The sequence below is a fragment of the Diabrotica virgifera genome, chromosome 6 (assembly GCF_917563875.1).
Source record: "Diabrotica virgifera virgifera chromosome 6, PGI_DIABVI_V3a".
Lineage (NCBI taxonomy): Eukaryota > Metazoa > Arthropoda > Insecta > Coleoptera > Chrysomelidae > Diabrotica > Diabrotica virgifera.
The window spans coordinates 202722920-202844815 of NC_065448.1; the positions used below are offsets into that span (position 1 = coordinate 202722920).

Genomic DNA, 121896 nt, shown 5'->3' on the forward strand with positions numbered 1-121896 from the left:
ACCATCAAAAAAATTTCAGTAGTATTTTTAATATGTTTGTATAATGCCTTTTAATTCCTAAGAATTAAAAATTACAAATGGAGATTCCTAATCGTGTTTCGGTATTCACAATCATAAAACGTCCACTATACTGCTCGCGAAGTCGATCAGCGAGTAAGAGAATGTAGACAGGCACCTCATGCTGTGCTTCGCTGTGCCTCGGCCTACCTCCATTCGGTGGCGGTTTTTGCGACCAAGTCAAAGAAACCGAAGTCCTTATCGCCCGGCGAGAATGTGTTCCTCGCGAAATAGAACGGGTGTGTAGTGACGGGTACTTCGGACTTCGCTTAACTTTCCCGAAGTAACTTCGTGAGAGTGTGGTGCTCGCTTATACAAGAGTCTCAAGTACTCAAGTATAAACAATTATTATAGATCATGGTTGAAATATCGATTTTAGCAGATCACTTACAGTTTTATGTAAATATTATCATCTAAGCACGCACCACACTCTCGCGAAGTTACTTGGGGAAAGTTCACCGAGGTCCAAAGTACCATCACTACACACTCGTTCAACTTCGTGAGAAACACATTCACGCGGGGCGATATCGACTTCGGTTCCTTTGACTTGATCGCAATACCGCCACCGAATGTAAGTAGACCGAGGTGCAGCGAAGTCGCATGAGGTGCCTGTCTACACTCTCGTACTCGCTGAACTTCGATCGACTTCGCGAGTAGTATAGTGAGCGTTTAACTATTTCCAAACTATAATAAAACTTGTTTCATAAAAGATGATGTGGCACTTTCGTCCAGTTCTTTATTAGTAAATAAAATTTGAATTATGGTTGCTTAGGTTAATTACTTCGCATATTATTTATAATATGTATGTACATATGGTTGGGATCGAAAATACATAGAAATCTTCTCATTTTTTCTCTGAATTAATTATTTTTTCCAGAGGTAACTTATTCGGTTTTTTACCGGTTATTACTTTAAAAAGAAAAAACCGGTTATAACCGGGACACAAAAACAACCGGTAAAACCGGTTGTTGCGAATTAAAAAAACCGGTTTTAGGTTATAACCGATAGGTTTTTCCCATCCCTTCGATATGCAGTGAGTATACGCTGTAGAGGGCTTCTTAAAATTTGTAATTCTTGCCAACGGCGTCGAGTTGATATTTCTGAATTTTCACCAACACTCTCACGCACAGCTTCGTTATTGTCATTTGAGCGGCTTGTTTATGGACGACCAATGTGTTTAACGTCGCCAATTGATCCAAACTCCCTGAATTTTTGAATGACTCTTTTCACATTTGCCGAAGTTAAATCAATGTTCCGACCATATTTTGTACGAAATTACTTTTAAAATATTGTTCAACAATGGAAACCCGTTTTTCTCTCGTGTGCAGGGGCGTAACAGAGGTCCCCGCAGCATGAAGCTTGCGGGGAGCCCCAATCGTTTAGGGGACCCATCTTGTCATCTGATATTATGTAAAAATCTGTTGTTGTTATATTATTTTACGTTGTGTGTTTAAATTTGAAAACGTATATTTCTAAATAGACGTATTCGCCAAGTGAATCATCTCATAATATCTAGAAACTTAATCCCTTCCGGCCTACCGAAATTTTATGGTAACGACAATAAACTATAATGTTTTGTGCGTGACTATTGAAAGATTTGATAATTGCAATTTGCCGAATTTAAGAACACTCTTTTTTAATCTAGAAATGGCTTATTTCTTTATTCTTTACCTACGTTTAGTATTTCGATACAATATTATCGCCAGTAGTTTCATATTGGTTGTTTGCATTGAATAATATTTATGTTTGTGTTGTTTTACGGTTATAGTTGCATCAGTTTGGTACGCATTTATTTATCAATTATTGACGACTTTTCTTGTGTTATCATTGGACAATCTCTCAACAGATAAACGGTAAGATAAGGAAATTACACTTACGCTTTAGGGGAGTCAATGTAGGAAACTTGCATTGTTTCGGAAAAAATCAAACAAGCTTATATTTTTCTAAAACATTTTTTGATAGTTTATATATTTTATCTTGAAGTAAAAAGTTCTACTCACAGATTTAGCCTCTAACGGCCGGTTTCACAAAGTAAAGTTAACTTGTGGTTAAGAGATAACAACCAGAAGTTACGTCAAAATATGCGTTTTAGTTTCAGGTCAACAGAATTTTTAACCAGAGGTTGGAGTGGGTTACCCTTATGGGAATACCCAGAAGGGTAACAATTATGAAACTGAAACGCATATTTTGGGGTAATTTTGAGGTTATCTCTTAACCACAAGTTAACTTTACTTTGTGAAACCGGCCGTAATTGTTTATTAATTGTTTAAACAATAAAACTGTTTTGTATACTTAAATAATTTTAAAAAATATCGGTGAATCTTTGTTCAAAAATGTTTCTATTTGCTTTTTGATTATGCTGAATTCGAGTATGACAGTACAATTTAAAAATTCAAAATAAATTTTTTTGAGCACTTACACAGTATGTCTGCGTGGCTTCGAACCATATGGGAAACATTTTTATTATCAATTTTACGAAAAAAGTTATTCTTCATGAAATGCTCTGAATGGTCTTAAATCTGAGATACAAGATACAACCATCAGATATCAAGGCTTACCAATTTTATACGAGGTAAGTCAAAAAACAGGAATTTAACTCAAGAATAAAGTACCTTAATATTTCACAATATACGATTCCAATTTTAATATGCAATTACATCCTTGTAAATAAAAAATTAATTTTTGTAAATTTTTCTCAACTTACCAATAAGCAACATCATTGTATTACAATTATGATAACTATTTTATTATTAATTTTTTAATTTTACGAAAAAATTCTTTATAAAATTCTTATAAGATTATTTCTTTCTTCTCTATAATAAGCTCTGCATTGTCTCAAAACGAAAATTCAATCGTAATCACATTTTACCAACTTTATACGAGGTATGTCGAAAAATATGAATTTCGCTCAAGAGTTAAGTACCTCTATAGTTCACAATATTTCAACTGGAATGACATAATTGCATATTTAAACACAGTTTTTAATTGCGAACAACTTTTTTTAATAAAATTTTTCAATATTGTAAAATATAAAGGTAGTATTGAGCGAAATTAATATTTTTTGACATACCTCGTATAAAATCGATAAAATTTAATATCTGATTATTGCAATTTAGGTTTTATACCATGTATAGCATTTTATGAAGAATAACTTTTTTTCGTAATATACAGCGTGTCTACTTAAGTTGGAAACATATGGGAAACTTTTTTATTATTAATTTTACGAAAAAAAGTTATTCTTTATAAAAAGTTCTGCATGCCTCAAAACCTAAGATTCAATTATCAGATATAAAATTTTCTCAATATTATACGAGGTATGTCAAAAAATATGAATTTCGGTCAAGGGTAAAGTACCTTTATTTCTCTCAATATCGAAAATTCTTATGATAAAAAGTTGTGTGGAATTAAAAACTAAGATCAAATATGCAATTACATGCTTCTAATTGAAAACAAAAATTTTCTCAAATTTATGGATACCCAACATCGTTTATAATTATTACAAATATATGATAACTCGTTTATTATTCATTTTACGAAAAAAAGTTATTCTTCATAAAAAGCTTCGCATGGTCTAAAACCTAAGACACAACCATGATATATCAACTTTTATTAATTTTATACGAGGTGTGTCAAAAAATATGAAATTCGCTCAAGATTATAGTACCTTTATATTTCACAATATTTCAATTAGAAGGATGTAATTGCATATTGAAACATAGTTTTTAATTCTAAACAACTTTTTTAATAACCGTTTTCAATATTGTGAAAAATAAAGGTACAGTAGAACCCCGATTATCCGTCAGGGCACCGGGCCAAGGGTATGACGGATAATCGAAAAGACGGTTAACAGAACATTAAAAAAAAGTTAAAAATTCAAACTCTCAAATTTCTATAGTTTCTTTGACAATATAAGAGGGATTTGTGTTCGTACAATCGAATCAATTTAAAATATTCTAAAATCTTTGCTTGTTTTACTGTTGCTTCACATTTTGTGATGGCTGAATTTCTTAGTCGACGTAAGATCATGTAATCTACTTTATTGGCTTCTTGTTGAGAATACCACTCGATGAATTATTGCATATGCTTCTCTAGATTATTTTGCAAATCTTTGTCAGTTACAATAGGTTCATCAACATAGCTACAGTCAAATTCCAAGTCTGTGTCAGCTTCTGAATCTGTTTGGTCCGCCTTTGTTGCCATTTCAACGATTTCTTTATCTGTCGGCAATGGATAGCCGTTTGTGTCCTCATCACAAATCAAATTACCTTTTTTTTATTTTTTTACATTAAAATTTTTGCTTATGTAGTCAATACAACTTCTGTATGTACCCTGACGGTTAACAGAGGTGACGGTTAATGGAGAGACGGATAATCGAGGTTCCACTGTACTTTACTCTTGGGTGAAATTCATATTTTTTGATATACCTCGTATAAAATTAATAAAATGTGATATCTGATGGTTGCATCTTCGGTCTTAGGACATACAGAGCTTTTTATAAGGAATACCTTTTTTTCGTAAAAGTAATAATAAAAGAGTTATCGTATGTGTAATAATTAAAAACGAAGTTAGTATCAATAAATTTGAGAAAAATTTGGAAAATATTTTTTTCCAATTCGAAGCATGTAATTGCATATTTGATCTTAGTTTTTATTTCCAAACAACTTTTCATAATAAGAATTTTCGATATTGAGAGAAATAAAGGTACTTTACTCTTGAACGACGTTCATATTTTTTGACATACCTCGTATAATATTGACAAAATTTAATATCTGATGATTGAATCTTAGGTTTTAGAGCATGCAGAACTTTTTATAAAGAATAACTTTTTTTCGTAAAATGAATAACAAAAAAGTTTCCCATATGTTTCCAACTTAAGTAGACACGCTGTAGATAATAAAAAGTTTCCCATAGGTTCCAAGTTACGCAAACACACTGTATAAGAGTTCAAGAAAAAATTTTTTCAACATTTACTATTTTTAAAGCTGGTTATTAAATGTATTGTAGGTAAGTTGTACCGAAAACAACAAAAGAAGTTGTTTTTCAAAGTAAAATAATTACCTTTTAAATATTACACCTTATTTAAAAAAAAAACACCAATACAATTGTAATATAGGCCTTTACATTTAAGTAATATCCATTTAAAAGTGGTAGTTATTCTGTAAAACTACGAAGTTTTCAAAAATTACATTTTTTGAGACGTTGTATTATTTGAATAAAAGTTTTGATATTTTTTTAATAAAACATGGTTTAGTACGATGCTTAAAAAATAATTTGTGTAAGTTTCAGATTTATATGGGTAAAATTGTATAAGTACCACATTTTTAAATATTTTTTGAACAAAATTCATGTAAGTCCCAATTTCCACCCACACTGTACTTATGCACATATTTTTTTTTCTTTGTGATATAACTATAAGATATCTTTAACGTTCTTCTTTCATTGCCAATTTGTAAAATTTAATTTAATTAATTAGTTAAAAAGCAATGTTAAATTAACTCAACTGCTCGCTACGACGAACGCTGCCATACAGTGCGCCACTGACAATGTTTGTGGAAAGGGTACTCGAGCGTTATAAATTAAAAAATATAGAAGCCGTAGATGTAATTTTAGAAAAACCTTTAATTTTTTGTTATGTAATATTATCTGAATTTTCAATGGTCGAGTCATTTTTTTTAATTTATATTTTCTTGTATATTTAAAAAAAACTAATTTAAGCAGATCATTTGTTTAATAAAAAATTAAGCATCCACTTTTGGAGTAAAATCCACTATAAAATTTTTGTTTTTTCCTATTTTTAGGGCGGCTCGCGCTGCCCCCTTGCTCCCCGGGTCGGAACGGGTCGGTATACCAATAAAGATGAGAAATATAAGTTGTTATAAACAGTGAATGATTACGCTAACACAAAAAAAGTTTTTGTTAAACAAGTCGTATTTAGTAATTGTTTAACGCGGGAGCAGTCGCGCTCACTTCTGTCACGTAAGCAGTCGCGCGTAGAGGAAAATCTAACAATACGAACAAATTTCTATTTTATAATATTTTTGTTTGCTTGTTATGTTAAAAATATCTATTTCTAACAATTTTAAAGCTAATTGGTTCTCACCAAAGCCATAAATTTCACAAAAAAAAATACAAAAGAAATAAAAAAAAAATAAAAAAAAATCCCACGCATTACTACAATCTTCTTCGAGGTACTTACGAGTGGAAAGTTATGTTGCAAAATTTTTCATCAAGTTATCACGGAAAAGGATAAAAAGTTGGATTTTTTCTAACGGCATGACTGCTCCCGGGTTAAAAGGGGCCCCATTTCAAATCCTGCGGGGGGCCCCGACGGAGTTTGTTACGCCACTGCTCGTGTGACACTCCATTTTTACTAACCTTAAACTTTCAGCTGTCAGACTGTTTTTGTTTTGTTGTTGACACTTTACACATTTTGCACAAATTCAAATCTGTACAAATTTTCAAAAATCGTTTTTTTTTATTATAGTGCCATCTATCAATAATTCGAAAAAAGGTCTCCAACAAAAGTTACTTATTTTTTTACGTAAAGGAATTCAAATCTACAATAAAAATAATGGAGGTTTCTATTTAGGATTTAAAAGTAACCACTCTACCTTCGTGGGGGGTCGTGTTTGATGTTTTTCGATAGTTTCTTGAAAAATATTGAACACATATTTTTCAGTTTTTCGATCTGATGTTCATTTCGCGCAATATTCGCTTTTTTGTGAAACTTTGTGACTCACCCATTTCCTTACACTTCGCTCAAATCGTCAGATTTTTGAAATATACACTGTTCTTCATGTACTTAACTTACCTTGTCTTAATCTGACGCGCTCGAGTTTTTTAAGGATAGATTGGTTTTTACGGACTGCCCCCAACGCACGCCCCTGTAGTAAGAGTCCATATGGTAGGGGTACATTTACAAGGTACAAGGTTTCTCCCCATGTGATTTCCTGACGCTCTCGATTAAAGCGCAAAATCCCCGCTTGGGTCCCCCAACCATAAATGGCTAGAAACAATCTATTGCCTTAGCCTATCTATTGCCTGAGCTTTATACAAATTTATAAAGACACAGGCCGATAAATAGCGGACAATGGGAGAATCTACAATGTACATTCATCATCTGCCCACTTATCTAGATAAAATTCCAACAGAATCTGCACCACCACCATAGGCGACTATGAATACACTGAAAAGTGGAAACCTAGGTCAGCCGATGGTGATGGCCCCCGAATCGAATTAAAACTAAAGCTGTCTTTCATTGTTTTATTTTACTCATATTTGAGTACCGAGATGAAAATAATAAAATACTAGTTCACGAAAAGGATGTCAAAAAGAGATGGAGAAAGTACTTTGACAGCTAATTAAATGAATAATTTGACAGACAGCCTGTAGAGTCAACGGAGACAGTAACAGCAATGGTCACCAAAATAACAAAAGAGGAAGTGGCTCAAGTGCTTCAAAAAATAAAGAAAGGAAAAGCAGTAGGACCAGATGATATTCCTGGGGAAGTATGGAGAGCATTGGGAGAGACAGGAACAAGGCGGCTAGCAGGTTTATTTAATAGAATTATGGAAGTTGGACAAATGCCACACGAACGGAGAAGCAGTGTACTAGTACCTGCCTACAAAAACAAGGGAGATATATAACAATGTACAAACTACAGGGCTATAAAACTGCTTAGCCATACCATGAAAATATGGGAAAGAGTAATTGATAGACGGATACGTGAAGAGACCGAAATATCCGAGAATCAATTTGGCTTTATGCAGGGCAGATCAACAACAGATGCAATTTTCGTTATAAGGCAACTGATGGAAAATACAGTAATAAAGAGACCAACGCTCAAATGGTATTCATTGATCTTGAGAAAGCATATGATAGAGTTCCTCGAGAGATTCTGTGGTGGGCACTCAATAAAAAAGGAGTCCCTGGCGAATATGTAAAGATTGTGAGAGATATGTATGAGGGAGTAACGACTAGTGCAACGACAGGTGTGGAAGAGACTGATAAATTTCAGGTGAAAGTAGGATTGCACCAAGGCTCGGTGCTTAGTCCGTATTTATTCTCATTAGTTTTGGACCAGATAACACCTAAACTACAGGGTAACGTTCCATGGTGCTTAATGTATGCTGATGATGTCGTGTTAGTAGGAAATAGTAAAAGAGACAGAACAAAAACTGGAACAGTGGAGACAAGCTCTGGAGGAAAAAGGTTTAAAACTTAGTAGGACAAAGACCTATTTGCAATGTTCATTTAAAGATGGAGTTACTACAAATAAAATGGTATCTTTGTATGGTGAACTGATTGTAAAAAGCAATAGTTTTAAGTACCTGGGATCGGTATTACAGAGTAATGGAGAAATAGATGGAGATGCATGCAGTAGAATTAGGGCTGGATGGATGAAGTGGAAGGAAGCGAGTGGTGTGCTGTGTGACAGGAAAATTCCAATGAAGTTGAAGGGAAAATTCTATAAAACAGCCATAAGACCGGCTATGATGTACGGAACTGAATGTTGGGGGCAGTAAAAAAGAAAGAGGAACAACGAATGCATGTGGCGGAAATGAGAATGCTTAGATAGATGAGTGGAGTGACAAAAAAAGGATAAAATTAAAAATGAGTATATTAGGGGAAGTCTAGGTGTGACACCAATTGATGCCAAAATGAGAGAGCATAGGTTGAGATGGTTTGGTCATGTTCAACGTCGAGACGCTAATCACCCAATACGAAGAATTGCTGAAGTGCAGATTCCTGGAAGGATTAGGAGAGGAAGACCAAGAAAGACGTGGGGGGAGACGATTAGGCAGGACATGTTAGTAAAGGGGATTAATATTGATATGACCCCAGATAGAATTGTATGGAGAAATGCAATTACAGAAGCCGACCCCGCATAGGGATAAGGCAAAGAGAATGGTGATGATGATGATGATGATGATGATGATGATGATGATGGTTTGAGTACTAAGGATGCAGAATTCTGTATATGCAGAATATTGTAGATTCTTCCATTGTCCGCTATTTATCAGCCTGTGTATTTATAAATTTGTAAAAAGCTCAGGCAATAGATAGTCACCAAGGATCTGCATTCCGATCTATAGAGAGTTTTTTCTGTCTCTAGATAGATGTTGCTAACACGTCCGTACGCATTTAATATTGTATTAATTTGCCTGGTGGGACAGCCGGAATTGGCTCGCATCGGAATACACCACAGGTGGCTCTGAAGACACCAAAAAGTAGAAACCTAGGTCAACCGATGGTGGTGGCCCCCGACCCCGAATCGAATTAAATCTAAAGCTGTCTTTCCTCATAAATGGCTATTAGTGTAGGAAACAAAGGTTAAACCTTGCAAAATGGACACAAGTCCGGTTTTATTTTTTTCTGGTATATCAAGGAGTGCTTATTATGAGACTAACTTTTTCTTAAAAAATTTCGCCCCGGAACTCCCATTTTTATTCCTTTAAAGGGGGTAATTTGTGGTTTTTGCGGAACGTAGCCCTTCCTGTACCTTTTACAAAAAATTTCTTTTATAGAAATATGAAGAGAACTATATTTTCTACGATTTATTTTCCGACAGCATCTGTCTATCATCCACTGTTTAGCGGGGGTTGCGCCCCAAAGTTGACAAGTTTTTAAAAAAGATGTTTATAAAAAAAAATTATTTTTCCCTAACTGTAACGTAAATTAAGAAGAAATCTTAATTAATCGGCAATAATTCACAAATAATTGATTGATTTTTTGGTATAGGTTTCACTTAAGGGTAATTGCCCTTTTTTTAATTACAGCGTGATACATTTTAAAAAAACCCCTTTTTATACCATCTGAACCGTTTATGCTAGAGTAAAAACACTTTCAGCAATTACCCTTCCCATGTACTGGTGCTATTTACAAATTTGTATATTGCACCCCTATTTTTTTCCCGGAACCACCCCAAAAAAAAGAAGAATTAATAAATAAAGTGATTTTCTTGGAATCCTTCACACACAATGCCCTTTATTAATATGCTTCATATAATATAATATAATAATAACGTGCACAAAATGATGTGCACGTTATTATTACCCATGCATGGACACCAAAAGCGATTCCCTAGTGCAACCCTTGTAGCCAAAAAAAAAATAAATAAAATAGGGTGTTGAATTTTTTTTTATTTTTTGCTTTTTGATCCATACGAACATTTGCTTCATCAATAGTGCTTTTCAAAAATATATATGGTTATTGCGACATCCCTGCGGGAACCACCCCTATCCTTGAAAATATACTGCAGAAACTACCCCTATCCCTTGGCGAGCATGTTTTTACGATTTTCTCATTACCTATGCATTATTTTTAAACAAAACTTATACAAGGTTAAAGACCACTATTTACTCTAAAAATTAGGTCCTACTCATTTTTTTCGTATAAGCAACCGTTACGACACAGTGGCGCCGTAAACCTCATATATGCTTTGGTGGGCTCAAGTTTTTGTTTTTTTTCGACATCTGTTCGTTTTATTGATAAAATACTTATGTAAAATAAAACAACACAGTGTAACCTACAAATTATGACTTATGCACATTTTACAATCTTTGTGCCCCAAAGCCACAGTGGTGGCCCAAAATCAATTTTTGCATATTTTCGCCACCTACACGCTTTTTATTGCATTAATGCTACCTTAATAGCACAATATTTACCCTTAGGAGGTCGCTAAGCAGTGGCGGATCCAGGGAGGGGTGATGGGGGTGATCAGCTCCCCCCTCTCAAACCAAGTGATATTATATTCAAAGATTATAAAAATATTCTTTTATTTTTATAGAAATTTAGCCAATTGGCACCCCCCTCTTAACGACGCTGGATCCTCCACTGTCGGTAAAGCATAAAAAGTACGCCATTCTTATAAAAATAATAATATAATATAAGTATTTCTATAAAAATAAATGAATATTTTTATAATCTTTGAATATAATATCAGTTGGTTTGAGAGGGGGGAGGTGATCACCCCCATTACCCCTCCCTGGATCCGCCACTGCTTAGCTACCACTTAAGGGTAAATATTGTGCTATTAAGGTAGCATTAATGCAATAAAATGCGTGTAGGTGGCGAAAATATGCAAAAATTGATTTTGGGCCACCACTGTGGCTTTGGGGCGCAAAGATTGTAAAATGTGCATTAGTCATAATTTGTAGGTTACACTGTGTTGTTTTATTTTACATAAGTGCTTTATCAATAAAACGAACAGATGACGAAAAAAAAAACAAAAACTGGAGCCCGCCAAAGCATATATGACGTTTACGGCGCCACTGTGCCGTAACGGTTGCTTATACGAAAAAAAATGAATAGGACCTAATTTTTAGAGTCAATAGTGGTCTTTAACCTTGTATAAGTTTTGTTTAAAAAGAATGCATAGGTAATGAGAAAATCGTAAAAACATCCTCGCCAAGGGATAGGGGTAGTTTCTGCAGTATACTTTCAAGGATAGGGGTGGTTTCTGAAGAGATGTTGCAATAACCATATATATTTTTGAAAAGCACTATTAATGAAGCATATGCCCATATGGATCAAAAAGCAAAAAACAAAAAAAAATTTCAACCCCCCATTTTATTAATTTTTTTTTGGCTACAGGAGTTGCACTACGAAATCGCTTTTGTTGTCCATGTATGGGTAATAATAACGTGGATAAAATGATATATGAAGCATATTAATAAAGGGCATTGTGTGTGAAGGATTCCAAGAAAATCACTTTATTTATTAATTCTTCTTTTTTTGGGTAGTTCCGGGGAAAAATGGGGGTACATTAGACAAATTTGTAAATAGCACCAGTACATGGGTAATCGATGAAAGTCTTTTACTCTAGCATAAACGGTTCAGATGGTATAAAAAGGGGTTTTTTAAAATGTAACACCCTGTAATTAAAAAAAGGACAATTACCCTTAAGTAAAACCTATACCAAAAAAATCAGTCACTTATTTATGAATAATTGCCGCAGGATTTCTTCTTAATTTCCATTACAGTTAGGTAGAAATATATTTCTTTTAAAAACATCTTTTTTAAAAACTTGTCAACTTTGGGGCGCCACCCCCGCTAAACGTTGGATAATAGACATATGCTGTCGGAAAATAAATCGTAGAAAATATAGTCCTCTTCATATTTCTATAAAAAAAAATTTTTTTAAATGGTACAGGAAGGGCTACGTTCTGCAAAAACCACAAATTACCCCCTTTAAAGGGGTGAAAAGGGGGGTTCCGGGGCGAAATGTTTTCAGAAAAAGTTAGATTTATAATAAGCCCCCTCGATATAACGGGAAAAAAATAAAACCGGACTTGTGTCCATTTTGCAAGGTTGAACCTCTGTTTCCTACACTATATTCCAAAGAAAATTTATTTTTAGACAAGAAGTATAGTATCCTCCTCTATTTGTAGTAGTTGTTATGTTATGTTATATATAGTTATGTCAATTCATATTTTTATTAGTTGTCAAAATATAATTTATCGAAATGTCCTATTTATTCAATCTGCAGATATAATAAATTGGCGACGGGGTAAATCATTGAATAACCAGACTTTTAAAATACATATTATTAAACATGGATCCAGATCAATTCAAACAATTTATGATGGTAAACCAGGAAATTTTAGCTCAACTGCAGAAAAGTTTGGCAAGTACTTCAAATTCGACTGTTAATCATTTTATACCTTTATTCGAAAATTTTAATTAACAAAAAGAAAAATTCACAATGTACCTAGAACGTTTCGAAAACTACCTTAAAATCAAACACGTTTTCGATGACAAGAAATTTGCTTTAGACTTACTATTGAATTCTATTGGCTCTGCAACTTTTTCAATGCTTTCATCCTTAGTTGCACCTCACAAAATTGGAGATTTTGATTACAACACCATTGTAAAGAAACTTGATAATCGCCTGAATCCAAAGAAAAATATTCTTGTGTTGCAGCATAAATTTCTTTCCTTATATCAACAAGAAAATCAGTCAATTTCCGAATATACTACTGCTCTAAAGCAAGCTACTCTTGAATGTGAATTTATCTCTACGTGCAAATGTCAGGCAAACATTTCTGAACATTTTTTACGAGCTCAGTTTATTCGAGGCATCCAAGATAACTTAATTAGATAACGTCTGCTGGAATCCAATGAAAAATCATTTGAAAAATTAGAAGAAAAGGCTTTAATCTTAGAATCTTCAATTATCGACAGTAAAGAATTTTCATCACGTAACAATTCTTTAAATATCAACCAAATCAATCAATCTAGACAGAGACCAAATTCAGCGTCTTATAATAGGACGCGTTCCCAGTCTAGATCAAGAATCAATTTTCAAGAGTTGGGGATAGACAATCGATGTTTACGATGTGGTCTGCAACATCTTGTTAAAAACTGTAAAATCAATCCTAAACGACTTCTTTGCAAAGGTTGTAAAAAAATGGTCACGTCATTTCAGTCTGTATTTCAACGCTTTTAGCAAACAAAGATAAAACTAACTCGACCCATCATCTAATTAATGAATATCAACCATCAACCAGCGAAACAGAACCAGAGGATACTTTTGGCATTAATAAAATTGTAGATATTTATGAAAATCAATCTTACACGGATGCTCAAAAGTTTTATGTGACAGTCCTTATTAAAAACAAACCGGCAACATTTGAAGTTGATTCTGGAGCAGGATTTACACTCATCTCAGAATTAAAATTTAAAGAACTAGATCTTGATTTACCACTTCAAAAATCCGATATTGCCTTTAGATCATATACAAAAACGTATTTTATCCCTTAGGGAAAGCAAAAACATCAATACAATATCAAAATAAAATTTCAACAGAAGAATTTTACGTAGTTCCTGATGAATTAGACTCCTTATTAGGACGTGTATGGATAAGACATTTAAACATTAACCTTCAAGACATCGATAGCTCAACAGGAATCAGACAAATCAAAAATATACCGGCTAATGAAGAAGAATTTGTTCAAAAATATTCAGACATATTTGAAGAATCAGTTGGACTTGTATCAAATTTTAAAGTAAATTTGCAACTGCGTAAAAATGCCAAGCCAGTCTATTTTAAAGAACGAGATGTACCGTATGCACTTAGGGAGAAAGTTGAGAAAGAACTTGACAACTTAGAAGCTCAAGGAATTATATCGAAAGTCAACAATAGTGATTGGGGTTCACCACTGGTTGTTATTCCAAAAGCTGATGGAGGTGTGAGACTTTGTGTAGATTACAAAATTGGTGTTAATGAGAGAATTGTGTCCGCAAACTATCCAATCAGAAAAATCGAAGATATATTGAATAGCTTAAAAGATTCACGATATTTTTGTCGATTGGATCTGTTCAAAGCATATCTTCATCTAGAAGTAGACGAAGAGAGCAGTATTATCCAAACTATATCAACACATCGAGGAACATATCGAATGCATCGACTGTCTTTTGGAATTAAAACTGCCCCTTCAGAGTTCAATCGAATTATTGATCAAATTCTATCCGGTCTATCAAAAACTCACTCATACTTTGATGACATAATTGTTCATGGATTCAGTAAACAAGAATGTCGACAAAATCTTGACGCATGCCTTCAACGACTAAAAATGTTCAATCTTCACCTTAATCGCAAAAAGTGTGCTTTTTTCGAAACCAGTACAGAATATCTTGATCATCTTATCAAGCATAACGAAATTATAAAGTCTCCAAAAAAGATTCAAGCTATTCTCGACATGCCACGACCTATAGATGTGGATGGAGTTCGAAGGTTTCTTGGTATTGTAATGTATTATACCCGATTCATTCCTAATGCTTCAACTAAAACGTACTCTCTACGGAAACTTTTACAGAAAAGAGAAAAATTTATTTGGAATAATTCATGTGAAACAGCTTTCAACAAATTAAAAGAGGAAATTGCGAGTGATCAAGTTTTAATTCCATATGATCCAAGTTTGCCCGTAGTATTAGCTTGTGATGCAAGTCCAACCGGTGTTGCAGGGGTACTATCTCATGTTATTGATGGAATCGAAAGGCCTATCGCATTTGCTTCAAGATCTCTTACCAAATGTGAACAAAATTATAGTCAGTTAGACAGAGAAGCACTTGCAATTATGTTTTCAGTAAATCACTTTTTCATGTATCTTTTTGGGCGTAAGTTTAAACTCATCACTGATAACAGCCCTCTAACGAGAATTTTTCATCAAAATTCAAAATTACCTTCAATGACTTCTGCTAGACTACTTCGATATGCATCATTTTTATCAGGATTTGATTACGAAGTCGAATACAGAAAATCTTCTGATCACGTTAACGTCGACTGTTTTTCTAGAGCTTCTATCAATCAACCTTCATCTTCTTTAGAAAAAATTCTCAACGAAGAAATTAGATCTATCTGTCATGAGTCAATAAAAGAAATTTCAACATACGATCTAACCTATCAAAATATCAAAGATGCCACAGACAAAGATCCCATTTTATCAAGAATTAAAGCTGATTTAAAATCACAAAATCAAAATGAACATGATTTCACTTTAGAAGACGAGATCCTTTTTAAAGGTCAGAGAATTGTTATTCCAACTCAACTCCAAAGACTGGTCCTATCAGAACTCCACAGAACTCACATAGGCATTACAAAGATGAAACAACTTGCAAGAAAGTATTGCTATTGGAAAAACATAGACAAAGACATTGAAATTATGGTCAAACCATGTCAACCTTGCGCTGAAATTCGAAAATCACCTTCAAAAGCTCCACTACACCACTGGGATATTCCAACGGAAAATTGTGACCGCATCCATATTGATTATGCTGGTCCATTCCAAGATTTTTATTTTTTTGTTGTGGTTGACGCTAAATCACGATGGGCTGAAATCAAAGTTCTTAGGGATACGACAACATCAGAAAAAACCATCGATCTTCTGTTAGAGATATGTTCTACTCACGGATATCCTCAAGTTATGGTGTCAGACAACGCTACAATTTTTGTAAGTGATCAATTTAAAAAATTTTCAAAAACTCATGATATTTTTCAAAAGTTTATTGCTCCTGGCCATCCTGCTACAAACGGCTTAGCTGAACGAAACGTTCAAACCCTAAAAATGAGACTAAAAGCTATGTCTACTGATCGTTTACCCATGAGTAAGAAAATACAAGAAATTCTTTTAAAATATAGAGCGACACCACTTTCCTGTGGAAAATCACCAGCTGAAATGTACCTGAACAGATGTTTAAGAATCAAACTCGACGCACTACGTCCACCAAAACTTAGCAGATCCGAAAATCAACCCAATCGTGCAAGACAATTAAATTTGGGGGAGAGAGTACAAGTACGGTATTACAAAGGTAACCAGGAACTTTGGAAATTTGGTACAATTGTTAAAAAGTATGGATTGTTACATTACCAAGTCCAACTTGGTGATGGCTCTTGTTTAAAACGTCACATTGACCAAGTTCGTAAAACCATGGTACCTAAAAAGAATGTAACCTTTGTAAACGAACCAGAAGTAATTCATTATCAGCCACAGTATCAAGAACCCCTCCCCCCTGCATCTTCTGCCATCTATCCAACCTCCAGTCCATTTACATCCAAATCTTATCAACGAAAATGTAGATCCAATGATAGAACCTGATCATCTTGATAATGAACTGGTACCCATTAATGAACCTGCTGTTAAAGAACGTAATGATCTTCCACAGTTAAGAAGATCTGAACGGATTCGACTTTTCAAATCAAGACTTTAGATTTAGGTTTTAAATTCTTTTCTATTTTTTTAAGTTCAAAATAGCGTGGGAGAATATAGTATCCTCCTCTATTTGTAGTAGTTGTTATGTTATGTTATATATAGTTATGTCAGTTCATATTTTTATTAGTTGTCAAAATATAATTTATCGAAATGTCCTATTTATTCAATCTGCAGATATATGTAATAAGAAGATAATAAAAAATATTGAAATTAAAATAGTTCAAATATAGCCTAATAAAATAAAAATAATCAAAATGTAATTTCGTACAGGTTGGAACAAATTTTATATCAAAGTTTGAAACGGTGTCGAAATTAGGGTAGTTTTAATTAATCTCAAAAGACCCAGTAAACTTTTATTTTTTGTGTGATGTATTTCCGTTCCACCCTGTATTCTAAATTCACTCCAGATATTGTACGGTCTATTACGTAATTCGTTAATTACGCGATGTTTTTCGTTCTCACAATATTAGATCACTCTTCGGCAGAAATGTTTATTTCTCGCAAATAGATGATTTTTGTTTCGAAGCTGGGACAAATAATCCCCGGACAAATAATCCCGAACAAAAAATCCCCACAAATTATCCCTGGACAAAAAATCCCCGGAAAAAAATCCCCGGACAAAAAATCCCCACAAAAATCCCGGACAAATAATCCCCACAAATTTTTTTGGACAAAATATCCCCACAAAAAATCCCGGACAAAAAATCCCCAAGAAATACTTGCTGTCGAGTAGTTCTCTAAAAGTTTTCCTGAAATTTTAACAAATTTCGAAATCCCATTCCATGTTGAAAACTTTAAATTATGCATGACAAAAAAGTGTGAGTTTTTTCAAAAATCGTGGAAAATATGGGGAATAAGCTAAGACCCCGTTTTCGTGACAGGCGCTTAACGCGTGATTACAACTACATACAGTCGGAAAAATGAAAGAATACCCATGAACGATCACATCAATCACTTATTTTGTATTTGCTGTCTTTTTCTATAACAAACGTTTGTTATTTATAGAAAAAGACAGCAAATACAAAATATGTGATTGATGTGATCGTTCATGGGTATTCCTTCATTTTTCCGACTGTATATTTTACTTGAGACCGTTCACATGCCAACACGCGTCTATGACCTAAAACGTGCGTTAGCATGTGAACGGCCTTCAATAAAGTGTATGTAGTTGTAAACGCGCGTTATCAAAACGCGCGTTAAGCGCCTGTCGTGAAAACGGGGCCTTAGCTCATTCCGCATATCTTCCACGATTTTAGAAAAAACTCACACTCTCTTGTCATGTAAAATTTGAAGTTTTCAGCATGGAATTGAAATTCGAAATTTGTTAAAATTTCAGGAAAACTTTTAGAGAACTATTCGGCAGCAAATATTTCTTGGGGATTTTTTGTCCGGGATTTTTTGTGGGGATATTTTGTCCAAAAAAATTTGTGGGGATTATTTTTCCGGGATTTTTTGTGGCGATTTTTGGTCCGGGGATTATTTGTCCAGGGATTTTTTGTCCGGGGATTTTTTGTCCAGGGATAATTTGTGGGGATTTTTTGTCCGGGATTATTTGTCCGGGGATTATTTGTCCGGACCCCATGGCGCCTGCGCCTAGAGTATGTTTATTTTAAAGCTGGGATTGCTTATATAAAGTATAAACAAAAAGAGGAAGAAAAAACAACAAAAAGAAATTTGTTAATTTGTGAAAAATTCCGAAGAATCCGAACATCGAAACGGCATTTCAATATGTTTAACCCCCGCGACATTATTAAAAAAAAAACAAGTTATAAACAAATTAGAACAATTTTCAAATGTCATTTTAGAGGTGAGTTTAATTGAAATTTGAATTTATTAACACATTTATCGAAAGTGGACATAAAAATAAAAATAATGAGATCTTACACAGGTATATAATATTCCTTTGGCAACAGCTGCGTTTTTGCAATTGGAAATAAAGTAATTTTAATAAACAAATTCAGTATCTCATAAACGATTAAATATTTTTCGACCAATTTTTTTTGCTTAATACTGGTAAAATAGCGCAACTTCTCCTATAAAATAAAATATTTTATCTACTCTATGTCATATTATGTATAAGTTTTTAGTTTGTGAAAACTGTCATTATAAATAGCAGTGCGTGAAGTGTTTAAAGTGTGCGTGAAGTAACAATGTATTTTAAATGGGACTTACTTTTTCGCACTGTTTTTGACACACTTTCATATAATCAAATATCCTTAACTTTCGCGTTGTCATGGTATATATATATTCGTATGAACTTTACACTTCGTTGTCATGGTGATGACATAATGAGCAATAAATTACGACAAAAGTTTTGACAGTTTTGTGGTTTAAAAGAAGTTAGAATTTTTAAATGTCAAAGTTCTAAAAATTGTAGAATAGAAATAAATTCCAGTGACGAAGAGTTACAGTTTTTTTATTTGTTCATCATAGATAAAATATTGTATGAAACTGTGCGTGAAGTACTTTTTGCGAACTTACGCGATGTATAGCACTCGCTCCGTTGTCGCTCGTGCTCTAAACATCGCGTGCGTTCGCAAAAAGCATACTTCACGAACTGTTTCATAAATAACTATTATAGTGTTTATTTAAAACGAAATAGTTATTTTTCTACGGCTGTGCTAAAAGAGCCACTTTCACGCACGCATTCCGTTTCCGAAAGTTGCACTTTCCCGCACGGCGTGCGGGAAAGTAAAATACCTTGTAAAATGGCATTAAAATATATTATAATACATGCAATAAACTAATATTTAGATATTATTTACTAATTTATTTCAAATTTATCTTATTGTGTTCATGTATTAATGAAATTAGCGCGATTATTTCATTCATAGTAGATTCTGACCAATAGAAAGCTACAGAAATAAAAATTAAAGTGGTAATTTTTGATAATATCCCGATAACATACCCTTGATAATATCAAGTATATTACGTCTGATGCCCTTCGTTGCTATGAAAAAATACATTCAGTGACATTAATGACAATTACTGTTTTATTAAAAGTTATAAAAGTGATGACTTTCAACCGTCAAATATTTATAACAACTGTGTGTTTAACTGTAGTAATTTGTACTTACATAAATAAATTACAATAAAATTTTGGTTTTGAACAGTTTTATTCATGAAATAATCGCAGCAAATTGCACTCGATCTCTAAAATTATTCTCGAATTGTTTCCCTCGTGCCACTTTGACATAATTTCACTCCCCTTCGGGTCGTGAAATTAAAACTGTCAAAGTGTCACTCGGGAAAAATTCGATAATTTTAGAGCTCTTGTGCAATTACTACTGATTATTTCATTCATAGGAGATTCTGACCAATAGAAAGCTACAGAAATCTGAATTAAATCGATAATTTTTGATAATCTCCTGTCGTTAAGTATATTACGTCAGATGCCCTTCGTTGCTACGAAAAAATACATTCAATGACATTAATGACAATTAATGTTTTAAAAATTATAAAAGTGATGACTTTCAATCGTCAAATATTTATAAAAACTGTGTGTTTAATGGTACTTACATAAATAAATTACAATAAAATTTTGGGTTTGAACAGTTTTATTCATGAAATAATCGCAACAAATTGCACTCGACCTCTGAAATTAATATAGAATTTTTGCTCTCGTGACACTTTGACATAATTTCACTCGCCTTCGGTTCGTGAAATTAAAACTGTCAAAGTGTCACTCGGGAAAAATTCAATAATTTCAGAGCTCTTGTGCAATTACTACTGATAATTCGATGAAATAAAATTATTTTGACATAATATTTAAAAGTCAGATCAGTAGACAATTACAATGGTTTTGAATCGTCGTCATGGAAACCAATATCGTCGTCGTGGTAAACCCATATCGAAAGTTTGGTTTTGACAACCTTGTCAAAGAATTAATTTGTGTATTTTCACTTATAAATAAAAATTGATATAACTCTAATTTTTTGTGGCCTTTTTCCAAACGTACGGCCCTAGAAAAAATATTGTTCCTAACTCATGCGGAAAGTGTCTTCCCCGCACTCGACCGCTTGCCCGAACTCCGCTATCGCGTCGTTCGGGTCAACGGCAGTCTCGTGCGTTGACTATACTTTCACGCACGAGACTGCCGTTGACCCGAACGACGCAATAGCGGATTTTCCTAACTAGTGCGGAAAGTGATACTTTCACGCACGAGACTGCCGTTGACCCGAACGATGCGATAGCGGAGTTCGGGCAAGCAGTCAAGTGCGGGGAAGACACTTTCCGCATGAGTTAGGAACAATATTTTTTCTAGGGCCGTACGTTTGGAAAAAAGCCACAAGAAATAGAGTTATATCAATTTTTATTTAGAAGTGAAAATACACAAATTAATTCTTTGACAAGGTTGTCAAAACCAAACTTTCAATATAATGGGTTACCACGACGACGATATTGGTTTTTATGACGACGATTCAAAACCATTGTAATTGTCTACTGATCTGACTTTTAAATATTATGTCAAAATAATTTTATTTCATGGAATTATCGCGCTAATTTCATTAAAACATGATAGGCCTTGGGCCCGCATATACAATTATTATTTATGACCACACCGTTGAAACTTTTTGTACTTGTTATTTTTGTGGAGTCGGACAAATTTTGAGCTTGGCGCATAATGGTAGTGGGGCGTTTGTCTGTCAAGCGGTGACGAAGTTGTCAATTTTATGCAAGAAAAAAATTTATTACCACATTGGTCATTCTATTTTAATCAATGGATTTTATCATATAAACAACGAAAACAATTTTGTCGGACAAAAATATTGGGGCATATGACGCGTCGGACACTCTAAATATGTCAAATTCATGAAAATAATAAATTTATTACCACATGGATAATTTTAACGGTATCTACCATAAAACATTTTTACAATAATGTGGTAACCTTGTCGGACAATTTTCACGGGGCATATGCGCAGTCGGACGCGCCGAAGATGTCAATTTCCTGAAATTTTTTTATTTACAACCATTTTTCCGACAACATTAGTAGGTTATAAGTAATTATATTCTTAATAAAAAAATCAAAGTGTCGGACAAAAATATTGGGGCAACTCGACAGTCGGACAAAAAATTTAATTTTTATTAGTAAAGTATACTTTCAAATTATGCTGGGTTCGTGCATCCCTTATCTTTACAACCATTTTTCCGACAAAAGTAGTAGGTTACAAGTAATTATATTCTTAAACAAAAAATGTAATTGTCTGACAAAAATGTTGGGGCAAACGAACAGAAAACTTTATTCTTTTAGGCTATCGACGAGGAGGTATTATCAAAAAAAAAATTTTAAAACAGTGTTTCTCGGTTACTATTGAATCGATTTAGCTGAAAATTGGTACACACACTAAGTAAAGCATTTAAAAGGGTATGACGTAGATCGGAACCCAAAATTTTCTTAAAAAATTTTCCGACAAGAGGGAAAATTTTAGAAAAATTGTGATCTGATAATTTGTGTACATACTTCTTGAACAACGACAAACGTCGTTCTGTATTTTTTCTTGAATTAAAAAAAAATTTTCAGCACATGTATCAGGTTATAAGTAGTTATATTCCAAATCAAAAAATCTAAGTGCCCGACATAAATAGTGGGGCACATCCAAAGTCGGACAAAAAATTTAATTTTTATTAATTAACTATACTTTTAAACAATACTGGGTTCGTGCATCCCTTATCTTTACCACCATTTTTCCGACAAAAGTAGTAGGATACAAGTAATTATACTCTTAAACAAAAAATGTAATTGTCTGACAAAAATGTTGGGGCAAACGAACAGGAAACTTAATTCTTTTAGGCTATGGACGAGGAGGTATTATCCAAAAATATTTTAAAACAGATTTTCTCGGTTATTTTTGAATCGATTTAGCTGAATATTGGTACACACACTAAGTAAAACATTTAAAAGGGTATGATGTAGAGCTGTACCCAAAATTTTCCCAAAAAAATTTCGGACAAGAGGGAAAATTTTAGAAAAATTGTGATCTGATATTTGCGTACATACTCCTTGAACAACGACAAACATCGTTCTGTAGATTTTTTTTTCCAATTAAAAAAAATTTCCGACACAAGTATCAGGTTATAAGTAGTTATATTCTAAATCAAAAAATCTAAGTGTCCGACAAAAATATTGGGTCAAATCCAAAGTCGGACAAAAAATTTAATTTTTATTAATAAACTGTCTTTTAAACAATACGGGGTTCGTGCAACCCTTACCTTTAAAACCATTTTTCCGACAACATTAGTAGGTTATAAGTAATTATATTCTTAATCAAAAAATCAAAGTGTCGGACAAAAATATTGGGGCAACTCGACAGTCGGACAAAAAATTTAATTTTTATTAGTAAAGTATACTTTCAAATTATGCTGGGTTCGTGCATGACTTATCTTTACAACCATTTTTCCGACAAAAGTAGTAGGTTACAAGTAATTATATTCTTAAACAAAAAATGTAATTGTCTGACAAAAATGTTGGGGCAAACGAACAGAAAACTTAATTCTTTTAGGCTATCGACGAGGAGGTATTATCAAAAAAAAATTTAAAACAGTGTTTCTCGGTTACTTTTGAATCGATTTAGCTGAAAATTGGTACACACGCTAAGTAAAGCATTTAAAAGGGTATGACGTAGATCGGAACCCAAAATTTTCTTAAAAAATTTTCCGACAAGAGAGAAAATTGTAGAAAAATTGTGATCTGATAATTTGTGTACATACTCCTTGAACAACGTCAAACATCGTTCTGAATTTTTTTCTCGACATAAAAAAATTTTCAGCACATGTATCAGGTTATAAGTAGTTATATTACAAATCAAAAAATCTAAGTGTCCGACAAAAATATTGGGGCAAATCCAAAGTCAGACAAAAAATTTAATTTTTATTGATAAACTATACTTTTAAAGAATGCTGGGTTCGTGTATCCCTTATCTTTACAACCATTTTTCCGACAAAGGTAGTAAGTTACAAGTAATTATATTCTTAAACAAAAAATGTAATTGTTTGACAATAATCTTGGGGCAAACGAACAGAAAACTTAATTCTTTTAGGCTATCGACGAGAAAGAAATATCAAAAAATTTTAAAAGAGTTTTCTCGGTTCTTTTTGAATCGATTTAGCTCAAAATTGGTACACACACTAAGTAAAATATTTAAAAGGGTATGACGTAGAGCTGTACCCAAAATTTTTTAAAAAAATTTTCCGACAAGAGGGAAAATTTTAGAAAAATTTTGATCTGATATTTGCTTACATACTCCTTGAACAACGACAAACATCGTTCTGTAGATTTTTTTTTCCAATTAAAAAAAATTTCCGACACAAGTATCAAGTTATAAGCAGTTATATTCTAAATCAAAAAATCTAAGTGTCCGACAAAAATATTGGGTCAAATCCAAAGTCGGACAAAAAATTTAATTTTTATTAATAAACTGTCTTTTAAAAAATACTGGTTTCGTGCAACCCTTACCATTAAAATCATTTTTCCGACAACATTAGTAGGTTATAAGTAATTATATTTTTAATCAAAAAATCAAAGTGTCGGACAAAAATATTGGGGCAACTCGACAGTCGGACAAAAAATTTAATTTTTATTAGTAAAGTATACTTTCAAATTATGCTGGGTTCGTGCATCCCTTATCTTTACAACCATTTTTCCGACAAAAGTAGTAGGTTACAAATCATTATATTCTTAAACAAAAAATGTAATTGTCTGACAAAAATGTTGGGGCAAACGAACAGAAAACTTAATTATTTTAGGCTATCGACGAGGAGGTATTATCAAAAAAAAATTTATAACAGAGTTTCTCGGTTACTTTTGAATCGATTTAGCTGAAAATTAGTACACACGCTAAGTAAAGCATTTAAAAGGGTATGACGTCGATCGGAACCCAAAATTTTCTTAAAAAATTTTCCGACAAGAGGGAAAATTTTAGAAAAATTGTGATCTGATAATTTGTGCACATACTCCTTGAACAACGACAAACATCGTTCTGTATTCTTTTCTCGAATTAAAAAAAAATTTCAGCACATGTATCAGGTTATAAGTAGTTATATTCCAAATCAAAAAATCTAAGTGCCCGACATAAATAGTGGGGCACATCCAAAGTCGGACAAAAAATTTAATTTTTATTAATAAACTATACTTTTAAATTATTCTGGGTTCGTGCATCCCTTATCTTTACAACCATTTTTCCGACAAAAGTAGTAGGATACAAGTAATTATACTCTTAAACAAAAAATTTAATTGTCTGACAAAAATGTTGGGGCAAACGAACAGGAAACTTAATTCTTTTAGGCTATGGACGAGGAGGTATTATCCAAAAATATTTTAAAACAGTTTTTCTCGGTTATTTTTGAATCGATTTAGCTGAAAATTGGTACACACACTAAGTAAAACATTTAAAAGGGTATGACGTAGAGCTGTACCAAAAATTATCCCAAAAAAATTTCGGACAAGAGGGAAAATTTTAGAAAAATTGTGATCTGATATTTGCGTACATACTCCTTGAACAACGACAAATATCGTTCTGTAGTTTTTTTTCTCGAAATAAAAAAAAATTTCCGACACAAGTATCAGGTTATAAGTAGTTATGTTCCAAATCAAAAAATCTAAGTGTCCGACAAAAATATTGGGGCAAATCCAAATTCGGACAAAAAATTTAATTTTTATTGATAAACTATACTTTTAAATTATGCTGGATTCGTGTATCCCTTATCTTTACAACCATTTTTCCGACAAAGGTAGTAAGCTACAAGTAATTATATTCTTAAACAAAAAATGTAATTGTTTGACAAAAATCTTGGGGCAAACGAACAGAAAACTTAATTCTTTTAGGCTATCGACGAGGAGGTATTATCAAAAAAAAATTTAAAACAGTGTTTCTCGGTTACTTTTGAATCGATTTAGCTGAAAATTGGTACACACGCTAAGTAAAGCATTTAAAAGGGTATGACGTAGATCGGAATCCAAAATTGTCTTAAAAAATTTTCCGACAAGAGAGAAAATTTTAGAAAAATTGTGATCTGATAATTTGTGTACATACTCCTTGAACAACGACAAACATCGTTCTGTATTTTTTTCTCGAAATAAAAAAATTTTCAGCACATGTATCAGGTTATAAGTAGTTATATTCCAAATCAAAAAATCTAAGTGTCCGACAAAAATATTGGGGCAAATCCAAAGTCAGACAAAAAATTTAATTTTTATTGATAAATTATACTTTTAAAGTATGCTGGGTTCGTGTATCCCTTATCTTTAAAACCATTTTTCCGACAAAGGTAGTAAGCTACAAGTAATTATATTCTTAAATAAAAAATGTAATTGTTTGACAAAAATCTTGGGGCAAACGAACAGAAAACTTAATTCTTTTAGGCTATCGACGAGAAAGTAATATCAAAAAATTTTAAAAGAGTTTTCTCGGTTATTTTTGAATCGATTTAGCTCAAAATTGGTACACACACTAAGTAAAATATTTAAAAGGGTATGACGTAGAGCTGTACCCAAAATTTTTTAAAAAAATTTTCCGACAAGAGGGAAACTTTTAGAAAAATTTTGATCTGATATTTGCTTACATACTCCTTGAACAACGACAAACATCGTTCTGTAGTTTTTTTTCCAATTAAAAAAAATTTCCGACACAAGTTTCAGGTTATAATTAGTTATATTCTAAATCAAAAAATGTAAGTGTCCGACAAAAATATTGGGTCAAATCCAAAGTCGGACAAAAAATTTAATTTTTATTGATAAACTATACTTTTAAATTATGCGGGATTCGTGTATCCCTTATCTTTACAACCATTTTTCCGGCAAAGGTAGTAAGTTACAAGTAATTATATTCTTAAACAAAAAATGTAATTGTTTGACAAAAATCTTGGGGCAAACGAACAGAAAACTTAATTCTTTTAGGCTATCGACGAGAAAGTAATATCAAAAAATTTTAAAAGAGTTTTCTCGGTTATTTTTGAATCGATTTAGCTCAAAATTGGTACACACGCTAAGTAAAATATTTAAAAGGGTATGACGTAGAGCTGTACCCAAAATTTTCCCAAAAAAATTTCGGACAAGAGGGAAAATTTTAGAAAAATTGTGATCTGATATTTGCGTACATACTCCTTGAACAACGACAAATACCGTTCTCTAGTTTTTTTTCTCGAAATAAAAAAAAATATCCGACACAAGTATCAGGTTATAAGTAGTTATGTTCCAAATCAAAAAATCTAAGTGTCCGACAAAAATATTGGGGCAAATCCAAAGTCGGACAAAAAATTTAATTTTTATTGATAAACTATACTTTTAAATGATGCGGGATTCGTGTATCCCTTATCTTTACAACCATTTTTCCGACAAAGGTAGTAAGTTACAAGTAATTATATTCTTAAACAAAAAATGTAATTGTTTGACAAAAATCTTGGGGCAAACGAACAGAAAACTTAATTCTTTTAGGCTATCGACGAGAAAGTAATATCAAAAAATTTTAAAAGAGTTTTCTCGGTTATTTTTGAATCGATTTAGCTCAAAATTGGTACACACGCTAAGTAAAATATTTAAAAGGGTATGACGTAGAGCTGTACCCAAAATTTTTTAAAAAAATTTTCCGACAAGAGGGAAAATTTTAGAAAAATTTTGATCTGATATTTGCTTACATACTCTTTGAACAACGACAAACATCGTTCTGTAGTTTTTTTTTCCAATTAAAAAAAATTTCCGACACAAGTATCAGGTTATAAGTAGTTATATTCTAAATCAAAAAATCTAAGTGTCCGACAAAAATATTAGGTCAAATCCAAAGTCGGACAAAAAATTTAATTTTTATTAATAAACTGTCTTTTAAAGAATACTGGGTTCGTGCAACACTTACCTTTAAAACCATTTTTCCAACAACATTAGTAGGTTATAAGTAATTATATTTTTAATCAAAAAATCAAAGTGTCGGACAAAAATATTGGGGCAACTCGACAGTCGGACAAAAAATTTAATTTTTATTAGTAAAGTATACTTTCAAATTATGCTGGGTTCGTGCATCACTTACCTTTACAACCATTTTTCCAACAAAAGTAGAAGGTTACAAGTCATTATATTCTTAAACAAAAAATGTAATTGTCTGACAAAAATGTTGGGGCAAACGAACAGAAAACTTAATTCTTTTAGGCTATCGACGAGGAGGTATTATCAAAAAAAATTTATAACAGTGTTTCTCGGTTACTTTTGAATCGATTTAGCTGAAAATTAGTACACACGCTAAGTAAAGCATTTAAAAGGGTATGACGTAGATCGGAACCCAAAATTTTCTTCAAAAATTTTCCGACAAGAGGGAAAATTTTAGAAAAATTGTGATCTGAAAATTTGTGTATATACTCCTTGAACAACGACAAACATCGTTCTGTATTTTTTTCTCGAATTAAAAAAAAATTTCAGCACATGTATCAGGTTATAAGTAGTTATATTCTAAATCAAAAAATCTAGGTGTCCGACAAAAATATTGGGTCAAATCCAAAGTCGGACAAAAAATTTAATTTTTATTAATAAACTGTCTTTTAAAAAATACGGGGTTCGTGCAACCCTTACCTTTAAAACCATTTTTCCGACAACATTAGTAGGTTATAAGTAATTATATTCTTAATCAAAAAATCAAAGTGTCGGACAAAAATATTGGGGCAACTCGACAGTCGGACAAAAAATTTAATTTTTATTAGTAAAGTATACTTTCAAATTATGCTGGGTTCGTGCATCCCTCATCTTTACAACCATTTTTCCGACAAAAGTAGTAGGTTACAAGTAATTATATTCGTAAACAAAAAATGTAATTGTCTGACAAAAATGTTGGGGCAAACGAGCAGAAAACTTAATTCTTTTAGGCTATCGACGAGGAGGTATTATCAAAAAAAATTTAAAACAGTGTTTCTCGGTTACTTTTGAATCGATTTAGCTGAAAATTGGTACACACGCTAAGTAAAGCATTTAAAAGGGGATGACGTAGATCGGAACCCAAAATTTTCTTAAAAAATTTTCCGACAAGAGAGAAAATTTTAGAAAAATTGTGATCTGATAATTTGTGTACATACTCCTTGAACAACGACAAACATCGCTCTGTATTTTTTTCTCAAAATAAAAAAATTTTCAGCACATGTATCAGGTTATAAGTAGTTATATTCCAAATCAAAAAATCTAAGTGTCCGACAAAAATATTGGGGCAAATCCAAAGTCAGACAAAAAATTTAATTTTTATTGATAAACTATACTTTTAAAGTATGCTGGGTTCGTGTATCCCTTATCTTTACAACCATTTTTCCGACAAAGGTAGTAAGTTACAAGTAATTATATTCTTAAACAAAAAATGTAATTGTTTGACAAAAATCTTGGGGCAAACGAACAGAAAACTTAATCCTTTTAGGCTATCGACGAGAAAGTAATATCAAAAAATTTTAAAAGAGTTTTCTCGGTTATTTTTGAATCGATTTAGCTCAAAATTGGTGCACACACTAAGTAGAATATTTAAAAGGGTATGACGTAGAGCTGTACCCAAAATTTTTTAAAAAAATTTTCCGACAAGAGGGAAAATTTTAGAAAAATTGTGATCTGATATTTGATTACATACTCATTGAACAACGACAAACATCGTTTTGTAGTTTTTTTTTCCAATTAAAAAAAATTTCCGACACAAGTATCAGGTTATAAGTAGTTATATTCTAAATCAAAAAATCTAAGTGTCCGACAAAAATATTGGGTCAAATCCAAAGTCGGACAAAATATTTAATTTTTATTAATAAACTGTCTTTTAAACAATACTGGGTTCGTGCAACCCTTACCTTTAAAACCATTTTTCCGACAACATTAGTAGGTTATAAGTAATTATATTCTTAATCAAAAAATCAAAGTGTCGGACAAAAATATTGGGGCAACTCGACAGTCGGACAAAAAATTTAATTTTTATTAGTAAAGTATACTTTCAAATTATGCTGGGTTCGTGCATCCCTTATCTTTACAACCATTTATCCGACAAAAGTAGTATGTTACAAGTAAAATTGGTACACACGCTAAGTAAAGCATTTAAAAGGGTATGACGTAGATCGGAACCCAAAATTTTCTTAAAAAATTTTCCGACAAGAGGGAAAATTTTAGAAAAATTGTGATCTGATAATTTGTGTACATACTCCTTGAACAACGACAAACATCGTTCTGTATTTTTTTCTCGAATTAAAAAAAATTTTCAGCACATGTATCAGGTTATAAGTAGTTATATTCCAAATCAAAAAATCTAAGTGTCCGACAAAAATATTGGGGCAAATCCAAAGTCAGACAAAAAATTTAATTTTTATTGATAAACTATACTTTTAAATTATGCTGGGTTCGTGTATCCCTTATCTTTACAACCATTTTTCCGACAAAGGTAGTAAGTTACAAGTAATTATATTCTTAAACAAAAAATGTAACATTGTTTGACAAAAATCTTGGGGCAAACGAACAGAAAACTTAATTGTTTTAGGCTATCGACGAGAAAGTAATATCAAAAAATTTTAAAAGAGTTTTCTCGGTTATTTTTGAATCGATTTAGCTCAAAATTGGTACACACACTAAGTAAAATATTTAAAAGGGTATGCCGTAGAGCAGTACCCAAAATTTTCTTAAAAAATTTTCCGACAAGAGGGAAAATTTTAGAAAAATTGTGATCTGATATTTGCTTACATACTCCTTGAACAACGACAAACACCGTTCTGTAGGTTTTTTTTCTCGAATTAAAAAAAAATTTCCGACTCATATATCAGGTTATAAGTAGTTATATTCCAAATCAAAAAATCTAAGTGCCCGACAAAAATATTGGGGCAAATCCAAAGTCGGACAAAAAATTTAATTTTTATTGATAAACTATACTTTTAAACTATGCTGGGTTCGTGTATCCCTTGTCTTTACAACCATATTTTTGACAAAGGTAGTAAGTTACAATTAATTATATTCTTAAACAAAAAATGTAATTGTCTGACAAAAATGTTGGGGCAAACGAACAGAAAACTGAATTCTTTTATGCTATCGACGAGGAGGTATTATCAAAAAAAAAAAATTTAAAACAGTTTTTCTCGGTTATTTTTAAATCGATATAGCTGAAAATTGGTACACACACTAAATAAAACATTTAAAAGGGTATGACGTAGAGCTGTACCCACATATTCTAAATAAAAAAATCTAAGTGTCCGACAAAAATATTGGGTCAAATCCAAAGTCGGACAAAAAAATTTAATTTTTATTAATAAATTATACTTTTAAGCCCTGCTGGGTTCGTGCATCCCTTATCTTTAAAACCAATTTTCCGACAAAGGCAGTAAGTTACAAGTAATTATATTCTTGAACAAAAAATCTAATTGTCTGACAAAAATGTTTTGGCAAACGAACAGAAAGCTTACGTCTTTTAGGCTATCGAGGAGGAGGTATTATCAAAAAAAAATTTAAAAGAGTGTTTCTCGGTTTCTTTTGAATCGATTTAGCTATAAATTGGTACATACGCTATGTACAACACTTAAAAGGGCATGACGGTGAGTTTTACCCAAAATTTTCCAAAAAGATTTTCCGACAAGAGGGAAAATTTCGGAAAATTTTTCTAAAATTTTGGAATGTTCTCTACGTTACGTCCTTATAAAATAGGGAGTATTTCTACAAATTTTCAGTTTGATCTATGTAGATCTAACCGAGAAAAATAGTTTATAGTTCGCTTTGGTCTCCTTGATGCTTATTATTTTTTTATATCCCAGAGAACGGCTGTTCCCGTACATGCGACACTATATTATACAAGAAATTTTCGATTTTCTAAATGTGACTGAATTGAAAAAATTGGGCCAAATCCAATCTTAAAATATAGGAAGAGAGAAATATGTCAACCATCCATTTTGGTACAAGGGTGTGGATGTTACGGCCATTCCCATTTAGGGTCTGTTTTTCGTTCTCGTCCCCAAATCTCCCAAAAATTTCGAAAATTTAAGTCCGATTTTCAACGCATGTTTAATTTTGAAAATTCTTCTCTTCTTCTTCTTCTTTTTATATAGACATTACTCTGTCTGTTTTTCAATGTGCCTCCAGTAAGTTGTCATTCCATCTTTTTCGTGGTCTTCCCCCTGATCGTCTTCCTATTGGGGAACCGTCTCTGTCCGTTCTTACTACTCTATTTGTTGTCATTCGGCTTATGTGGTCGTTCCATTCTACCCTTCTGCTGTTCATCCAGTTATTAATGTTGTCCACCTTGCATCCCCTTCATATATCTACACTTCTAGCTATATCCCACAGCGTCTTACCATTGATTTTTCGCAATGTTTTCATATCTGCTGTTTCTATAGCTTTTTTTGTCCTTTCTGTATCAGGTTGTGTTTCTGCCGCGTATGTCATTATTGGTTTGATGACTCTTTTGTAAATTCTGCCTTTCACTTCTTTTCTGATGTTTTTATTTCTCCATATTGTTTCATTCAGGCAACCTGCGGCTCTGTTTGCTTTATTCATCTGATCTTCCACTTTTGTTTCGAGCTTTCCGTAGTTGCATAGTTTGATGCCTAGATATTTAAACTCCATGACTTGTTCTATTATTTGACCCTCCAGCTCTAATTTACACCTTATTAGATCTACTGTTGTAACCATGCATTTAGTCTTTTTTGGGGAAATTAAAATGTTAAATGTTCTAGCGGTTATATTAAATTCGTGCAGCATACGTTGTAAATCATCTTCACTTTGAGAGATTAGTATTGCGTCGTCTGCATAGCAGATTATTTTAAGTGGTTTTTCTCCCATTTGGTATCCTTTTTTTGTTATTTTATAATACTTTTAATAATATACTTTTTTAATACTTTTTTTATTATTTCGTCCATGATCAGGTTGAACAACAGAGGACTCAGGGAATCTCTCTGTCTTATCCCATTGCCATTTTGAAAATTGTATATATCATTCAAAAGTTACCGATCTCAGAAATTTTACTCAATTTCTATTTAAAAAGGGGAAAATGTTTTGTATGTTTGTGTGTATGTTTGTGGAAAAGTTATACCGATCTGAATTTCTTTTCTATGTTTTAAGAGGGGGTCAGGGCCGATTCAGAACCGGTATAGCTTGTGACTTTCGACCACCCATAAGCCAGCTATAGGACTTGGTAGGTACAAAACGGCATATTTTTTGGGGGTATAAATCTTAGGTTCAAGAAGAGACAGGAAAACCAAAAGTACACCAAATTAATAGCGTTGAGTTAAGCTTTCAAATAGTGCTTAAGTGGTTAAGATCAGAGATACACACGGCTCAGTACAGCTGAAAAACCGAAAAACTAAACTTTGAAAATTTTGGTTTTTAGACAATTACTCAAAATTTCAACCTACAAATTGCGCCAACAAATAAGGAGGACTCCAGATGCGTCTATCGGTGTATACCTCTATCTGGAGAAATTCGAATTTTTAAGTTATAGCCTTCATAAGTGTGATCAAATCTATTTCCTATAGGAAAACCGGTTTTTCAAGCTCAATAGTCCTATAATACCTTCGGTTATCCTACTTGACCTTGGATGCATCAGACACTACTTCTCAATACGTTTCAAACTCATATTTAGTGATCAAATTCGGTAATACCGATTAGAAGGTATCTAGTTCCAAAAGTATAATCCATTTGATCATTATCGCCGAAATGGTTTATGTAGTTGTAGTGGTTGCGACGCTAAATTTAGATAGATTTATATAAAAATAGAGCAATACGAGTTCATTTACCGGTCATTAAAATAATTTTTTATTCTATTTCGAATAGAAAGAAAACTCTAGTGTACCGGGTGTCCCAATAAGAATGGCTCTCGGCCATATCTCAGGAACCGTTTATAGTAGAGCTTTGAAATAAAAAATTTTATAACAAAAGTTGCCTCAGGAAAAGCCTGGAAATTATTTTCATAATTGTGGGTCCACCGCTAGAGGGCGTAATTGAATATCAAAAATTAAAAAATCTAAATTTTACAAAATTTTCCTAATGAAGTGGCACTGGAAATCCAATTATTGTATTCTTCATCAAATTCTGCGCATATTTAATTTAACAAGTTTAACTCTACCTTTGCAAATAAGAGGTGGGGTGAGTGGGAACCTTGTTATGAAAAAATAGCTGTAAGTCCGGTTCTGCTAAATCAAATTTTGAAAACTGGGTCTTGTTGAAAACAGATCTTTTTCTTCAATGTAAGCGTGATAATTTTGAACCATCCTAATAAGTAATAAGCCAGCTGGGAGGCGTTATTTAATTTTTTTCAGAAATCTAGTTTTCTTTGGAAAATATTAAATACAAGTATGCATTTTTAATCATACTTTATAAAATTAGATTAAATTAGCAATAGAATAGCGAAAACCGCATGTCGATACGTTTTTTCTATCTCAAGATATCTCGAGAAACGTGTGAATTTTATACATAACTGCACCGGTAAACTAAGTTAATGAAAAGTAGTGTGCTGTGGAAAAAAACAAAATAACATTTTCCAGATGTCAACGTATAAAAATATAATTAATTAAAACAACAATATAAAGAGAAACCATACTATTAAAATTAAATATAACACAGAACAAAAAGAACTACTTAGTGACGACCTAAATATTCAAATTGTTGCCCATCATACACTACTCTAGAATACATTATCCAGAGAATACTAAACGCCATTCAAAGCATATCGAGAGCAGAAATTGAGACTGCTGTTCAATCTACTCTTGAAAGAGTAAATGTTTGCAACGAAAATGATGGGCAAAAATTTGAACGTTTATGTCATCACTAAATAGTTGTTTTTATTTCTTTGTAATAGGGCTTTTCAACGCTTCTCATTTGTTTCGAGCCTCTGTCATATGCCGTATAATCCGTGTATAATATTAATATCCGAGATATGAACGAAGCTCGAAACAAATGAGAAGCGTTGAAAAGACCTAATATACGTTGAGAGCTGGAAAATGTTTCTTTGTTGTTTCCATAGCGCACTACTTTTAATGAATTATTTCGTTTACCAGTGATAGTAACAGTTATGTTTTTAAATTTACACGTTTTGTAAGATATCTCAAGATAGAAAAAAGGTATTAACATGCAGTTTTCGCTACTCTGTTGCTAATTTTGTCTAATTTTGTAATATGGTATTAAAAATGCATGTTTGTATTTAATATTTTCCAAAGAACACTAAATTTCTGAAAAAATTAAATAACGCCTTCTAGCTGGCATATTACTCAGTAAGTTGGTTCGAAATCATAACTTTTACATTGATGAAAAAGATCTATCTTCAACAAGACCAAGTTTGCAAAATTTGATTAAGCAGAACCGGACTCACAGCCAGTTTTTCATAACAAGGTTCCCACTCACCCCCACCTCTTATTTCCAAAGGTAGACCTAAACTTGTCAAATCAAATATGCGTAGAATTTTATGAAGAATACGACGATCGGATTTCCAGTGCCCCTTCATTGGGAAAATTTTGTAAAATTTAGATTTTTTAATTTTTGATATTCAATTACGCCCTCTAGCGGTGGTCCCACAATTATGAAAATAATTTCCAGGCTTTTCCTGAGGCAACTTTTGTTATAAAATTTTTTATTTCAAAGCTCTACTATAAACGGTTCCTGAGATATAGCCGAGAGCCATTCTTATTGGGACACCCGTACATTCGATGGACACTAGATCATTTGAGACATAATCATAGAAGGCGACCATATATATCTTAACGTGGAATCGAGAAACAATACATTCAATTTCATTTAATTTATATACAGGTAAAATTTCGTAAATAATGGGCCATAGCTTAACGTCAGGTTCCTGAGGTAAAAATAGACCGATTTAAGCTTAGTTAGTTAGCTTAGATTTAAACTTATCTTAGTACAAATTTTATAATAACCGAGATACAGGATATCAAAGTTAAAATTTTTTTTATATATTATTGAATATTTCCTGACTGGTATGAGATAACAACATGAAATTTGGTATGTAGGGGTTTTTGGATCGAGAAAACTAAATTCCCTACCAAAAATTATGTATTGCCCAGAGGGCGCCACATACGCCTTTCAGCACTCATTTATTACGTTCAATTTTTTTTATACCTCACTCTGTATAATTTTGACATTAAAATTTTTATTTTCCTATTATTTTTACTTAAAAAAGGTATACTTCTTTGATCTCCCTAAACTCAACCGTTTTCGAGATAAACGCGTTTTAAATCTGCGATACACCATCATTTTTAGCATAATATTAGCATAATATATAGCAGTTCTCAAATTTATGTCATTGCATCGCAAATTCCATTTGAAGAAATTTGCGATACATTTTTGGATAATTTTATGGTTTGAAGTTATTTTTCGGGTGTAACTACAATGATATTATGCTAAAAATGATGGTGTATCGCAGATTTAAAATGCGTTTATCTCGAAAACGGTTGAGTTTAGGGAGATGAAAGAAGTATACCTTTTTTAAGTAAAACTAATAGGACAATAAAAATTTTAATGTCAAAATTATACAGAGTGAGGGATAAAAAAATTGAACGTAATAAATGAGTGCTGAAAGGCGTATGTGGCGCCCTCTGGGCAATGCATAATTTTTGGTAGGGAATTTAGTTTCCTCGACCCAAGAAACCCCCACATACCAAATTTCATGTTGTTATCTCATACCTGTCAGGAAATATTCGATAATAAATAAAAAAAAAGTTTAACTTTGACACCCTGTATCTCCAAAACGCCCCATTATTTTTGTCCGACAAGTGATCCAATATGCATTACACATGTAAAAGAACAGCACAAAATAAAAATGACATCTGTGGTAATAAATAAAAAATTTTCAGGAAATTGACATCTTCGGCGCGTCCGACTGTGCATATGCCCCGTGAAAATTGTCCGACAAGGTTACCACATTATTGTAAAAATGTTTTATGGTATATTCTGATAAAATTAGCAATGTGGTAATAAATTGTTTATTTTCATAAATTTGACATATTTAGCGTGTCCGACGCGTCGTATGCCCCAATATTTTTGTCCGACAAAATTATTTTCGCTGTTTATACGATAAAAACCATTGATTAAAATAAAATGACCAATGTGGTTATAAATTTTTTTCTTGCATAAAATTGGCAACTTCGTGACCGCTTGACAGACAAACGCCCCACTGCCATGATGCGCTAAGCTCGAAATTTGTCCGACTCCACCCAAATAACAAGTACAAAAAGTTTCAACGGTGTGGTCATAAATAATAATTTTATATGGGGGCCTAAGAACTATGAACACAATAAGATAAATTTGAAATAAATTAGTAAATAATATCTAAATATTAGTTTATTGCATGTATTATAATATCTTATAATGCCATATTACAAGGTATTTTACTTTTCTGCACGCCGTGCGGGCAAATTTACTTTCACTTTCGGAAACGAAATGCGTGCGTGAGAGTGGCTCTTTTAACACGGCCGTAGAAAAATAATATTTTCTTGCAAATTTGTTTTTAAAGTTATATATATATTGTTATGATCTGCTTTCTATTACTTTTATATTAATTATTATTTATTTGATCAATTATTTAATTAACGCAAATCATACATAAAAATATTAAGAAAAAATCTCAGGGTGCCTTTTGTCAAAAAAAATTTAATTAAATTCTCTTAGGTTATACTTATCCTTTCTCGTGGCTTCAGTATCTCTTAGTTGATCCTTATCGGGATAAAATAGGAAAAGGGAATAAATAGAAAAATCATAAATAAACATATACAAATACCTTTATTATCAAAAGCAATGCTCTCTATAAATGTATCAATTAAATCCTGTGGGCATAACTGTCCAAAAGAAACTTTTACCATATAAATTAATCTAATTCAAACAAATATTTATCGCTTTGTTCTTGATACCCTTAATAAAAAACAAGCTAAACAAACAAATTTGGTATTCGCAAATTACTTATACTTCCTATTAAATTTTTGAAATGTTGGAATCTTAAATGCATATGCTTTTACGTAAAAAAATTTAACTTCTGATTATAAAGAAAATCTATCACATAGGTTATTGACTGACCTTTTTGATTCACACACAATGATATCTCCTCTTGACCCAAACAGCTCCTCCTTGTTGATTATGTTAGGCTATCAGTCAAAGCCCTCTCCGTTCTCAGCAAATAATCCAGCAGGATACCAGCAACTATTTCTTCAAAACACTCCAAATCTCTCTCCTCTCTTTCTCTCAACAATAATCTCTTGGTATCTTGGTAAAGTATCTTTTTTTACTTGGTGTCACAAATAATTTTAATAACGATAATTCTTGTAACTTACTCTCTTGGACTTTACAGAATCAAAGAGGTATTTCTTCTCGATTTGATTTGTCTCTCGTTCCACTTTTCAGCTACTCTCACTATCAACACGACCACTAGTACTTGCTTCTGAACTACTCACGAAAACTTTTGACTGCTCCTCTCGGCTGCCGGTAACACAATCCCTCTTTCCAAAACTATCTGAAAATTCAACCTTCTCTCCTTCCCATTCCAAATTGCCAAACCAATCAGAGACATTTCTTCTTCCCCACTCTTTTTTTCATTCGAAAACCCACTCATACTTTCAAAAATATTCCTACCATCATAATAATTACTTTCGGGAAATTCTACAAAATATACTCGGGTTAAACAAAAAGAGATTAAAATTCCAAACTTTCTTTACCTTAATTTTCTAAGAACTAATTACCTATGGCTTCCACCTTTCCCGTAATAAACAATCGGTTTAAAAAAAATATCCTAAATAACTTTCACTTCACTTTTATTTACAAATGTCTTTAAGTCTTCAGGGAAAAACTCATCAAGGAGAAACCTACTACGTGAAAGCTAACTTCTAATAAATATTTACAAATCAATATACAGGGTGTATCAAATTTATGTTCCCGCGTTATATAAAAAAAATAAAATTTTTATTCTATCTTTGATTGATAAATTGATACACAATAACACCCCCGCCTTGTTTTGAGATAAAATCGTTTTTAATAAGTGCAACAAAAAAATGATTTTCTCTCGACAACAACACTTTTCTATTGTGTCAAAATATTGAGTCCCACCTGAAAAACAATTGCTTCCTTTTTCCCAGTGTCTGTACTTAGGTGGGATAGGGTAAGATTTCGATCGAAAATTTCCTGTCTTTAACCTCAAATGAATGTTCATACTTTTGGCTACTCTGTTTTCTTCATTTATTAAATTTTCATACCCCCTCAATATTTCAAGCAGTTCCTTTTCCTTTTCTTCTCCACATATCAATTTTATTTCTTTTTCCTCCGATTCTTTACACATGTTTATTGTGTATTCTGCCTCCTCCATTTTGCATACTTCTTCAAATACCACAGTTCCAATGGTATCTATTTCGCCTTCTTTTTCTATTCTGATCTCTTCTTCTTCTGGGCTCATCTCTTCTTTTGAGAAATCCCAAACTTCATTTTTTTGTCAATATTTTTTCTTCTTTTTCTTCTTCTGGGCTCATCTCTTTTTTCGAGGAATCCCAGGCTTCATTGTCTTCACTTATCTTCTGCTGCTTTCTCCTCTCTCTTTTCTGTCTCTCTCTTGCTTCATTTCCAAATTCATTTCCACCGTTTGTTTTTGGTCTACATTATCCTTTTTCCGTTTCTCATGTTCCTTGTCCATTTCCAGAATGTCCTGTTTTTCTTCTTTTCCCTCTGTGATTTTCATTGTATTATTTTTGAAATCTATCACCACATGTTTTTCTGACAATTCATCCAGTCCTACGATCATATCATGCATCATGTTCGGCATTATAACACATTGCAATGCATACAATTTCTTCCCCAATCGAACCGTTATTCGTATTCCTTCATTTATTGTTGCCAAAGTCCGTTTATTTGCGCCCACTAAATTTACCCTGGGAATTTTGTAAATTAAATTCGTTAAATCAACCTCTTCTATTAATTTTCTGTTAATCAATGTAATTTCCGAACCAGTGTCAATCATAATTTTAATCGGTTTTTCATTGATAAAACCATCTACAAATTTTAAATTTACTCCACTTCTTTTATCATTATTTCCTGACAATTTAATAAATTTCTTCGGGTGACAAAAAATTCCTGTTTGTTCTTTTGTGTTTAGTGAGAGCCTTCGTGAAAAAACGCTTGCTGTTCTTCTTCGCTTCTTCTTCCGTCGCTTTGTCTCTCATCCTCATATTCACCTATTTGCGTATTGTTTACCGCTCTTCTATTTTCTCTTTGTCTGTCGGACCCGCATCGGTTTCCACGATTTTCCTGTTCATTCCTTCTATTATCATTTTTGTCTTCTTGGTATATGCGGGTGTTATTTCTATTCTGGTTTTCTCGATATCTGTCTTCATTCCATTGCCGATTTCTTTGTTCATAGTTTCCTTTTCCGATGTCTCTATTTTCGTTTTCCCTCCTCGGAATAAATTCTCTTCTTGTATAATCTCTCCTAAAGTTTTGTCTTCTATGTCTATAGTCTTGATTTTCGCGTTGTCTATAATTTTGTTGCGATCTTCTTATTTCTCTTTCTCTCATTTTTGCTTACCTTATTTGTAAGAATTGGCACAAACTGTCGATATCTTTGTAGTTTTGTAACGTTATGTGATCTTCTAAGGTATCTTCAAAATGTCTGGCTATCAGTTCTACTAGCTGTTCGGACGAATAATTGTACTGTAGGTGTTTTGCATTGTTGTATAATTACTGTAGTGCGTATGTTTTTTCTGAAATACGAAATACCCATTCTATCATGGTACCTCCCATTTTCCAACTCCTTGTTTATTTCTAGCTGTTGTATTTTTCCCCAGAAATAACTCAGGAACTTTTGTTCGAATTTATGCCAATTGTCCAATTCTTCTTCTTTGCTGTCAAACCATAAACTCGCCTCATCTTTAAGATGGTTCCTTATCGTTTCTTTGGCTGTTTCGAAATTACCGATGTATTGTACTTTCTTTTTTAAATTATTTATGAAAATTACTGGGTGTAAATTTTTTACGTCCCCGCCAAACTGTATTTTTATATCACCCGGACTTTGGATGAGTATTTCTCTCCTGTCTCCCGTTTCTCGTTGTTTTCTGATATCATCAATTAGTTTTTCATTATTTCGGCATCTTTCTTCTAATTCTTTCTTGTCTTCTTGCAAAGCATTGTCAAATTTTGCTTCTAAGTTCTATATGTCATTTTTCTGGCAATTTCGTATATCCTTCATTTGATTTTTGATTTCTTTGATCTATGTCTCTTGTTGTCCCATCTCGTTCTTGATCATTGTCAAACATCCTTTTACTTCCTTTTCATACTTTTCTATGCGTTCCTCCATTTTCTTGTTGTTCTCTTCTATTGCTTGTTTTGTTTCCTTCTGATTTTCTTGCATTACTCTTTTTGTTTCATCCATTTTCTGATCCAATTTTTGTTGTGTTTCATCCATTTTCTTTGATGTTTCTTCCTGATTTTTATCCATAGCTCGTTTTGCTTCATCCATTGCTTGTTTTGTTTCCCTTTGATTTTCTTCCAGTTTTTGTGACTGGAGTTGCATCAGTTGTAATAATTTATCTATTCCTAATAATTCCTGTTTTTCTGATGCCATGATTGTTGTTTCGAAAATGTCTTCTTGTTCTATATGTTCTTCTTGTTCCAAATGTTCTTCTTGTTTTTTGTTTTCTTTGCTTTTGCTTCTGGTGGTCGGCATGTAGTTAAAATTTTCTCCCCGCCTGATACGAAATTCGAAAATACCTTGTATGCTGTAGAGACGAAAATTTTTCTCTCCCCAAATATAATCAATTTATCACACAAATTTTCAAATTTATCAAAATTGAAATCAATCAAAAAGAAAAATAAATATGTAAAATTGTACCTAGATAAAAAAAATAACTCAAACAAATATTTCATAAATTGTAAATATATCAACTTTTTCCGACGGGCAAATAAATTTTCCTTCACCTGTTTTTCCGTTTCCTATCCTGTCAAATTCACAACCAGAAATACTTTAATGCCTTACGTTGGTTCGCCATGTTGTTATGATCTGCTTTCTATTACTTTTATATTAATTATTATTTATTTGATAAATTATTTAATTAACGCAAATCATACATAAAAATATTAAGAAAAAATCTCAGGGTGCCTTTTGTCAAAAAAAAATTTAATTAAATTCTCTTATAAAATAGGAAAAGGAAATAAATAGAAAAATCATAAATAAACACATACAAATACCTTTATTATCAAAAGCAATGCTCTATAAATGTATCAATTAAATCCTGTCCAAAAGAAACTTTTACCATATAAATTAATCTAATTCAAACAAATATTTATCGCTTTGTTCTTGATACCCTTAATAAAAAACAAGCTAAACAAACAAATTTGGTATTCGCAAATTACTTATACTTCCTATTAAATTTTTGAAATGTTGGAATCCTAAATGCATATGCTTTTACGTAAAAAAAATTAACTTCTGATTATAAAGAAAATCTATCACATAGGTTATTGACTGACTTTTTGATTCACATACAATGATGTCTCCTCTTGACCCAAACAGCTCCTCCTTGTTGATTATGTTAGGCTACCAATCAAAGCCCTCTCCGTTCTCAGCAAACAATCCAGCAGGATACCAGCAACTATTTCTCCAAAACACAAGCCAGGCCTCTTTTTGCCAGTACTCGTTCAATAAACTCCAAATCTCTCTCCTCTCTTTCTCTTAACAATAATCTCCTGAGACCTAAGTATCTTTTTTTACTTGGTGTCACAAATAATTTTAATAACGATAATTCTTGTAACTTACTCTCTTGGACTTTACAGAATCAAAGAGGTATTTCTTCTCGATTTGATTTGTCTCTCGTTCCACTTTTCAGCTACTCTCACTATCAACACGACCACTAGTACTTGCTTCTGAACTACTCACGAAAACTTTTGACTGCTCCTCTCGGCTGCCGGTAATACAATCCCTCTTTCCAAAACTATCTGAAAATTCAACCTTCTCTCCTTCCCATTCCAAATTGCCAAACCAATCAGAGACATTTCTTCTTCCACACTCTTTTTTTCATTCGAAAACCCACTCATACTTTCAAAAATATTCCTACCATCATAATAATTACTTTCGGGAAATTCTACAAAATTTACTCGGGTTAAACAAAAAGAGATTAAAATTCCAAACTTTCTTTACCTTAATTTTCTAATAGCCACTTTACACGATGCAAGTAATTGCGAAATTTATTGCACAAGTTCTTGCAGCAAGAACTTCTGCAATAAGTTGCAACTAGCTTTCTGCAATAAAGTGATTACACGGTGCAAGTTGGTGCAAGTAATTGCATAAACTGACATGAAATGGACAGAAACTTTGACATAACATAAATTTTAGGTTATGTTGTTTTTATAAATTAAAAATGCAATTTTTTGAGTAGAGTTATCAGATACCTCTATGGTTATCGGATATATTAGATTAAAAATGTTAGATTATAATTTGAGAAAACTATAATATGTGTTATGTATAACAAAATCAATTAATACCTAATGCAAGTATATGTACCTATAATACATTATTCATTTACAAAAGGAAACAAGTTGTTAAATACAAAAGAAATAAAAATAGAATATAGTTTCTTTAATCCCTATGTTGCATAATTAAAGTTATCCACCAGAATAATGTTATGTGTGAAGCGTGAAATTGGTAAAAAGTTCCTCTAGTTTTGTCAAAAATTGTTTAGTTTGAAATTTAGGATGACAGAATGTCAAAACAAACAGTGTAGCCTTAAAAGTTACTAAAAATATAACCAAATTGCAGAAAAAATTGCATGAAAAATAGGACATGTTCTATTTAGCTGCAACTTCTTGCAGCAAGAAATTGCTGCAAGAAGTTGCAGCTTTTCTGTGCAATTCGCGTATGACACGATGCAATTTCTATTGCTGCAAGAAATTGTGCAATTAATTGCGCAATTAGTTGCATCGTGTAAAGTGGCTATAAGAACTAATTACCTATGGCTTCTACCTTTCCCGTAATAAACAATCGGTTTAAAATAATAATCCTAAATAACTTTCACTTCACTTTTATTTACAAATGTCTTTAAGTCTTCAGGGAAAAACTCATCAAGGAGAAACCAACTACGTGAAAGCTAACTTCTAATAAATATTTACAAATCAATATACAGGGTGTATCAAATTTATGTGCCCGCGTTATATAAAAAAAAATTTTATTCTATCTTTGATTGATAAATTGATACACAATAATATATAATTATTTAAATTAGTAGGGGTCAAATTTAATTTAGTAAGTCTTAGGTGAAAGATTTTTCCTTCACCTTTGTAGAAAAAAATCCTAATTACTTTCATTAAAACGTATATTACTTCAGCAGTTAAAAAAGTAAATATTGTGCAAAAATTACCCATTTTTAATTATTTAAACAATGATCCCCTCATATTGGATACTTTCTTGAAAATATCTTTTGTACTCACCTAAACTTTGACATAAAATTTGTTCCAACCTGTACGAATTTACATTTTGACTTACATATAGTGTAATTTTATTTTACTAGACTAATATCCAGCAGGAGAAATTGTATTAAAAACAGTAGAAACAGAGAAATATGTAGAAATATGAAAACAGTCATTAAAGTAACTAAAGAAGTTAACACTGCGCGAAATTCATTCCTACAAGATCTGAAGAATGGTTTAGGAAATAATTGCACAGGATTCCTGAAAATTCAACTTTCCTCTTAATCACATTGTTTAAATTTACATTTTTATTTTTTTAGACATACGATTGGAAAAACAAGGGCATTATTCTATCGGCTTATATGTGGGGTCTGGCAATTCCTCAACTATTCGCTGGTTGGCTGTCATCACGTTATAATATAAAACGAATATTAATATCCATGATGATAACTGCCTCTATTATTGGATTCCTAATACCTGTAGCAGCTGCTAATTTTGGATCCACTGGTGTAATAATCTGCCGATTGATTCAAGGTATGGCACTAGGTACCACTGGTCCTTGTCAGTTTAGCCTCTATGGAAAATGGATACCGCCAAATGAGCGATGCACATTAATGGGAGTAGTATTTTCAGGTATCTTTTAAATTTTTTCAAAATAAATAATAAAATCAACTAAAAACAATTAATCTCAACACTTTCCTAATATTTACTTTTTAAATTATTATATGAATATAACATATTATTAGCATTATCATCATCATCAACAGCTATTCCATCCATCACCAGATGCAAGTCTCTCCTAGGTATATGTCCATATATTTCTACTCGTTATTTTTTGCATCCAATCCCAATCGTGACCAGCCATTCGCTTGATGTCATCGGTCCATCTGGTTGGAGGTCTGTCTCTTCTTCTCTTATTTATTTTTATTTTCATATAAACTTACGTGCATAGAAATCGGCCCACTTAAAAATTTGGTCATTTTTGATGTCTCATATTTCCTAAACCTGCTGGCCGATTTAAGTGATTTTTTGAACATGTTATAGCCTAATTCTATAAAAATCAACTGGAATAATATTGTTGCTAAATACATTTTCATTGTATACCGGGTGTATCAATCAAACTGTTTTTTTCTCAAAGTTCGCATCACCCTGTGGAATATTCTAGCATTTATAAAATACTGAAATCAAAACCCAACTATAGCCTCAGGTTTTCTTAACATTATATTTTTTGATTCATTCGTTTATGTTAGATAATAAAAAAGTTAGGTACTTTAACAACTACACATGTTCTTCATCAATACACGGTGTTTCTAAATAAGTGCGACAAACTTTAAGGGATAATTCTGAATGAAAAAATAATGACAGTTGATGTTCGGGATGTACGGGATGTTGAATTTTTTCTTACAAACTGACGATTTATTTTATTGCTTTAAAACCGGTTGAGATATGCCAATGAAATTTGGTGGGTTTTAAGACGTAGTTATTGCATATTTTTTGACATACAATTAAGAATTTAATATTCACTATTGGCGCGCATACGTGTAATATGACCAATCATATTACCCGTATGCACGATAATGGTGAATATAAAATTCTTAATTTTATATCAAAAAGTCCGCAATAACTATCTCTTAAAACTTACCAAATTTCATTTGCATATCTCAACTGGTTTTAAAGCAATAACTAAATCGTCAATTTGTAAGAAAAAATTCGACATCCCATATCTCGGAAACGAAACATTTGCGGACATACGTTTATAAAGCAAACTGTCATTATATTTTCATGCAGGATTACCCCTTAAAGTTTGTCGCACTTGTTTAAAAACACCGTGTATTGATGAAGAACATGTCTAGTTGTTAAAGTACCTAACCTTTTTATTACCCAACATAAACGAATGAATCAAAAAACATAATAAGGTCATGGTCACTCGTTGTGAATAGTCGTGTATATGAGTGCTCCCGAAATTTTTAAAATAAGTAGTAATTCGTTTCAGTAATAAAGTTCTCATCTTTGTTGAGTGGTGACAACTGATGTTGCAGTACTTAGTGAAGGTCCAAGTAAGTTAGAAATATACTAATTAATAGAGAAATTTGAGCAATTACAGTAATACAGTGTATTGGTGAATATTAAATTAATAACTGCTAAAGGGATCCATACACGTATAATGGCAACAAAAACTAGAAGCGGAATCTTATCAAGTGGTGCTTCTTTGGACGAAAACAGTTTAGAAGTCATAATATCAAAAGTATGTCAAAAGTTTATAACAAAACTGGACCAGAATTTAGATAATGTGGAGAAAAAATTTGATGATTTGGAGAAAAAATTTGATGAAGTTCAGGATACACTTAATGATGTATCACAACAAATATTAAATATGAAAACAAACATAGAAACACACACAACAGAAAATAGCAACATAGCAAAAACAATTGATGACATAGAGGCACTTCAAAAGAAAAGGACCCTGCGTTTTGATGGCATTAATGAAACTAATAATGAAAATTTGATGTCCGTTGTCATAAATATTATAAACAACACATTGAAAATAAAATGCAATTCCAGCGAAACTTCTAATTTATACAGACAAGGTAAATTAAACTTGCAAACTAATAAATCGAGAACAGTGGTGGTAGACTTTAGTTCTTATTTGAAGAAAAAGGAAATTCTAAGTGCTAGAAGACAATTAAGAGAAACAAAAATATTTGTGAATGAAGATCTAACGAAACATAGGTATTCATTATTGAAGAAGGCAAGGAGTAAGTTCGGGAAGACTGAGGCATGGAGTTACGATGGAAGAGTATTTATAAAGAAGAATGATGAAATTAAAGTGATTACTTGCGAATCGGATCTTGACAATTAACGTGTGTGGGCTACTTTATACTCAAAGTTTCTGTAATGTGTATATTAGTGACTGATAAGTTTTTGTTGATAGTAATTTAGATATATTAATTTGGAACTTAAATTCGTTGATTTTGGTTTGTAGTGTATAAGAGGATAAAAATATTGATTTTGTTAATGAGTTACTTATAGAAAAACTGGATGTTTTAAATTATTTCAATTATTGTTTTAAGTTATTTGGTTTGTCTAAAATTTATGAAAAGAATTTACTACGGTATAGTAGAAATAAAATAGGTGTAAAAAAATATATATTAAATAATAAATATAATATGATTAGGATTTGACATCAGGGGACAACTCAATTCATGACAGGGATTCACATAAACTTTCAGAATTGTAGGGGACTGAACACGAAAACTGCGGAATTCTATAAAAATTGCTTGGAAGGTAATTATAATGTAGTAGTAGCTGTAGAAACATGGCTTCGGGAGGATATGGTTGATGGAGAACTAATTGATATAAATGTATTTAACTTATTGAGATCTGACAGAAACCAGGAGATTTCTGGCAAAACTAAGGGAGGAGGAGTATTAATGGTAATAAAAAAGGAGCATAAGATTTTAAAAGTAACACAACATTGTTCATCTTTTGAAATTTTGGTTGCGGATTTAAAAATTAATAACAAATTAAGTATAAAATTAATTGGAGTGTATATTCCACCAGATTGTAAATTACATGACTATGCGAATTGCTTCGAATTGTTACAAACACATATTACTGATATTAATAACACGTTTATTTTTGGCGACTTCAATATTGCAGAAATTAAAGGAACCGAAAATCTAGATTTTACCAATGGAAGTGCTAAGTTTAAAAGTATGATTGAGTTTTTAAATTTTAATTCATTTTTGCTTTATAAGAATGTAAAAAACTGGCAGGGCAAAACTTTAGATCAAGTAGTAGCATCTGCAGATAATATAAATAGTTGTAAGGTATGTCAAGAGCAGTTACCGTTAGTAAAGGAAGATAGATTACATCCATCTCTGGAAATTCAACTTTCATTTACAGTATCAAGTTTTAGACAAACAGATAAGTTAGTTGGTAATAGATTTAATTTTAAAAAAGCAAATTTTGATTTGATGTGTGATTTGATGAGAAATATGACGTGGGAAGCTGTAACAGAGGAAATAGAGGTAGATAAAGCTCTAGATATCTTTTACTCAAAAGTACTTAATATATTTGAAGGATCTGTACCACAATATAATATTTACAAGAATTATTCTAATTTTCCGAAATGGTTTACGCCTGATATCAAAAAGTTGCTAAAACAAAAAAATAATTTTAGAAAGTTAAGACATGTTTCAATTTATTTTAACAATCAATTTATAGAGACCAGAAAAAAACTGAAATCATTAATTAACATAGAGCACAGGAAATATATACGGCAAATTAAGGAAAATATAGAAAATGAGTTTAACAATCTCTGGAATTTCATTAATAATAAGAATTCTAAGTCTAATCAAACAGAAATATTTAATTTGGGGGTAAAGAAATAAATCAGAGTGATACTGCTAATGAGTTTGCGAAATATTTTGAATCTGTTTATTCTACCGACATTTCTAGTTATAACACTAATTTTACAAATATTATTAGTAATAACAATGTTTTGAATTTACCATCAATAACAAGCGTAGATTATGATAATGCAGTCAAAAAGCTGAAACCAAAGAAAGCTGCCGGTATAGATGGCATCCCCGCGTATATTTTAAAGGCATGCCAAGAGTGGTTAAAGTTACCATTATTACATATTTTTAATCTAATAATAACTTATTCAAAATTTCCAGAAAAATGGAAACTATCTTCAATTACTCCAATATTTAAGGCGGGTAACAAAAGAGATATTGAAAATTATAGAGGAGTCGCTATTATGTGTGCTCCATCAAAAATTTTCGAACAAATATTGCATGCTCATGTATATAATCACGTCAAAAATAGTATTAATGATCATCAACATGGTTTTATGTCGGGTCGCTCGATAAACACAAGTTTTATTTCATTCACCGAGTCTGCAAACAATGCGTTAGAAAAACAATTGCAATTGGATGTAGTGTATACGGATTTCGAAAAAGCCTTTGATAAATTAAAACACGATGTTCTTTTAAGAAAGTTATGTAATTTTGGCTTATCTGATAATATAATAAAGTTATTTAAAAGTTATTTGCAGAATAGGAGTTTTGTTGTAAAACACAATGGAAATACTTCTGGTACATTTAAGGCTAACTCGGGAGTACCACAAGGGTCTAATCTTGGACCCCTTTTGTTCTTAATGTTTATAAATGATTTAGCAAACGTCATCCAGTATTCAGATTACTTATTATTTGCAGATGATTTTAAGTTATTCAAAATAATTCAAACTGTTAGGGATTGCGTAATGATTCAAAGGGATATTGAGAACATTTTATTGTGGGGTGACAATAATAAGAACAAATTCAATATAAATAAGTGCTACGTTATGTCTATTACCCGTAAAAGAGAACCAATAGTATTTGATTATTTAATAGGACTGAATGTTTTAAAAAGGACCAGTGAGGTCAAGGATTTGGGTTTGATTTATAATAATCAACTGTCATTTGCTACACATATTGGTAAAGCTGCAAAACGAGCGAACCGTATGCTGGGTTTTATATGTCGACAAATTTGCGATTTTACTAGTATTAAGGGTATAAAAATATTATATAATACTTTAGTTAGACCAATATTAGAATTTAGTTCCATTATTTGGGGACAACAACCTCAAGTACATTTAGAGGCACTAGAAAAAGGTCAGAATAAGTTTCTTCGTTATTTATATTTCAAAAAACATCATCGATGGCCTGATTATGGAACCATAAGATCAACCATGCTAAGGGAAGAATTTGAAGTTTTGTCTTTGACTAGTAGGCGCAAATTTGTAATGGCAATGATTTTATATAAAATAATTAATAATATTTCAGGTACAATTGATTCACGAATGCGGATACCATTTAATGTTCCTCGAAAAGCAACGAGATATGAGTTGTTGTTTGGAAAAATAAGAACATCTGTTTGCTCTCCTCTAGAGGCCATGTTGAAACTAGCGAACAATATAAATTTAGTAAAAAACATTGATTTTACAATGTCAGTTGGTTGCTATAGACATATAGTGCAAGAGCACTTTAAACTAGTAGATGGATAATAGATATCATTAGTCTAGCTGTTTTTGTGTTAAAGTCGTCTATATCTGCCTATCAATAGTTGTGCTAATGACTGTATATATTAGTTATATTTGTTATATAAAGTTTATGATTATAACTGTCCATGTAAAAAGGTTTTAGGACCTGTTTGGATTTTTATAAATAAATAAATAAATAATGTTAAGAAAACCTGAGGCTAGACCTGGGTTTTAAGTTCAGTATTTTATAAATGCTAGAATATTCTACAGGGTGATGCGAACTTTGATAAAAAAACACAGTTTGATTGATACACCCGGTATACAATGAAACTTTACCTGTTTAGCAACAATATTATTTCAGTGGATTTTTACAGAATCAGGCTATAACATGTTCAAAAAATCACTTAAATCGGCCAACAGGTTTAGGAAATATGAGACATCAAAAATGACCAAATTTTTAAGTGTGCCGATTTCTATGCACGTAAGGTATTATGTTATAATATATGTACTTGAAGTTTCCGCGGGAGCTATATGTACTTTCTGTGGTTTTACGGGTTTGACTCCGCGTTGAATAATTTTGGTTTTTAGAAAAAACCATTATTTTGACGACGTTTCTTGCTGCTGCTTGAACTAAACTTCAGTTTTCTATCCGAGTCGCTATCTAGCCCTCCCATAGCTCTTACACTTACTATGCTGCTAGAATGTCTCCCATCAATCAATAGGTACATGATTTATTTGATTATTTGTTTTTCCATCGTTTGATCTCCATGTTGCCGTGTTAATCTAAATTGGGTGCTTTTGATGACTAAGTTGCAGCCTCTCGCAAAATCGATAAATAGTGATCAATTGTCATTTCATGTAGACTATATGGCGTACTGATAGATCAGCGGGCCCTGGTTCCAGTAGGGATGCGGGCCCGCCAGCCCAACAAAAACACACATTGTATATTAAAAGTTTTTAAAAATCATTAAATATAAATCATCATTCATAAAAAATACATAAAAAACTCAAGCTGTTTATAAAAACTCAAGCTAATTTATAGTTCATTTCAGGAGCTTGGAGGAGTAAGGGCGAACTGCAAAAACGACGTTTCGGGAAAACCGAGTTAAAGTTTACAAACATGTTAGAATAGTAAGGGCGAAAAAGTGATGCTACTAGATTATGCGGTTTATCGTCGCATTTCTACTATAGCGTGCAATCTGCCGAGGGATACGGTGTATAATCTGTATTATTACAATGCCGAGAAAAAATCTTTACAAAGTGAATAAAACGTGTAAATCTTAGGAATTATTATTTTAATTTTACGGCTTGTTCCCAACTAAAATAGTAAATTGATATAATAAAGAATTAACTTGTAAAATTACTATAATAATCCTCCTCATTGACGCCTTATATTCGCTTTGCACCAGTGGTGTCATGGTCCGGAACGCCGTTCCGGCACTAGTTAAGAAAAGAAAAAAAAATAAAGAATTTAGGTGTTGTAAATAAATCACGGATTATAGAAATCGTTCTCTATATTTCGCTACAGTACAACGATTCACTCCGCCCTCCGTGAGTCGTTGTAGTGTAATACTAGGCTTGTATTAAAAAAACATAGAGTAATATTTTACTTGTAAAAAAGTTAAGGAAAGTGCGTTCCTGCACTGCTAATTTTGCCATGACACCACTGCTTTGTACAGATGGTTTTTGTTGGTGTCACGTTCTATCGGTACATCGCGCATCGGCTCATCACTACAATCTTTTCTCAGAAGCGTTGAACAGAATAATGAAAGGTGCCTTTGTATGCGGAAAGTTTATCGCCAAGTACTAATAAAAATTACAATATACAATAAACTTTATGCAAATTTAGTTTCTCTACTATTATGCAAATCTTTTCCTAGGGTATGGAAATCCTTCAGGCAGATCTTAAAAATTTAAGAGGATTTTGCAAGATTTTTATGAAATAAAAAAAAGAGGTTTAATATTTTTTAGTCTATAAAAATAAACATCCCTAGTGCTTTTAATAAAATTCACAAAGAAAGCTTCAATTGAATTCAATTTGATTTTCATCGTCTACGGTTTCTTCGTCTTCTGTGTCTCACTGTATTTCACCAATTAAAGCTACTAAGCTACAGAATTACAGAAACACCGGGGCGTTAACAGAGGAGAAGGTGCGAACCTTGAACGGAAAGGCAACGAAAGCCTGTGGTTTCGCCCTTAAAGCAAGAATCATATATTATCATGCCTGCACCGTTCCAGCACGTAGCGTAGTCTCCGAAAAACCTGATTTTACAAAAAGTTGTCTGATACTATACGCTGCGGACAGTATGAATTGTTCATAAATATTTAAAACCATTAAAATCAAAATTTTTCGGAAACGAAACGCTACGTGCTGGAACGGTGCGGGCATGATAAAATGATAATATTATTCTTGCTTTACTCTTCTAGACGATTATGCAGTTCAGTTTCTGACATGAATGGATTGATATATTATTTCCAACGAAATTTTAGGAGTATGAAGGGCGAAACATGCTGTTATAATATATAGACGCATTCTTTAAAAGTATGTGAGGAAGATGAGACTGTTTTTGAAATGACCATTTTTCGGGTTCACCCTTACTCCTCCAAGCTCCTGATTTACTCACGGTTTTTGCTCCGAATTTTAAAGAAACGTTTGGATTGACATGAAATTTGGCATACACATAGTTAACGTGTCAAAGAAAAAAAGTGATATTCTGCCGATGTGTGCTTTTGCCCTAGGGATGAGTTTCACCCCTTCTCGGGGGTCAAAAAACACACGTTCAAGATAAGTCCGGAATTGGATACCCTAACTAATTCTAAGCAACTTTAGTTCCATAGATTGTTTTCACTAAGTCAATACTTTTCGAGTTATTTGCCAGTGAATACGTTAATTTTTTAACAAAAAAAAACTATGTTTTAGACGGTTTTACGCAAATAACTCAAAAAGTATTTTATTGAAAAAAATATTCTTAGTAAAAATATAACTTATAAAAAAGTGAAAAAAATGGTGTATATACGAAGTCTGTAGACCCAGTAGGAGCAGAGTCGTAGGTAATGAAATGTAGGCGCTTATTCGTCAAATTCCAAATCGAATATTTCAACGTGAAATAACCAAAAAATGAAGCACTTTTCTGGAAAAACTCACAACACCCTTTTAAAGTGTTTAAAAAAACTTAATTTTTGTTTTTAAAAAAGTTTCTAGCATCAAAAGTAAGCAAAGTATGCTCAAAATAAAGTTGGTCCCTTTCTTTGGTAAAAAAATCGTAAAAATCACGACCACCACCTAATAGCAACTTAAATGAAATTAATAGCTACCGCTTCATAAGTTACGTGACTTATGTATTGTTTATATGATCTGTAAGTTTTATCGATTCAAGGTGCTCGTTTTGAAAAAAATTGAATTTTAAATTAATTTTTTTTATTTTGAAACAATTTTTTAATAACTTAAAAATTATTGGTGATTCCAAAAATTTTAAGTAGTAAAACAATATAGGTTTTGCTATTGTAACTATTTTGGACTTTTTGTTTCCCTGAAGACAATTATTGTGGCTATTCAAAATTTGCATGCACTCGAATTAATAACACGTTTAAGCCCATTTAACTACAGCCTTTTCAAAAATAAGCATTCTGATGCGTCTTTTCAGGGTAGTTGCGTCGTTATTGAAATACGCACCATTTTAGACCTTGTTTCAGATGAATAATGACGCAACTGTAAATAGGGTTGAAAATGGGGGGATTACATTAAGATAATGAAATTTTAGTAATCTTTAGTATATTTATCCTTATTATTCTTACCACTATTGAGGATTAGGGTGCCATAAATACGAACAAAAGGAGCATCGAGCGTATTAGGATTATTTTTATGACCCACCGTATAAAAGTTGCATTGATCAGTTTCCTAATTTCTGCAACTTTGCAGTTTACAACTTATTCATGGATCGTACTAATATAAAAAATAAAAGTGTTTGTGTTAGCACGTATTTAGACAGGCACGGGCGGTTATTCTTTAAACAAGTGTTAAACAAGGGCTTCGGTTTAAGCAGGTAAAACCATAGGAACCTTACAAACCCTGTGTTTCTGAATAAATTTTGTGTTCAAATTTTTGAACGGGGCCGCTGCGGGGCCCGGGCTCTGGTTCCGCGGAGCCATGCTCAGTACGCCATTGTACGTACTCTTCTGTGCCTACTTTTGCTTTTATATTCCGTAGTATTATTTTGATATCATAGTCAGGAGCTTATATGTGTATACAGCTCTCCAACTTTAACGTGGTCGGTGAGGGTTGAGGGTAAGTACTCATTTCTGCGTCAAATATCTCAACTTGAGGGAGAGGGCCTATTATCGGCAACGTCAAAATCGGTAAGCTGTAGTTGATTTAAGGAGTTGTAGAATTCATTTTTATCATTCTCTGATGCTTCTTCGGTTTTTGCATACACTGAGAATATAGTTAAATTAATTGGACCATTTGCCCCTTAATTTTATAATACAGATTCTTTCATTAACCGGTTTAAAGTCTAACAGCTCTGATTTCAGTCTTCCATCTACTACAAAGCATGCCCTTTTTCATGACAACTTTTCTATGTCCATATCACAATACTAATGACTTTTCCATGCGTATTGTTCCCTGTTCATATCATTTCCTAAATGGCTACTACATCATATCTCCGACCTTCTACTTGTTTTATCTCTCTCGTGGCGATTCCAGATTCTGTTCCTAATAGAATATTCTTTGGCCGTAGCTTTCAACGTATGTTTTGATAATCTGTTCTATTCCGGAGCAATAATATTCATTTCGTATCATTAGTGTTTTACATGTATGGATCGCTGGTCCTTAGCAAAATCCTCTTTTCGGAGAACCATGTCTCCCCCTCGTTTGCTCTGATACTGCCTTCCATTAGGGTTGGTTACCCAATCTCCAGCAATGTTGCTCAGGTGTCCGGGACTGAACCGTGTGGTCAAGACCACATTTCTTGGAGGAGAGGATAGTAATTGAGTAGAAGAGGCGAGAGATGCAAACTGGAGACAGCATAATACCCATCACTACTCCTTTGAACCCTATTGAAATTTATTCTTGGTCGCGACTCAATAATTAGCTTCATCCAACGGTTATCTTTCATTCTTCCTTTGTATCCTGTCCAGTTCCATTTTAACATGGAAATCTTTGGAGTACATCTGTTATTTTTGATCGTGATCGTCTTCTAATTTATCCATTGGAATGTTGAGCCTCCGTTCCATAGCTCTCTGCGCCACTTAAAGTTTGTAAACTATGTTGTTGTTAGAAGAACATGTTTCAGTTTCATATGTCAGAACCGGCAATACATACTGATCGAAAGTTTTTTTTTACCTTTAAAGTTTTTGGTAAGTTTGATTTAAATATTGTTTTTAATAAAAAATTAATTAAAATATTTTATAAAAGGTATATAATTTATTAAAATTCTCTTTAAAGGGCTACATCACAAATGCAGAAGGTTTTCAATCTGAATACAGATCATTATCAGTGCTGAACCTAAAATAAGTATAACCCATGAATTTAATGCAAAAATTTTAAAATGTTGACTAAGGCTGAAAAAAATTTACGCTATAGTTACAGGATGTTCACATGCTAAGCCACCAAAATTAAAAATATAGAGGTAAAGACCCTTAAAAATGATACATTCATGGATACATTGACAAGAATTGTTCTAAATAACATGGATGTTATAAATAATACATGATTAAGCACCAAGGACCATTTGACCCTCACATGAGTTGGGACACGTCCTAAGGTTCAGCTACCTCATATCTTGAACGGTCGATGGCAACTGATGGTAACGAAAATTCTTGAACGATGTCAGAACTAAACTGTCAGTGCAACAGGAAGTACCAAATTGTACCTTTTGTTTATTTAGCCAACAATATGAAACTTGATGAAATTAAAACAACAATAACAAACATCACTATGTTGTGGTTGAAAATTAAAGTAAAACTACCGTTGAACGTTACCGGTGGAATATTAAAAAGCTGAAAGATTGCGTAAATAAAAGATGGTATTTATCTAAGATGAGGGAAGGCAAACAGCAATACTCATTATGAATTATTTTAAAAATGTTGTGATGGATTATAGAAGCAGTAAACTAAGAAATTTAATAATAAATCCTTTTGTGTATGGCCACACCTAGGATTAGGAAAAATTTTATGTAGGTGTACATTTCTTAGTTATTGAATCTGTTGAATATAGTTGGTAAATGTTAAAATTTGTACAAAGTACAAGAGTACAACACAACAAGGGTGATGGATGTATGAAGTTTTCTTACTTAATCCAAAGAAGTGATGTTAAACGAAACTCAAACTGAGGCGACTAATTCCTAAGGATCCTGACGGCTGAGAACCCCAAGCGCTTAACACCAAACCTTCAGAAGATGTGACAGAGTGGTGGAGGGGAGGGTGTCTTTAATCTTCCAAATGCTAAGGAATATCTTATAATATCTCAATCAGGCTTTAGGTTAAGCTTTTATATTTCGATTTTTTGTTTTAAGTATATACACGACTCAACCTTTTCTAGTTTATATTGGATATGTAAGAAATAATTTATTATAATTTATTTCTTTAATTTTTGATAACACTTTTAAAACGCTTCAACATTTTTAGGTGATTTACTCGGTATAATTGTTTCAATGTTTTTGAGTGGAGTGTTGGCAGCTAGCCGTTTTGGATGGCCTTTAGTAATCTATATCTACAGTACCATAGGCCTTTTATGGAGTGTACTGTTTGCTTTTGTCGCTAGTAATAGCCCTGCCGAACATTCTACAATTACCAAAGAAGAAAGGTATTATATTCAGTGGAGTTTATCGCAGAATCATAAGAGGGTATGAAACTTAATTTGGTTTTTGATTTTACATATACATATTATTGATTAACTACTATGGCATCAAGACTGGGTAGTGTCGAGCGGCACACCCCCAAAAAACGGTTATTTCTTAAGATACTGACCACGGTGTGGCGAATGGCTAATTTTGGTCACACTTTATGTTTTTGATGGTGCTGAAAACGAAAATGAGGTTTATTTTGAATTTTACAGTATAGCCCGAAATAAACAGTACTGAAACTGAAACATAGGTTTCTCTTTCTGCACGCTGTCATACGCAAATTAACTTGTATAGACCTGCCAAGTAATTCTTAGCAATTACTAATAATCAATAATTGTTAAGAATTACTTGGCAGGTCTATACAAGTTAATTTGGGTATGACAGCGTGCAGAAAGAAAAACCTATGTTTCAGTTTCAGTACTGTTTATTTCGGGCTATACTGTATGTGGAGAAACATTGTCAAAATCGCAATTTTACCCTAAAAATAAAAAAAAATGAAATCACGAATTTTTGCGTTTAACTCGCTACACTACAACTCTCATACATTTTAATATTTTTTGCTGTAATTTTTAGAGTATACATTTCTCACTTTTCTGAAGACAATGGAACCTATTTCAAGCTTTCACTCTTGTTTTAATAAAAGTTATGAATGTTTTAAAGTAAAAGGTGCAGATTCCTGAATTGTAAAGAAAAATCGCAGAAGTTGAGTGACAAAATTTGAAATTTAACTTTTTAATCACATTAATGTTAAAGTAGAGAGTACAAAGAAGTTTTTTAGAAAGTTCTAGATGAAAATGTTATATAGAAAAAAAATGTTGCAACTTTTAATATGAACGTTATAGATCCCCAAATTAACGCATATTTTTCGAGATACTGACCATGGGTAGTGAATGGCTAATTTTAGTCTTACTTTATGTTTTTGATGGTGCTGAAAACAAAAATGAAGTTTATTTTGAATTTTGGGTGGGGAAACATTGTCAAAATCGCAATTTTACCCTAAAAATAAAAAAAATGAAATCACGTTTTTCTCAAAATTAAAAGTTGCACCATTTTTTTTTCTATAAAACATTTTGATCTAAACTTTCCAAAAAACTTCTTTGTAGGTACCTACTCTATATTTTAACATAAACGTGATTAAAAAGCATAATTTTAAGTTTTGTCACTTAACGTTTGCGATTTAACTGTGCAGTTCACGAATCTGCAATTTTATTTTAAAAAATTCATAACTTTTATAAGAATAAGAAAGAAAGCTTACAGCAGATCTCATCGTCTTCAAAAAGGTGAGAAATATATGCTATAAAAATTTCAGAAAAAAATATTAAAACAGAGGAGAGTTGTAGCAAGTTAAACGCAAAAAAAACGTAATTCCTTTTTTTTTTATTTTTAGAGTAAAAGTGCGATTGTGACCACGTTCTCCCACATAAAATTCAAAATAAACCTCCTTATTTTCGTTTTCAGCACCATCAAAAACATAAAGTAAGGCGACAATTAGCCATTCACAACCCATAGTTAATTTGAAGTTTAGGTGGGGAAGCATTGTCAAAATTGCAATTTTACCCTAAAAATAAAAAAAAAATGAAATCACGTTTTTCTTAAAAGTAAAATATGCACCATTTTTTCCTATAAAACATTTTTATTTAAAACTCTCCAGAAAACTTTTTTGTACTTTTACTTTAACATAAATGTGATTAAAAAGCTAAATTTCAAATTTCGTCGCTAAACTTCTTTATTGAATGGTACACTGTCTATTCTGGATGTGTTAATTAAAAACGCCAACTAATAACATTGATTATAGACACGGATTATCCGTGTCTATAATCAATGCTAATAAACAGCAACAGGTGCAATAACTTCCTAATTTTAATTGTTTTAATTCTTTCTGTTTTAAAAACGATTTCCAGAGTGGAAATTAAAACGTTAAAAACAAATATAAAATGTAATTTTTTTTGCCGCCAATTGTGACCTAATTTCGTCTATTTAACAATGTACCGGGTGTCCCAATAAGAATGGCTCTCGGCCATATCTCAGGAACCGTTTATATTACAGCTTTGGGAAAAAATTTTTATAACAAAAGTTGCCTCGAGAAAAGCCTGGAAATTATTTTCATAATTGTAAGTCCACCGCTAGAGGGCGTAATTAAATACCAAAAATTAAAGAATTGAAATTTTACAAAATTTGCCTAATGAAAGGGCACCGGAAATCCGATCATCGTATTCTTCATAAAATTCTAGGCATATTTTATTTCACAAGTTTAAGTCTACCTGTGCAAATAAGAGGTGGGGGTGAGTGGGAACCTTGTTATGAAAAAATCGCTGTAAGTCCGGTTCTGCTTAATCGATTTTTGCAAACTTGGTCTTGTTGAAAACAGCTCTTTTTCGTCAATGTAATAGTTATAATTTTGAAACAGCCTAATACGTAATATGCCGGCTAGGAGGCGCTATTTATTTTTTTTTAGAAATCTAGTTTTCTTTGGAAAATATTAAATACAAGTATGTATTTTTTTCCTGTATTACAAAATTAGACCAAATTACCAACAGAATACCGAAAACCGCATGTCGATACCTTTTTTCTATCTCGAGATATCTTAAGAAACGTGTAAATTTTAAACATAACTGTTGCTGTCATATAAGTGAAAATATATAGAAGCAAGTAGTGTGCTATGGAAAAAAACAAATGAACATTGTCCATATGCCACCGCATATAATGAATCAAAACAACAATAAGACAAATCACACTATAAAATATAACAAAAAAGAATGTGTGTGTACTTTGTACGCACGTAAGAAGTTATACTTCTATTATAATATAATTTCAACGAAATAAATATACCTACTTTATAATATATATAAAAATACCTACAGTTATAATACAAAAAATTAACAATAATTACCAAAAATGAACCAAAACTTAACAATGCCAAATATTAAAAAAAAAAGAAAAAAGTATGAATCGTCCGGGATTTGAACCCGCAATCTCGCGATTTTTTTATCTCTGGTCCAATGGTCTACCAACAAGGATATCAAGCCGCATGCTACTTACCTTTCAGATATACATAATTATACATCACGGTGACAAGTGAAATATAAAAATAGATGTTTTATTATTTTACGCACAAGGAAGACAAATCCAAAGACACAAAATTATAATAAAAACCTTTTAAACCACCTTTTTCAAATTGCGCAAGTTGTATTATTAATATTAATGTTAATAAATGAAATATAAATATTTTGACGTTTCACAATTTGACAATTCACTTTTAACTGCAGTGCCTTAAAAATTGTAAAGCACTAGTGCCTTAAAGTAGCATTTTTAACGCTCCTATGGAGTCCTAAAAATTGCATTTTTAACACGTTTGTAGAAAAATATATTTAAAAACACTAATATATTCTTTCCACACCTTTTCTGGACTGATACATACATAAATTAAAACATTTTGAAGTATAACTTCAAAAATATAATATGAAAACTATTTAAAAAGGCAGTATAATATTAACTAACCTTTGTTGTTTCTCTTCCCACAAATTTTAAAACGCAACAACCATACATAACCAAACCGTCAACCGTCCAAACCACAGCTGCGCTACAGCTGCCATATTGGATAATTTTTGACATGTCATTTGAGCATCAAATCAGAACAAAGTTATAATGCGCATGCGCCCGGATCATAGGTTTTAACATATAAAAATTCACCCTCATATCGCGCGTAAAGAAGTATAACTTCAAAAAGAATGTGTGTTTGTGCGCGCGTAAGAAGTTATACTTCTGTTATTATGATTTTAACGGAATAAATATATTTTAAACAGATTAATTTTATTTCAATACTTAAAAATAGCGTTAATATGTAAATTTTTATGAATTGTTGCCTCCGCGCATTTGCTTTTCTCTCGACGAATCATAGAAAATGTAAAAACGTCAGATTTTCTACACAAATTTTTAATTTTTATTTCATTATATTTTAATACTAATTATCGTATTCCCAACTAAGATAAATACCTAACCGTTATTGTCACCGGTAAACTAAGTTAAGGAAGTCAAAATGGAAACAAATAGTGTTCTATGGGAAAAAATAGAACGATTAGAAGTATTAACTTCAGAAAGTCATCATGTGTCAAATCAGTAAAACATAAAAATTTGTTCATTGATGGTTTGTTGCGGTTTGTTTCTATTAAATTTTATATAAAATTTATACAGAGTGAAATTCAAGATGATTCTTACAAACTAAGAAGAAAGAGAATCTAAGAATCATCTTGAATTTCACTCCGAATAAATTTTATATAAAATTTAATAGAAACAAACCGCAACAAACCATCAATGAACAAATTTTTATGTTTTACTGATTTGATACATAATTTGACACATGATGACTTTCTGAAGCTAATACTTGTAATCGTTCTATTTTTCCCATAGCACACTATTTGTTTCCATTTTGACTTCCTTAACTTAGTTTACCGGTGACAATAACGGTTAGGTATTTATCTTAGTTGGGAACACGATAATTAGTATTAAAATATAATGAAATAAAAATTAAAAATTTGTGTCGAAAATCTGACGTTTTTACATTTTCTATGATTCATCGAGAGAGAAAAACAAATGCGCGGAGGCAACAATTCATAAAAATTTACATATTAACGGTATTTTTAAATATTGGTATTATTTTAAGTATTAAAATTAGTGTAATATTTAAATAAAAATAAAATTAAACTGTTTAAAATATATTTATTCCGTTAAAATCATAACAGAAGTATAACTTCTTATGCGGGTACAAAGTACACACACTCTTTTTTTGTTATATTTTATAGTGTGATTTGTCTTATTGTTGTTTTGATTCATTATATGCGGTGACATCTGGACAATGTTCATTTGTTTTTTTCCATAGCACACTACTTGCTTCTATATATTTTCACTTATATGACAGCAAGAGTTATGTTTAAAATTTACACGTTTCATAAGATATCTCGACATAGAAAAAAGGTATCGACCTGCGGTTTTCGGTATTCTGTTGCTAATTTGTTCTAATTTTGTAATACAGGGGAAAAATACATACTGGTATTTAATATTTTCCAAAGAAAACTAGATTTAAAAAAAATAAATAGCGCCTCCTAGCCGGCATATTACGTAATAGGCTGTTTCCAAATTATAACTATTACATTGACGAAAAAGAGCTGTTTTCAACAAGACCAAGTTTTCAAAAATCGACTAAGCAGAACCGGACTTACAGCGATTTTTTCATAACAAGGTTCCCACTCACCCCCACCTCTTATTTGCACAGGTAGACTTAAACTTGTGAAATAAACTATGCGCAGAATTTTATGAAGAATAATATGATCGGATTTCCAGTGCCCTTTCATTAGGCAAATTTTGTAAAATTTCAATTTTTTAATTTTTGATATTCAATTACGCCCTCTAGCGGTGGACTTACAATTATGAAAATAATTTCCAGGCTTTTCTCGAGGTAACTTTTATTATACAATTTTTTTTCCCAAAGCTGTAGTATAAACGGTTCCTGAGATATGGCCGAGAGCCATTCTTATTGGGACACCCGGTACATTTATATTTATATTTTTAGAATGTGTTTATAATTTATATATTGTTATTATATTTTAGAAGTATATAACACCATGGAGGAAGATATTGACTTCAGCTTGTGTATGGTCCAGTATAGTCTCAAAAGCTGGTAGTTTTTTTGGATTTATACTGATCTTAACTCAAATCTCGAATTATATGAAAAATGTTTTAAAGTTTGATATAAAAGAAGTAAGTGTATAGCGTAGTATTTTAGTAATGTGTAAAATAGGGGGGTCAATATAGAACGAAAACTTGCATTTTTTTTTCGGAATAATTCAAACAAGTTAATTGTTTATTAATTGTTTAAACAATAGCAATTTTTTTGTATACTTAAATAATTTTAAAAATGGCGTTGAATTCATCATTTTTTTATCTTTGATCAAAAATGTTTCTATTTTGTTTTTGATTATGCTGAATCTGAATCTGACATTACAATTTGAAAATTCAAAAAAAAAATTTGATCTCTTATACAGTATTTATTATCAATTTTAGGAAAAAAAGTTATTCTTCATAAAATGAAGAATGATGCTTTAAAGAAGCAATCATCAGATATTTTTTTTTCAATTTTATGTCAAACAAGCTGAAAATGCGAGCATTGTCATAACGAAAACTTTGTATATTTACGTATTTTAATTCATAATATTGAAAATTTCTATTATGAAAAGCAGTTTAGAATTAATAATTATGTTTTAATGTGCAATTATATCATTCTAATTTAAATGTTATGAACTATAAAGGTAGTTTACTCTTGATCGAAATTCATATTTTTTATATACCTCGTATAAAATTAATAAAATTTTATACAAGGTGTCCCAAAAGTAGTGGAACGGTCGAATATTTCGCGAACGAACATCGGCTCGAAAAACTGAAAAATACGTGTTCAATCATTTTCAAAAATCTATCCAATGACACAAAACACCAACCTCCACTACACCCCCTGGAGGTGGGGTGGGGGGTAACTTTAAAATCTCAAATGGAAATTCCTAGATTTTCTTACAGATTTGGATTCGTTACGTAAAAGTAAGCAACTTTTATTCAAGACATTTTTTCGAACTGTGGATAGATGGCGCTATAATTGGGAAAAACGATTTATCCTGATACCATGGGTAAATTATAGAAACGGTCTAATATCTCGAGAAATACACTTCCAAATGAGAAACCAAACAAATTTTTTTAATACTTTTCGAAAACCTATCGAATAACACTAAACATGACCCTCCAACCCACCCCCCTGGAGGTGGGGTGGGGGGTAACTTTAAAATATTAAATATCAACTCCCACTTTTTATTACAGATTCGAATTTGTCATGAAAAACTAAGCAACATTTATTCGAAACATTTTTTAGAATTGTTGATAGATGGCGCTTTAATTGAAAAAATACGATTTATTAGCGCCATCTATCAGCATTTTTAAAAAATGTTTCGAATAAATGTTGCTTAATTTTTCATGACGAATTCGAATCTGCAATAAAAAGTGGGGGTTGCTATTTAAGATTTTAAAGTTACCCCCCACCCCACCTCCAGCGGGTGGGTTGGAGGGTCATGTTTAGTGTTTATCGATAGGTTTTCGAAAAATATTAAAAACCTATTTTTTGGTTTCTTATTTGGAAGTGTATTTCTCGAGATATTAGACCGTTTCTATAATTTACCTATGGTATCAGGATAAATCGTTTTCCCAATAATAGCGCCATCTATTCATAGTTCGAAAAAATGTCTTGCATAAAAGTTGCTTACTTTTACGTAACGAATGCAAATCTGCAAGAAAAACTAGGGGTTTCTATTTAAGATTTTAAAGTTACTCCCTACCCCACCTCCAGGGGGTGTAGTGGGAGTTGGTGTTGTTGGAATTCAACTTTATTATTTTTGTTAAGTGTTATAATACACATGTGGGGTCTTCCTTCATGGGTGGGCCAATTCTCCGAATGCATTAGGGCGATAAACTCTTACCTAAGGTTGCACATGTTACAAGGGATGTGAATGTCAGAACTGTATGTTAGTGTTAGTTCTGCGTTCGATACAGTAGTCTAGAAGAATATCTCGTTGTAGAAACACGTATCTTAATTTCTTTGTATATTGTAATATTACGGTTTTTCGGTTAAAATAAATAGTTTGTTTACTATTATTTGTACCTTTTATTATCTAATAATTCTAATAGGTTCTGGGCTCAGTTACGTTGTTAGCTCACCTGTATTAAGATAATAATTAAAAGTGTACAGTCGCGAAATTTTCGTGTTAACCGAATACATAATGGCGGAGAGTGCGAAATATAACGTCGAAAAGTTGAACGGCAAGAACTATCAATCTTGGAGTTATTTAGTGAAAATGTTACTCATCAATGCTGATCTATGGGAAATAGTTTCGAGTGAGTTACCATTAGAAGCAGATCGAAGCAGTTCTTGGAAAAAACAAAATGATAAGGCTTTGTCAACTATAGCCTTACTTGTTGACGTTAATCAATTAGTGCATATCCGGAACAGGGAATTCGCGCGCGATGCGTGGATAGCGCTAAGGGAGTATCATCAGAAATCAAGTTTGTCTAGTATGGTGTTTTTGTTAAAGCAAATCTGTAGGCTATCGCTAGAGGAGAATGGTGATATGGAAGCACATATTAGTTTATTCCTAGAATCGTTGAATAAACTGGCCGCCTTAGGGGAAGAAATTAAGGACAGGTTCTCAGCAGGAATTTTGCTGGGAAGTCTTCCAGACTCATACAGTTTTTTGATTACAGCGCTGGAAAGTAGGCCATCGAGTGAATTTACTCTAGAATTTGTTACGAGTAAATTAATAGATGAGTACAGGAGACGTCAGGGAGCTTTGGGAAGAAATCAGGAGGAGTCGGTGATGAAGTCAGTATACGAGGGTAACAAAAATAATGGTACTGCAAGGGCAGAAGCAAGGCAGTGTTATTTTTGTAACCGGAAGGGCCATTTTAAACGAGATTGCTTTAAGTACAAAGCGTTTAAGAAGGAAAAGGCCAATAAAGTCACTGAAGGTACTGATGATGCATGTTTTATGGTCAATTATAGCTCAAGGGACGGAAAAAGGGATTCTGCTTCGTGGTATGTGGACTCAGGAGCTTCGAGCCACATGGTTAATTACAAAGGATTCTATACCCAATTTGACGGTAGCAGAAAAGGCGTTGTAAGTTTGGCGGAGAAAGGGCAATACTCCGAGGTTCAGGGTATAGGGACAGGACTTATTGAGTGCGTGACTGGATCGGGAGTGGAAAATTTAAAAATCGACGAAGTGTTGTATGTGCCGGGATTAGACTCAAATCTGCTTTCGGTGAAAAAGCTAACAAGTGCGGGACATAATGTGCAATTCGATAAAAACGAGTGTAAAATCGCTTTACACGGAAAAGTCGTCGCGAGTGCGGTGCCTTCACCGGACTTATACAAACTTTCAACTGTGGACCATGGATTGAGTGCTTTGGAGCACTCCAGCAACTGTCAACATGCATGGCATAGACGGTTTGGACACAGGGACATGGATGCAGTCAAACACTTAATGGAAAAGAAAATGGCAGTCGGGATTGATATGACGGACTGTAGGATTAGGGAAACTTGTGAATGCTGTATGAAAGGTAAAATTTTACGTAAGAGTTTTCCAAAATTTTCTCATAGCAATACATTTAATATTTTTGATTTATTACATTCGGATATTTGCGGGCCCATGAAGACTGTTACTCCAGGGGGTAAACGTTATATTTTGACTTTAATTGATGATTTTTCTAGATATACAACTATATATTTATTAAATCATAAAAATGAAGCGGTAAAATGTATAAAAGAGTTTATAGAATTTGCGAGTAATCAGTTAGGTAGGGTTCCAAAAGTAATTAGGTCGGATAGGGGTGGCGAGTACGTAAATAATAATTTAAGGGAATTTTTAAAGGGAAAAGGTATAAAAATTCAATATACAGCAGGGTACTCACCAGAACAAAATGGGGTTGCAGAGAGAAAGAATCGATCTCTAGTTGAAATGGCTAGGTGCATGTTAATCGATGCGGGTTTAGCAAAGAAATTTTGGGGGGAAGCGATAGTGACAGCAAATTATTTGCAAAATCGATTACCTACTAAGTCGAAAGAAAAAACGCCCTATGAATTGTGGCATAAAGTAACACCGAATGTGTCGAATTTGCAAATATTTGGGTCTACGGTTTATAGCCACATTCCCAAAGAAAAAATGAAGGATAAATTTGATCCAAAAGGTGAGTCACTGATATTTGTAGGTTACTCTGATGAATCAAAAGCGTATAGATTGTTAAATGTAGATACAGAACGTATTACAATTAGCCGTAGTGTGGTGTTTTCCAAGAGAAATATATGCGTCGAGAAAAAGGAGGCAAAAAGTGAGGAAATATCCATTGGGTCCATGATGGAACGGGAAAAAATAGAGCCAAACGACGTAGAAGACAGAGAGGTTGCAAATTTTGAAAACACGGAGGAAATAGAAAATTCTACGGACACATCTAACACGTATGAGAGCTTAAGTTGGGAAGAATCCCATGACGATGACGGTGATTCTAACTATCAATTAGATACAGATCTCGATATAGAGAATTCAGGTGATCGTAGATCTAGCAGAGTAAATAAAGGTGTTCCACCTGAGCGCTACATAGCAAAGTTGACAAAATTCCAAGAAGAAGAACCAAGAAACTTTAAAGAAGCGCTTGAAAGAACTGATAGTGAAAAATGGAAGCAAGCTATGCAAGAGGAAATCACGTCATTAAGGAAATTTTTTTGTAAAAGCAATATTGATACATGTTTATATATCAAGGTAATAAATAATGAAAGGGTTTACGTACTTATATACGTGGATCACATTTTAATAGCAGCAAAGGATACACAGGTAATAATTGATATATTTGAAGAGAAACTAAAATGTAATTTTTATATAAGGAGTTTGGGATTATTACAAGATTATTTAGGTATGAAGATTGAAATGTGCGATAAAGGGATATGTAGTTTAAATCAGGCCAGTTATATTGACAAATTGCTGAACAAGTTTATGATGAAAGATGGAAAAGAGTTCAATATACCGCTGGATGTTGGATACTATAAGCCTAGCAGAGAAAAGCCGGTGAAAAACAGTGAAATATATCAACAATTGATTGGTGGTTTATTATATATTGCGGTAAATACTAGACCGGATATATTGGCAAGCGTCACCATACTAAGCCAACAGAATAAAAATCCAAATGAAGTAGATTGGAACGAAGCAAAGAAGGCGTTAAGATATTTAAATAAAAGTAAATATAAAAAGCTTATTTTAGGACAAGAAGGGACAGATAGTGCATTATACGGCTATGCAGACGCTGACTGGGCAGAAGACAAGGGGAACAGAAAATCAAATAGCGGGTATATATTTTTATTACGGGGTTCGCCTATAAATTGGGGATGTAGAAAACAGAATTGCGTGTCTCTATCATCAACTGAAGCAGAGTACATAACATTGGCTGAAGGATGTCAGGAAGCAATTTGGTTAAAACAGGTTATAAAGGAATTTGTGGGTTTAGAGCCGGAATTAGTTATATAGAAAAAGGGGTTGTTAACTTTAGGTATTGTCCTACCGAGGATATGATAGACTATATGTTGACTAAGCCGCTGAATAGGGTTAAGTTAGAGTACTTAAGTAGTAAAGGGGGTCTGTTTGACTAATTCAAAAATAATTTTAGTTGCGAGGGGATGTTGGAATTCAACTTTATTATTTTTGTTAAGTGTTATAATACACATGTGGGGTCTTCCTTCATGGGTGGGCCAATTCTCCGAATGCATTAGGGCGATAAACTCTTACCTAAGGTTGCACATGTTACAAGGGATGTGAATGTCAGAACTGTATGTTAGTGTTAGTTCTGCGTTCGATACAGTAGTCTAGAAGAATATCTCGTTGTAGAAACACGTATCTTAATTTCTTTGTATATTGTAATATTACGGTTTTTCGGTTAAAATAAATAGTTTGTTTACTATTATTTGTACCTTTTATTATCTAATAATTCTAATAGGTGTTTGGTGTCATTGGATAGATTTTTGAAAATGATTGAACACGTATTTTTCAGTTTTTCTATCCGATGTTTAGTTCGCGAAATATTCAACCGTTCCCCTACTTTTGGGACACGGTTGCATCATAAATCTTAGAACAAGAAGAGCTTTTTATGAAGAATAACTTTTATTTGTCAAATTAAAAATAAAAGAGTTATAAATGAAAATGTTCTTGGTATCCATAATTTGAGAAAAATCTTCAAATATTTTTTTCCATTAGAAGGATGTACACAAACTGGCTAGTGATTTTAGTCAATAATTTTGCCAATTCGACAAAAAAATAATTTCTAAATAGTTAATAATTATTACTAAATAATTAGTAATCTTGCCAATTTCGGCAAAATTCTCAAGAAACAAAAAAATTACCTTCTACAATCACTAGCCAGTTGTGTCGAGTTTAGGGAACGACTAGGTACAGTATTTCTCATGATCATCTTTCAGTCCGTCACAGTTTTTCGATTTCTTTCTAACGCATTAAATTGTATGTGACAGAAGAAAAGGCACGTCGGTGATTACATTTCGTCGGTGACATTTTTATAACATTTATTCTAGTTATTCTAGTTGTCGATAGATGGCGCCATAATAAAAAAATTATTATTTTTTAATTAGATAATAATATTACAAATATAATCTGTATAATTTATAAGACTATACAAATCAAAGGAAATACCATTTTATAAATCACATTTGATTTGTTTTTATTCCAAATTGAAAATAAAATGTGACAACTGTCAGATTTAACTAAAATGTCATGTTAGAATAAATGTCATAAATGTGTAGTATCACGGACTTACCCTTTTTCCTATCATTTGTTACGCACGGAAAAATGATCATGAAAAGGACAAATACATTAGATGTATTAATCACAAATACATTAGATGGTTAGCATAGAGCGTATACACAAATACAGTCCATAGTATTTGGTATACATAATATTTTAATTTTATAGCAAATGGAACAGTCCATTTATCATAAAGGGGAGGCCGTATTTATACTGGTATAAACCTTTTTAAAACTGTTAATAAATTATTGCTTTTAAAATATTTATACTCAAATTGTATTTTTGAACATCTTTTTTATTTTATATAATAATTAAATTCACTATCAAATGTCATTGATGTTTTATTACTACTTAATTTAAAATTTAGTTTGACATTCACGAAGTGTCAAACTCAAATGTAAAGAACCTATGCTTGGCAAATCGAGATTAAAAAAAAAAAAGTAGCCTGCTGCAACCATTTGAGCTGAGTGGTCCAAAATCCCGAAAAGCTGGCCAAAAGTAAAAAAAAAATTCAACGTTTCGAGAATATTATTACATTTTCTAAAAGAGAATTAAATTCCCTATTCAGTGTTGGCAACCCTAGAGCTATATCTCATTCATATATCTGAATTTCCAGTTCAGTTCAAAGTTGACCTTCGTACGGAACAGAAGCGCAGTTAAGAATAATGAATATTTTATACGCACAGTCTTGTGCGTGTATCTCGAAAACGAAGTGCGCAAATTCAATTCTGCAAAATGGAGGATATTCGTGGAGCCATCCTTAATAAAAGCCGATAATATAAAAATATTTGTATATGTGTTACATTTAGTAGATTTTAAGTTGAAGTTAAGTAATAAGAAAGTATATATTTTCAAAAAATTAAATTTTCAGCTAGCCAAATAGTTATATATTCCATCGAATTCCAAGATGTTACTACAATCTTCTTGTAGCTTATATTTCTCTCTTTAAGATTAAAAAAAAATTAGCTGCCACTATCTGCCCCTTTGGTTTTGCGAGAATTTTTTGTTCAGGCGCTCTGAGCTATGAGTTTCAATATGAATCATTAACAACGCAGAATAAACAGATCATGCCGCAGCATGCAGGTAGTTGTTATAACTGTAGATCTTTAGTTATTTCAGGATTGTAGGGTAAAATCGTAGATAAAAGGGTCAGGTACAGTATTGTTGGAAAATAAAGTAAAAATTAGTTGTGACTTTTATATGATTAAAAATCGAATTTAACGTTGGAATAAAAAATTGGCGATTGCATCCGCCATTTTGTTTTTTGAAATTTCGATTTCGGATTCGTAATCAGCAACCTCAAAAACCCCCCAAATATCAAATTTCGACGGTATTACATATATTTAAAATATATAAACCCGCCATCTTACATCCGCCATTTTGTTTTTTGCAATTTAGACTTCGGATTCGTAATTAGCGAGCTCAAAAACCCCTGGATGCCTAATTTCATGCAAATCAAAAAACGCTTTCATATTTTGGCCATCTTTTCGGGGTTTTGGACCACTGTGATGACGTTTAGTGCGTCTGTAGGAGATAACCGGATTGTGACGTCACATTTTAGACTTTGAGGTCGATTATCTCGAAGACGGTTAGATATATCGAAATGCCGTTTTCAGATTTGGATTCAGAAGGCAAAACTACATAAGAATCCATCGATACACCTGCTCTAAGTATTGCAGGAGCGGCAACGCAATAACACACAGACTTTTGCAAATTTATAAACGAAAAGTTTTCGTTGAAAATATGAATTTTGCTTAAGAGTTAGGTACCTTTATAATTCACAATATTTCAATTAGAAGAACGCAATTGAATATTAAAACGTTGTAGTTTTTAATTATTCCAATAACTTTTCTTAATATCAATTTTCGATATTATCAAATATAAAGGTACTTACCTCTTAAGCGAAATACACATTTTTTGACATACCTCGTATAACATTAATAACAGCTGATATCAGATGGTCGCAACTTAGATTCTGTACGATGTAGAGCATTTTATAAAGAATAACTTTTTTTGTAAAATTGAATATATAGAAGGTTTCAATAGGTTTTAAGTTACGCAGACATAGGTACTGTATAAGAGCTCAAAAAAAAATTTTTGGAACATTTATTATTGATTAAGTTTGTTATTTAATATACATATTTTAGGTAAGTTGTACAGAAAAAAAGTTTTAATAACTTTGTTTAAATATTTTTTAACCGCTAATTTTCGGTCTTTGTATTACTTTTTTTATCTTTCTTAATTTTCTCAAAAAGAAGTTGTTTATTTCATTTTTAAGGTTAAATAATTTAGTGCTTTTTAAAGGCTACATGTTAAGCTTTAAAAAAACATCCTCTTAAAATATTAGTAATTCTGTAAAACTACGAAGTTCTCAAAAATTACATTTTTTAAGACATCGTATCATTTGAACTATTATTTTTGAAATTTTTTTTGAATGAAACATCGTTTAGTAAGATGTTTGAAAAGAAATTTGTGCAAATTTTGGAGTTTTATAGGTAAAATTATCTTAGTTACACATTTTTAAATAACTCTTAAACAAAATTCATGTAAATCTCATTTTCCGTCCACACCGTACCCATATTTTTTTCCTTTTATTGCAACTATAAGCTAGTTTTAATATTCTTCTTTCATTTCCACTTTGTAAAATTTAATTTGATCAATTAGTTATAAATTATAATTAATTAACTCAAACGCGCTCTACGTCGAACGCTACTATACCGGGTGTCCACTTATATTTTCCCCCATTTTAACTGCCTATAACTTCTAAACGACTTAAGATAGAAATATGCGGTTTTCGCTGAATTTTTTTATTTTAGTAAAAGCTTTGTTTGAATGGATTGAATTTTTTATATCGGTTTTGAATAAAAAATGGCGGATTTTTGAAAAAGAACGTTGTTGACTTTTTTTATTGAAACACCCAGTATATCTTTTTTGTAAATTGAAAGAACGGTCATTTACCTATCCAGCTATATAAAGTTTTTTTAAAATCGGTTGTCAAATGACTAAGCAATTAATTTTTAAAATGAGAGATGCAATGTGGAAATCACATAACAACATAATATCAATTTGCTTAGTTATGTAATTTAGTTACGTGATATATACGTTGCACCTCTAATTTTAAAAATTAATTACTCAGTAATTTGACAACCGATTTTAAAAAACTTTATATCGCTGGATAGGTGAATGACCGTTCTTTCAATTTACAAAAAAAATATACTGGGTGTTCCATTAAAAAAAGTCAACAAAGTTTTTTTTCAAAAATCCGCCATTTTTTTCGTAATTGAAAGCGATATTAAAAAAAACTCAATCCATTCAGACAAAACTTTTATTAAAATAAAACATTTCAACGAAAACCGCATATTTCTAACTTGAGCCGTTTAGAATTTATAGGCTGTTAAAATGGGGGAAAATATAAGTGGACACCCGCTACAGTGCGCCAATATTTGTGAGAGAGGCGACTTGAGCGTTATAAATAAAAAATTATAGAAGCTATAGATTTAATTTTATAAAAATCTTTATATAAGGTTTTTGTGTAAAATTTTCTGAATTTTTCAATGGTCATGTCAGTTTTTTCTTAAAATTTATATTTTTGTAGGTACCTATTTAAAAAAAAACAACTAATTTCGCAGTTCATTTGTTTAATGAAAAGTGAAGCACCCACTCTTAGAGTAGAACTTTTTGATATGTAATACATTTCTTAATGAAAAAAGACTAAGTTTTCAATCCAATAGCACATAAAATAATACTAAAAATATTACTGTACATTCCACCAGATCGAAAACAATGGGAACCTTCTCTGGTTACACCTCCGAGGCTTCTACAATTTGCAAGCCATAACGGATGAGCAGATGGGACGTGAATTATAAATTGTAAAATTTCCTCATCTTCTTTAGTCTCAGCATCCGTTATGGCTTGCAAATTGTAGAAGCCTCGGAGGTGTAACCAGAGAAGGTTCCCATTGTTTTCGATCTGGTGGAATGTAGAGTAATATTTTTAGTATTATTTTGTGTGCTATTGGATTGAAAACTTAGTCTTTTGCTAGCAGTTGCCGCTAGGGCATCCCTTCCATTTCTTTCGTTGCAAACCGTAACTACAAGCCGTGGTTTGTCCTGGTTGGGTAAGAGAGAGCAGCATATTATGTGCCTCCTGATGAGAGACTAATAAGTTTCGAAACCGGTAGAGGTGCTTGCTGCACTCTCTGATTGAACTAGAATATAATGCGGCTGTAGTTTGGTGTTGTAACGAAATGGAAAATGGTTATTCATTTTTGATTTCTTAATGAAATTATAAAGAGTTCTGTCTTGTTTGATTTTTTTCGTAAGCAAAAACTCCCTTGACTCACCTATAATAGTAAAATAAAATATTTATTAGATTTGATGTTTAATCTGTATTCATATGTTTAATACTATGTTTTTTTAGAATGGTATATATAGTGCATTACCATATATTTGTACTTTTGTCGCTGTGTCCCTGTTTGGATATATTTCAGACAAAATAACATCACGAAATATATTGAGTGTGACTACTACACGAAAACTATTCGTAACAATAGGTAAGTTTAAAATTTACAGTCAATATAATAATTGAATCAAAACAAGTTACTTTCATAAACAAGTCAGTAATTAAGAAAAGACAAGATAGTCTAGGCGCCAGAGGGGTCACCGTGTCCTTTTCAATTCTGATGAACAAACTCAACGGTTTCTCATGGATTTTTGGCTGCTGGATTTCGATCCGAGTGGTCAAGAAGTTGTTATAAACAATTTAATTGTTTATAAATTGTTTATAAGGCTCTGGCTCATAAACTAAAAGAGATAAAAAAATGTTTCAAATAAAATTTGTTCCTTAATAAAAGAAAAAAGAAAAAAACGTTTACTAAACTTAAATCCCATAATTAGAACTTAAGATATTGTAAAATTAGTGCACAATGCAAATTGCAAATGGCAAAATAAGTATTTTTCGAAGCTTCATCAATCCTACCTCCGCTTCTACGCATGCAAATGAGCTTTAGAAGGTCTCGTTTTAAAGCTTAATTAACAGTCTTTAAAATAAAGTTTGTTAAATTACTTTATCTTCATAGATTTTAAAGTTATACCCGTTTAAAGTTAATATTTTCTTTAAAAAATTGTACATTAATTTGTTTATAAGGGTTTCAAGCAAATTTGAGCTATAAACATTTATACTTTAATTAACAATAATGATAGAAGAACTTAAAAGGACCAATTTGAGCTTAAAAAATGTTCGTAAGTTTATTTTTGGCCAAGATATCGATATTTTAATGGCGCGCTATAAGGCGCAAGATCGGCTCACAGTCAAGTAAGTATGTATTCTTCGACGCTTTATCGATCGTAACTCGGCTTCTACGCATGCAAATGAGCCAATATGTGATATCCATATAAAAATGGATCGAGTTCTTTTGCAGCATCATCATTGCATATAAAACGAGCATTTATAATGTGGCGGCATACACACAATTGACGGGCCTTGATGATGTTGCAAAAGAACTAGATTCACTTTATATGGATATCATATAGATAGTTAGACTCTGAAGCCTCAAAAAGTTTTAGTTTTACTGCCTACAAGAACAGACTTGTACCACCATGTAACTGTTAAAATTTCTCTAAGAACTTATGCAGATGTAAAAAAGCTGATATTCCCTGTATATCTCTATGCAGATGCATGAAAAAAAAGTTTGTAAAAATAGTATTAATAAATAATATCAACTTACTTTTTAGTTATACTTCTGAAATATTAGTTTTTAATGTTTTTTTCTCATTTAGTGCAAAAAATAGAAGACAAAGTAAATAGAATGAAAGGTGATACGAGCTACAGTATGATGATTTAATTATAAGAATTATATGATAAAATTTTATTAGGATCTTCAAAAATGAAAAATGAAGATAACGTATGTATACATAGAAATTATAATTTGCATCGAGAAGTTAGCGCGTGAACCTTTACGCGGTGAGCCGATCTTGCGCCTCATAGCGCGCCATTTAAATATCGATATCTTGGCCAAAAATAAACCTACGAACATTTTCTTAAGCTCAAATCGTTCCTTTTGAGTTTTTCTATCATTATTGTCAATTAGAGTATAAATGTTTCTAGCTCAAATTTGTCTGAAACCCTTATAAACAAATTAATGTACAATTTTTTTAAGAAAATTATAACTTCAAGCCAGTATAACTTTAAAACAAATGAAGATAAAGTAATTTAACAAACTTTGTTTGGAAGCCTATTAATTAAGCTTTAAAATAATTGCGCATTTTCATGCGCAGAAGCCGAGTTACGATAGATAAAGCTTCGAAAAATACTTATTTTGCAATTTGCAATTTGCATTGTACACTAATTTTACAGTATCTTGATTTCTAATTGTTGGATTTAAGTTTAGTAAACGATTTTTTCTTCGTTGTTTATTAAGGAACACATTTTATTCGAAACATTTTTTTATCTCTTTTAGTCTATGAACCAGAGCCTTATAAACAATTTATAAATAATTAAATTGTTTATAACAATTTTTTGACCACTCGGATCGAAATCCACCCTCGAAATTCGTAATCAGCAGCCAAAAATCCATAAGAAACCGTTAAGTTTGTCCATCAGAATTGAAAAGGACACGATGACCTCTATTTGGCGCCTAGACTAAGATATCATGCTTTTATATTTATCTCTTCTCGGCCTTTATTCATCAATTTCCGTATATAGCCTTTTTCCATTTCATTCATGTCTTCTCTTCTTCTTCTTTTTCTTCTTAACTCATAAGGCGAGACTCAGGCGGCACTCGTTAGTCTCCGACACTTGCTCATAAGGCATCTGTACCATACTTTGTTTTAAGTTTCCTTAAACTCTAATAAGTTCTGTGGGCTTAACGAAGACAAAGAGTTTTCTTATTGCTAGTTTTAGGAACTCTTCTGGTTCAAACCACACTTGACCAGTGAATTCCTGCCTTACATCACTTAGCACACTGCAAAGGCAGATTATGTGTAGTGTATGGCACTCGCTTCTTCCATTTCGCACTTTCTATGGTCTATTTACCTTGACCTTACCTAGTTTGTATAGTAGCGGAGTCACTGAAGGTGGATATGAGCTATTACCTCCGATTTCGTTGAACCTCCATCGATTTGCATGAAAATTGGTGTGTGGTTAGAGGATATCTCAAGGAACAAAGGTGACATGGTGCCAACTTGCGCTTTTACCCTGGGGGTGGATGCCACCCCTTCTCGGGAGTGAAAATTATTTTATTAAAAATAACCCCATAATTCGATAGAGGGACAAATTTCAAGCAAAATTTGTTATATAAAGTTATTAAAATAAATCAAAACTTTTTGAGTTATTAAAGATCAAAAATTTTAATTTTTCTTGAGAAAAATGCGTGTTTTTAACCAATTTTTCATCAATAACTCAAAAAGTGTAAGTTGTTACAAAAAAGTTATTATTATCAAAATTGAAGCTAATAAAAAATGAAATAAACCCTTACTAGGAAAACCTTTTAATGTTAACTAAAAGTGAGTTTAGGTAATTGAATGTATATTTTTTTCGGCGAGTAAAAACTCTAAATATTTAAGCTGAAATAACGGGAAATTGATGCATTTTATAACATAAACTTATTAAACATTTGTCATAGTACTTAAAAATATCTATCAAATGAGCCCCCGAACATGTTGATAGCGTTAAAATTTATGCTCCAAAATTTTTTCAAAATTTATCTTAAAAGTTTTTCCAAAAAATGTTATGGTTTTTTTTAAGAGGATCGGTACGTATTTTCGGCTGCAATGCTATTCAAATGGGGATTCATTTTTTTCGAATCCTGAGAAAACTAATAAGTATTTTTGAAAAATTTAAACGTAGAATGAAAGATTACGTTATTAGTGAGGGCCGAAAGTCCCTGAGAACTTCTATAATGTTTATTTTAATAAGTTACAGGGGTGATAAACTAAGAGAAAATTTAGTGTGATTTTTAATTTCAAATATATCATTCAAAATAAACTTTTTATTTATTCTAATGGACTTTCGGCCCTCGGTAATAATTTAGTCTTTCATTCTGCGTTTAAATTTTTCAAAAATATTTATTGGTTTTTTCAGGATTCGAAAAAAATGAACACAATGCCGTGGTAATATTTTCCAAATCTATCTTTGTCTTACAACGCACTCAGCTGAATATAATATTGTCAGCATATATTGTCAGTCAGACACTGACAATCAGTGACAATTTTAAATATTTGACATTGCATCGGGAATATGTTGAGTTATTGATTAAATATTATTGATATATAGTGTATTTGATAAATAATTGGACTTAAGACGTGAACTTAATAAAAAGTTTTTTATTGTGTATTATTTGTGGCAGATCCTAGCAGAGAATACATCAGGATAATATATTCTGTGATCCAAGTATTTTGTTGTTAAAGATGTTCAAAATTTTAAGCGTTCCATAACAATATATTATTAAAAAATCACTTTAACATTTTTTCTCTCTTCTCGATTGAGTATTAGTCTTTGTTGTACAAATAAATTATTACAATCGCTGAATACATAGTTAGTGAAAAAATTATCACATTTATTAACTGAATTAATAATTTGTAATTATAAAAATAACAGTTACCCAAGAACATTCAAAACCCATCTCTTTAAATTAATGATGACATTTTCAAGTAGAATGACGTTCTAATAATGTTTACATATCCATACCAGTGTGAATTTTACTACACGTAATTTGCCGTGTAAAGACAGAAAAAGTAGGGATACACGTAAAATATTTGCGAATTATGTACCCATAACCTTAATAACTCCGTTCATGTTTACGATATCAGGTTCATCTAAAAACTGTTTGAAAGTTAATTTCAAGTGCTATTTAAGCACGTTGATCCTAATCTTTTAAACCCCTTACTTTTTTACAAAATAAAAGGTTAATTGACCCCGGTTACATGGTTCCCACAGCAAAATTTATGATTTAAACGTTTCTATCTCGGTTATTTTTTACCCTATAGAAATAGTAAAACAGGTTAAACATTTGTCACAGAAAAAACTAAAATTTGGTTATACATATATAATTTTTTACGTATATTGAGTATTTTTGGAGTTATAATCAAAAGAATATGAGAATTACAATAATTTTAAAAATTATGATTTTTTTAAATTATATCTTTTTATTAATATGCATTCTAAACCGGTCAAAATTATCGAAAACATTATAATATAAAGAAGTTCTTGTAAGGATTACTATAAATTTTAATTTTTGTGGAAATGGCGTATGTTTTATTTTTCACTTTTTTATAAAAAATTCGAAACGGTTCTTTTATTTTCATTATAACTTGCTTAATTTTGACGCTATTACCATTGTTTATCTACACAATGCTATTCTATTACCTTGCTAGTCTAGTTATACAATGCTATTACCTTGTTCTGAAGCTCATTTGATAGGTATTCCGAAGTACTTTGACAAGTGTTTAGCAGGGATATTTTATACATTGCATCGTTTTCCCGTTATTTAAGCTTGAATACGAAAAACGTCAAAGTGAAAACCGATCTTTTAAATTGCTCTTTAAAAATATTAGTTTTCGACGTTATTTTTCTACAGTTTTATAGTAGTAATCATAGAAATCGGACGTACCTTCGGTACAACGATAATTGAGACTACAGATAACCCCCATTGTCTTAATTTAATTTGAATTTTTTACGACTGCAATATCGTTTGCTGAAGCGCCTACAACTGCAATATGAGTGTCAAGAGCGGAGGTAGGCCTCCTAATCCACCGCCCAGAAATCCTATTATATTCGATAGTCAAAATGATGCTGAACAAATGGAACTTTCTGTAAGTACTCCCATTCCAATAAATTTGACAACCAAAAACAACAACAACCAGTATCCAAATGATCCAAATACAACAAATATGAATGTTAATAATGAAACAAAACAGAACTTAAAAGAAGTAAGGCAAGGATTTTTATTTAACAGTAATGACCGAGGTCCATATCACGTTTACATTGAAAACAGTTCTACGGATTTTAAAGGTAAAATAAATTCTTTAAAAATTGGTGAAATTATTTTGTCTAACTTTCCTGAAGCAGACAATATGATTTCCAGTATAGATGCCATCGGCCGTAATAGAATTAGAGTCAAATGCAAAGACTATAAAACTGCAAATAATCTTGTTAAAAACAAGTCTCTGGAAATTTTTAGATCAAATAATTTGGATCTGTATATTCCAAAATTTATTTTACACAGACAAGGAGTTATTAGAGACATAGACATAGATTTCTCTGAAGAGTATATAAAAAATAAAATAAAACAATATGATAGTCATTGTATATTTGAAATTGCAAACGTTAAAAGAATTACGCGTAAATTAGAGAAAATTGTTAATGAGGAAAAAATTGTCGAATATGTCCCTACTAAATCTTGTATTGTGACCTTTAAATCGCAAACGTTACCTAAATATGTAGTCATAAATAAGGTTATTAAAGAAATTGAAGTGTATAAACAGAAAGTTCTGTTATGTTTCAACTGTCTTAGGTACGGCCACCTAGGCAGTCAGTGTAGGAGTCAGCCAAGATGCAATAGATGCCAAGAACCTCATAATTCTAAAAACTGTACAAAAGTTGAGTTCACACAAGTATGTTTCAGCTGTAAGGGAAATCACTTGACTACGAATTTAAGCGCGTGTCTAGAATTCACACGACAAAAGTTAATAAAAGAGACGATGGGTTTAACAAACGTTAATTTTTACGATGCAAATAAAAATATACCAAAGAATTCATATGCTAGTATTCTTAGGTCAAATATAACAAATAATGATACAAATTTTTCACAAAATTCACAACCTTCTACTTCTACCCAAGGAAATAACTTTGCTAAATTTATATTTAATCCTCACACCAACACCAGTAGGCCAAATAAAAGGCAGAAGCCAAATAGTCCAGACCCAACTGATGTAGCCAGAAAGGAAATAATATCTGAAGTTTCCCCTCCAAAACATTCTGAGGGAATAGTTAAAAGTCAGTTCTATCAACAAAACTTAAACGTTGCAGATTCACAGTCAGAAGACTTAGATTCTTCTGTAATAAATGTCATTTTAGAATCAGTTCTTACAATTGTTAATTCAATTAAACAAAATAATAATTTTAATATTTCAAAATCTGATGTAATTCAGTTAATTAGTAACCATTTTAACCAAAATCTAACATCAAATCGCAGGCCTAACTAAAATAAACATATTACAATGGAACTGTCGTTCGGCAGTTGCTAATAAACAGAATTTAGAATCTTTACTCCATCAGAACGACATCAGTATAGCTCTATTATCTGAAACCTGGTTCAAACCGGGAAAATATTATAATTTTAAAGAATTTAATTGTTTTCGAGCTGACCGCCCTGATGGATATGGCGGATGTGCCATCCTTTTGAAATCTAACATAAAATGTGAAGAAATATTTTTTCCAAATACGTATTCGTTTACATATAAGTGTATTTCCATTAAAATTTCACCTTTCAGAAAACGTTTACATATAATTTCTTTATATAATGAACCCAATAATAAAGTTTCAATTCAACAATGGATAAATTTTTTAGAAAATATATCAAAACCATTTATAATAGGAGGCGATTTTAACGCACACAATTTGGCGTGGAGTTGCGAAGTTGATGATAGATTAGGTAAAGATGTTCTAGATGCTATAGAATATTGTAATTTAGAATATTTAAACGATGGGTCTCCCACTCTCGCTATTTCCAAAAAACCTTCTGCTGTAGACTTAACCATTTGTTCCCGAGATTTTGCTTCTTATTTCCATTGGAATACTCTACTAGAACCTCATGGATCTGATCATGTGCCAATCATTATTTCATCACAAAGTTTCTCCGCAACAGAAGTCACATCCAGTAGAAAACATAGAATGTGGAACCTTAGCAGAGCCAATTGGATGACTTATGCCAGTACTTTGGAAACAATGGAAGTTCCATTAATCTACGAAGAATTGTTAACAAATATAAACCAGGCAGCCAACATCGCTATTCCAAAATATTCCTCCATTAACGAAAAAAACAGAAGCCATATTCCGAAACCATGGTGGAATAATCAGTGTCAACTAGCAGCTGAAAGTAGAAAACATGCGTTCATTAATTATAAACAGAATCCAACGCTCCAAAATTTAATAGAGTATAAACGACTTGACGCTGTTGCAAAGAAAATCTTGAAACAAAAAAAAAAGAAGAATTGGATTGATTTTTGCGAAAGCCTAAACTCAAGAACACCATTAAACGATGTCTGGCGAAATGTTTATTGTTTTAAAAACCGCAAACAAGCCAACAGACTACCTATTGATCCAGAAGATACATGGTTGCAAGATTTTCACAGAAAAATTGCTCCGGCATGAGTTCCAAATGACAACACCGTACAAGAAGATATTCAAACAGTATCCAGACAAAACCACAATTTCGACGAAAATTTTCATCTATGGGAATTGCATCGAGCCCTTGAACAAAGAAATAATACTTCTCCAGGTATAGACAATATGTCATATTCGCTGTTGTACAACTTACCGATCGAACATAAAATTTCACTACTAAACATTTTCAACAATATTTGGACAAATAAAATACCAGTACCAAATAGTTGGAAAGAATACCTGATAATTCCTATTAACAAACCTGGCAAACCAGACCGTGATCCAAATTCTTACCGACCTATCTCCTTGTCTTCATGTCTTTTAAAAACATTCGAAAGAATAATTAAAAATAGATTTGAACTTTGGTTAGAACACGATGGTATACTTCCAAGATCCTAATATGGTTTTCGCAAGTCTAGGTCTACTCAAGATGCAACTGCAGCTCTAGTTACGTCAATTCAGCTTAACTTTACAAGAAATAAGTCTACAGCAGCTGCGTTCCTTCACATTTCCGCTGCTTTTGATAATGTTAATTTAGACATTCTTTACAAAAAAATGTTGTATATTGGAATCCCTAATTCATTTGCTCTCTTTTTAAAATCTTTATATTCTAACAGATTAACTTATTTAAAAATTAATAATGATGAATTTTCATATCCTCGACTAATATTGGATTGCCACAGGGGAGTATTTTAAGCCCGATTTTATACATCCTGTACAACATAGATCTTGAAGTAAGTATACCCAACAATACAAAAATTCTTCAATATGCTGATGATGTTGTTTTATATACAGAAGGAAAATTGTTAAGTAGATGTGAGGATAATTTAAAAGTCGCATTAGAAATCGTAAATCAGTGCTATGAAGAAGTAGGATTATTAATTTCTGACACAAAAACTGAGGTGTGTTACTTTACAAAAAAGCGTAGAGTTCCACAAGGCAATCTTAACGTTGGAAAATTTAATTGTCCAATTAAAAGCTGTGTTAAGTATCTTGGTACCTATCTAGACAGGAAATTGTCACTAGTAATACCACTAGAGGGCAAATTATTTCCGGAAATTTTTTTGAGATCATGAATATTTTGAAAATTTCCCGAGTCGCAGACGAGGGAAATTTTCTAAAAATATTCATGATCAAAAAAAAATTTCCGGATATTAATTTGACTTCGCGTGGTATTCGGTAAGAAAATTCCACACCAAATTTGCATTTGAAAATCCAAAGCTGCATGAACAGATTAATAGCGCGCCATAGCTTTGTCAGCAATTATTTAGGCTTTCAAATTCGTAATTTCTACTCATTGTAGTTGCATGGGAATACCATTTCAAGATAGAAAATAGTATATTCTTCAATTTTACATAAGTTTTGAGTAACTACAAGTGATAGAAAATGAATCAAAACTAAATTATGTAAACAAATAAAAACCAGTCTGTCAAAAATGTTCTGTTATTGTAAACGTCAAAAAATTTCCACTATAATTCGCTGTTGGGTACCCCACGAACAAAAAATTTCCGATAAAATACCTCCGTTGCCATGGTGATCTGTCAAAATAACGTATTTTGATTGGTTCAAAATTACAGGTGTGGAATTTTCATGGAAAGATCACATTCATCATATTGTTAAAAAATCAGAAAACTCAATAAATATTTTAAGAGCTTTCTGTAAAACAAATTGGGGAGCAGACCCAAATATTGCTTTGATGTTTTACCGTAACATGATCAGACCCATTTTTGACTATAGCTGTCATTTGTTTGGATCAGCGACCAATACACTTTTAAATAAACTTGAAATTCAAAAAAATAAATGCTTAAGATTATGCCTAGGCTATTTAAAACCCACTCCAGTCCAAATAATGGAAAATGAAGCAGTGGAACCTCCATTGCATTTACGCCGCCAATTTCTCAGTGATAAATTTACAACTCGAATTCTGTCCAAAAAATGTAATTACCTTCAAGATCTACATGAGCTATCAGTTTTAGACCTCACTTATAGGTACTGGAGAACTAAAAAATCTATACCTTTGGTAGAAAGTTATCTAAGTACGGTAAAGTACAGTGAAGTTATCTATAAAAGCCAAATTCCGCCTTACTACAGTGCAATGACAAAAACATTATTTTCTAACAAGGTTAAAACATGTTATTTAAACTCACATTTACCGCCAAATATGTTTGATATACTTATTAGAGAAAAATGGTTAAATTTTCAGTACATATTTACCGATGGGTCAAAAGACGCAAATGGAACGGGCTGTGCAGTATTCCACGAGAATAAAAATTACCATCATCAATATAGCCTACCTATTGAATGCTCAATATACACAGCAGAAATGATAGCAGTAATGTTTGCTGTTCAGTATGTACTACTGAATCCAACTAGCAATTATGTTATATTTACTGACAGTAAAAGCGTGGTGGACAGATTGAGTAACATTCAAACAGTCAAACACATAAACCGCATTGAATTGAATATTCTTAAAACTCTGTTTGAAATTATACAATTAGGAGTAAATGTAACAATTGCTTGGATTAAGGGTCATTCGGGAATAAAAGGCAATGAAATAGTTGACAATTTTGCTAAATCAGCTTATGTGATCGGAGAAAAAATAAACAAAAATTTAATTCCAGCTTCAGATATTGATACTTTTAGCAGACAAAAACTTAAATAATTGGCAATTGCATTATAGAAAATGTAATATTGGCTCAAATTTTGCTCATTGTAACCCTAGGATATTCTCAAAAAGATGGTTTTACACAGAATATAACAGACATTTTATAAAGACCATTAATCGGTTGAGAGCCAATCATGCTCTTACGCCATCTTACATGCATAGAATCGGCTTGGCAGATACTCCCAATTGTACTTGTGGCAAAATCGGAGATCTAACACATGTCATATTAGAATGTCATTTAAACATAAATAACATAAACGACCTTTATAAGGAATTAAAAGATTTAAAATGTTTTCCCAATAAACCTAAATACTTTAATATTTACAAATGATATGGAAATTCTTGATCTCATTTATAAACATGTTAAATTATGTAAATACGAGTTGTAAACGTAATATGTAATAAATAGGCATAATTTGTTAATGTGGTTTGAAAAAATTTTAAAAAAATATTAAAAAAAACACAAAATAAAATAATAACAAAAAAAAATAATAAAAAAAAGAAAAAAAAAAAGGAACAAAAATAAAAAAGAATAGAAAAAAAAAGAAGTAAAAAAAGTGTTTCGCACAAATTAAAATATATATTAAAAAAAACTTTAGAAAAAAACTGTAGAATGTACTTATGTTATAAGAAATTTATGACTATGAATCTGCAATCAATCAGAAACAAGTCTGGCTAAGAGGCTCTGCCAAAGCCATTTTTCAAAAAAAAAAAAAATAAAGCTTGAATACTTAGATTTTAGTACTCGTCGAAAAAAATACACATTCAATTGCCAATAACTCACTTTGAACTAACATTAGTTTAGTTCTTTATGTAAGGAATGTATTAAATTTTTTATTATCTTCAATTTCAGTAATAATAACTTTTTTGTAAAAACTGATAATTTTTGATTTATACGTGAAAAACCGATTTAAAGCATGCATTTTTTACGAAAAAATAAAATTTTTGGTCTTTAATAACTCAAAAAGTGTTGATTTATTTTAATAACTTTATATAACAAATGTTGCTTATAATTTGTCCCTCTATGGACTTTGGTATTATTTTTAATAAAATAATTTTCACCCCCGAGAAGGGGTGGCATCCACACCCAGGGTAAAATCGCAAGTTGGCATCATGTCACCTTTATTCCTTGAGTTATCCTCTAATTACTCACCAATTTTCATGAAAATCGATTGAGGTTCAACGAAATCGGAGGTGAAAACCTTCAGTGACTGCACTATAGGTGGTTTCTTAAACGCCAATGTCCAGTCACCATTTCAGTGACCGTTTTGATCTCTCGTTTATTGAGGTTTGTCAAACTGTTCGAGAGTTTTTTATCAATGTTCTTGATTATTTTTTTTAGTCTAGATTTGCTCCTTGAGAAACTCTCTTTTGATGATTCTTTATTAGCCATTTTGGACATCGTTTTTCGTATCATCTTTAGTGATGCGATAGAAAGGTTCTGGGCCTTCGAAAGTTTCTCTCGAGCATTGTTTCGCCAACATATCTGCTCGTTCGTTCCCATGCACCCCTTCATGATCCGGCACCCATATTGATTTGACTCTTAGGGAGCGTTCAAGTATTACGTAACGCGATTTTTGAAGATTTTTGACCCCCCTCCCCCCTGCGTACCGCACTGTAATGGGCGTTTAACTATTGCGTAACGCAATTTTTGACCCCCACCCCCAACCTGCGTTACGTAATACTTAAACGCTCCCTTAGGAGGGTCATAAAGGCTACGGCCGAAATATATAATTCCAGCGGAAGCGACCTGTGATAGCCTCTAATGAAGCCGTTCCTGTATTTTTCAATGCTCCTGTCATATTTACAAGCCCTTGTTTTTGTAGGGTGGTGAGAGTGGTCACACAAGATTGCAAAGCCGTCTTTCTCCACCAAAGCACTGAACCATAAGTAACTGTCGATCGTATCACTGATGTATATAACCAAGAGATTGCCTTTGATTTTAATCCCCAGGTTTTACCTACAACTCGTCTGCAGTTCCAGAAGAGTAGCTTAGCCCTATTCTCTATTGGTTATATTTCGTCCACGTCTTACTAAGTAGTATTGAGGTCCACCATACTTGCATATGATATCTACAGTATGCGGCAAAATAAAGAGTACTGAAATGAATATTGAAGTATTTATGATTATTTATATATCTATAATACATGATATAGCCTTGCAAACATTATTCACGACGACGCACGTTCCCGATAAAACAGATGTTAAAGATGCCCTCTGGCCAGTGGCGGATCTACGGGAAGGGAAAATGAGGAAATTTTCACCCTAACAAGGTCCAAAATTAAAAAAAAATTGTTCAAATATAAAAATATATTAGCTCACATGAAACCAAAACCACAGATAGAAAAATTCAACCCAATAAACACGCTAGTTAGGAAAATTAAGGGAACTTAATGCCTATAAGTTATCATTTATGTCTTTTATGCAATCTGAGTTTATCTTTTTTGTGGTCTGGTTTTTATGGTTTTTTACAGTCTGTTTCAATTTATCTTTTTTATGTCTTTTGGTTGGTTTTTCATTGGAAGTTCCCCCCTAAAGCAAATTTCCCCTCCCAAGACAAATGTCTAGATCCGCCACCAGTGGCGTAGCTTACAGGCCCGCAGGGCCCGCAAGGCGGGGGCCCCTAAGTTAGGAGGGGCCCCTTAAAGCCTTTAAGCTTCATACTTCTGCTTTCTTTAAATTAGGGACCAAAACATGTTTTCCTAATAAGCATCGAAATAGGGAATTTGGAAGGAAGTAATGAAGCGGATAATTGACGTAACTCTTAAACCCGCTTGACACCAACAATAAATTGATGAAAAAATTGACCAACTTCTTCAAGGTCAAATTTGACGTGTACAAAACACAATTTTACATCCAATTTTGCCGTGAATAAAAAGAAAATGAAGGAATTTGACGCAATAAAACATGAAACATGTTCTATTATAGGCCATGTTTTATTTCTTCAAATTTCTTCATTTTCACGGTAAAATCACAGAACACTTTAGATGATCTGTGGTTTAAATTTGAGTTCAAATTGTGCTTTATAGCACAAACCATACATTTTGTACACGTCAAATTTGGCCTTGAATAAATTCGTCAATTTCTTGATCAATTTATTGTTGGTGTAAAGCGAGTATAACCTTTCCGGGTACAATTTAGCGTTTCGTGGACAAGTTGGTAGTTAAGATAAAAGTGAATCCCAAGAAGGGATTTTTTTGTCAGTGATTTTTTTACTAGCTCAATCTGATCCTGTTTCAGCTAAATTAATCGATAAAAACAATAACTTAAAAACAAATTACTTGAGCGCCAAATTCAAAACGAAGTTATACATTTGCTGGCTCAAGAAACTGAAAATAAATTGATCAATTTAATTAAAAAAGTTGTTTTTATTCAATAATTCTTGATACCACTCAAGATATTTCAAAACACGATCAGCTTAGTTTTGTTTTCCGTTATGTAAAACTAACTTGCGATGAAAATAATGTATCTTCCAAAGCAGAAGTTGTTGAAAGTTTTTTGGGATTTATTCGCATTTTGGACCAAAGTGCAGGCGGCCTTGTAAATAAAATTTTTCTTGTAAATAAAATAAAAAAAACCTTTCCATACACAACTGAAGTACAAAGGGGTATGCTGGGACAAGCGTTATGAGTGGTGTATAATCAGGCGTACAAAGGCGCATAACTGACATTGAAAAAACAGCTTTCTATGTTCATTGTGCATCCTATAATCTGTACTATTCAATCTAAAATACTCAAACTTTATTAACCTAACATCAAAACTTTTGCAATCTGAGAGTTAACGGTCGCCCTTCAACTTTTTGAAAAAACTCGTGATAATCTTAGAGAAATGAGAAATTCGTTTTCCAAAATTTTAGCAATAGCAGCAGGAATAACAGAATAGTGGGTTATTACCTATACCAGAATTTAAACATAAACGGATTAACGGATATAAAAGATTAAAGTAAACGGTGAAAAGTCTTCACAAATTACGTTCACAACAACAAGGATCGACTGCCCACAGGTTCATATTAATAACATTCCTATCCCCTTAAAATCAGATGTCAAGTACCTGGGACTCCATTTGGACCGGAAGTTGACATGGAAGAACCATATCAAAACCAAGAAAGCTCAACTAAATTTAAAAGTCAGACAAATGTATTGGCTGCTAGGTAAAAGATCCCATTTATCATTAGAAAAGAAAGTATTATTATACAAAATTATACTAAAGCCGATATGGAGTTATGGTGTAGAGTTATGGGGCTGCAGCAAACCGAGCAACACTAAAATATTGCAAACTGTTCAATCAAATTCGCTGCGGATGATAGCGAATGCACCATGGTACGTTTCTAATATGACTATCCATAATGACCTTGGGATACCATTCATCGAAGATGTTATTAAACTACAGGCAAACAAAGCCCAAGAAAGAAATTCCGCCCATGAAAGTCAAACTATTCAGCAACTCTACCAGTCGCCACTTGTGGGAAGAAGACTGAAAAGGACATGACCAGAGGACCTAACTGATTAGGTGTGTTGGAGAACCATCGATGGATGGTGCCCAAAGCATGCCAGGATTCAAGACTTTGCTACTATTTGCTAAATACTCTGTGTTGTAATTAGAGTAAATTGTAAATTTGCAACTAATAAAATGATAAAAAAACATAAACGGATAAAACATATAAAAAAATTTTACGATGAGCTCAGCTGCGACGAAAAAATAACTTACAGCAAAAAAAGTTATGAAGTTAATGATTTCAATGAAGAGACATGTATAATAGGTTTTCGTGTCTATTCCCAAAAAATCTATTAGCATTAACGGATGAAGAATTATTAAAGAAAGGCCAAATATTGTCTTTTACACATATTTTAGTAATTATACTATTATTTGGTGTCGGTACGTTTATAATACGGGGCCCACAAAAATTGTCGCGGGGGCGGCCCCAATCTTCAGCTACGCCACTGCCTCTGGCACGAAAAAATCTTTAATTCTAGTCCTCAATTCCGAAATGGCAGACGGTGACCCCTTCAGCATTCCCAATATGTACGCATCTGGTGGCGTTAGTTCTGGTGAGTCGCAGCTCCAAAAATGATCGCACAGTATTCGAAGAGACTCGCTGGCAGTGTGACAAGTTATCCCGTCCTGCTGAAACCATTGTTGATTTTTAGTCCAGAGAAATAAGGTTTTTGTCGGGACACTTGAGCAGCCAGGTTGCAAATGGGTTTATTGGGTACTATATACCTAATATATTATAAATATAAAAATACCCTTCACAGTTTTGACGAGAAATTTAGTTATTAACAAATAAGGGTCAAAAATGGCAGTTTTTTCGTTTATATCGCTACAAGTAAAAATAGGGTAATTATATAAATTATTTAGAGTATTCGTATTTTAGTAGATCAGCCAAGATTTAAAATGGCACTTTTTGAATTTTGGTCCGATCATTTTTTGCTTCGGAAATTGCGATACAAGACTAAAATTTTAAAAATAAAAAATGTGCTATAACTTTTGCGAAAATGGCCTTAAGACTTTCATATTGCACGAAAAGTTGAGTCAAATATTCCATATAATACACAAAAAATTTTAAGACGATTCGTCAATTAGCTTAAATTTTATTTAATTTGTTTATCGCAAAGAGCTTTTCTTCGCAATGTTATTGTTCAGAAAATAATAATGACATAGCAATTCCGTGGAAACCACATGCAAGAAGAATAGTTATGTTTTCAAAGTTTTAAAAAAATCATTAAAAAGTAGTTTTGATCATTCCGAAAAAAGTTTAGTAAAATAGAGGCATTTTTGGCTTATAAACAATTTGAATAGATTTGTTAATATTGACTATAGAGTAAATCTACTTTAGGATTTCAAAAGCTTGTACTTTTACACGGATTTTCAGAAAAAAAATTTGGCCTAGGTTAATTCGGCTCAAAGTTAGCCACTTTTATTATTTAATTCGCAGTTACTTCTATATACATCAAATTCTCTTGTAACAGTGTTAGTTACCATACTACTCTGAAACGGCTTGGCCGATGTTTATAAAATTTTACGCGTATATCCTATAGGACGTATATCCTATATTCTTTATACCCATAAGTTATAAGGGGGGCTGCCCTCCTGACATTTTTTTAAATTTTTTTAGACAAAATTATATACCTTAATTTTATATGATGTAGAATTAAAAAATACATACAACCCTTAATTTTCATTCTTTTATCACCAACCCTTATTTGTTAATAGCCATCTACATATTTACATCTATAAAATTCTCCTGTCACAGTGTTAGTTTCCATACTCCTCGGAGACCGCTTGACCGATTTTTATGAAATTATATATGTATATTCGGTAGGTCTTAGAATCGCTCGTAATCTATTTTTCATATCACTGAGTGACAAGGGGAGTTCCCCCTAATATTTTGTAATGTTAGGTGGGGATGTGTGTACATAACGTACTCTATAAGACTACGAGTACATAGAAATTTAAAAAATTATGATCAAAATCCGTCAACAAGCTCCGGCGATATTAATCGCAGCATATTTTTGCAGAATCAGTTTCATTTTTTGAGTCCACGGATTTTATTAATTCCCCTCCACCGACCACGAATTAATTCCGTTCGGACGCCATTTTTAAAACTTTATTAACCACTCTGTTGAGGTTCAAAGTTTACTCAAACTTTTACACATAAACTATATATCTTCAACTTCAAAATAGCTCAAGCTAGGTTGCTTAATTGTTATAAACAAAGTAGCCGTCAATTAAATAAAAAAAGTGGCTAACTTTGACCGTAATTAACCTAGGTGAAAAATTTTTCTTTGAAAATTCGTATAAAAATACCATTTTTTCAAATCCTATTGTAATTTTAGCCAACAGTCAACGCTAACAAAGTTATTCGAATTGTTTATAAGCCAAAAATGACTCTATTTTAGTAAAATATTTTCTAAGTGAGAAAAATGACTTTTCAATGATTTTTTTAAATGCTTTGAAAACAAGACTATTCTTCTTTCATATTTTTTTCACAGAATTGCTATATCATTATTATTTTCTGAACAATAACATTGCGAAAAAAAAGCTCTTTGAGATAAACAAATTGAATAAAATTTAAACTAATTGACGAATCGTCTTAAAATTTTTGTGCATTGTCTGGACTATTTGACTCAACTTTTCGTGCAATATGAAAGTCTTAAATTCATTTTCGCAAAAGTTATAGCAAATTTTTTATTTTCGAAATTTTGGTTTTATTTTGCAATATCCGAAGCAACAAATGATCGGACCAAAATTCAAAAAGCGCTATTTGAAACCTTGGCTCATCTGCTAAAAGAAAAATATTATAAATAAGATATTTAATTACACTATTTTTACCTGTAGCGATTTAAACGAAAAAACTTCCATTTTTGATCGTTATTTGTTAATAAATTTCTCGTCCAAACTGTGACGGGCATTTTTGTATTTATAATGTACTAGATATATAGTACGCAAAAAACCCATTTGCAACCTGGCTGCTCAAGTGTCCCGAACATGGTATATTTTTGCCTTATTTCCCTGGTGTATTTAAGCTTAGACCATTTTCGTGACATTTTCCGTATGGCCGAAAATAGTACTCCACTATAAAAAAAATTTTCTGCAAAACTGAGAAACATCCTGAAGTATCTAACATTAACATAATTTTGACAAACGTTACAACAACGTTCAAAAACCACTCAATACGTTTCGGCACATGGCACATACAAATTTGAGGCATACTAATTTCAGTACTTACTGTTTATTTTGCCACATACCGTACTAGTATATTTCACGAATTTACGACTATTTTGGATTAGGGATGAAAGATTTGACTTAAACAACCAACGTTGTGCTGAGAAAGTTAATATAATACATAGTTAATTCTTCCAATATTTGAAGCACTGTCATTTGAACTGATAACGTAGGTAGGTATTTAGAGAAATAATATACAATTATTAAATTGAGAAAATCAAAAATTAGGTAGATCCCAGTGGCGTAACAAACTCCGTCGGGGCCCACCCGCAGAATTGGAAATGGGGCCCCCTTTAAAAAATTACCCAATGCGACATGTGTAACAAATACTACCTATATGTGTTACAGCCCAGTAAATCGACGTAAGATATGGCGATACCGTGTAATTTTCAGTGTCACCACAGAAGTGGTCAACTCAATACTTTTCGAGTTATTTATGAGTAAAAATGTTTATTGTTCAACGAAAAAACCACGTTTTTAAAACCACCAAAATATTTATAAAGACATACCTATAAATATTTCTCTACTCTTTGAGATTTTTCATATCACTAATACTTTTTAAGTTATTTTGAAAAAAAGGCATTTTTCCAAAATAAAATACCTTTAAAACTTTTTTTTCAAAAATAAGAACTTTGAACCCGTCAGACTTACAGATCATATAAACAATAAATATTTAAAGTAAATGGTAAAGCGCTAAGGATAAATTTTATTTGGGGTGCGAAATAGGGACAGACTTTGACGATTTTTTTTAACAAAAAAGGGGCCAACTTTATTTTGAGCGCAACTCGTATAGTTTTGGTGCTAGAATCTTTTATAAAAAATAAAAATAAAGCTTTTTTTTGAAACATTTAAAAAAAGTCTTAAGAGTTTTTCCTGAAAATTGCTTCATTTTTTGGTTATTTTAAGTATTTGTTTATTGCTTTATTGCGAAAAACCCGTCTGAAAACGTTGATTTTTTTAATAAACATTTTCACTCGCAAATGACTTGAAAAGTATTAGCATAGATAAAGAAACTGTATAGAAGAACAAAAGTTGCTTATAATTAGTCAATTTATACATTTCCGGACTTATTTTTTATTTTAAACGTATTTTTTTCACCCCAAAGAGAGGTGTCACCTCCGAAGTAAAAGCAACCAACGGCATAAATTCAACTTTGGAAGTGGAGTGTAATTAGAACCTAAATCCAAATTGTCAAGCAAATACGTCCGTCGTGACGCTGATAATTTCACTCCAAAACTGTCATTTACTGAGCTATTGGTGTATTCATGCATTGTCTATGACGACTTACATTTTTCATCTTTATTGGTATAGAATAAAATAGAACAAAAATTACTAAATGATTACATTAGTATTATTCTGTGAGATGAACAACTTTCTTCGTGCACTATCTACTATCAGCGAATATATCTACAATTTTATTAATTCGGATGGACAACTTCATTTTGAATACTGCACTGCTTAAAAAACACATTTTTACATATTATATTAGACAACAAGATGGGGCATATTGGGGCTTCATGCTGCGGGGGCCTCTGTTACGCCTCTGGATAATTGTATCGAAATACTAAACGTAGGTAAAGATTAAAGAGAAACCCCATTTCGGCAAATTGCAATTCTCAAATCTTTCAATAGTCACGTACAAAGTACAAAGCATTATAGTTTATTGTCGTTACCATAAAATTTTGGTAGGCCGGAAGGGATTAAGTTTCTAGATATTATGAGATGATTTACTTGACAAATACGTCTATTTAGAAATTTACTTTTTTAATTTTAAACACACAACGTAAAATAATATAACAATAACAGATTTTTACATGATATCAGATGACAAGATGGGCCCCTAAGCGATTGGGCCCCCCCGCAAGCTTCACGCTGCGGGGGCCTCTGTTACGCCCCTGGTAGATCCATACTCATAATCACTGTCGTTGGTACCTTCATTTGGATTGTAAATGATGACGGGATTAATTGCTAATTGCTACGATGCGACTTTCACGCATCCAACATTCTTCAGTAACTTTTCACATTCCACACAGGAGTAGCAGTATTCAAGGCTTCTTGCGATGTTTGTCAAACTGCTGTATTATTGTAACTATTGCGTACAATATACTTATAGACCAGTAAGGATCTGCGAAAAAACGTCTATTTTTGGATGTGAGAGGTGGTATTCGGATTTTTGCAGATAAAGTTAGGTGACACCTTCAGTAATAATAATAATTGACTTATGCTCCTTCTCAAATATGCCCGGAACATTAATAAAAAAATTAAAATATTTAAAAATTTCGAAAAACATCGATTTTTTTCTGCTTTCTTTGCTTATAACTTTAAAACGATTCGTTTTGGAACAAAGTCGTAGAGAAATAAAAGATAATTGAATTTTGTATGATATACGACTGGTAAAAAATGTCTTAAGGTATTACCTTTTCTGCAATATAGCAATAAATACAAAATAAGGGGGCAAAATAAGTCTGTTGTTATTCAATATTTTTTAACCACTTTGGTGGCACTTAGAACCTTAGTAATTCGCTAAGGAAATTATTTGTAACATACTTAAATCCTGTATCAAATTTCATTAAAATCGACCTAATAAATGTTGCCAATTAAATTTGCAATCTAAATGTTTTTAAAAAAGTTCTAATTTTTTAAAATCTTTCTGAACAAAAAGTAGACCATTTAGAAGTTGGCTAATTTTTTTACATATAAAGAGGTGCTCTACCTATCTAATACACTTTACAGAATTAAAATCGGATTATTTAAGGGGCCCCAGCAATGTTTTAAATTTATAAACAATTTTTTGGCTTATAAACAAATAGCTTTGTTTAATAATAAAAAAATTAATTTTTAGCAATGCAAATAATTAAAACCGGTATAATTTGACTTAAACTTTCAAATGCTGTCAGCAGAATTGCTATTTTATTTTTTAATCAACGTTATTCGCGTTCAAAAATTGCAATTTCTCGATTTTTTGAAAGTTCCACCGCGTTTATCTCGGAAACTATGCATCCTACGAAAAAACTTGCAGGAACAGTTTTTGCTTAGAATTACCCAAGAAATACAAAAAATGTTTTATTTTGCGAAAAATCGATTTTATGTAATTCCTCAAATTCTTTGTTTATAACAATCTTATCGACATCCGGATTAACTGTTACCCAAAAAATTCGTGTTCTACGGGTCAAAATACATAAAAAAACTTGGGTAAGTCCATCTAAATAAAGGAGCCCGTAGCAGCCCCTCCTGGCCACAGACTAATTTGTTTATAAGCCAAAAAATTGTTTATAACTTTAAAACATTGCTGAGGCTGCTTAAATAATCCGATTTCAATTCTGTAAAGTGCATTAGATAGGTGGAGTACTTCTTTATATGTAAAAAAAGAATGTGTGTGTACTTTGTACGCACGTAAGAAGTTATACTTCTACTACATATTATGTGATTTTTAAGACAATACCAAAAATTTAAAAAAATAAAAGAATAAAACGCACACAAACACATTGAAAAATGCCACAAAGAAAAAATTATTTCTGAACGATAATACTTGTTGGCAAAAATTTTAAATACGCATTTCCTGAAAAAAAAAATTATATAACAAATATACTTACAATCATAAAATGCATAAAAAAATAAAAAAATTAAAACTTGCATCGGGAATCGAACCCGTGAATTTCGGGGCGCTTTGATTCGTAATCGAAGCCTAGACTCACTCGTCCAATTCCACATTATTTGTCATGTGAAAAAATAGGGTAACTGAACGTTTTACTGTTTGACAGTTGTTTTGAATATAATTAAATTATGTAGTTTAAATTTTGTGGAAGAAAATATTAAAATATAACAAAACAGTAAGAAAACAATATATTAGATGAAGATTAGAACTTTTGTTGGTAATCAAATTAAGTATGTAAATCAAAGCATTACATACCTACTAGATAAATAAATCTACGCCAAAAAATCATAATTTAAAAATAAAAATCGGACCTAATTTGGGATTTCTCTCTAAAATCCCCATTCTTGAGAAAATAAATATATGTATTCCAACCTAATCCAAATGTATAATTACCATATGATTATAATAAAAACTACTTACCAAATTAGAATGAGTTTTCCTTGTCCAAAATAGTCCAAAAGTCCAAAAATATAGGTATATGAAAACTATTTAAAAAGGCAGTATAACTATTAACTAACTTTGTTTCTTTTCCCACAAATTTCAAAACGCAACAACCATAAATAATCAAACTACGTACAGCTGTGCCACAGCCGCCATATTGAATAATTTTTGACATGTCATTTGAACATCCAATCAGAACAAAGTTATAATGCGCATGCGACGGGATCATAGGTTTTAACATATAAAAATTCACCCTCATATCGCCGGTAAAGAAGTATAACTTCAAAAATTGACAAATCTTTGTATGTTTTAGTTTTTGTTGTGCAAGATTTTAAAAAATTTTAATTTATTAAAAAAGTTTAGATTGCAAAATTATTATGCAAAATCTAGTAAGTCAATTTTAATGAAATTTGGTGTACGGTTTTAGCACATTACAAAAATTTTCTAAGCGAATTAGGAAGGTTCCAAGTGTAACCTAAGTGATGGAAAATCATTGAATAAGGACAGGCTTGTTTTGCCCCCTTATTTTATATTTATTGCTATTTTGAAGCAACGGTGATAAATTAAGACATTTTTAACCAATCGCATCTGATATAAAATTTAATTATCTTTGTTTTATTCCTGTAGGACTTTGTTCTAAAATGAACAGTTTTTAAGTTATAAGCAAAAAAAGTAGAAAAAAACGAAATTTTTTGAAATTTTTAAATATTTTATTTTTTTTATTAATGTTCCGGGCATATTTGAGAAGGAGCATAAATCAATTATTATTAACGAAGTTATCACCTAACTTTATCCGCAAAAATCTGAATGCCACCTCCCACATCCACCTAAAAACAGATCCTTACTGGTCTATTATCAGTAGTAATAACCCAAGGACATTGATAATTGTTCGAAAAAATTTTATAACAGATTTCGAAAGCTTGTTGCTTGGAAACAGACCGACGCCGTAGGCGGAGGTCTGTTGCCTGTAAGCAACAAGCTTGAGAAAGTTGTTAAAAAATCTTTGAGCATTTATCAATGTTCGAGGGTTATTCGGATAGAAAATTTTTTGCTGGTTATGAAAAAAAAATACAGAGCAGAAACAATTTATTTAAATGTGCAATTAACAATTCTTCCACCGTCCGATTTCCATCTAATTCATATTTTCTATCATTGCAAAAGTCCATAAACGCTTTCCATACAAATTTTTTACTGTAAACAGTATTCTGTGGTATATTTGATTCGATAATTTCATTAATATTCTCATCAGTATTACAACCAACTCGTGACATTTTGAAATATTGAATATTTGAAATGTCAAAATCGAAATGAAACGAAATGTAGGTATCCATAGCTACATGATTGAGTGAAAACAGCCCATGGGATCTGTTTTCAGTATAATGTTGGTTTTATTGGTTGTATTCAATCAGATGACCACAAATTAATTGATTTCATTGGATTTCTAATTGAGCAAAAAATTTTCGTAGTAAGTGTTTCATGAACCAAATATGTTCAATGGGATTGAATTCACAGTAAGGGGACTAGGGGGGCAGTCTTTTATGATTGTACCCTCATGTCGTTTACATCAATGCAACAGTCGCTTAAAAAGGTTAAAAGAGCAGAAGAAAGATTTTCTCCAGTATGGCTACTTATGGGTATGAATGTGAGAAAAGGCTTATACCATTTACCATCAGATTAACTAACATCTGATGGTAAATGGACTGATGACATCAAGCTCAAACAAGATGGACTGATGATATCAAGCGAATGGCTGGCCACGAATAGATGCAAAAAACAGCAAACAGATATGAATGGACACACCTAAGGGAGGCTTACATTCGACGATGGATGGAATAGCTGTTGATAATGATGAAGATGAACTAACATATCTTAATATAATAGTCAACTGGTCAATAAAAGACAAATCTGGTATTGAATCGACACTTAAGGAGTAGTATTTGGCTTCCTTAATTTCTTTAACAATTGTATTCAAAACGTGGTTTCCCATTATGTACTTACTTCACAGATCTTTGAAGATAAATAAAAAGATTTTCCAGTACCCACCCTTATTGCCATACTTAGCTAAATGCATTGTAATATAGTTATAGACAAGTGCCTACTTTGCCTAATGGTTAACCCGGCACTGACGAGAACTACCGTTCTCTGGAATGTTATTGATTTAATTTTTGCTGTGTTTACTTTTTAGGTACCATATTTCCATGCTTGACACTACTTTTGATCACCTTATCCAAACCAGAGGAGAAAGTTAAAATTATAATAGCTTTTGCGTTGACTGTAAGCCTTGATATGGCGGGAAATATACAAGGAACTGGAATAAACAGCGTTGATTTGTCACCAAATCATGCTGGCTTCATCGAGGGTCTGTCAAATCAAGTATCACAAATACTATCATCGTTATCACCACTTTTAGTTGATTTATTTGTATCTAATGAAGTAAGTTAATGATTTATTTTTATTTATAAACTTTTATTTTTCTTCAAGTTGTTGCATTAGTTTATACGTTATATCTTATCTCCCATGTAAAGTAGCACCACCCATCTTAAGAGAGTCATTAATATTTATCTGATAAACGTGTTTTACGAAATGATCCCTTGTTTATGCAATTCTACACCTAGAACAACAGCATTCCGCTGAGCTGAATATCAATGAGTCTCTTGATAGCTGGTACGGATGTATAGGGTGTCCAGAAACTCTCCCGACAAACGAAGACCGGAGATTCTTCAGATAATTTTAACACCATTTAATCTAATTCACCTAAGGGAACTAATTAGAGCTCTTTAAAGATGGCGTATTGTAATTGTATTTTTCTTTCATAGAGCTCTTTAAAGATGGTGTATTGTAATTAGTTTTTTTTAATGGCTCCAGAACGTTTCTACACTCACCGGCACAAAATTCGGCAACCCAAAATTTTTGATTAAGTTTGACAATCTATAACTTTCTTATTTTTACTCCGATTTTCAAGATTCTTGCATCAGTTTGTAGGTACATGTTTTCATGTCGTTTTTTATTATTCCGGTAACAAAAAATTTTTGCTTAGATCAGTGTTTCCCAACGTGAGGCCCACGCTCCACAGGGGGGCAATTTGATTGTTAAGGGGGGCAATTCGAATATGGTCGACCCGAGTTTAAATTTTTCGTCCCGGGTCATTTTAATGCAATAGTATATTTCAGTGAAGGAGTGAAGATATTCATCACTAAAACTGGAATAAATCTTACTGTAGGAGAGAATTTAATAAAACCGTCAATATTAGCATTTCCTAAAATGGTTCTTGAAAAAGATGGCAATGATGTAAAAGTTATGTTAGTCAGTAATAATACTGTTAGTAGAAGAATAGACGAAATAGGTGAAGTTATTGAAAAACAACTTGTTGAAAATCTGAAAACAAGAAATTTCTCAGGCAAATCAACTTTGAGAGACAGTGAGGGAGTATTGATAACTTACATCTTGTGCTGCAGACGGTACTACTAATTTGATATGCAAAAAAATGCCTGCTTAAAATTTATGGTAGCTAAAACATCTCGCGCCTGATCTAAATGAAGTACTACATTCCGTAATAAAGTTAACACTTTATTAAAGTGTGTTAATGCTATTAAATCTAATGCCAAATATGAGCGTATATTCAAGCTATTTTGTGAAGAACAAGATGAGGACGTAGACTTTTACTAGTAAGATGGTGGGATTCTATAATAGGGAACTGCTTGAAAATATTTATAGAACAGTTTGATACTGTTAACTTCTTCTTCTTCAGGTGCCATCTCCGCTACGGAGGTTGGCAATCATCATAGCTATTTTAATTTTTGAGGCAGTAGCTCTAAATAGTTGTTTTGAGCTACATCCAAACCATTCTCTCAGGTTCTTCAGCCATGAAATTCGTCTTCTGCCGATGCTTCTTCTGCCATCTATCTTTCCCTGCATTATGAGTCGCAGGATGCCATACTTCTCGCCCCGCATCACATGTCCGAGGTACTGTAGTTTTCTTTCTTTAATTGTCAGTTCAACTTCCTTCTCTTTACCTATTCTTCTCAGTACTTCATTGTTCGTAACTCTATCTACCCAGGAAACCCTCATAATTCTTCTATACGTCCACATTTCAAAGGCGTTAAGTCGTCTCATTGTCTCTACATTTAACGTCCATGATTCCAGTCCATAGTATAGTACACTGTGTAGCATTTTGTTAGGCGTACTTTAAGAGCTAATGTTAAATCTTTACTACATAGGACCTTTTTCATTTTCATAAAATTAGAACGTGCTCGAATTAGAACGAATACTGTTAACAATCGATGGTAAAGTATTTTTGTGAGTTATTTAGCCGAATTCTTTGAAGAACTACATAAATATATTAAATAAGTTAATACTTCTAGGAACAAATAAAACTTTTGTCTATGCAAAGCGAAGATATTTGGTTTTATTACCCATATTCAGTTTGTCAGAAACATATTAACAAAAAAAACTTTGAATAGTTTCATCGGCTCCAAAAATGTGAGGTAACTGAAAATGTGAGAAATAAATATTTTCTGATTTAAAACAAAATGAATTTTTCAACGTGGATGATGCAGCCAATGTTGGTGATTTGTCTGATATATCAAATATGCAGTATTAAGAAGAACCCAAAGAATTGCAAAATGATCAGTCAGTTAAAACATTTAATATAAAAGGAGCGATGGCATGGATTTCTGATGAAATAGAAATTAAATATCCAAATTAAATAAACCTCTCCATCTTCATATTTACCTAACCCTAACCAACCGCGTGAGAGGTCAAACCAACTCCTTAGGTCTTTCAACCACGAGTTCTGGAGTCTTCCTACTGATCTTTTGCCCTCTACTTGACCTTCAAATACGATTTAAAGTAATTCGTTTCTTTCACCTCTCAACACTTGACCCAAATATTTTATTTTCCTCTCTTTGATTATTCTTAGTACCTCTTTTTGTTTGCTCATGCACTGAAGTACCCCATTGTTAGTAACTTTTTGTACACATGGAATTCTCAGCATTCTTTTGCTGATTCAGAGTCCATTATCCAACTTTCACAGCCATGCTTCACAACATTTGATTATTCAGATTCTGAGCTCCAGACTAAGGTCTATTGTTGTAAAAAAATGTTTTCATGTTTATGAGTGTTTTCCTCGCTTGTTCGATTCTTGATAGGATTTCTTTTTTGGGGGACACTGGCTATTGACATTTGCTCCCAAATATATATGTATGTTACATAAGGGGCATAAGAATTTAAGAAAGGCTAAGGTGGGGCATGGCACAAAAAAGGTTGGGAAACACTGGCTTAGATGGTATTATACGGGGGTGAATGGAAGAGTTGTATTTTCTCCTAACTTTAAAAAACTCTGTGGAAAAATTGGAGGACTGATTTTGATTGACACTCCTTTTGTATTATCCCGGAGGTATCACAAAGTTTTTTTTTAATTATCCGAATATCTCTTTTCTTGTAAGAGCTATAAATAAAAACACTGCTTTGAAGGTTTGTTTAATTAAAAATAACAAATGCACTAAAATTAACAGAACAAAACGAAATTAACAACAAAACAAAACAATTCAATAGCTGGTTTGTCCACCTCTTGCAGCAATGACTGCTCGCAATCTGTTTGGCATCGAATAAAGATTTGTTATCCTTGCCTGGAGAATAGCCAGATATTCCTCTACCAAGGCCATAATAAGTACCAAATTTTCTGGAGGCATAGGATGACGGCGAATAGCTTTTTTTAAGTCATCTTATAAATTCTCAATAGGATTGAGATCTGGGATGCATGCGGGCCATTCTAATCTTATCAATCCAACCTCTATTTTATGAGTCTATCAGTGTTTTTATTTACTCTCTACAGCTCTTACAAAAAAGAGATATTTGGATAATTCAAAAAACAAAAATTTTAGTTATGCCTCTGGGATAATATGACAGGACTATAAAACAAAATCAGATCTTCCATTTTTCCACAGAATTTTTTTAAGTTAGGAAAAAATACAACGCTTCCATTCACCCCTGTATAATGCCACGCAAGCAAAATTTTTGTATTACCGGAACAATACCAAATGATGTCAATACATGTACCTACAAACTGGTGCAATAATCTTGAAAATCTGAGCACAAAATAATAAAGTTATAAATTGTCAAACTTAATAAAAAAATTTGGGTGGCGGAATTTTGTGCCGGTGAGTGTATTTAGAAAAACGAAAACTGGTACGCCTATTTATCTTTGAGAGATAAATCTATTCCATCAATTACGAATTTCTAGTACCGGTCATAGGCGTCCGTTTTGGGTTGGGCAACGGTTATTTTGTCACATAACTTTTTTGTCTTTAACTTTTAAGCACTTTTGACACTGGATTATTAAATTGTGAGGTATTATAGTACTAAAAGGTACTCTTATTTTAAGTCGGTAGGATGCACCGTTTTCTAGAAAAATCGATTTGAATATTTTTCGTTTTTTGAATTTGAAAAAACTTAAAAAAAATTATTTATAAAAACGAAAACTGGTATATTTATTTATCTTCCAGAGATAAATCGATTGGCTCAATTACTTCTAGTACCTGTCATATGCGTCCGTTTTGTTTTATTTTATCGCATATATTTTTCGTCTTTAATTTTTAAGCATTTTTGACACCTGATTATTAAATTATGGTGTATTCTAGTAGTTAAAGTTACTCTTGCTTTAAATCGGTAAATTACACCGTTCTTTTTTGAAAATTTTTTTAAAATTTTTTTCAAGTTCAAAAAACGAAAAATTTCGAAATTGATTTTTCTAGAAAACGGTACATCCTAGCGGCCTAAAGCAATAATAACTTTTGGTACTAGAATATATCACAATTTAATAATCCAGTGTCAAAAATACTTAATAGTTAAAGACAAGAAAGTTATGGGATAAAATAATCGTTATCCTACCCAAAACGGACGCCTATGACCGGTACTAGAAATTTGAAATTGATGGAATCGATTTATCTCTGAAAGATAAATAAGCGTATTAATTTTTGTTTTTCTAGATAGAAGCGTTCTGGAGATATTAAAAAGCTAATTATAAGGCGCCATCTTCAAAGAGTTTTAGCTCCTTCAGTGCCATTTTCGGACTAGGTCAATTGGGTTAAATTGTCTTAAAATTATCTGAGAAATCTGCAGTCTTCGTTTGTCAAGAGAGTTGCTCGATACCCTGTATAATATTATTTTGAATATATGTTGTTAGCTTATCCCAATATTCTTGATGTGCTTTTCTTACAATAGCTTTGGCTGAATTGCGTTTTTCTACATACAGCCCAGTAAATAAACGGGAAATTCGACGATACCGTGTAATTTTCGGGGGCAACTCCGAATTGCATGAAATTTTGGATTTAGGTTCTACTTACCCTCCACTTCAAAGTTGAAATTGTGCCGTTGGTTGCTTTTACTTGGGGGTGACAGTCACCCCTTCTCGGGGGTGAAAAAACATACGTTCAAGATAAGACCGAAAATGAATAAAATTACTGATTTTAAGCAACTTTTGTTCTATAGAGTTTTTTACGTAAGTCAATACTTTTCGAGTTATTTGCCATTGAAAATGTTGGTTTTTCGGCAAAAAAACTACGTTTTCAGACGGTTTTTCGCAAATAACTCAAAAAGTCAATATTTTATCGAAAAAAATGTCCCTATCAAAAGTGTAGCTTATAAAAGACCCAAAAAAATGGTGTATCAGTGAAGTCTATCAATCAAATAAAAACAAAGTTGTAGCTTATGAAAAATACGTTCTTATTCGTCTAATTCCAAATCGAATATTTCAAGGTGAAATCACCGAAAAATTAAGCACTTTTCGGGAAAAACCCATTTAAACTTTTTTAAAGTGTTTATAAAAAGCTTTTTTTAATTGTTAACAAAAGTTTTAGCATTAAAATTAAGCGAGTTACGCTCAAAATAAAGTTGGTCCTCTTTTTTTTTGTAAAAAATCATGAAAATCTCGCCGTGTTTAGCTCCCCAAATGCAATTAATCGCTACCGCTTTACAAACAATTTACTTACCTATCTATTTTGTATATGATCTGTCAGTCTCACCAGTTTAAAGTGTTTATTTTTGAAAGGGTTATAATTGAAAAAGCTTGAATGGGTCACTAATCACAAGTGTATCCAAATTTTGAACAGCCATATCTTAACCAATTTTTGTCTTACGGAGAAACAAAATGAAACTATCATATTTATAATAGCAGAACCTACATTTTTTTACTCTTTAAGATTTTTCTTAACACTAATACTTTTTAAGTTATTTTGAAAAAATAAAAATTTTCAAAAATTTTTAGAATTTTTTTTTACTTTAAAACCAAATGTTTTCAAAAATAAGCACTTCGAACCAATCAAACTTACAGATCATATAAACAATACACATACAGTTAAAATAGATGGTAAAGCCAAACGATTAATTTCATTTAGGGTGCTAAATAGAGGGAGGTTTTCACGATTTTTTTTTACCAAAAAAAAGGGGCCAACTTTTTTTCAGTGTAACTCGTTTATTTTTGATGCTGTAAACTTTTTTAAAAAACAAATAATAAGCTTTTTTTCGATACTTTAAAAATTTTAATAAGGTTTTCCCGAAAATCGCTTCTCGTGTTGAATTATTCGATTTGGAATTAGATGAATAAGAACGTATTTTTCATGAGCTACAACTTTGCTTCTGCTCAATTTGTAGACTTTACTGGTACACCATTTTTTTCGTTTTTTTATAGGCTACACTTTTTCTAAACATATTTTTTTCGATAAAATATTTACTTTTTGAGTTATTTGGGAAGAACTGTCTGAAAACGTAGTTTTTTTGTCGAAAAATCAACATTTTAAATCGCGAATAACTCGAAAAGTATTGACTTACTTAAAAAACTTTATAGAACAAAAGGTGCTTAAAATAAGTCAATTTATCCATTTCCGGCCTTATTTTAAACACGCGTTTTTCACCCCCCGAGAAGGGGTAAATGTCACCCCCCAAGTAAAAGCAATCAACGGCACAAATTCAACTTTGAAATGGAGGGTAAGTAGAACCTAAATCCAAATTTTCATGCAATTCGGAGTTGCCCCTGGAAATTACACTCCAAAAAGGTCATTTATTGGGCTAATACAGGGTGAGTCATAAGGAACTGTACATACTCCTACCTCGTATAGAGGCCCCTAAGGGGAATAACAAATGACCATTAAAAAGTGTCTGCTCCCATTGTTTAATAATATACAGGGCGAATTTCGCATTTTGACAGAAATTTATATTCGTCATAATTTTTGAACGGTCAGATCGATGTGTCTCTTATTTTGGTCAATCGTTACACTACTACCACCTAATCAAAAAAAATCAGGTCCGGCTTTAAAAAATTAGTTCGTTTGGGTCTTAGAAAAAATTTCACCCTGTATAAGCTTTTTGAAAACTCTAATATTAATTTTACAAATTAAACAAATAGGCAATTAAAATGACATATTTATTTTTCTCCCCACACGATTATTTAATTTTTTATACAAAAATCAAATTTGACTATGAATTAAAAATTTGGTAAAGTGAATAGATCTTAAAAAAATTAACTTTTATTACAAAAATTAATTTTTTTTAAACAAATATTTGATTTATTTTACCACCCAATCAACTGATTTATTCAAACTGGAATAAAATCAGATCTGGCTTTAAAAAATTAGTTCGTTTGGGTCTTAGAAAAAATTTTACCCTGTATACGCTTTTTGAAAACTCTAATATGAATTTTACAAATTAGACAAATAGGCAATTATGTATGTATGTATGTAGATAGGGGTGATAGGTACACTGCGACCCGTAGGATCTATTGTGTCCCCCTTGCTTGCCATGAGTCTGATGTTTTCTCAGACCTATAGCAGCTCTTCCAGTCCTATTTTCCTAAGAAAGATTAGGACATCGTCGGGCTTCAATTCAGGCAGGTTCTCCTCTTCTATTTCATGGGCCCCTAGGTATCTGGCCCTGGAGTTCTGCAATGCAGGACATTCTGAGAGTATGTGTATTGAGGTTTCGTCCTCTTCCTCACAGAATCTGCATTTTGCTTCATCTACCAATCCTAGCTTCTTCATGTGACTTCTTAACCGGCAATGCCCGGTCATTATTCCCGTCAAAATCCGGATCTTCTTTTTACTGAGGTTGAGAAAGCTAAGAGATCTATTCTGGTTATAATTTCCCAGAATTGTCTTGGCTTGTCTCAATCCTTCCAACTGATTCCAGTACTTGGACTTTTCCCTCTCCAATTCTCCTCTTAGTTCTCCTAAGATTGCGCTACTGCTGATCCCACATGATGGTTCTGGTCCCAGATATGGGGTTTCGGCTCCTTTTTTCGCCAGCTGATCTGCTGTTTCGTTCCCTCCAATTCCTATGTGTCCTGGGACCCATAGGAGGGTGACAAGGTTCTTCTGGCCTAGTTCATTTAGCTTTCCTAGGCACTCCCAAACCATCTTAGAACTGATTATATGTGAGCTCAGTGCTTTGATGGCTGCTTGACTATCCGACATGATTACAATCTCTTGTCTGCGATAGTTTCTTCCAATGTTAAATTCCACACATCTTTCGATGGCACGGATTTCTGCTTGAAAGATGCTTGGGTATGTGCCCAAGCTTTCTGAGTGTTTGGCTCTCGGTCCAAAGACTCCTATTCCAGTTCCCTCTTCCAGTTTGGAGCCATCCGTATACCACTTTATGGCATTTGGGTTCAAGTTCTGTATGGTATCTTCGTCCCATTCAGATTTATTGCTCAGCTTAGTGATGAATTTTCTCACAAAGTTGAATTTCTTCGGCATATCATCTTGGGGCATTTCCCAAGTTTGATCAAATTGAAGTGATCGAGGTTTTTCTCTGATGATTCCTTCTCTGATCATCCTGTATATTGTTTTCTTCCTTACATTTTCTAACTGAATGTGCAGTGGGGTCAAGTTTAAAATCACCTCCATTGCAGCTGTGGGGCAGGTTCCCATTGCTCCAGTGATACATGCACAGGCTAGTCTCTGAATCTTCGAAAGCTTTTTCTTTGTCGTGTTCAGATTAGCTCTTGTGCCCCAAGCTACTGCCCCATAAGTGATTAGTGGTCTCACTATTGCTGTGTACATCCATTGCAGAATACGTGGGTTACATCCCCAGTTTTTCCCTGCAATGTTCTTACACACCATGAGGGCCTTAGTGGCTTTGTGTATTACTTCCTCTTCGTGTTTATTCCAGAGTAACTTGCTATCTAGGATCAGCCCTAGATATTTGACCTCTGTTTTCCATTCGACGATATCCTCCCCTATTTTTATGGTTTTTAAATTCGGGTTCTTTTTCCTTGTAAAGGCTACTAGTGTGGTTTTAGTGGGGTTGATGTTAAGTCCCAACGAGTCACACCATTGGTTTGCAATATTCAGTCCTCTTTGAACTATGTCGCAGAGGATATTTTCGTACTTTCCTTTTGCAAGGATGACCATGTCGTCGGAATATCCTTGACATGGTATGCCTTCCCTGGTCAATTGACAGAGTAGGCTGTCCACAGTGAGACTCCACATGAGTGGGGACGCAACTCCCCCCTGCGGACAGCCTCTGGTCACATTAATGAAGATAGTGTCTTGTCCTGTCTCCATTTCTGCGATTCTCGTAGATAGCAGTTGCGACATCCAGGTGGAGGTCATTCCATCTACTCCTCTCTCATGCAGTGCTCTTTTGACGGCTTCATGTGGCGTGTTGTCAAAAGCCCCTTCTATATCTAGAAAGGCACATACCACGGTCTCTTTCTTATTCAGAGCATCTTGGATTTCATCAGTCAATTGTGTCAAGGCGGTTTCCGTGGATTTTCCCGCTTGATACGCATGTTGACGGGGGTGCAATGGCACCTGTTCCAAGATTTCTGTTCTAATGTAGTTGTCTACAGCTTTTTCCATCGTTTTGAGAATAAACGATGTGAGGCTGATCGGTCTAAGGGATTTAGGGTGCGTAGTAACCCGTTTCCCTACTTTTGGGATGAAGGTGACTTTGGCCCTTCTCCATGCTTCTGGTATGTATCCCAGTTCAAGACTGCTCCGACTGATTCGGACCATATGAGGAATGATTGCCTCTTGGCCCTGTTGAAGTAGGGCAGGAAATATTCCATCCGTTCCAGGTGTTTTGAACGGCTGAAAGGTGTTCATAGCCCATTTCAGCCGTTCTTCACTGCAGATGTGTTTTGCCATTGCAGTGTCTTCCCTGGTAGGTCTTCTGATTTGCTCACTCTTTTTATAATAATAGGCAATTAAAATGGCATATTTATTTTTTTCCCCACACGATTACTTAATTATTTATTATAAAATCAAATTTGTCAAAATCGCAATTTTACCATAAAAATAAACAAAATTAAACAACGTTTTTCTTAAAATTAAAAGTTTCACCATTTTTTTTTTTTTTTTTCTATAACACGTCAAGTCTAAAACTCCCCATAACACTTTTCTTTGGACTCTATAGTTTAACATAGACGTGATCAAATAGATAAATTTTAAATTTTTTCACTTAATTTTTGCGATTTAACTTTGCAATTCACGAAACTGCACCTTTTATTTTTAAAAATTCATAACTTTTACGAGAAGAAGACTGAAAGTCTACAACAATTGTCATAGTCTTCACAATGGTAAGAGATACGTGCTGTAAAAATTTCAGAAAACAAAATTTTTAAATGGAACGTTGTAGCGAGTTAAACCGTGATTTCATCTTTTTTTTTTATTTTTAGGTTAAAATTCCGATATTGACAAATTTGATTTTTTAATAAAAAATTAAGTAACCGTGTGGGGAAAAAATAAATACGCCATTTTAATTGCCTATTTGTCTAATTTGTAAAATTCATATTAGAGTTTTTAAAAAGCGTATAGAGGGTGAAATTATTTCTAAGACCAAAACGAAATAATTTTAAATCCGGGCCTGATTTTTTTCTAGTTTGAATAAATCAGTTGATTGGGTGGTAACATAAATTAAATATTTATTCAAAAAAAAAATTTTTGTAATAAAAGTAAATTTTTTTAAATCTATGGTTCGCTTTAACAAACTTTTAATTATTATTCATAGTCAAATTTGATTTTTTTATAAAAAATTAAGTAATCATGTGGGGAAAAAATAAATATGCCATTTTAATTGCCTATTTGTTTAATTTGTAAAATGCATATTAGAGGTTTCAAAAAGCGTATACAGGGTGAAATTTTTTCTAAGACCCAAACGAACAAATTTTTTAAAGCCGGACCAGATTTTTTTCTAGTTTGAATAAATTAGTTGATTGGGTGGTAACGTAAATCAAATATTTGTTAAAAAAAAATTAATTTTTTAATAAAAGTTAATTTTTTTAAATCTATGGTTTACTTTACCAAACTTTTAATTCTTAGTCAAATTTGATTATTTTATAAAAAATTAAGTAATCGTGTGGGGAAAAAATAAATATGCCGTTTTAATTTCTTATTTGTCTAATTTGTAAAATTCATATTAGAGTTTTCAAAAAGCGTATACAGAGTGAAATTTTTTCTAAGACCCAAACGAACTAATTTTTTAAAGCCAGACCTGATTTTTTTCTAGTTTGAATAGATCAGTTGATTAGGTGGTAATAGTGTAACGATTGACCAAAATAAGAGACACATCGATCTGACCGTTCAAAAATTATGACGAATATAAATTTCTGTCAAAATGCGAAACGTATATTATTAAACAAGGGGAGCAGGCACTTTTTAATGAGCATTTATTATTCCCCGCAGGAGCCTCTATACGAGGTAGGAGTATGTACAGTTCCTCATGACTCACCCTGTATTGTAGTCTTCTTTCTTGTGACTTGTGTTGGAGAGATTTAAATATGCCTGTTGTTTTTTATTGCATTTTCTATTTCTGTATTCTGGATTCTTAGGCCACTTACCTTTCCTATCGTTTTCTTTTTTCCTAATGATGAAATATTACTGTTCTTTTCAATACATTCTTTTATGTTACCCTAAATACACTAATCACAAAACGTATCACATAATTTTTAAAACAGAAAAAAAGATTAAACGTAATTTTTAATTTTTAGCAGAATGTTATAATACTCGTCCATGGTCTCTTTGGGGATCTAAGTCTACCAACTCATACCATTTCAAGTTGAACCGTATTTTTGCAAAAAAAAAGTTAAACAAAACGTTGATAAAAGAGAATATTTATTTTGGACATTTGTGTTCGAGAATTTGATCTGTGCATTATGTCTGATTAATTTTTTTAATGAGGAGATGCGTTCTTAGAAGAAAATTAGTAATTTACCGTAAAAACAAGCAGCCCAAATCATAGCTTTAATTATTGGAGGCGAACGATCGCAGCAATATATTGCTGATGTTCTGGGAATCCACCAAACCAGCGTTTCAAGAGCTTTTAGAAGACATAATTAGACCAGGGCATTTAGCACTAAAAACACCCGAATAAATAAATTTTTAAATACAGCACCTAGAGACTTGTAGTTTTTTGCATTATGTATGTTCAGGATGACGTCAGGAAAAAAGTCTACTCTTCAAAAATGTGTGGAAATGCATAATTGCACTGTAAAGTGCATAAAATGCATCTAAAATTGCATAAATATAAAAATAAAGTCAAAATCGGTATACTAAGGAACAAAATTTATTATTTGGGGGGTTTTGGGGGTCACTGAATACGTTTACGCCATCAGAACTGATCCCCGGATCACCTGGTGCCCAAGGTCACGGCAAGAGACGTCATCTTCTGGAGTTTCGATGGTTTTCGGCATTAAATCGGTGCAAACGGATTACTCACGGGTTTTAGGGGTCGCTAAATACGAATATGATATCAGAATTGACCTCCAGAGTACCTGGTGCGAAGGGTCGCTACTAGGGCACGTCATCTTCTGGAGTTTCGATGGATTTCGGCACTAAATTGATGTAATTGGACTACTCGGGAGGTTTTTGAGGTGGTTAAACACGAAGATGCCATCAGGACAGGGCTTAGGATCACATGGGACGTCATATTCTGGAGTTTCGAGGGCTTTCGGTATTAAATTGATGAAAACGGATTACTTACGTGTTTTTGGAGTTGCTAAACATGAATATGATATCAGAGTTGAACTCCGGAGTATCTGATGACCAGGATCGCTATTAGGGCACGTCATCTTCTGGAGTTTCGAGAGTTTTCAGCATAAAATGGATGCAAATGGATTTCTCGGGGAGTTTTTGAGGTCGCTAAACACGAATATGCCATTAGAACAGATCCACGGAGCACCTGGTATCCAGGGTCACTGCAATGGACTTCATCTTCGGGAGTTTTGAGAAATTTCGGCATTAAATTGATGCAAACGGACTACTTACTAATCGGATTTTATAGTTGTTGAACACGATTACATCATCAGAACAGACACCAAAGCACCTGGTACCTAGGGCACGTCATCTTCTGGAGTTTCGATAGTTTTCGGTACTAAATTAGTGCAAACTGATTACTCTTAAGTTTTTGGGGTTGCTGAACATGAATATGCTATCATACCCATCCCACGCAGCATTTGGTGCCTAAGGCAGGTCATCTACTGGAGTTTCGAGTGTTTTCGCTAATAAATTGATGAAAACGGATTACTCATGGGTTTCTGAGGTACCTGAACACGAAAACGCTAACAGAACAGACACCGAAGCGCACCTGGTGCCTAAAGCACGTTGTCTTTTGGAGTTTCGAGAGTTTTCGGGACTAAATTGATCAAAAATGGATTACTTTTTAGTTTTGGGTGTTGAACACAAATGTGGCTTACAAGAAAAATTCTGGAGTACATTGTGATTACGGTAATTACTAATAACGTCAACGCGTAATAACACCTATATAAAAACAATAAATAGATCAACATCATTAGTTTACATCAATTTGGTACCAAAATTTTTCTTAACTCCATACGAATATATAACTTAGGCACCAGGTGCTGCGGTGTTTGTTCTGACGGCGTATTTGTCTTCAGCAACCCTAAAAACCCATGAGTAATCCAAAAACCCTCAAAACTCCAGAGGATAATGTGCCTTAGGCCAAGGTGCTTCGGTGGCTCTTCTGATGGCGTATTTGTGTTTAGCAACCCCAAAAACCCGTGAGTAATCTGTTTGCATCAATTCAGTACCTTAAACTTTCGAAACTCCAGAAGATGGCGTGCCCTGGGCACCAGGTCCTCCGGTGTTTGTTCTGATGGGGTATTCGTCTCAGCATCGCCAAAAACCTATAAGTAATCTTTTTGCATCAATATAGTACCGAAAACCTCACCCAGCGGATGACGCCCTTGCAGTGACACTAGGCACCAGGTTCTACGATGGTCTGTTTTGATGGCATGTTAGTATTTACCTAGCTCAAAAACCACCGAGTAAGTTATTTTCATCAATTTAATGCCGAAATTCCTTAAAACTTCAGAAGATGACGTTCCTTGTAGTGACCTTGGGCACCAGGTGCACAGGGGATCGGTTGTGATGGCATATTCGTGTTTAGCGACCTCAAAGACCCTCCAGTAATCCATTTCCATCAATTAAATGCCGAAAGCCCTCGAAATCCCAGAAGATGACGTGCCATAGTAGCGACCCTGGGCACCAGGTATTCCGAAGTTTAAGTATGATGGCATATTCGTGTTTAGCGACCCCAAAAACCCGTTTGCATCAATTTAATACCGAAATCCCTCGAAACTCCAGAAGAGTCAGAGAAGAGACTTGCAGTGATCTTGGGCACCAGGTGATCCGGAGGTCTGTTTTAATGGCACATTCGTGTCTACCACCTCAAAAACCCCCGAGTAATCCTTTTTTATCAATTTAATGCCAAAATCCCTCAAAACTCCAGAAGAGGACGCCCCTTGCAGTTATCTTTTGCTTCAGGTGCACAGGGGGTCGGTTGTGATGGCACATTCGTGTTTAGCGACCCCAAAAACCCTCCAGTAATCCATTTGCATCAATTAAATGCCGAAAACCCTCGAACCCCAGAAGATGTGGTGCTCTAGTAGCGACCCTGATCACCAGGTATTCCGTAGTTCAGTTCTGATATCATCATATTCTTGTTTACCGACCCCAAAAAATCCTTGACTAATCCGTTTACATCAATTTAATGCCGAAAACACTCGAAACTCCAGAAGATTACGTGCCTTAATAGCAACCTTGGGCACCAGGTATTCCTGAAGCCAATTCTGATGACATATTAGTACTTAGTGACCCCTAAAAGCCGTGAGTAATCCGTTTGCATCAATTTAATACCGAAAACACTCGAAACTAAAGAAGATGACGTCACTTGCAGGGACCCTGGGCACCAGGTAATCCGGTGGTCTATTCTGATGGCATATTCGTGTTTAGCGACGCCAAAAACCCCCGAGTAATCCATTTTTATCAATTTAATGACAAAATCCCTCAAAACTCCAGAAAAGGACATCCCTTGCAGTGACCTTGGGCTCAGGTGCACAGGGGGTCGGTTGTGCTGGCATATTCGTATCTAGCGACCCCAAAAACCCTCCAGTAATCCATTTGCATCAATTAAATGCCGAAAACCCTCGAACCCCAAGAAGATGTAGTGTCCTAGTAGCGACCCTGGGCACCAGGTACTCCGGAGTTCAGTTCTGATATCATCATATTCGTGTTTACCGACCCCAAAAAACCCTTGACTAATCCGTTTACATCAATTTAATGCCGAAACACTCAAAACTCCAGAAGATTACGTGCCTATGTAGCAAACTTGGGCACCAGGTACTCTTGAGGCCAATTCTGATGACATATTAGTACTTAGTAACCCCTAAAAGCCGTAAGTAATCCGTTTGCATCGATTTAATGCCGAAAAACATCGAAACTTTAGAAGATGACGTCTCTTACACTGACCTTGGCACCAGGTGATCCGGGGGGTCAGTTCTGATTGCGTAATCGTATTCAGTGACCCCAAAAACCCCCCAAATAATAAATTTTGTTCCTTAGTATACTAATTTTGATTTTATTTATATATTTATGCAATTTTGGATGCATTTTATGCACTTTACAGTGCAATCATGCATTTCCACCCATTTTTGAATAGTAGACTTTTTTCCTGACGTCATCCTGAACATAATGCAAAAAACTGCAAGTCTCTTGGTGCTGTATTTAAAAATTTATTTATTTTGTGCTAAATGCCCTCGTCTAAATATACAAACTGGAAGTTACACAAGAAGACGCAGATGACCGTTACTTGCATACAAGTCATGTTAAAGCTAGACAACTGCAAAATACCCTTTTCATAGTCCGTAATGATCGAATAAGTGTCAATTGGGTTAGAAACAGACTAAGGGAATTTGGAATCAGAGCCAGAATGCCTGCCACTGCTCCACTGTTAATGAGGTCACACCGTATGACACGTTTAAGGTTCGCACGAGAACATGCTGATTGGAATATTAACGACCGGGCTTCTGGGCTAATATTCTTTTTACTTATGAGTCAGAATTTACACTTTGTGGATCCGACAGACGTATTCTAGTTTACAGACGTGCCGGTGAGCGATCTGCTCAGTGTAATATAAGAGCAGCCAGAAATTTTGGAGGTGGCTGAATTATGATAAGGGGAGGCATCTGCTTTGCAAGTTACATAGAATTAACACTGTCTCGTAGGGGGTCCCTGACATCTGATCGGTATATAAAATCGATAAGAAAATGTCGTGCCTTTTGTTCCAATTATGGGAGATAATTTCGTTCACATGCAAAACAACGCTCGGCCGCACGTTGCTAGAATAACAATTCAGTATCATTAAGAGGTTGGTATTTAAGTTCTCGATTGGCCAGCAGTCAGCCCAGACCTTAACCCAATTTTGGACTTCCTAGAAAGACGCATAAGAGCCCGTATCGTCGCTCCATATAACCTTGATGAACTGGAAAATGCTTTAACAGAAGAATGGGAAAAGTTGTATTTGGAGTACATACGGTCTCTGATAAGAAGCCTTCCACAGAGAATCAGGGACGTCATTAGAGCGAGAGGTGGTAATACCAGATACTAAAATGTTCAATTTGTCCTTGACATTTCTTATGTCATAGATTTGTATTTTTAATTTTTGTTGACTAAATTGTAATTTTTTTAGTCTGTTAGTTTCGATTTTTCATTTTACTGTAATAAACCACGGTTAAATATTTCTCTGTATCATTCCCTGGCATTTCCAAAAAAAATTAGTAGATACTAATCAAAACTTCTAGTAAAATAAGAAAATCTACGGTTTCGCTTTGATTGAAATCTGTCTCCCTCCATCCACCGATAGTACTATTTCTAGGTCTACTTGTTGTCAAGGAGGCTCTGAGGAAGACAAATTTACACCAATACGACCGTAGTTTCTCGATATAAATTAGAACTACACACACCGGCAAAATTAGCCGAACACGTTAAAAATGGGACATGTTTGATGTCCCGTATTTCATAAACCAGTGGTCCGATTTGAGTGATTCTTTTACTATGTTATAGCCTTATTATTTAAGAATATCGGTGTAATAATATTGTTTCTGGACAGGTAAATGTCATTTTATACCGGGTGTAACAAGCATACTGTGTTTTTTTCTTAAAGTTCGGAACACCCTGTGGAATATTCCAGCATATATAAAATATTAAAATTAAAACTCGATTGTAGAATTATGCTTTCTTAACATTTTCTTTTTTGATTCATTTGCTTAAGTTAGAAAATAAAAAAGTTATGTGCTTTAAAATCTCACCATGTTTTTTATCAATAAATCCTCATAGTAGGGGAGAAAAGTATGCTAAATTTGCAATTACTCGAGCGTTCTTGGGACCTGGAGTGGATTGTGAAGAGTGGGTGCTACAACCAAAAAAAGTTAAGTTAAGTTTTCCATAAAGTGTGGGACTCTCCATTTTTCAATTTAATTTTCCATTTCCACCAATCGTTTTTTTTTCGATTATAGCGCCATTTATCCATAATAGAAAAAAATGTTGCGAATAAAAGTTGCTTATTTTTACGTCAAAGATCCAAATATACAATAAAAATTGGGGGCTCCTATTTAATATTTTAATGTAACCCCCCACCCCACCTCCGTGGGGGGTCGTGTTTGGTGCCATTCGGTAGATTTTTGCAAAATATTGAATAGGTGTATTTTGCAGTTTTACGATCTGATGTTCATTTCGAAAAATATCGCAGGGTTCGTATTTATAATTTTTAATTTACCCCCCACCCCTCTCCGTGTGGTGTCACGAGCCCCCACGGAGGTGGGGTGGGGGATTTAATTTAAAATCTTAAATAGGAGCCCCCGATTTTTATTGCAGATTTGGATTATTTACGTAAAAATAAGCAACTTTTATTCGACATATTTTTTCGAATTATGGATAGATAGCGCTAAAATCGGAGAAAAATGATTGTTTCAAAAGAAAAATTAAATTAAAAAATGAAAAGTCCCCCACTTTATGGAAAACTTAACTTAACCTTTTTCTGATTTTAGCACATACTCTTCACAATCCAATAGGTCCCCATAACGCTCGAGTAACTGCAAATTTAGTATACTTTCCTCCCCTACTATGAGGATTTATTGATGAAAAACATGGATAGTTGTTAACGCACATAACTTTTTTATTATCTCACATAAGTAAATGAATCGAAAAGGAAAATGTTAAGCAAGCCTAAGTCTACAATCGAGTATTAATTCTAATATTTTACATATGCTAGAATATTTCACAGGGTGTTCCAAACTTTAAGAAAAAAACACAGTATGATTGGTACACCCGGTATAAAATGGTATTTACCTGTCTAGCAACAATATTATTACAACGATATTCTTAAATAATAAGGCTATACCATACTAAAAGAATCACTCAAATCGGAACACTGGTTTATGAAATACGAGACATCAAACATGTCCCATTTTTAACGTGTTCGGCTAATTTTGCCGGTGTGTGTATTTATATCGCAGTATGGTTAGAGCGCCCTCTAACGGGGAATAAGTGAAATGAATTTCGATTCGATTCCAGTTCTCTGTTTAACCCAGGTATGACAATACCAAAAGGCACCGCTAGGAAAATATTCCAATTTGCGGTTCAGAGAACCTGTATGAAACGAGTCTGTGTACTCTAATACAGATTATGGCATTAGTAAAATAAGAAAATCTACGGTTTCGTTTTGATTTAAATTTGTCTCCCTCCATCTACCGATAGTACTATTTCTAGGTCTACCTGTTGTCAAGGAGGCTCTGAGGAAGACAAATTTACACCAACACGACCGTAGTTTCTCGATATAAATTATAAAACTATTTATATCGCAGTATGGTTAGAACGTCCTCTAACGGGGAATAAGTGAAATGAATTTCAACTCGATTAAAGTTCTCTGTTTAACCCAGGTATGACAATACCAAAAGGAACCGCTAGGAAAATATTCCAATTTGCGGTTCAGAGAACCTGTATAAAACGAGTCTGTGTACTCTAATACAGAGTATAGCATTAGTAAAATAAGAAAATCTACGGTTTCGTGTTGATTTAAGTCTGTCTCCCTCCATCCCCCGACAGTACTATTTCTAGGTCTAGACTCTTCTTCAGAGCCTCAAGGAGGCTCTGCAGAAGACAAATTTACACCAACCCGACCGTAGTTTCTCGATATAAATAAAAACTATTTATATCGCAGTATGGTTAGAACGCCCTCTAACGGGGAATAAGTGAAATGAATTGGAATATTTACCTAGCGGTGCCATTTGGTATTGTCATACCTGGGTAAACAGAGAACTTGAATCGAGTCGAAACTAATTTCACTTATTCCCCGTTAGAGGGCGTTCTAACCATACTGCGATATAAATAGTTTTAATTTATATCGAGAAACTACAGTCGTGTTGGTGTAAATTTGTCTTCCTCATAGCCTCCTTGACAACAGGTAGACCTAGAAATAGTACGATCGGGGGATGGTGGAAGACAGATTTAAATCAAAACGAAACCGTAGATTTTCTTATTTTACTAATACCATACTCTGTAGTAGAGTACACAGACTCGTTTCATACAGGTTCTGTAAACCGCAAATTGGAATATTTTCTTAGCTGTGCCTTTTGGTATTGTCATACCTGGGTTAAACAGAGAATTTGAATCGAGTCGAAATTCATCTCAAAACTTCTAGACTTAATACATATTGGCGATACTTTTTATGACAAGTGTAGGTATATGAAATACAAGGACAATAAAATTGTAATGTTGTTAATCTTTGCAAACATAAAAAAATTGCGTAATTATTAATTTCATATTAATACTTGTTTCCAGGAAAATAATGCTCAATGGAATATTGTACTTTACATCAGTCTCGGTATTCGAATTGTGTCCGCTACAATATTTTTAATATTTGGATCTGGACAAGTTCAGCCTTGGAATGAAGAAATACTTGCTGACGACTAATTGGGACTATGTACATATGTGTTTTACTCCAGTATATATAACAAACAGTAATGACACTCTGCGACCTTGGTGACGTCACGAATTTCTTTCACGCAGACAGATTGCGGAGAAAATTCGCAGAACTCACTGCGCTTCTGCATACTTTCAATCTTAAAGGTTTGACTAACAACTTAGATGCATAGTAGCACAGTTGCTGCTGGTTTAACTTTGTACATTCGTTTTAATACGTTGTCCCTTGAAGCTGTTGGAACTACTGAGATCATTCAAAGATTTGATAATTTATTTGATCTATTTAATTCGTCTTATATTTATATCTAGGCCCTACAATAAGGCTTTTAGTAATTCTGATTACCAGAAACATTTTTCATTGAGCCATTCCGGTCGTAATTTTTCGCCTCAGATGACAGATATCAAGATGAGCTGCCTTTACAAAATGAAACTTCAAAGGCGCTGACGAAAGTGTCACTACTGTTTGTTTTTAATACTGTGGTTTTATCATGTTTTTGGTAAAAGCACTTTTGTGATAATTTTAAAATAAATAAAACTGTAATATATTGTTTATAGTTTATCTGAAACTAAAACCTTAAAATTAGATTATGTTAAAAATAATAATTAATAATTGGTACCTATATAAATACCTGCCATTTCAAGAATCCACTTTCTGCACTTTTCCTAAATCTATTAACAATTGGCAACACTTATGGCAGCTACTGCAAAAAAGAAGTAAAGGTATGAAAATACTTAATTTCGCTTATAACTGAACTATACGAACACACTCCTAGAACACTGAAAGTGCTTGACACACTCCCAAACCTGAACAAAGTGTGTCTGGCTCCTTGTTCAAGATATTGCCATTGCCAAGAAGGTGCCATATTATGAGAAGAAGCTTGAATGATCGGACTAGGGCATCTCAATAAATGGCCGAAAAATGAACAACCTACGTTTTGCAAATGGCACAGCCCTTCTTGAAAGTATTCAAGAAGAGTTAATTAATATCATGACTGGTTGAAAACTAAAGTCAAATATTAGATCTACAGTTAAACACATCAAAGAAGAAGATCCTGATAGTGGTACACAGATCATGATAAGTATAACAACCATCCGCATATAAGCACGCTTGACCGGTTTGAGGTTGTGAGCTCATTCTTATATCTAGGAACATTGATCACAAACACAGGGTCACTATGTAACAAAAAAAAAGAACTTCTGTTGGAGTGAAAGTAAAGATGGACTTTTAAAGGTAGACTTGGGATAAACAAATAATAGACATATGAATAGACAAATGCAAACTGAATAGAGTTGGGCTAGCTAGAGATGCAAGAGAACGACTACTTGACACTCAAGGATGGATACGGCTCATTTGCATGCCTGTCGAAGACGGTAGCTCAAAGCAGATAATGATGATGACTAGAAAAGGTCACTTTTCACACAAGGAAATACTAAAATAAGAATAGTGTACTGAAAATGAATAAAGTAAAATAATTTATAGTTCTTCTATAATAGAAGAACAATTTAAATAACACTAACAAATCATGGGCGTCAAGAAAATGATCTTCGATCACTCTCCCAGGTATCTTACACTGCTGTCAAATATTAAATATATTAAATCAGTAAATGTGAACATAAAGGAATAATAAAAATAAATTATATACAAAATAAGTAAATATTTATTAAAAATAACTACTAGATCTCTAACAATCTCTGAGTTAAACCAAATGCATATTATGTGACTCTAAAATGACAAAAGTTATGGTTTCTACTTTAACATGTTATATTCAATATAACAACAATCATGTTACCTGTTACAAAATTATATAAGTACCTCTTAAGTACATATAGGGTACAACTCACATTGAAACAGTCTCGAAAACACCGTCTAAATATAACTAAGTACGCCCCTAGTATTATTTTTTTGCTCTATCCTGAATACCAAAGTTATTTGAAGTTTCGATCTAGTTTACATTTGTAACACTTTCGCTACGCCCTGTATATTGAATCGAAGAATCGCAGTTCCTAATAGATCTTTCGCATGAAGTGAGTTTTGTCATTTCTGCGTTCCCACAATGTTACGAATTTTATTTGTCTGTCCGTTCTTTGAAATGAGACGTAGTTGTTTTTGAGTGTCCAAGTGGTGCTTGCCTGGAAGCTCACCGCCAAAGAAGTTAAAGTTATAAATCTCTCAGTGAAATGTTTTTATCGACGTTTGGTCCGAATTTTGTTTATATTATCTCACGCTAAGTGAAGACTTGAATCCTTGTCGTCGATAGTCAAATACCTAGAACAAGCCACATGCCGTTGTTGTAAGTTGTAAGATAAGGAATTTTTATTGCATTTTTAGTCAGAGTTCTGAAGATCTGTTTATTTAGTAACAGGAAATGCCACATAAATAATGTCAATAGGTATTGATAAACCTCTCAGATATTGAATTCTCGAAACTAGCCTGAGATTAGGACGCAGCAAATTTCGTGGGAACTCAGGGATTTTGTTATTGCAAAGATAGCGAGCTCGTATTGGTAGAAAGAAAAAATCTTGGCATTTGTAGGATGTCCTGAGTAAGTTTTTCTAGCCACCTGATTGGTAGGGAAATGTTTGGTATGATCACCATTGGTCAAAGTAGGTGATGGCTATCAGAATGGGAGGTAATTCCTTTTTTGGGAAGAGAGAACCCAAGTTTAGAAGGATCGAGTTAGAGGTTCCAGAAGTCAGTTCCGTGGAGGCCATCAAGCAGTTCGGTTCTGTCATCAAGGAAGTTTAGTTTTGAGTTCCAGTGAGTGTTTCAAAATGTAGTTACCAGTTTCCTGGCCGGCTGAGTTGACCCAGCCCGGCGTATAAGATGGTGTGTAGCGTGAGCTCCGGCAATTTTCTCGCTGTTTTTAAGCGAATCACCGAAATGATTTCATACCACTTTTGGTATTAAATAGTTTTTTTATGCAGTCAGATCCGGAAGTAGGAGTTAGAAGTTTCATTTTGCATTACTAAGTCTAACATTACAAGTAAATCATGAAGTATGCTTATATATTTCATTTTGATCCCGTTTAATGAACTTTAAAATATTTTTGTTCGAGTACAAAGCTGAATTTTTTTATGATAACTTCTGTAATGAACTATGGATAACATTATGTACTGTTGCTGTAGCTATTAACAATGTGAAGTGATTTTCGCGTAGTGAAATCGCGTCTTGGACTTACAAACCAACCAACAACCAGAAGAAACCAGGACAATGATTGTAAAGGTATCATTTTTTATATTTGTAGAACTTTTTCGTTTCATTTTTTTTTTGATTTGGTAATCTGGTCTCAATTTGTAACACCGAGAGATCAGAGATTCATTTTTTTGTTTTTTAATAAATAATGTTTGATTTACATAATATAAATTTATTATTTCTTTCCTTCTCTC

General features: G+C 32.8%; 1 protein-coding gene across 1 annotated transcript; it reads left to right on the forward strand.

Annotated features, from left to right (window-relative positions):
- Positions 1-44277: 44277 nt before the first annotated feature.
- LOC114332225 (putative inorganic phosphate cotransporter) lies at positions 44278-119056 on the forward strand. The gene is made up of 7 exons (XM_028281986.2): positions 44278-44295; positions 44436-44748; positions 56768-56985; positions 62590-62739; positions 73791-73923; positions 98424-98671; positions 118369-119056. The coding sequence occupies exons 1-7, from the start codon at positions 44278-44280 to the stop codon at positions 118498-118500; spliced, it is 1212 nt and encodes a 403-aa protein (XP_028137787.2). The 3' UTR covers positions 118501-119056.
- Positions 119057-121896: the final 2840 nt, after the last annotated feature.

Coding starts and splice junctions, on each gene's coding strand:
- LOC114332225 (XM_028281986.2), top strand. Junction 56,986..62,589: donor TATCGCAGAATCATAAGAGG/GTATGAAACTTA, acceptor ATTATATTTTAG/AAGTATATAACACCATGGAG. Junction 73,924..98,423: donor AAAACTATTCGTAACAATAG/GTAAGTTTAAAA, acceptor TTTACTTTTTAG/GTACCATATTTCCATGCTTG.